The following is a 144,179-nucleotide window of genomic DNA, read 5'->3' as shown; positions in this document are numbered from 1 at the left end:
TTTGGTGAGTGAGGTTTCGAGTATCAAAATATGTGATAATCGGCTATTTCTTTTGATCGTATTGACTTAGAAGCTTAAATTTTTACACTGTGAAGGGGCCATAGACCTTGAATATGATACGCCAAACTATTGCAGAGAAAGTTTGACTTAAGGAACGGACAGACAAACAGACAGATGATAAATGACCAAAAAATATGTTTCGTTTTATAGTTTTACAAATGAAGCAATTTCGATTTGTTTTGCTTTACAATTGTACTGTGAAACCTTGTTTCGAGCCAAATTTCATGATTCTAGGTCAACGGAAGTATCCTATTAGTCTTGATGAATGAGTTTTGCGGATATGGAAATATGTAACATTCATAGCTGTATCTTTTGACTCCATCGACTTAGAACCTTACAATTTTTACACCGCTTAGAGACCACAGCCCTCTCTGGCTGCTGAGGCAACACTGGGATCAGCTGCGCATAATGGGAGACGGGACTCTGTGGTGTGGGTAATGAGAAGCCTGGGGGCGGGGGGAGGGGGAGGGATAGCAGTGTGGAGTGGGGGACGCTACAGTGCTACCTGTGGGAGCTTACAGGGACCATGGAGAGTGAGTAGGGCAGCTAAGTGCAGGTGGGAGGTTAGATGGAGGGTGGGGTGGGGGGTTAACGGGAAAGCAGACTAATGAAAAGACTGTGGGTACATTGGTGAATAGAGGTCTGTGTAGTGCTGGAACAGGAACAGGCAAGGGGCTAGAGAGTAGGACAAAGACTTACGACTGTTGAGGCCAGGAGGGTTACAGGAACATAGAATATAGTGCAGGGAGAGTTCCCACCTGAGCAGTTCAGAAAAGCTGTTGCTGGTGGGAAGGATCGAGGTGGTGCAGGCTGTGAAGCAAACATTGACATGAAGAAAGTTGTGCTGGCAGCATGCTCAGCAATGTGGTGATCCAGCTGTTTCTTGGCCACAGTTTGTCAGTGGCCATTCATGCAGACAGACAGCTTAATACCAGTCACGCCCACATAAATGCAGCACAGTAATTGCAGCTTAGCTTTTGGATCACTTGACTGGTTTCACTGGTAGCCCTGCCTTTGATGGACTGGAGTAGATGATGGTGGAAGTGTGACGCTACAACGCAGTCCTTGCTATGAATTTTTTCGCTTACTTAACACATGAAACGGTTTGTATACGATGTATTGTCTAGTGCAAATATGTATTGTAAATACTATGTTTAAATTATGTAATATTTAACACTGGCAATTCAGGGCATATTTAGTTAACGTTGAGGTCAGAGAGATTGTATTGCCGTGCCGCTGAGCGCGGGAGCGCGCCAGCGGGCAGTAGTAGCAGTGACGTCGTGCTCGGAGTAAGATGTACAGTCGAATGCTGCTATTCCTAGCTATGTTACATCTAACGGCTAGTGTGTGGACCTAAGTACGACGGGAAAGTAATGGTCGGCATATTTGGAAGCATGGCCGGGCAAGTTATTATGGATTAATGGGCATAGTGCTGAAGAAACGAGGGCTTAAATGTGAAGTGCACTGTGGGCCCAAGTCGCAACAGTAAAAGCACACTGCCACATTGTGTCGCCGCCGTGGACTTCCGTCGATCCACCGACAACGAAGGAAGTAAGATCTACGTAATTTTCGTAGGGTAAAATTGTAGAAGGCTTGCCAGTGACTGTGCTTTCCTCTGAAGTTGAACAATTAATAACAAGCATTGTATAATCGAAGTGTTGCATTCCACCCGACAATAACACCAATTAGGTTCCTTCCGAACGTTACTTATCTTATTGAACCGAGTGTGTCACGCCATAATCAAGAGTAAATATGTTAATTATCAAATTATTAGCATAGATGGTGAAGAGTAAATTTCAGACTGTTTTGAACGATTGGTTATCATAGTTAATTGTTGCACTTAATAAGCTTATGCCAACCGTAGTAACTTAATAATAGACTGAAGTAATAAAATTGATTATTAAGATTTATTTCCATGCATATTCAGCTGAAGTGGCCGGCCGGTGTGGCCGAGCGTTTCTAGGAGTTACAGTCTGGAACCGCGTGACCGCTACGGTCGCAGGTTCGAATCTTGCCTCGGGCATGGGTGTGTGTGATGTTCTTAGGTTAGTTAGGTTTAAGTAGTTCATGAGTTCTAGGGGACTGATGACCTCAGATGTTAAGTCCCATAGTGCTCAGAGCCATTTGAACCATTTTTTCAGCTGGAGTTAGTTCAAGGATATTTCATGAAATTATAAAGCTTATTCCACCTGACAATCGCCCAATTAATGACTTTTTATCATTGAAAACATAGTTAATCAATTATAGGCGATATATTTCATTATCAGTAGATTAAACTGTGCAAAGTACGTAATTTTAAAGACAGAATGGCAGTCCATTATTCAAAATCTAGATAGATAATTATCTGTGTTGTCAGCATTGCACTTAGCTGACAAATTATGAACAAAATAACTATCAAAATACTTATTGAAAGTTAGCCACTAATGTTTAAGTGTAGTTAGATTGTTATGACATTATTTTATATGACTACTCAGCCTGACACAGCACTCACGTAAAAGTTCACGTTCCACCTGCTGCGCTGCAAACAGGTAAACTTTATCTTTGACACAATTATTCTCGTACTTAACAGTACTGTCGCTCATCAGTTGAGCTGGTGACCGATTTTTTAATTGCTTTTACAACTTAATCATTTCTTTCGGCAAAATTTCCACTGGCAAGATTTATTTCCAATTTGTTTCCATTATTTCCATTATTTCATTTACCGATCGTTATTGAATGAAATCACTCGTTCAATAACGATCAAGTTATAACGTCTCCTGATTCCCGCGCAATAACCATTATGTACTTCGGATTCGGATGCCTTATCCCGACACGGGTCAAAGTTCATAAGTCACGGTCATTGTTAACTTGTAATTTCACAAATCCCGGGAAGTAGGGGGGTGTTATAGAAGGACGTATGGGACAGTTGTTGCATCTAGGTCTGTTACGGGGATATGTGCCGTGAGGCATGGGGTTGGGAGCAGAATGTGATGTATTCTTTTCTGAAGACAAATCGTTTGCAAGCGTTGTAGCGGAGCGTCGATGTTCACGGATTTTGCCGTTCCTCTCAGGACGTGGAGGAGTTCATTTCTCCGTACCAGCACAGTGAGGACCCAGTGAGCGACTTCCGCCAGCTGCTGCAGAGCGAGGGCTACCAGGTGCTGCGCTGTGACGTCGCGCCGCAGGTGCTCTTCTTCCCGAGTGAGATGCAGCGTAGAGGTGAGCAGCTCCTTTACCTTTAGTGTCAGCCAGTGTCTCAGAAACAACGCTTTACATGCGCTTGGGTGCAGCTAACGCCAAAACCTCCAGCTGTCCGACACTCAGACTTGTACCAATCGTTGTATGTCGATAGTGTGTCAACCAAAGCTCCGATTTAGTTTGTACTATGTGCTGTCGTCCAGTTGTTGTCGTTGTGCTCTTCAGCCCTGAGACTGGTTTGATGCAGCTCTCAATGCTACTCTATCCTGTGCAAGCTTTTTCATCTCCCAGTACCTACTGCAACCTACATCCTTCTGAATCTGCTTAGTGCATTCATCTCTTGGTCTCCCTCTACGATTTTTACCCTCCGCACTGCCCTCCAATACTAAATTGGTGATCCCTTGATGCCTCAGAACATGTCCTATCAACCGATCCCTTCTTCTGGTCAAGTTGTGCCACAAACTTCTCTTCTCCCCAATCCTATTCAATACTTCCTCATTAGTTATATGATCTACCCATCTAATCTTCAGCATTCTTCTGTAGCACCACATTCCGAAAGCTTCTATTCTCTTCTTGTCCAAACTATTTTTCGTCCATGTTTCACTTCCATACATGGCTACACTCCAAACGAATACTTTCAGAAATGACTTCCTGACACTTAAATCAATACTGGATGTTAACAAATTTCTCTTCTTCAGAAACGCATTCCTTGCCATTGCCAGCCTACATATTATATCCTCTCTACTTCGACCATCATCAGTTATTTTGCTCCCCAAATAGCAAAACTCTTTTACTACTTTAAGAGCCTCATTTCCTAATCTAATTCCCTCAGCATCACCCGACTTAATTAGACTACATTCCATTATCCTTGTTTTGCTTTTGTTGATGTTCATCTTATATCCTCCTTTCAAGACACTGTCCATTCCATTCAACTGCTGTTCCAAGTCCTTTGCTGTCTCTGACAGAATTACAATGTCATCGGCGAACCTCAAAGTTTTTATTTCTTCTCCATGAATTTTAATACCTACTCCGAACTTTTCTTTTGTTTCCTTTACTGCTTGCTCAATATACAGATTGAACAACATCGGGGAGAGGCTACAACCCTGTCTTACTCCCTTCCCAACCACTGCTTCCCTTTCATGTCCCTCGACTCTTATAACTGCCATCTGGTTTCTGTACAAATTGTAAATTGCCTTTCGCTCCCTGTATTTTACCCCTGCCACCTTTAGAATTTGAAAGAGAGTATTCCAGTCATCATTGTCAAAAGCTTTCTCTAAGTCTACAAATGCTAGAAACGTAGGTTTGCCTTTCCTTAATCTTTCTTCTAAGATAAGTCGTAAGGTCAGTATTGCCTCACGTGTTCCAACATTTCTACTGATCTTCCCCGAGGTCCGCTTCTACCAGTTTTTCCATTCGTCTGTAAGGAATTCGCGTTAGTATTTTGCAGCTGTGACTTATTAAAATGATAGTTCGGTAATTTTCACATCTGTCAACACCTGCTTTCTTTGGGATTGGAATTATTGTATTCTGCTTGAAGTCTGAGGGTATTTCGCCTGTTTCATACATCTTGCTCACCAGATGGTAGAGTTTTGTCAGGACTGGCTCTCCCACGGCCGTCAGTAGTTCCAATGGAATATTGTCTACTCCGGGGGCCTTGTTTCGACTCAGGTCTTTCAGTGCTCTGTCAAACTCTTCACGCAGTATCATATCTCCCATTTCATCTTCATCTACATCCTCTTCCATTTCCATAATATTGTCCTCAAGTACATCGCCCTTGTATAGACCCTCTATATACTCCTTCCACCTTTCTGCCTTCCATTCTTTGCTTAGAACTGGGTTGCCATCTGAGCTCCTGATATTCATACAAGTGGTTCTCTTATCTCCAAAGGTCTCTTTAATTTTCCTGTAGGCAGTATCTATCTTACCCCTAGTGAGACAAGCCTCTACATCCTTACATTTGTCCTCCAGCCATCCCTGCTTAGCCATTTTGCACTTCCTGTCGATCTCATTTTTGAGACGTTTGTATTCCTTTTTGCCTGCTTCATTTACTGCATTTTTATATTTTCTCCTTTCATCAATTAAATTCAATATTTCTTCTGTTACCCAAGGATTTCTACTAGCCCTCGTCTTTTTACCTACTTGATCCTCTGCTGCCTTCACTACTTCATCCCTCAAAGCTACTCATTCTTCTTCTACTGTATTTATTTCCCCCATTCCTGTCAATTGCTCCCTTATGCTCTCCCTGAATCTCTGTACAACCTCTGGTTCTTTTAGTTTATCCAGGTCCCATCTCCTTAAATTCCCACCTTTTTGCAGTTTCTTCAGTTTTAATCTACAGGTCATAACCAATAGATTGTGGTCAGAGGCCACATCTGCCCCTGGAAATGTCTTACAATTTAAAGCCTGGTTCCTAAATCTCTGTCTTACCAGTATATAATCTATCTGATACCTTTTAGTATCTCCATGGTTCTTCCATGTATACAACCTTCTTTCATGATTCTTAAACCAAGTGTTAGTTATGATTATGTTGTGCTCTGTGCAAAATTCGACCAGGCGGCTTCCTCTTTCATTTCTGTCCCCCAATCCATATTCACCTACTATGTTTCCTTCTCTCCCATTTCCTACACTCGAATTCCAGTCACCCATGACTATTAAATTTTCGTCTCCCTTCACAATCTGAATAATTTCTTTTATTTCATCATACATTTCTTCAATTTCTTCGTCATCTGCAGAGCTAGTTGGCATATAAACTTGTACTACTGTAGTAGGCGTGGGCTTCGTATCTATCTTGGCCACAATAATGCGTTCACTATGCTGTTTGTAGTAGCTTACCCGCATTCCTATTTTCCTGTTCATTATTAAACCTACTCCTGCATTACCCCTATTTGATTTTGTGCTTATAACCCTGTAGTCACCTGACCAGAAGTCTTGTGCCTCCTGCCACGAACTTCACTAATTCCCACTATATCTAACTTCAACCTATCCATTTCCCTTTTTAAATTTTCTAACCTACCTGCCCGATTAAGGAATCTGACATTCCATGCTCCGATCCGTAGAACGCCAGTTTTCTTTCTCCTGATAACGACATCCTCTTGAGTAGTCCCCGCCCGGAGATCCGAATGGGGGACTATTTTACCTCCGGAATATTTTACCCAAGAGGACGCCATCATCATGTAATCATACAGTAAAGCTGCATGCCCTCGGGAAAAATTACGGCTGTAGTTTCCCCTTGCTTTCAGCCGTTCGCAGTACCAGCACAGCAAGGCCGTTTCGGTTTTTTGTTACAAGGCCAGATCAGTCAATCATCCAGACTGTTAACCTTGCAACTGCTGAAAAGGCTGCTGCCCCTCTTCAGGAACCACACGTTTGTCTGGCCTCTCAACAGATACCACTCCGTTGTGGTTGCACCTACGGTACGGCTATCTGTATCGCTGAGGCACGCAAGCCTCCCCACCAACGGCAAGGTCCATGGTTCATGGGGGGGGGGGGTCCAGTAGAACGACGTAATCGTTAATTAAAAGCAACATGAGAACTATGGAGCACACAAAAAGCATTACGATCAGTAACTATCAGGTATAGTTTCCGTGGGGAAGTTTGTAGAGCAATAGATCGTTGTACTAAGCATACTGGGTTTAAAACCCAATGACTGCAATTTTTCTTTACTATATTACGAGTGAAAGTGTTATATGGAACTACGTCATGTTTACAGAAATGTGCACTTGGCAGTCAGTTTTCGCTTCGTTTCATTGAAAGCACGTAGTAAACCTACAGAGTACATATGCAATTTCACAGAATATACAACCAGAACAAAAAGGAAGAAACAGTTGCATCACATGTGCGGAAGTAATAATAATAATAATGGTCACAATAATAAAAGTAATAGCCGTAATAACAAAGAGTGTGATCCATTCAGGAATTAAGGTTCAAATGCTTCAAATGGCTCTGAGCACTATGAGACTTAACTACTGTGGTCATCAGTCCCCTAGAACTTAGAACTACTTAAACCTAACTAACCTAAGGACATCACACACATCCATGCCCGAGGCAGGATTCGAACCGGCGGCCGTAGCAGTCGCGCGGTTCCGGACTGCGCGCCTAGAACCGCTAGACCACCGCGGACGGCCAGGAATTAAGGCTTCACAGTACTGGCTGCTTAAGAAGAAGTGTATGAAGAAAATTACTTTTGTTCACCAAGCACATTCGATAAAGCTTACATTTATGCATCCACCCTGAAGATTGCCGAATGAAAGATTGTGGCTGAAACAGAACTTTGTCGAAGTTTTAAAGCCATTATCCACCGGTCACGGTGATAATTATGCAAATGTGGAGAATCAAACTGACTGTATGTGACGGGCTGCAGCTTAAGAAGATTTTTCCGTTGTTGCTGACTAATCTCTTCCGAAGAATCTAGAGCACCATCAGACATTTTACGCTTCATATGCTTGTACACTCTGAAGAAATGAAGATCGGATGGTTGATAAATGAAGGTTGTGTTTGCTGGAATTACGTGAATTGCGATTTTGTTTCCTGGTAGGTTATTTTGTGCGTGCTTGTTACGAAGAACACTAATGTCTTCGTGGGGCCCATACGAATCCAGAATTAGCAGAAGTTCCCTCCCACATAAATTTCACGCTTAAACACTTAAAAGGATTTTTAATCAGAGGGGTGAGAACCCGGGACCTATGGTAAGACGACCTCACACTCTACCAACTAACACACCCCGAGATCTACAAAACAATCGCTCACAGATACGCTTTTCCAGTGTTCCGTAGTGTTACTTTTAATTACCGTTTACGCATCTTCTACCAGATGACAGCACGTAGCTCGAACTAAATCGGTGTTTTGGTTGATGCTCTATCGACATACAATATGTGGTACCGATCTGAGTGTGTGACAGTTTGGAGGTTTGGGTGAAAGCAGCAAAAGTGTGCCCAAACTGTAAATCAAATGCTTTTACAGACCCCCTGTCTCACTAGTCGCTAATCGCTTATCTATTGTGCATTCCTTGCTCAGTATGTGTGCAGGTTAAACATTAGAATATTATTCCTGATGAACCCCACGATGTGATGTTATAACTACCCGCACTTGGTAGACTGGCCTCAGGGAATATGAAGATATTTGCCCTCCAGCTACTGTGGAGAAATTTTCTCTCACAGCTAGATTTTCCTCAGCTGAGGTGGAGATGAGGTGTCCTCAGGCTTCTGTGGAGAAAATTATTCTCGCATCAGTTCCGGACAATGTCTCGTCAGCCCGGCAGTGTTGTTGGTGACCCAGTTCCAGGACGAGCTGGTTGCAGGTTTGACCCAACTTCTCGTAGAACGAGCCATAGGAGCAGATGTGCAGAGTGTTTCATAGTGTTGTTGTTGGTTGGTTTTCTTGTCATAGGGAGAGACTTCAATTTAAATTAGATATTGAGTCCCAATTATCCTCCCTCCATTAGGGGTAAACAACATAACTCACAGTGAGGAATGGTGTGTTTGTGGGAGGGGGGGAGTTGGGGAGGGCTGTGCTACTTTACACACAGGTTGAACATTTCATTACATATTTATTTGAGAATACAAAAACATTAACCTGAAGACAATCTTCATCAGTAAATTTTTGCTCTGTTTAAATATCACAATGCAATCATTCAACTGGTAGACAACACTCATTAGATTTAATGTCTGCAGAATTAAAGTCTGCTGCAAGTCAAGACACAGATATCAAAACACAAGCTCATTTAAACATTGTTGTCGGCATCGTGTTATCGTTGGGCCTTCTCCGGGATTCTGACCCACGCGAACTGTAGCTTATAGCAGACTGACTGCCTTACCTATTTCATTTTTGGATATTCTGGTTCTTGTACTTCTCTTCGCGTAGGTCATCTTGCTTCATCTCTTGCTTGTTTTTCTTGCTGTTGTTGCGTGGGGTGCTCGTAACTAATGAAGCAGAAGGTCCGACCACCTCGTAGTCGTTCGCCGGTGCACCTGGTTGCTCAGGCTACTGACGAGGCAGTTTTCCGAGTTACGCGCTGACGCGCAAAATTTCCTCGCAAATTGCCCGAACCGATCTCTTAGCTTCGGAATTCAGGCAATCCCGTGAAGCTGTCCGCAAATATTTATTAGTTCAGACCTTTAGGACAATATTCAACAATTCCGTAAAACATCTTGTTCAGTACAATTACTAAAATCTTCAAATAAATTCTTGTAGCACATCGAGTCATTCCAAAAATGTCAGACATGCTCCCACGTCTCCACTATGGCCTCCAATTAAACAAATGTGAGCAAATTCTGACCGCCGACATATATGGTGTACTGCAAAGATGCAGATTGAACCTTCCATAGCATTCAGTTCCCTTACCCTAATACGGTAAGTACTCCATCAGCAACAAAAGGAAGGCAGGTTAACATTTAGATAGGCACTCTGAAAACGAACATGTATTAATACCACGGAAAGTAGTAACTACTGCAACCTACATCCTTCTGAATCTGCTTAGGGTATTCATCTCTTGGTCTCCCTATGAGTTTTATCCTCCTAGGACTATTGGATGGAGGAGATGGACAGAGAGAGGTGGAGAAAAGACAGACAGAGAATAAGGAAGAGGAAAAGGACAGAGAGAGATGAGGAAGGCAGAGATGAACCAGTAGAGGAATGGAACAAATACATACCAGGGAAATGCTGGGTACTCATCATTTAAACATAAGTACAGTTGCTGTTATTAGTCAATTAATCGTTTGCTGACACACAAGACAACAACACTTCGTCATGCAATTACAGTGTCACAACTCTGGGGTCGCTGAGGGTGGCAGTAGTCTTTGAAAGAGAACAGTCGACGAAGTGTTCGAATGGTGCCAACTTCTAAAAATCAGAATTTTTTTCTTTTTTTTGGGGGGGGGGGAGGGAGGGAGGGCGGCATCCAACTCATCATGCCCTTTCTACAGCTAGTCTATTGTAGGTGTGGTGTAACGTGTAGGTTACTGATTAATAATAATATCAGTACATATGAGGCCTCAGGTGCCACCTGTTAAGGAAACGATTCCTGGAGATTGACTATGACCGTGAATCTGTAATCAGAAAAGGTTTAGAGAACAACTACATAAAGTAAATTGATATTGTCTAAACCCCACGAACCCGTTTTACTTCCGGAAACTTCAAAAGCACACTTCTATATGAGAATTTTCCCAACCCTGTTAAAATTCTGATAATGAAATCCTTTGATATTGGAAAACAGTAAAACAATCTGAAGTTAATTTGATAAATAATGACACAATGTACTGTAGCTTTGCTTACCAGTAATAGTTAAATCCATATAAATATGCATCTAAACATGAATGAATGGAAATATTACAGTAAGATCGCATACAATAACAGTTGTCAGATTCAAAGTTTCCTCTGTAACAGTTAAACCCAGATCAATATGCATCTAAACATGAATGAATGGAAATATTACATTAAGATCGCGTACTATGACAGTTGTCAGATTCAAAGTTTCTTCTAATACGCTAACTTGAACCAATGGCGAATGAGCTACATCTCTGTAATTGGTTGGTGTAAATAACTTCAATGGCAGATGCCTCAACATACACGTCTAGTCACATTTCGCCAGTGCAACACATAAATTCTCCTGTCTAAATTACTGTATATACACATCGAAGGACACCCTTCCAAAATACACATACAACGTATGCAACGACTAGTACAAATACACTGAAAAGCAAAACCAAATAGATGATGGGAGTCACTGCTGTTAGTGATCGGGTCAACAATCACTGAAGGTGAACAATCTTTACAATACACTACTTTTATTTACAGACATTAGTCAGTTACAGAGCATAAAGCAATGAAATTGCTTACAATTGTGTTTCTCGAAGAGGGGAATGTTTTTTGAGTCTTATCTGTTCTGGGTCGGCGTGCTGTGGCGACGGCGGTATAAGCAGTGTGAAGTTGCTGATATGATTATTGTAAGTTCATCCAGTCATGTCCCTGGCATTAAAATATCCTCGTTCTTATCATGCTGTTTTGGCTGGCAGTGGTAATAAGTGACGTAGCATCCATTTGTCGTAGGTTGGAACAAAGTAACTGCTGATGTAGCACCTGAAGGTCGTATTAGTTCACCTGCAACTTTCACAGGGGATAGTTTGGCACAATCCACATCGTGTTTAAATTAACCTTCCACTTTCTATACTTTGCCAGTAGCGAAGCTAGACAGTCCATCTACCGTTAATATTCATGGTTCATAATAACACTTTTCTCACGAAAACAGTCACTAATATAGCAAAACGGTTCACAGTTTCCACATTGGCAGTTAGTGTTTTAGCACATGTCATATATCGTAGTCAAGAAATTGCGCGATATTAAATTCACAATTTATGTAATGCTGCTCAATTCTAAACCGACGACTATACTGTCTGTTCACGAGTGCATTGTCACTGCCACAGGCATCGTTCTGCAAAACCAACAGCGTTTGCATAATACAACGTCCGTTTAGAACATCCACCATAAAGTCAGATTTGAAAGCGGTCTAACACAAGAATGACCGGTATAGGCACACACACTTCATGTGCTACACTATATAACCAAATGAAAAATATTCTACGTCATCAGAACCGTATCTATGGAGTACAAGGTAGTAAAAGAAAGAAAAAAATTATATATCTTTATTAGTCATGGCATCACACACCCCACAATGCCAATATTGGCTCTTCAACAGAAAAGTATGACTACCACTAAATCAGAATTAACTACCGCCCAACAATGTAAGTATTGGCTCTTAAACAGGAATGTTTGCGATCACTCATCTAGAATTAAGTACAGGAAAAATCTTTAGGAAATGTAATTCATTCACGAAGCGAGTACCTTACAAAACACTCTTAAGGCTTACTCGTGAGTTCTGCTCATCAGTCTAAGATCCTTACCAAGTTGGGTTAACAGACGAGATAGAGCCAGTAAGGAGCAACGCGTTAAGTAGACGCGAGAGCATTGCAGAAATGCTAAACAAACGCCAGTGGCAGACATTGCAGGAAAGCTGTTGTTTATTTATTCCATGGTGCTAAAATTCCAAAATGAATTGCATCTGCCCTTTGAATACTCCGTGGAATTTGTATTTTAGACTTCATTGTTATTACTCTTTGAACATGGTTATGGTCTCGTTAAAATAAGTGTACCTTTCCAATTATATGGCCTTGTTTGGTTCAGTTGATAGCGCATACATGTAATATAAACAGGTCCGTTATGGCAAAGGCCTCGCCACTCTTGTTGTTATTGTTGTGATCTTCAATCTGACGGCAGGTTTGATGCAGTTCCCCACACTAGTCAATGTTGTGCCAACCTTTTCATCTCTGCGTGATTACTACAATCTATGAACCTGCATTCTCTACTGAATATTTGGGCTCTGAAAATGTTACTCTCCCATAAGTAATTCAAATGGTTCAAATGGCTCTGAGCACTATGGGACTTAACTTCTGAAGTCATCAGTCCCCTAGAACTTACAACTACTTAAACCAAACTAACCTAAGGACATCACACACATCCATGCCCGAGGCAGGATTCGAACCTGCGACCGTAGTAGCAGCGCGGTCGTAGCGGTCGCTCGGCTCCAGACTGTAGCGCCTACAACAGCACGGCCACTACGGCCGGCCATAAGTAATTACCAGACTAACTATTCAGTAATGGTGCAGGACGTCTCGTATTAACTGATCCGCTCTTTTGGTCGAGTTGCGCCATTAACTCTTTTTTCCCTTATTTATATTCAATACCTCTCCTTTAGTTATACCTATCAAACCGGCAGCATTCTTCTGTAGCACCACATATCAAATGCACTTATTCTTTTGTTGCCTCTACTCTTTATCGTCTAAGTTTCCTTTCCACACATGGCTACACTACATAAGAAGTTCTTCAGGAGGGATTTCCTAACATTTAAATTTGTACGATGTTCAAAAATTCCTCCTTCTGAAAAACGCTTATCTTGCTATTGCCATTCTGCATTTTATATTGTCTCTGCTTCAGTCATCATCAGTTATTTTGCTGCCTGAGTAACAAAACTCATCAGTTTTTTGAGACCCTTATTTTATAAATCTGATTCTACCAACAACATAAGTTTGGATAGGCTTATCAAGAATAAAAGACAAAACAACTCCGTTAACTTCTATCTGAAGCATTGTATTCGCCACAGTATTCACATTTTCCCATCTCTCATCGACCAAAAGTTACTCCACATCTACAGAATTCAACATGTCTACCTGTTCATAGCTATTCTCTGTCATTTTTCCAGCATCAAAATCGGCTACGTATGGAAGTGTCAGTCCCGAGTTGGTGGGCTCTCCACATGCACTTTATTCCGTGGATCAGCTGACTGCGGCCCCCGCAGTGCTCAGACCTTAGTTCCTATCTCTCCAGTGGCCATCCCTGGTGTATCCCCCGCTACCTCTATTGTTAATAACGCGTCTACCATTCCAACCGTCTCTACCTGTCCTATCATCATGATTCTCGATGCTGATTATTACTTCTTCCAGGAGCATTCTCATCACTATTATCATATTCCAATATCTGTAACATACTCTGACAACCTAAGTCATCTATCACTCAAGCAGCTAGAATAATTTGATGTAAATGTGACAAAAGTTTCATTACACAGATACGAATCGACGTTGCAAGACTATAAGGACTGTATAAGAATTTTTCAATAACATATGTTCAAATAATCAAGCAGGATTGTATAAACCACAATTGCAAAAATTTTACATCATTACAAGTCCGTGTTTAAGTCAGTGTTGTGCTGCCTCAGACCAATAAGCAGGCAGGTACATAGGCCTAAACACCTCATAGGATTCACAATTTCTAGTCAATATATGTATCTGCACAGCATATTCACTTTCTAAGTAACCGTACACAAATTCAGTCTTGCGGCCAGCAGGGAGACTAGGCAGAAGTATAAAATCAAATTGCTCCAACAAACATGAGGGTGAATGACTATTGCTGTATTCCTGACAGGTAAGGAATTCAGACACACCTTCAGAAATCTCATTCTCTTGATCAAGCTCTCTATGACCACACTGGGTTCTCCAATTCCGTAATGGCACAAAGGATCTGGTTCGTCTTCATGATCTGAATCCATGTCACTGTGCAGTACGTGATCCCTACTGTAACAGCGACATGCAGTACCTTCACTTAACCTTTCTTCAGTCATAGACAATCTTGTCCTAATTCCCTTCTCCTCCTGATAATTTCCATCTTCGTTACCTTAAACCTCAACAGTGATATCATCTCTTCATACTCACAAACAGCAACACGGAGAGTAAAACCATAACAGTAATAACCTAATTCACGAACTTTCTTATCCATTTTAGTAATCTCCTCTTTACCCTATAACATTTATTTTTTTGAACTAAGCCTTAACTTTTCAGAATTATCTTCTAACATCGGTTTTAATGTAGCATGACTTGAAATCTGTTCTTCAATGTGAGTAACTACTGCTTGATTTGGTTCAACTTCTGTCTTATTCTTTTAACACTCTTCCCTAAAACTTTGAAAATTATTTTGCAATTGCTAATTTGTTCATTAACATCCGCCAGAGATTAACCAATTCTGTGCAACAATGGAAAGTTTAGTCTCAACATTAGAAATTCTTACATCAAATTTTGTGTGGAAATCCCACCTCTACTGAAAGCTAAATACATTGAATGTCATGGTAACCTCTCCATTAACAGATTCATATTTCAGTATCTGTCCCTGCACGTTAGCAACACTATTTTCTATATTCTCAGCTAAGTTTCTTGCTCAGTTCTAGATTACTGGTTTTTATTTTCTTATCAAGTCCGTTGAAACGAATTCCCCTCGCCCTTTCTGTTCTCTTCGTAACGTTTCATAAAATGAAGATTAATTTACGTAATACAAGGTTACATTGTGAATTGCGTAAAGCCTAAAGCAATAATACATAAAAAGTAGAAGTAATTACTGAGCCACACACTACACTAATGATGAAAGGAAATGATTATCAAAACGATTGGAACAGTAAACATCTATCTGCATCTTGTAGTCTTTACTTTGTTTCAGTGATTCCAGATTACCAGTGAGTACTGTGAAGCACCCAAACTGGAAATTCTGTTTTTTTACAACATCATCACTATCAAAATTAATATTTTCAAAGCGCAGTATATAGTAATTAGTTACCCACAAAACAACACATGCACTGGGTAACACAACAAGTCAAGCTAAAATACTGGGTCTCTTACTAATGAGTACTACAACATTCACATCTACATCTACAGGATTACTCTGCAATACAATTACTTGCCTGGCAGAGGATTCATCGAAACACCTTGAAGCTACTTTTCTACAGTTCCACTCTCAAACAGCGCGCGGGAAAAACGAACACTTAAATCTTTCTGTGCGAGCTCTGATTTCTCTTATTTTATTATGGTAGTCATTTCTCCCTATGTAGGTGTTCGCCAACAAAATATTTTCACACTCTGAGGAGAAATAGGAGACTAAAATTTCATGAGAAGGTCCCGCCGCAGGTAAAATTGCCTTTATTTTAATAATTGCCACCACAACTCGTTTATCATATCCCTGGAACTTTCCCTGTTATTTAGTGATAATACAAAACGAACTGTCCTTCTTTGAACTTTTTAGATGTCCTTCATGAATCCTATCTCATGCGGAATAAATCGCAATCTTTGGTTTGGTATCCCAAGAACATTAGCTGTGAACTCATTTCAATTTAAGTTATTTGTGTTGTAATCCCTAAGTATTTAGCTGGTTTACAGCCTGTTGAATTTTGTGATTTATCCTGGAACTGAAATTCAGCGGATTCTTTTTAGTGATCATATGGATGATTTAGATTCAACTGCCACTTTTTTCACAATACAGATAGCTTGTCTAAATCATTCTGCAATTCGATATGATCATCTGATGACTTTATGTGACTGTAAATGACAGCATTATCTGCAGAAAATTTGAGATGGCTGCTCTGATATCTCCTAAATCGTTTATGCATGTTAGGAACAACAGAGGGCCTAATACATTTCCTTGGGGTACGCCGAACGTTACTTCTGTTTTACTCGATGACATTCCGTCAGTTATTACGAACAGTGACCTTCCCGACAAGATATTACGAATCCAGTCACACAACTGAGACGATACTCCATAGGGATGCAATTTAATTAGAAGTCACTTGTGGGGAAACGGTGTCAAAAGCCTTTTGGATATCTAAAAATATGGTATCAACTTGACGTCTCCTGTCGATAGCACTCATTGCTTCTTGAGAATAAAGAACTAATTGTGTTTCACAAGAACGATATTTCTTAATCTTTGTTGACTGTTTGTCAATAAATCGTTGTTTTCGAGGTGATTCATAATGTTCAAGCTCAGTTTATGTTCCAGAATTCTTCTGCAAGTTGCCTTAGGGATATTAGTCTGTAATTTAGCGGATTACTCCTATTTGCTTTGTTGGGTATTGGTCTGACATGTGCAACTTTCCAGTCTTTGGGGACGGACGTTTCCACGAGAGCGCGACTGTATGTGATTGCTAAGTACAGAGCCATTGTGTGAACGTACTCTGAATGGAATCTGATTGGTACACAATCTGGAGCGGAAGATTTGCCTTTCTTAAGTGTTTTAGGTGCTTCGCTACACCGATGATATCTGCTTGTAAGTTACTCATGTTGGCAGTTGTTCTAGACTGCAATTTTGGAATATTTACGTTGTCTCCGTTGGTATGCTAGTTTCGGGGAACTGTGTTTAGTAACTCTACTTTAGTGGCAGTGTCGTCAGCATTGTTATCGCGCAATAAACGTATGGATTGGGTCTTGCCACTGGCGTACCTCACATATGGTTAGACTCTCGTTGGATTTTCTCCCAGTTTTCGAGACATAGTTTCGTTCGGGAAACTATGAAGAGCTGAAAATAGGTTAAGGAAAATGCTTGTAAAATTGAAATAACTAACAACATTCTGAAAAGTGTCTACATGAGGTGCTGCCTTATTGTACACAATAACTCAAATACTCTACACGACAATTCAGTATCCTTAACATCACACCAGACCCTAAATCCTAGGCAAAGCTTGTTAAGTTCTAGATGGCTCCAACCAAAAATTAAATGAGATAAATATAATTAAATCAGATGAATTTAAAGTAACCAATGAATTTAGTATGCTTTAAAGTATTTGAAAAACCCTCTTCCATCAGTCTTCTACACTGAAGAGCCAATTAAACTATTACACCTGCCGAATATCGTGTAGGGACCCCGCGAGCATGCCGTAACACGACGTGGCATGGATTCGACTAATATCGGAAGTAGTGCTGGAGGGAACGGACACCAAGTCCGTCGAAGTGCACAATGGACACGAATGATGCAGGTGATCAGACAGGATGCTTCTGTACGTGTCACCTGTCACAGTCGTATCTAGACGTATCAGGCGTCCCATATCACTCCAACTTCACGCGACCCACACCATTACAGAGCCTCCACCAGCTTGAAGAGTCCCCTGCTGACATGCAGGGTCCATGGATTCATGAGGTTGTATCCACGCCTGTACACGCACATTCGCTCGATACAATTTGAAACGAGACTCGTCTGACCAGGCAACACGTTTCCATTCATCAACACCCCAATGTCGATGTTGATGGGACCAGGCACGCGTAAAGCTTTGTGTTGTGCAGTCATCAAGGATACAAGAGTGGGCCTTCTGCTCTGAAAGCCCATATCGATGATGTTTCGTTGAATGGTTCGCACGCTGACACTTGTTGATAGCCCAGCGTTGAAATCTGCAGCAATTTGCGAAAATGTTGCATTCTGTCAATCTGAACGATTCTCTTCAGTCGTTGTGGGTCCTGTTCTTGCAGGTTTTTCTTCCAGCTGCAGCGATGTTGGAGATTTGATGTTTTACCGGATTCCTGATATTCACGGTATGCTCGTCAAATGGTCGTACGGGAAAGTCCCTACTTCGTCGCTACCTCGGAAATGTTGTGTCCCATCGCTCGTGCGCCTACTATAACGCCACGTTCAAACTCACTTAAATCTTGATAATGTGCCACTGTAGCATCAGCAAGCGATCTAACAACTGCGCTAGATACTTGCTGTCTTATATGGCTACTGCCGACCGCAGCGCCGTATTCTGCCTGTTTACGTATCTCTTTATTTGAATACGCATGCCTATACCAGTTTGTTTGGCTTGGCACTTTCGTGCAGAACAACTGCGATAAAGGGTAACTGGGGGTGGGGGGGGGGGTGGGGGGGGGAGAGGATGCCCTCGAAATGGACGCCACAGTCACTAAAAACTGAATCAACCATTTGTAGCACTGTCTACGCTATCATAGAATCAACTGCTGAAACACATCACGGAAGTTCCAGATTTGCTTCTCTTTATGAGCAGACGACTTTCAAAATGGTTCAAATGGCTCTGAGCACTATGGGATGGAACTTCTGAGGTCATCAGTCCCATAGAACTTAGAACTACTTAAACCTAACTAACATAAGAACATAACACACATCCATGCCCGAGGCAGGATTCGAACCTGCGACCGTGGCGGTCGTGCGGTTCCAGACTGTAGCGCCTAGAGCCGCTCAGACGACTTTCCCAGTTGAACAAAATAAATAGTTTATCAGCACCAATATTCTACACAGAAAACACACTTCCAAAGAACAAGCATCCAAATCCAGAAAATCACGTCACATGCCAAAATATACACCGATTAAGACTGAAAATTAGCAATGCGGGATCCAGTTCTTAAGACACAGTACAACACTTCAACACACGGTAAGAAGAAAATGTTTATCAGTTTAACACTAAAAAAAGTTAGCAAGACAAGTAAATTATCTCACTCTGCAACAGTCGTAAACATTCTGAAGCTTAACATCTGCCAATCTTCTATCTGAAAAAAATATATCAGTTCAAATTTAAACTTAAAAAACAAAATGCTGATTATACTTTAAATTCGAGAAATTTTTCACCAGTTTAGAAAGTCTCTTGTTTCAGTATGCAGAATAGTGCAAGAAGTAATCATTAGCAACCGCCATTCGTGTTTAGACCACAAACAGCAAAAAATTACTTTCCATATTGTCCTTACTTATCACAGTGATTATCACATGAGCATGACAAAGTACTCTTTACTATTCTCCCTCACAGTGAGTTATGTCAAGAATGAAGTGAAGAAACTCTTTTGAGCCACGCCAAGTATGCACTCATTACTGATCAATTAAGTGCTTAAAGAAGGTGAGAAGATAACGTGTATCATATGCTTTAAGCAAATTGTCCTGTGTTCTCAGCATAAGCAACGATATTCTGTAATAAAATGTATGCCAAACTGATAACTGTTTCAGAGAACAAAATTTTCAACAAATAGATGAAAAGATTTCTGAACATTAACAAATATACCCATTCGATAGGTAAATTTTATTCGTTAGACAACTCTGGAAACTTACGTTCTTTCATCTTGGCAGGATCGCCAATATGTACATCTGCTGTCGTGTTGTAGCTTTCAAGTGAGTCATCCGGCTGAAAATTCCCCCTTTCAATCATAAATGTTCACCCAGCAAATAATATTATGACGTAACCTGAAACGAAGAGCAAGGCTGAGTGTTGGGAAGAAATGATCTGAGGTCACATGGTCAACAACGGACGATGAAGTCAGCTGTCTCAAAACTTTGTACCCGAGAAACTTTGACGTTGGCTTGATGTGACGTTATGTGTTGGCCAGTGTGAGTGCTATTATTTGAAGTGGAATATTTTAACATGACATGACATGATGGGAAGTGCGACTTGGCCTTAAGAGGTGCGTGAAATACGATATTTGGAAGTTGACAAATTATAAGACAACTTTCAAACACAATGTGAATGGTCGACCTAAGTTCAAACGGTGTTAATGACTGTGGAATCAAGTGATTTCCTGATCTCATTAAGTGGCCCCTAAACTATAAATAATATTGGGCAGCAACATTGTGCAACATATCAACAGCTGGTTCCAGACAATGAATCGATATGGCACAATATTGGTGTCAAATCCCAGATGTGCAAACATGGCAAATACTGATGCCATATATGGCTCTTAGGCTGGTTTTGCGCTCATGCAAGAAAAGAGAAAGCGTAAACGAATAAAGGAGTGATATAATAAGAGAGGAGAATTGACACATGTAAACGTCCTAAGTGACTTGATAATAAGCGAGCCAAATGATATCGGAAATTTCTGAGGATGGACGCTCGCTCATTAGATATACTGTTTCACGTGATTACATCTATAATTCTGATTATATATGGTTAGTATTTATTTATTTACATCCAGTTTTGAAAATAAGAAGTACACATAATTTTACTTAAAGTGCGTTATGCCCTTGCATAAAGCTCAAACCACCAACGCACCAAAGTGGTGGTTCCAGTAGCTCGGCACCACCAGCCTTGCTTTTCGATGCACTTGTAATTCTTTTCAGCTCTTTCCTATTGTTCCGTTTTCTCATGGTGACTGCTATATTCGTTCCATTTATGTTGAAGTTTGATGAACAAAAGATATGTTATGGTTATTGGCAGTGAGTTAATGTGCTTGGACCTTTTCACCTAATATGTGTATTATTAGCTATCTATGCTAGATTTTTCGTTGTATGCTTTTGTGTGTTGGCCTTTGCAAACTGCCAGGAGCAAATTAAATATAATAAATAAAATCTATTTTCGTGAACAGTATTTCTCTGCCTATATTATTTTACTGTACAGATACAAAATTCAATAGGTTATGGTCCTAGGAAGACCGAATTGAATAACTTTGACCAGTAAATTGGGGTATACTTAATATTACTTGTGAGAAGTCTATAACTTACAGTTCTTGTATTGCAACTGCGCAAAGAACTTCTGCCCAAATGAGGCAGACTGAGAAGTTCATGGGTCGAGATAATTATACAGCTTCGAAGTCTGTAGTATAAGCTTATCTGCACTTGGGCAATCTTTGGGATGTCATTGATGGAACCTTGAATTTCACAGATTCAGATTTCCAGAACAAAGATCATAAGGCAAAATCCAAATTAATTCTTCTAGTCGGATCATGTTAATTACCTTCACACAGAAAAGGCCAGTACAGCGAAGGATGTATGGGACTATCTAAGAAGAGCGTTTGAAGAAGGATGTTTGATTAGGAAAATGAATTTGCAAAGAGAGCTTATCACCACACGTCTAGACGAATGTAAAAATGTTGCTGAAAATGTGAACAAAATCTTCTTCCACTTTGAATCGTTTAAGAAATATTGGATTCGACATCGCTAATAAATGGATTGGTACCTTGTTACTAGCGGAACTACCTCTAAGTTCTCCCACATAATAATGGGCCTAGAGAATTCAGGTAAACCAATTACAGGCGACAGCGTAAAAGTCAAGATATTAAGAATATATAAAAATATTCTATCCAGGACATAGGAATGCCTTCGTATCGAAAATACAAAAAGAAGAAACCTGTTCGATGTTATAAATGCCAAGGAAAAACAAGTACACAAGAAAAAGTCTTGTTTCAAAGGGAACACAAAGGAAAGCGAACAGTAAAGGTAAGGCACTGCATATTATTCTTGGCAAAATTTGGATAAGAATACAGGTTAGCTCCTTGATTCTGCAGTGTCTATGAATATAACTAAAGGCCAATGAGTTTTATACGATGTTTCACCTAGAACATACATTGTTCGCCTAACAGTGGATGGTTCTCCATTACAATGTGATTGGAAAAGAAAGATAAACTTTAATTTGAATGCTAATGCAGAATCACACGGCATTACAGCTCATAATGTACATTATATTAAGAATTCTGCTAAAGATTTTTCCTTCAGTTAGTGAAAGGGCTACAAGATAATTTTTGTATTTAAATGGAGAAATAATTGATCAGAAGGGCCAGTGTGAGACCCACAGATACTAAAGAAAAAGTTATTTAAGAATTAGACGTTCCTGAAGTTCGAAATAGTTATCCTTTACATTCTGCGAAAGGTTTTTTATGTCATAAAGAACTGGACATCATAGTAGGAGAAGTACGGCCTTGTTAAAACACACGGCAACAGGGTTAAAGGAAAATAAGCGTTGTAACTTGCGTTGTGAAATTTGTTTACAATGAAATCAAGCCAGATTATCGTTTAAAACAAGTAAAAATAGATGTACTGAGCTTTCACAGCTGATACGCAGAGACGTTTGGGCCCATGGAAAAGGAATCTATCAGAGCACTTGTTGTTTCCTTACCTTGATTGGTAATTTTTCGAAATAAACCCACGTTTATTTCCCTGGAACCAAGGACAAAGTGAGCGAGATATTTGCCACTTTCGCGTCATGGCTGAAAGAAGGAGTGGTAAGAATATAAAAGTTATCAGGTAAGAAAATAGTACCCAATGCGTCAATAAACACTTTAGACAACGACTGAGTGAACTTGGAATCAGAAATCAAACTGCAGCTTGCTTTAGTTCTGACCATAACGCAGTAGCAAAACAGGCTAATAGAAAAATTCTATAAAAAGCAAGGAGCATGTTTAAAGGATCCAGAGTTACTCATATGTTATTGGGCAGAAGCAGAATCAAGTGCAGAGTATCTGAATAGTAAATCGCCTACTAAAGATTTACCAAACACGACCACATATGAAATTTTTAGACCATCCAAGAATATTTAAATGAAAGGCCATGGTACAAGTTCCCAAACTACTTAGAAGAAAATGGGGATCTAAATTTGAAAATCATATTTATTGGAAATTGTGAAGATTTCCAAGGTTACTGAATCGTAAAGCCTGAATCAAAAACGGGACTAACTAGCAGAGAGGTAATATTTTTATAATTGGTGAGAATGAAACGTACAGTGAAAAAGTATGTGCACATATTAATCTGAATAAGATGTCCAAGAGCGTTCAAAAGCACCAGAAAATTTTGGATTTAAAGCACATGAAAGAGCTGTTCAGGTAGAATCAGATATGTTGAGTGAAGATGAAAAGGATAATGAGAACCAGGAAACTCCAGCAGCAATGGACGTAAATTTGCGGCGTTCATCGTGTAGAATATAATCTAAATTGTATCCAGAATATAAAATGTGTGTGGATGCTCAAATATTCAACATTAACCTCTTACAGTTGAAGAAGCCTTGGTTAGCCCGAGTGCAGTGTATTGGAAGAAAGCTACAGAAAAGGAATTAGAGTCTTTTTCTACTCTGGCCAGTGTAGCCGATCGGATCTAGGCGCTTCAGTCTAGAACAGCGCGATCGCTACGGTCGCAGGTTCCAATCCTGCCTCGGGCATGGCTGTATGTGATGCCCTTAGGTTAGTTAGGTTTAAGTAGTTCTAAGTTCTAGGGGAGTGATGACCTCAGATGTTAAGTCCTATAGTGCTCAGAGCCATTTCAACCATTTTCTTTTTCTACGAATGATATTTACGAGTGCACCACAAGGAAAGAAACGATACGAGTGAGATACGGATTGTACACTCCTTAACTATGGAGCACGTGATCCGATCGCGTAACGGCGATTAAACAATGGACGCGTGAACAGACAAAACCGATAACCGTCTTCTCACCCACTGTGCGCCGTGTACTTTGTGGTCGCGACGTAACGATACGGGTTGTGCTGTCTAAAAGATCCAGATCGCGTTGTTGGGAACTCGGTTTAAGCTCGACACTTTGGTCCAGAGCTCGACGCTTTGGTTTGTGCCAAACAGAATTATACACATGGATAAACGTCTATATTGGTCCGTTGCTCAGCTCACACTGGTCTCCACTTTGTCTTGTGCGAGCCCGTGCACTTCGCACTATTCCCAAAATTTGCCCAAATGGTAAATCTGCGGGTGTGGTGTCGGCGGCCACCGCTAGTTTGGGCCGGCACTAGCTACAGCTCGCGCATTTCTCGGCACGGCTGCCACAAAGCCGTTTGTAGAAAACGAAGGTAGAATGTGAAAAAGCAATTCCCTTATTTGCAGGCAGTCGCCATTCTTTTATAATCAGCTCAAATTCCACGCCAAATAGTGCCTTCACTACTAATATTGTGAACAAAATTTGCTAAGACCCTAGAATTAAACGTTGGATTGTAGTTAAAAGAAAATTTTTATATTTAAAAGGTACCGTTGTTTACCAGTTAAGTAATTGTTAGACAGTGAACAAGAACCTGGAAAGTTATATTGATGCAGACTGGGGAGAAGAGCTGCATAACAGACATTCTATTACAGGCAGCTGTTTCAAGTTGATGGGAGGATTAATATCCTGGTCTTGCAAGAAATAACCAACGGTGGTTTTGATTACTGTTGAGGCTGACTATATGGCATTGTCTTTCACCATACCAGAAGTGTTATGATTAAGAGCTCTAATAGGTGAAACTGAGCCACATACTATTATTGAGTCTACAAAAGTGTTTTCCGACAACAAGGGAACTGTCAAGCTAGCTCAGAAGCAAATAACAAGTGTACGATTCAAGCACATTGATATTGGGTACCATTTTACTAGGTATCGCCTAAAACAGAAGGATACGGCTATAAACATTGAGTTGACATGTATAGACTTCCTGGCCCAAGGTATGTAGTCTTGGTATATATGCTAGATGTTATGTGTTCCATTCTTGTTGTAGTATGTCTTTGTAAATTACGGGGAATACATCAAATATAATAAAAAATATGTTCCTAAATAGCGTTTCTCCATCAATATTATTTTACTGTGTAAATGTGCAATGCAACAATTAAGTACTTTGTGAGACTGGAAACCACTAAATATTCTCAATAATAAATGTCCGTTCCTCTATTTTGAACCCATTTCCATTTCACAACACATCAAAATGCACAAAATAAACACCGTAACAGAGTGCTCTGACAGGCATTCAGTATTAGCCAGCGCCATTAGCATAAGACATTTTACTTTTAATCTAATTTCAGTAGATCCGTCAGTGTGCCGTATAATATATTACACAACTTTCAATCTTACCTACAGACAGCCAATATCATTGGGCAATATGAAATATTGAGTCATTCTCTGACATTTAGTTCCCACAAGTATACCGTGAAAATGTTGTTGAATAATATGTATGCGTGCACCCAGAAATGTACTCATTTACGTGAAATACACTAATATGCACAACCCTTAAATTTAACATAATGTTGTAAACTAACTAACCTCAAACACATGTACACCAGCTGTCAAATTTTAATATTGAGAGGGCTACAGTTCCGGACCTGTCAGAACAAAGCACACTTATAATAGGTGTGTCAGCACACAGTGTAATGGATTTGTAAATATCTTCATTTCATTCAGTCATTTATGTATTACGTCAGAAACATGACGCTATACAACGTGGTTAGTCCACTGAATGAATGAGAGCAAGTATGGCTATTAATTTACTAAATAGTAAAAAAATTATTGGATGCGGAATGGAGCGAACAGTACATTTATTTGTTCGTACTGTTCCAATGACAACATTGTCTTAAAAATTAAATGAAAACAGTCCTGATCGCGTTTCCAGATTTTTCATTTGTTAGCAACAGGTTTCGGCTAGTTCCTCGAACCATCTTTTGGCTCTTTCTGCCACTATGGCTGCTGGTGACCGCAGACGTAGCGAGATCCGTGTAATTACGGTTCTTTGGCATTTTATACCGATCGCTATGCTCCATCTACAAAATGCTTTCTAAAATTTTGAAAACATTGTCGTTGATTGACAAAATGTTATGACCGGAGCAAATTCTGTTTTAAAGAGAAACCAGATACCGTACTACATTGATACTTCCTGGCAGATTAAAACTGTGAGCCGGACCGAGACTCGAATTCGGGACCTTTGCCTTTTGGAAGGTAGGAGGCGAGGTACTGGCAGAAGTAAAGGTGTGAGGACGGGGCGTGAGTCGCGCTTGGGTAGCTCAGTTGGTAGTGCACTTGCCCCCGAGAGGCAAAGGTCCCGAGTTCGAGTCTAGGTCTGGCACACAGTTTTAATATGCCAGGAAGTTTCATATCAGCCCACACTCCGCTGCAGAGTGAAAAATCTCACTCTGGAAACATCCCCCAGGCTGTGGCTAAGCCATGTCTCCGCAATATCCTTTCTTTCAGGAGTGCTAGTTCTGCAGGGTTCGCAGGAGAGCTTCTGTAAAGTTTGGAAGGTGGGAGGCGAGGTACTGGCAGAAGTAAAGCTGTGAGGACGGGCGTGAGTCGTGCTTGGGTAGCTCGGTTGGTAGAGCACTTGCCCGCGAGAGGCAAAGGTCCCGAGATCGAGTCTCGGTCCAACACACAGTTTTAATCTGCCAGGAAGTTTCATATCAGCGCACACTCATACCGTACTACATTATTTATCCAGCTAAGAGCCTTATTAACGTAGCAGCCTTTTTCAAAAATTCTCGCTGTGACTGCAGCTGACACGGTTGCAGTATTCCAAGATAGTATGGCGGGTCTGGTATTGGACGATAATATGCTGAAAACGTTTTTAGGACCGTTATACATCTGAGGTGGAGACAGGACTCCGATACTGGCGCAGCTGTCGGCGTGAGCTTGATGTCGTGGAATTGTAGGTCCAGATATGCATAATTTGAAACATTCGGTCATATGTTCGTATATTCTTCTGCTCAGTGGAACTTGTGATACAATTTCAATTTAGTGACTTACACGATACAGTTTTAGATTTACTCACGTAAAAGTACAGTCTTCGAAACACTCAAACGAGGTACCATGCACACACATTGTTCCACCAGTGACCTACCGATTTGTACCCAAAAACGGACTCAGTTTATTCAAGAATAAAAGTGCGACACACAGTTCACATTGTATTACTCGCTCTCTTTCTGCAGTTCCCATCAATGCGCTCACGTATAAATATAATTATCCGTGAGATAACGCACGAAAACGATCGCACCAGCCAAGCCACATGTCTGCAGTCCGCGTTCTCATGTTACTCACGGTCCTACAACTCGATTATTCAGTCTCTACAGGGTCTTTTTTTTTTCACCATGTACTGAGAGTATACTGAAAAAATAAAAAAAGTCTAATGAACATACGTCCGAATGTGCATGTTTTCCACGCTAGAGACCATTTATTCAATCATACTTTGATACAGAGACTGCGGTCTAATACGCGCTGCAATACCATGCAGCCACACTTAAAGTATGCATGGTTTTCTCCTAGAGGGTGGTACAGTTCTTCAGATATCAGGCCCTAGAGCCCTCTCCTGCCATAGCAGTTGGTAACGTTGTGTCCGATTCACTTCTCTATGTGATTCATGTTGAAGTGGGTGTGATACAGTGTTGTACACCCTCATCACTGTGCAGGGCGCTCTAGAGACAGACTTTCCACATCTGGAGCAGTTTCGTCACTGACTTCTTCACCAGGCAACCACGATTCTGGGATTTGTATCGTCTGTCCTATTCACAGCTGAGACCACCTTTACGAGAATTGGTATGTTCAACTTTCTTATCAGTGATCTGTGCTATAATATGCAGAACCCCCATGGTATGGTGACAGCGAATTATCAGCATCAGAGCAGCCGCAATGTGTGGGACGGGATAATTGGCGATCGTCTTTTGGCGCCAGTCTTCCTTCAGCGTCGCCTAACGGGCCGGAACTATCGGCGTTTCTTGCGGGTGACTTTGCCTCCCTTACTGGAAGAAGTGCCATTGATGATTCGAAGGGTTACGTGGCGGCTACATGATGGTTCTCCAGCCTACTGGACGCATCTTAATCGTGTCTTGCCAGGTCGGTGGACCTGACGAGGGTGTCCAGTTGCATGGCCTCACGTTCACCGGATCTCAACCGGTGTGGTTTCTGGTTATTGGGCCATCTCAAATGTATCCTGTACACAGAATCATTCCAGATATGCAGACAAGGAAGGAGGATATTCATGCTGCTTTTGACACTGGTCGGATGCAGCCTGGCCCACGTGAACGTGTGAGACAGAGCATGCTACAGCGCGTACATACATGCCTTGAGGCACTCGAAAATCATTTTCAAGACATACTGTAGCTATGGCTGCATGGTGCAGCGTGCATTAGACCGCAGTCTGTATAAGAGTGTATGATCGAATACCCAGAAATCATGAATTTCCGGACATAAGTTCATTAGATCTTTTCTGTTCTGTATCCTCTCATCGATCAATCCACAGACTTTGTACACGGGGGGAAAAATCATCCTGTGTTGTCGAAAACGGGAACTTTTATAGCACAGAGAATTATAAACAGAAAGAATGAAAAATTAATGTTCAGGTAGAACTACTAATTGAACGTCTTGACATTTACTACTAAACACAATGAATAAAACAAAACAATAAAGGGAAAAATTAATTATGTAGGCTCCCTAGAGCTATACCTTCAATTTTTAAAAATTGTTTTGTTTTTCTACTATACGACATGTCTGATACAGTCTGTAAATGCACTACGGGTGAAGAAACAACTAATTAACAGTGCCTCGATAGATAAAATCTGAAGCATTGAACATACTGTAGAACATCCTTCTTTTGCGAACTTTGTCTTGATAAAATGCTGCTTTCGATATCTTAAACTATTATTCAAATATAAATTTTGTATGCTTTGTGATTTTGCATCGTAATCTAATATTTGTCGTAATCTAATATTTGCCTTTTTATTTTTTTAGATTTTCTGAAGTCAGTATGTCCATTCCTGGACCGAGTTCCGGAAGACCAGAAGGATAATTTCTTAGATGATTGGCTACAGCGTATGGAGAAACTGAATGGATTATCAAAGGACGTTGGAAGCAGTGAAGAGCCGAAATAATACATGCACTTTAACATAATGGTGGCTATGGCCAGAAAACTGTAATTTTGCACCACCGCTTAAACAATAAACAATATTTAATAACGGAAATGACAAACAACACAGAGCACAAACAGAACTCCCCGGCTAGTCTGTTGTTAACAGAAAATTAAACTATAGACATTTATATGTAATTATCTTCCAGTAAAGGAAACAGCTGAAAATTGGATGGAGCCAAGTCCACATTGAATCGGGGATGGTCGATGACGGTGAACCAAAGACGTCGGATTGTTGCAGATGTCGCAGCGCCCGTGAGTGGTCTGGCATTGTCGTGCTGAAGGTCAGGGTGTTCGATATGCGGACAAACTCTTGGAATTCGCGCTTTCAGATATCTGAGTGTCTCGCAATGCACTGACACTGTTACGTAACACATCGACATGCTGCATACTATAGTTTGGAGCCTTTTAGCGGCAGAGCGGTGCAACTTGCGTCAGAGATGCGGAAAAGTCTACCGGCTAATATCAGTGTCGTGTAACAGCCGCTATTGAAAACAAAATTAAGAAAATTAGGAGGCATTACTTTTCAACCCGCCCTCGTAATCGGACAGTGTGGTATTTGAAGTTAAGGGCCGATCAGAAAAGCAATCTTCAGCGAAGCTCTTTGTTGCCCAATATTTGATATCTATGCATATCTAAATGTTTTCAGAGTGGGCAGTAGTGGCATGAATTTATTTAGATTTGTGAAGAAAGTGCCACTAGAAAACTTAAAGTGTTTACATTTCTAAGCAGAATAAGCTGGAGAAGTGTCACAAAGGAAAATGACGTCAAACCTGTGCATTTACATTATCGCAAAAAATGTAATGTACAAGGGCGAAAGAAATACTTTACTAAAACTTACTGGCAGATTAAATATGTGTGCCGGCCGAGAATCGAACTTGGGGCCTTTGCCTTTCGCGGGCAAGTGCTCTACCAACTGAGCTACGCAAGCACCATTGATGATCCCTCCTCACAGCTTCAGTTCTGCCAGTACCTCGTATCCTACCTTCCAAACTTCACAGAAGCTCTTCTGTGAACCTTTCAGAACTAGCACTACTGGTGGTGGTGGTGGTGGCTAGTGTTTCACGTCCCGTCGACATCGAGGTCATTAGAGACGGAGCGCAAGCTCGGGTTAGGGAAGGATTGGGAAGGAAATCGGCCGAGCCCTTTCAAAGGAACCATCCCGGCATTTGCCTGAAACGATTTAGGGAAATCACGGAAAACCTAAATTAGGATGGCCGGTGACGGGATTGAACCGTCGTCCTCCCGAATGCGAGTCCAGTGTGCTAACCACTGCGCCACCTCGCTCGTTAGCACTCGTGGACGAAAGGATACTGCGGAGACATGTCTTAGCAACAGCCTAGGGAATGTCTCCAGAATGATATTTCCTATCTGCAGAAACAAGTTTTTATAAAATGGATTAATGTGTTTAAATGATGTTTATCAAACCCCGAACGTCTTCCTGAACGTGGAGAGTCACTATATCTACATCTACATCTACATGGATACTCTGCAAATCACATTTAAGTGTCTGGCAGAGGGTTCATCGAACCACTGTCACAATTCTGTATTATTCCAATCTCGTACAGCGCGTGGAAAGAGTGAACATATGTATCTCTCCATACGAGATCCGATTTCCCTTATTTTATCATGGTGTTCGTTTCTCCCTATCTAGGTCGACATCAACAAAATATTTTCGCTTTCGGAAGAAAAAGTTGGTGATTGGAATTTCGTGAGAAGATTTCTACGCAACGAAGACGCCTTTGTTTTACTGATGTCCATCCTAAATCCCGTATCATTTCAGTGACGCTCTCTCCCCTATTTCGCGTTAGTACAAAAAATGCTGCTCTTCTTTGAACTTTTTTACGTACTCCGTCAGTCCTATCTGGTTATGATCCCATACCTCACAGCAGTAGTCTAAAAGAGGATGGACAAGCGTAGTGTAGGCAGATCTGTAACATTTTCTAAGTGTCCTGCCAATAAAACGCAGTCTTTGGTTAGCCTTCCCCATAACGTTTCCTATGTGTTCTTTCCAATTTAAGTTGTTTGTAATTGTAATTCCAAGGTACTTAGTTGAATTTAGTGCCTTTAGATTTGACTCATGTATCGTCTAGCCGAAGTTTAACGAATTCCTTTTAGCACTCATGTGCATGACCTCACACTTTTCGTTATTTAGGGTGAATTGTCAATTTATGCACCATTCAGATATCTTTTCTAAATCGTTTTGCAATTTGTTTTGACCCTCTGATGACTTTGCAAGTCGATAAACGACAGCGTCATCTGCAATATGCATTTAAGATCTCTGCCATCGATTCTGTATCATGTAGCCGTGGTTTTCCTCTTTGGTCTCTTTTCAGCTATTTAAGCACACGATGCTGTGGGGAGAGGGGTCATCTCCTCCAGTTGGCTGATGACCCCGCCTTCCTAGCCCTTTATCCTAACCTTCAACGGTCCCAACGTACCCTCCCAATTGACCAATTCACTGCTTGGTGCAACCAGTGGTTCCTCTGTATCTACCCCTCCAAGACCCAGGCGATCATCATAGGTCGAACCACCAGCTATTTCCATCTCCATGATCTCTACCTCACCATTTATGGCCGTCCTCTCCACCTCATTCCTACCCTCAAATACCTTGGCCTCACCCTCGACCGCCACCTCACCTGGACTCCCCATCTCCTTACCATCCAACACAAAGCTCACAACAGACTCCGCCTCCTGAAACTGCTGTCCGGCTGGACATGGGGTCTGCATCCTTCCACCATCCTTCACACCTACAAATCCTTGATCCACCCCATCCTCTGTTACGCCAGCGTGGCTTGGATTTCCGCCCCTCCCTGGTTCTATAAATCCATCCAAATCCTCGAACACCATGCGCTCCACCTTGAATTCCGCATCGTCCTTCCATCCCCCATGAACATCCTCTATGGCCTCATCCCCTTCCCCCACATTCTCCTTTTCCTTGAACACATCTGCACGCTATATATTGTCCACCACATTGATCCTCATCACCCCCTCATGTCTCCCTTCCTCTCCATCCCCAGCCCGTTGCTGTGCCTTTACCGCTGTGTCCCATCCCTTGTCCATCTCCACACCCTCCGCCTCGTTTCCTAACGCAACTTCAACCATCTACCCCTCCCAGATGATGAGCTACGCCCTGACATGTATCCTTCATACCAACTCTAACCCCATCTTCCTCCTACGTCCTCCTCCTCAGGGCTCCCTCTTCTCCCCCTCCCTTCTCGTGTCTTCCTCCTCCTACTCCCCATCCCCCTCTTGTACTCCCCTTCAGTGTCTCTGCACTCCCTCCTGCCTTGTCTTTCCTCTTCATCTCCTGCCCCACCAGTTTCCTGCCTCTTGGTGTAGCCGCTGACACCCCTACTCTTTTCACCCCGCCCCCTCCCCTGCTGCCCCATGCTCTCCCCTCCTTTTCCATCCTGTCTGGCCTCTCCCTCGGCAGGTCCCACCTGTCAGTTTTATTCTTCATCGTATGTGCTCCAAGTGGGTTTAAAGTGTGTTGTTCTGGAGTGTTTTTAACTCTGTTGCTGACTTTTAACCTGTGTGTTTGCCTTCAGTGTCTTCTTAGTGTTTTGAGAATTGCCAACTGTGTTTTTTTAACTTTATGTCGACTTTTTTAATTGTCCCCCCATTAACGTCTCCATGTCAGTGTATTTTTACCTCCATTATCTCCCCTTACTCTGTCTTGTGTCCGCCAGCCAAAGTGGCCGTGTGGTTAAAGGCGCTGCAGTCTGGAACTGCAAGACCGCTACGGTCGCAGGTTCGAATCCTGCCTCGGGCATGGATGTTTGTGATGTCCTTAGGTTAGTTAGGTTTAACTAGTTCTAAGTTCTAGGGGACTAATGACCACAACTTTGAGTCCCATAGTGCTCAGAGCCATTTGAACCATTTTGTCTTGTGTCCCCCGTTTTTATCGCCTTATATGTAACATTTTACTCTCGTATTATTGTCATGTCACTCGGCTGAAAAGCGGCGGATTGTACCGCTGACAGCCCTCCCCTGCCCTTATGGCGCAGGGGAATGAAATCACAATAAAGAAAAAAATTGGGGAGAGGGTTGGTTTTGATCGGTTGGTTGGCGCTCCGGTGTGCAGTCTGGTTGTCGACGGTCGCTCTTCGCGCATTCTCTGCCTGTTTCTGTCACGTGGGCAGTGGGGTTGCGGACGGAGACTTGCGTGCGGTCGGCGTGTGTGTATTGCGTCTTGTGAGAGGGCGATGTTCTCATCTCTGCTGCTAAACGATGTGAAGATGTGAAAGTGCCTTTCGTATACATCAGCCTGCAACCAGATACGCTAAAGAATCAAACGGTGGGAATTATTCAGGTTCTTAGAGTTCTGCTGTATACATGTTTATTGAGTTTCGTGCTGTTTGCAGTTAAAGGATCTTATAGTGTTTGCACTCCCTTGTAGTCTGTTTCGTATTGACCACTGGTGCACAACGTATTGAACAGTGGTTACCTGTCTGAATGAGGTTTGCCTGTTTTGGTTTTATGTTGGTGTTTCCGTGGTATAATCAGCATTGCGCGTCGTCTGTTGTTGCTGATCGTTTAACTGGGGGACGACGCCTTGACGGCGGCCAGTTTGAACTGTAACCGATAGCGCGGTCGCCGTGTTTGCCAGTAGACACCAGTTCTTCAGTGAATCTAAGTTGAGTATTACATTATTTGTTCCTGGTGACGCCAAGGCGTCCGTCTTTCCTTCTTCATCATTCCTTTCAGCTTTCATTCAGGCTCGATCTGAGCTGCAGTTTCCGCAAACCCCTGATATGGTACTACTTGTCACTGAAATTTTGTAAAATCTGAAAGATGCCTTTCATTCTACTGTGTTTTTAATATCTTACTGCTGTTATATCTTAGAAAGGTGTCTTGCTTCTGTGGGAGTGTGTGTCAGTAAACAATTTATTGTTTGTACAGTCTTAAGATTTATGTAAACAGGATTCTAAAATTATTGATTTGGTTTGTTTGGTGTGGGCTTTGACGCCCGTAGACATTTTGGCTTTTTAGTAATGTTTCAGTTTCTTCGGTAATTATGTATATTATTCTGGAGTAATAGCAGTCTACTGTTGCCATGCAATTGTATAATAAAATATGTTGGAAATTATAAGCCAGTGTGTGTGTTTCATTGATAATTAATGCCTTGTCTTTATTGAGTTGAAGTATCCTTGAGCGTGTGTCCCATGTCACAATGATGTTGATGGTATAATCAAAAATTTAAGATGGCGTTGGTGGAAAACTAAAAATTAGAAGATGTGAAACTAACCCTGTTGTGCTATTGGGCAATTAAAAACAATTAAATTAGAAAAATAAAAAATCCAAAAACGTTGGAAGTATAGCAGTTATACCTTGCAAAACTGCTGACTCTACAGTCCAGGACGGCGCCATGTTCAAAAGTATCTGAACGATTTGGATTTTGTGCCGCATTCAAAGGCGCTCGATTATACAACCCAATATGATTTTTGATTCTGTGAAATTTTCACGGTTCTTGGAGAACTTTTTCGTACTGATTTCGGATCTGTTATTAATTTTTTTGTATCGTGTACAGCTTTTTCACAAGCAAAGTAAACTCATTTTTCATTTAGATTTATGTTTGACCAGGAGAAATTTTGTTGCAAGTAAGGAAGATTGCATTTTAATAACATGGAGTAGCTGGCTACACATGTGACAACCATCTAACAAGGGGGGAAGCATTAATTGATTGTGGACATGCTACAGTGTCGTGAGACTACATTTTTATTGTTAGATGTACTTTTCCAGTTTCTTAGAAATGAGTTTCAACAAGTGTTTTTAATAACAGAAACGTATTCTTTTATGTTTGTGTTAACTATGTAATTGGTAAGAAAAGACTGGTCATTAATAGTTTTGCGAAAAATGTCTGCTAAACAAACTTTCTTCGTATAAGGCTTGGCAATCAAGACAAAAGCTGAGCACAACACAAGATGCGCCGTACTTATGTTGAGGGACTGAGATTGTGGAATAATGTGAAGAGAAAATCAATGCTTTTTGCAATTCGCATAGTGTAGAGGGAGTTGCAAAAAGATATATATCGTTGTTGTTGTTGCTGTTGTATGGTTATTGTTGGACACAAAAAGAAAGAAGGATATAAAGTATCCTAATATTTCTTCGCCCTTACGACCAGTTATGCATTGTGAATCTCTCCCTATTCCAAACCCACCTACGATTCTTAAGAATTTGCGAGAGGAGAGCAGCTCCAAAAATGAATGCGATGATGGTGATGATTACAAGCTAGAAAAAGATTATGTACCTCAATTATTTAGTTAAAACGATCTAAGTATTTAACTCGTGCCTTGACTCTGACAAGAGATCCTGCCAAATTGTACGGGCTCATTCACTTTGTACGGGAAGAGAGAAACAGAATAAGTAAAATTATTTATAGAAGAACATATGGCTGTTTGTTGTGACACTGAACGTTTATGATCCAAATCAGTGGAGGTTATTTATATTCTTGTCAAAACATAGCTGAAAGATGTACTTTTATGTAATGGAAATTTGTTTGGCTCAATACCAGTTGCACACTCAGTGTACCATAAGGAGATGAACTGGTCCGTATGCGGCACTATTGCGTAGGTATGCATTAGCAGTCCAAGGCCATCGGGTACCTATACTGCCTACTGTTTTCTGCTCTTTCCTCTCTGGTGGCAGAGGTGGTTATTGGCAGCAGTCAAGACACAGACGAGATCAGTCATCTGGTCCTTGGTCGGAACCACGGCAGCTATTATAGCGCGTTTACTCAAGTTCGTAGTGCGGAAGGCATCTATGTATGCTTCTGTTTGAAACAGATACTTTGTCTTGGAGTGGCCATATCGCCATTTTCTAGTTACTATTTAAACGGATTGTGCACCGATAGATTCTGAAAGTTGGACGTTCATAGCGTCTTTTGGAGAGTTGGCTATTGATTCTGCTGCTGCGTGCATACAGCAACTTTGGGATATTATTATTGCGAGTGGTAGCGAGTGAAGAGTTAGTTGTTGGTAGCAGTGGGACGCAGCCTGGCGTGGGGAGAAGCCGCGCGTCAGGAGAGGTTGCAGCCCGCCCTGACCGTGAAAAGATGGCGCCGGAGGAGAGCTCTGTATTAGTCGAGGATTTCCGGTCATTTGTAATTTGGTGCGCCTAGTTGAGCGCTGAAGGGATTTACTCAATTTTGTGTGTGCACACATTGAAAGTAATATTCATATCTTTGTTGCCACCAGATACGTAATTATTGATGTACGAAATTGTAGAATAATTGATGTTTTCAAAATGTTCAAGGAAAAGAAAGGTCTGATTGAGGTTTGTCAGTGTGTGAATCGTCAGTTTTTGGAATATAGCGAATTAAAAGTTTTTATTGATTCTTTTGATTTTTTTCACCGCTTAAAAGGGTTGTTGACTAAACCACTCCTTACATTTAATTTATATGAAAAAAGGGTAGTGGTTGCATCATTAGTTGTGAACATACGTTGCACTCTGCATGGATCGCAGTATTTCTTTTGAATTATTTTAGCATGTTGCTGGATGCAGAATATTCAAGCAGTTCAAACGGAAAGACGAGGTAAGTTGTCTGTTGCATGCAGGAACATTGCAATTTAACTGAATATTTTAAAAACTGCGGTCACATACAAAAGACTTAATTTTTCCTGGTGTAGCGGTAGCGTCATCGGTCCCGAGTTCGAAAACTGCCACAGCTTAAATATTGATTGATAATGACCGTTGATAGCTGAAGATTTCCAGCATAGGATGTCACCCTCATTCTTCCAGCACACATTTCAAAGAGGACGTAGGAACAGACAGGGAATCATGGCACTCTCTTGTCCTTGGGATGGGATACTGCACCTAAGGATGGAAGTATCAGCAATGAACAACGGCAAGAGGATACAGAAGGCAGTGGAAACCATGCATTAAAGAAACATAACGTGTATCCACAGGACATCTGACCTGTAATTGAAAAGGTGTCATGATGATCTCGCTATTGGCAAAAGATTCCGGAACAGTCTCGATTCTGGAATAGTCTCGTATCTCCAGGAGCGGACTGCCAAAGAGAACGCGACAATAAGAGAAAGACTGAATAACTAACGAAAGGATAACGTTCACGATTTGTGGCGTGGAAAGTCAGAAGCTTGAACGAGGTAGGCAAGCTAGAACATCTGAAAAGGAAAACGCAAAGGCTCAATCTAGATATAGTAGGGGCCAGTGAAGAGAAGTGGAAAGAAGACAAGGGTTTCTGGTCAGATGAGCATACGGTAATATAAATAGCAGCAGAAAATGGTATAACGGGAGTAGGATTCGTTATGACTAGCAAGGTAGGGCAGAGAGTGTGTTACTGTGAACAGCTCAGTGATGAGGTTGTTCTCATCACAATCGACGGCAAACCAACACCGATAACAATAGTTCAGGTATACATGCCGAGGTCACAAACTAAACACAAAGAGACAGAGAAAGTGTGTGATGATATTGAAAGGGTAATACAGTACAGGGAGATGAAAATCTAATAGTCATGGAGGAGTGAAATGCAGCTATAGGGGAAGAAGTAGAAGAAAAGGTTACAGGAGAATGTGGGCTTGGGACAAGAAAAGAGAGAGGAGAAAGACTAATTGAGTTCTGTCATAAATTCCAGTTAGTAATAGCGAATACTCTGTTCAGGAACCACAAGAGGAGGACGTATACTTGGAAAAGGCCGGGTGATACGGGAAGATTTCAGTTTCATTACATCATGGTGAGACAGAGATTCCGAAATCAGATACTGGATTGTAAGACGTACCCAGGAGCAGATATAGACTCAGATCACAATATAGCAGTGATGGAGAGTAGGCTGAAGCTTAAGACATTAGTCAGGAAGAATCAATACGCAAGGAAGTGGGATACAGAAGTACTAAGGAATGATGTGCTACGCTTGAATTTCTCTAAGGCCATAGGTATTGCCATAAGGCATAGCTCAGCAGGCAGTACTGTTGAAGATGAGTGGACATCTCTAAAAAGGGCAATCATAGAAGTTGGAAAGATAAACATTGGTACAAAGAGGATTTCTGCGAAGAAACCGTGGGTAACAGAAGAAGTACTTCAGTTGATCGATGAAAGACGGAAGTATAAAAATGTTCAGGTACATTCAGCAATACAGAAATACATTTCGCTGAGGAATGAGATACATAGGAAGCGCAGAGGAGGTAAGACGAAATGGCTGCAGGAAAAAAGTGAAGTAATATAAAAAGAAAATAATTGACCGAAGGACTGACTCGGAATATAGCAAAGTCAAAATAACCTTCAGTGAAATTAAAAGAGGAGTTGTAACGTTAAAAGTGAAACGGATATTCGACTGTTAAATGCAGAGGAGAGAGCGGACAGGTGGAAAGAGTACATTGAAGGCTCTATGAGGGAGAAGATTTGTCTGATGTGATAGAAGAAGAAACTGGAGTCGATTGAGAAGAGATAGCGGATCCAATATTAGAATCAAAATTTAAAAGAGCTTTGGGGGACCTGAGATCAAATAAGGCAGAAGGGATGGATAACATTCCATCAGAATTTCTATAATCATCATGGTAAGTGATAACAAACCGACTATTCACGTGTAGAATGTATGAGTTTGGCGACATCAACACAATTCCGAGTACTGCAAGAGCTGACAAGTGCGAGAATTATCGCACTATCAACTTAACAGTTCATACATTCCGGTAACTGAGCAGAGTAATATATATAAGAATGAAAAGGAAAATTGAGGATGCGTTAGATGATGATTAGTTGCGGTTTATGATAGAAACAGGACTAAAGAAAAATCAAGACACGTTCGTAGGATTTGTAGACCTGAAAAAAGCGTTCGTCTATGTAAAATGGTGCAAGAAATTCGAAATTCCGAGAAAAATAGAGGTAAGCTATTGGGAAAGATTGGTAATATAAAGTATGTAAAAGAGCCAAGAGGGAATACTAGCAGTGGACGACCAAGAACGAAGTGCTCGGATTAAAAAGCGTGCAAGGTAAGGATGTAGTTTTTCACCCCTTGTGTTCAATCTGTACATCGAAGAACCAATGATGGAAATAGAAGAAAGGTTCAGCAGTGGGATTTAAATTCAAGGTGAAAGAACATAAATGATATGATTCGCTGATGACCTTGCTATCATGATAGAAGGTTAAGAAGAGTTACATGTTCTGCTGAATGGAATGAACCATCTAATGAGAGTTTATGGTAACGACAATAAAGTTTCGCTAGATAGCCTAGCAACTTCTGGAGAAAAAGTGTAGATAACGACAATATGGTCAGAGAGAGCTTTACACATTTTCGTGTATGTGTTGCCATAATAATAATTTTTTATGTTGAATCTATCACTAGCCCTACAATAGTTATAATTTTTGATAATAACTTTCAAGTTATTTAAACTGTGTTAAAGATTCGGATATAAGCTAAGATGACTTAAATATGATACAGAATGAGAAAATTTGTCTGTACGCTTGAAAGAAAAAGAGTAATTGTTGCGAAAAAATTGTAAATTTCAGAGAGTTTACTTTAAAATAAAAGTATATAATTCTTTAAAGTTACAAATGCAGACTAGAAAAAATAAAAACTGTGTATCATTTTCGTGGACTAAAATTCTTAGATATGATACGTAGTTCCAAAACATAATATAAATGTGATATTGTTATGTACACAGAAGAGGAAAATTGAGATCTTAAAAATGAGATAGAGAACCCACAAAACGATACATAAATGCAAATGGGATATTCCTATGGGGCGTATTTCTAGGAAATTTATGGCAAGAAATTTATGTCAGACTGAACTACAGAAATGTCTATTTCTTTTTACTGTTTTAATGTGAGTACTATAACGTCATCCAGCAATGAACTGTTTACAGTTGAACTGACTATACTGACAGTAATACAAAAATAGGAGATTCGCAAAAGATAATCACTGTTTTACATCAACAGGACCGTTAAACATGAAGCAGGTCCCTCGTATAATATGTTTACGACCCCTGTAGGAATATGAGAAATCGTCAGATTCCGTATCAAATCAGTTTTATTAATAAGATATATTTATTTTACTCTTTGTATGCTGTAGACATATCTGTATCTGTATGAATTCCTCTTTCCTCCATGAAATTTAGCCAAGATACAACGTCCTCCAACAATATGGATTTGATCTGTCTTGACAATAGGATCCAGTGTGGATTTTCCAAATGAGTTGACATTATCTACGCTGTCATCACTCCTGAAAGATATGTCAGAAACAGAATAAGTCTCCTTAGTTTCTTTTCTTTTTTGTGTACTTGTCGTAGCTTTGGTCCAAGCATAGCCTGGCGTAGTACAGCAACTCGACGTGGTATGGACTCAACAAGTCGTTAGAAGTATGTAACGACAATTATACGTATAATAATTTTTTTCTTTATGAATTTAGATAAATTAATAATAGCAATGTGTTGAATTTCTTTTTCGATTCTTTTCGTGTCATGTTAAAGAAACTGTGAGCAACTTTTGAAACGAATATTATTATTTATGTTAGATTTCAAATAATGTGGTAATCAAAGGGAAGTGTATTTAATGTTAAAACTATTGTAAGATGTGAAAATTGTAATTTATACACTTGGTCCATACGTAGGTAATGCATTAGGATATGTGTAGTAGAAAACCTGTGGTGAATACCCTACCTGTAGGGGAGCGGGAAAAGGTGGAGGCAGGCGAGGCGGGAAAACGCACACTGGCGCGGTTCGGCACAACGGGCTCAGTAACACAGTCGGAGGCGAGCAACAGTCGGAAGTACACGTACTGTACCGAGGAGGCTACCCAGGAAAAGTGGATTCCATCGAGCCTCGGATGAACCGATTCCGACGACTACTTGGCATGGCTATATTCTGAGGCACAAAATTGGAAAAGTTACGACGCTAAGAAGATGGAAAGTGCCGGTGTTGTGTGAGCCTTAGCCGTGCTTGTATGTGTGCCGTGCTGCCCGCTATCTCGCTGCCCGCCACCCGCCGCACCGACTTGCACAGGTCAAACATTTATTTCATCTTTAGAAGTGTATCTGTGTGGACCAGTGTCGAAATTGTTTCTAACGATTCAATAATAACGTGACTTTTACCAGAATTGCTTTAGCTATGACTTATCCTGATCACTGACCTAGACAGGATCCTTACCTCGTATTGTGCAATCCGAGTATCCTAAACTGAAAATTTAATGTTAGTGTTAAGAAAAATTATCAGCAGATTAATCTATGCCATAAAGGAATCTATAGTTCTGTGTGCTGTTGCAAATGTTGGTAAAGAACAAAAGAGTTTTTTTTTTTTTGAGTTAGCGATGTTATTTAATTAATTTGAGCCAGAAATAATGACAGTTAAATTATTCAGAAGTAAGTCAAAAGAGTAGTTATCCATAGATTGATAATTTTGTGTGTTAATTTGCCTTCAGTACTTAACAGTTTCAGTATAACGACCATAACAGTTTCAGGCCCCCCCCCCCTTCTCTTGTCCATTCTTTCAAACCTTGAAATGTGTTGCTCAGATTTGACCCGTAAAGCTAAATTCTATATTATACCTAAGTGTATTAGTGTTTTTCCATCTTTAATAGTGACATTGTATATGTGCTTTCAAAACTGCTAATTATAGGGTAATCTATGCCCGATTTCAGTCTGCTCAACATACAAAATGCAGTTAGTAGTAATCATTACTGTGTGGTGTTGTGTAAATGTAGTTCGTCCAAATTAGTACAAAAAAGAGAAAACTTTAGTTCAGTGGATTTTTCTGGTTCCAAACTTTGCCATATGACGTATCATAACTACGTGTTACTATGCTTGTACATGCACTCACTTGTACTAGGAAAAACTCATTAATTGCCTAAGTAGGCTGGCGACCGAATTGTTAATTATAGGTAGCATCTACTGTGTGTACTTCTTGTCCGTGCGAAAGAGTAATTATACTTTATATTTGCTTGATGCTTCACTGTAGTTATTGACTGAAAATAAGTCCGATCTTGCTTCTATTAGGTACACGCGGTCAACTAATGTACTAAAAATCCTTGTTTATAAGGTGAAGCCCGTGAACTTATTACAGTACAGGCTTTATATAGCTAACCTACGTCCGATTAGGGCGGTAGTGTTACAAGTGGCTTCCCGGTGACAGGACATCCATCTGTTGTCGGTTACAAATTAATGTAAATACCGAACAGTGGATGTTCAGTGGCACGAATTACAATAAAGTTCAGCAAAATAAACTGCAGTGTGAGTCAAGTATAATAGTGTGGTGTAGTTGGCATTGAGTATGGACAGAAACGTAGACGGGGTAGGTGCGCCAAGCGAAATGGAGAATGCGGCTGGCAGTAGCCGGAGTTTACGCGGCCAGATAACAGATGGCGTTAGCGAAAGACAGTTGGCGTACATACAATACCACGAACATGTCAATGAACAGATTGAAAGGTTGAGATCGCCTCGGACACAACAAGGGACAAAACAGGAAGCAGAGGGTGACTTTGTAGATGATAGTGGGTATGTGAATGAATCCTCTGACATGTTTGATTCACCACAGATAAAGAAAGAACCGAAAGAAACTTTTGAAGTAGGATCGGAACACACCGATTCCGTAGAACAAAACAGTGTGAAAATTTTAAGCATAAACGATTTATTTGAACAATTAACCAAACAAATTTCAGGACAGAGTGAGCAGATCAAAACACAGAATGATCAGCTTCAAAAACAAGTCGGTAGTCAGGTTAATCAGCTCAAAACACACGTTGACGAGCAACTCAAAACACAGGTGGATCAAATTAAAGCACAGGTCGAAGGACAGGGAATTAAAATTAGTAAACAGATAGAACAGGTAGAACAAAAAATGGGTAATTTAAGTTCTGTGGTAAATACTCTGAAATTTGAAATTGATACCATTAACAAAAATATGGATACTATGCAGGAGGAAATTGGAAACATTAATAGTAGATTTGATGTTGAAATCCTCAACATCCAAGAGAAAGTAGAACCTCTGGTTGAAACTAAGGTAGACGAAAAAGTTTTCGGTCTTAAAACTGAGATCGTGAACAAATGTCAACACGGGATATCGCAATTGAAAAAGGTAGTTTCAGATACTGAAAGGGATTTAAGTAAAAAAGTATCCGGATGTGTTCAAAATTGTGAACAAAATACTACGAAAATTCAGGGCAAAATTTTCGATCTGGAGAGCAAAATTAAAGATAGGCCTGGTGTTGTCTGTAATGGCACACCAATTACGAAGCTGTTAGAAGGCGAGGAACGCTTCGATCCAGCCAAGAAACATAACGGGTGGCATCCGTTAGATTTTATCAAAAATTGCGAGAGAGTATTTCCTGAGCACTTGTCTGATCAGGAAAAGATAAACGTTGTAATTAGCGCCTTAGCGGGTGATGCTAAACGCTGGGGAATAAATTTAAATACCGAACAAATGACGTTCGAGGAATTTAGGCAGAGATTTACGGAAGAATATTGGTCTGAACAAAAGCAGGACCATTTATGGCGGGAGTTCATCATGGCCAAACAGCATGATAACAGGGGCAGGAACTCTTTGAAAGATTTCTGCGAGCATTGGTACCGGAAATTGACGCATTTAAAAGGTCGAAGATCAGATTCAGAAATTATCTGGGAGCTATATAAAAAGCTTCCAGAGGATTCCAAGAGGTATGTAGGAAGCAATCATCGCAGCTTCCAAGCATTTCTCGAAAGAGTCGAAGACGAAGATCATTGGCGCGAAAGTCGTGCCAAATATCAAAATTTTGGTAACCGTAATAACCGACACAATGACGAAAGAAATGACGGCGATGGATTTCGCGTCAATGTAATACAGAGAGGAAGAGGCAGAGGAAGAGGCAGAGGAAATAATCCAGGTCGCGGTAGAGGGTATACCGCGCAAAATAATAACGACGCGGGAAACTAATTTCCGCGAACGTTGCGGGCCAAACGGAAGCGGACAATATATACCGGCCCCGATTCAAGAAAAGATACCGGACCGACCGTAATGTAATAAGACAGGCTAGGGACGAGCATGGAACGCCGCGACGTGTTGTGGCGAAACAAGCGTCAGGTGCGAGCCAGAATGAATCATCGCTGCCGCACAGAGCGCTACATGTTAACAGGCGAGTGGAGCATCAGAGGGCAACGGCCCAGCCTAGCCGAACATCTGTTCGGAAAGAAGCCCCCAGCAATACGGCAGCAGTAGGTACGAACGTAGCAGTCAGAGCTAATGAAAATTTTACGAGTGATAATTCCGTGGCAAAGGAAACAATAAATAAAACTGTGAATACACAGAAAGGTGCGGTTAGCAGTGTTTGCAATGAGATAAAAGGCGAGGATGAATTAGCAGAAGTAACTGATTGGCGTGTGCAGATCGATGATCTGTACAAGGGCCTAAAGCAATGTGAGTGGGAGGATTTTAAAAGGGAGTATGAGGCGAAGAAATTAGTTGGTGGAAAGAGAAATAGTAGGGACGTCCATAAAGTGACGTGGCCCAAATTTGAAGAGGGGAGAATAAATAGCGCCGCGCAAAGTACGCGTGCTGCCAATAGGATGAAGGTTAATGATAGGAAGGATTTGGAGAATGAAATCCTCAGCATTGACGAAGAAATAACTTCTGCTAACAGTCCGCCAATAGTACAAGCTGCTACCGAGAGGCACCGTGGAGAAGGGGTAGATGATTACCTGAAAGTAATTAAAGTCCACGAGGATTACACCGAATATGAAGTCACAGTGGATGTGAATAAAGCTGAGGATGAGGCCGTTTTGCCAAAAGAGGAGATTGAATTAAAATCTAAGCCTGACGACAATGCAGAGGAAGAACTTAGTGCCTGTCTCAGAAAAGCTTTTATGTTAGAACCTGAAAGCGATCCGGAATGGTCGGATTCCGACGATAGTTCAGATGATGAAAGATACGCAAATACAGACGAAAATGAATGTACTAACGCTCCCTATTGTGCAAAAGTAGCGTGCTTAAGTGAATCTGATGTTGAGGAAGAGAGTAGTGACGAATCTAGTGAAGATGAATTTTCAGGTGTAAAGGAAAATGAATATACTTTTACTGAAAGAGGGTATGAGAAAATCAGTGAAAATAATAGGGCTGCAGTTAATTGCGGTATTGTACCTAACGATGACGACGTATCAAAACAAAATCCAGACGTTGAAACAGAACAAAGAAAGAAAGAGCCACCGGACGACTCAGTGTTTATTTTGCAAAGAGTTCAAGTAAGCAAAGACTTTGAACTCCAGAAACCGAAAAAGCCGCCAGATATAAAAGGTTCACAGGTCAGGAACGTATCTTGGGACGATGTCAAAGTCGACCAAGGTGCGTTGCGGAAAATACAGGAAGGGGCATGATTTAGAGCCTGGGGCAGGTTTATGTCGGATTTTGAGAATGTCATGAACACATTACATCATGAAACTACAAGATTTCCACCGGAAGAAATTTTGTTAGGCAGAAGTAGTAAAAGTTTAATTGAAGAAAAACTAGAGTTTCCACCTTGTACAAGTTTGGGATTGGATCAAAAGAAAGAGTTGGTGATAAAAAGGGCAAAGCAAAAAGCTGAATCTAGATCTAAAAGACACAATAAAAATTTAAAAGTTTCAAAATTTAAAATTGGAGATTATGTTCTTTTAAAAACCCACGAAAAGTCTAGTGAACTAAACCATGAAATTTCAAAATTTAAATATATTTATAATGGACCATATCTAATACAGAATATCCCACACAACAATGCTTACTACCTGATCTACCCAAAATCCAAAAGACCTTTAGGTGTAAGAAATATTGTGGACCTGAAACTGTATGTACCTAGGAACGAGTAAATGTGCTGTATCTTATGCTGAACCCAAGTTGTTCTAAATATATCCAATCTTTGTAAATGTCTGTATACCCTTGAAAGTGTGCTAATGTAGTTATGTGAGTTTCAGATTACCAATTGTACTGTAACTGTAAAAATGTATGGAGAAAAGGACTGAAAAGAAAGGATAAATGCTATCAGCCAGATAAAAGATGGGACTGTCAAAATGGAAATGGGCAGTGTATGAACCATAATATGAAGGACTGCCAAATACCAATGAGGGCAGATAAATAATCGATGGAAAATTGTAAATGTGATCCAGGAGATGTTACAATATGAAGTGAAAAGGACTGCCCAAATCCACATAATAGGCAGCAAATATGTGTAATTAATTTTCTGAATATATGTGTGTGTGTTTTGTTTAGTAAGTAAGAAAATGGACTGCTATTCAAAGCAAGCAGCGATAAATTATCTTATATTGTATACAAAATATGAAATTGTTTTTGTAGTTAAATGTTTGTATTCCAGAATTTTAAATTATTTCTTTGAAAAATTTAGAAAAAATAAGTAAATTGCTATTTTAGTGAGGTTGTGATGGGAAGTTGGACTATGCAAAAGGCACTTGAGTAAATGACAAGTCAGTATTCTTGAAGTGAAAAAAAAAAGTGTAAACCTATATACAGTGAGCAAAAGGAAATATGTAGTGTAAATCTATTTGGACAATTAAGTAAAGATTCGGAACCACTGTATAATTGTGAGATTTAGTGTTCCCATAAAATTTGGACTTAAGAAAATTTTCTGGAAACAGGGGCATGTGTAACGACAATTATACGTATAATAATTTTTTTCTTTATGAATTTAGATAAATTAATAATAGCAATGTGTTGAATTTCTTTTTCGATTCTTTTCGTGTCATGTTAAAGAAACTGTGAGCAACTTTTGAAACGAATATTATTATTTATGTTAGATTTCAAATAATGTGGTAATCAAAGGGAAGTGTATTTAATGTTAAAACTATTGTAAGATGTGAAAATTGTAATTTATACACTTGGTCCATACGTAGGTAATGCATTAGGATATGTGTAGTAGAAAACCTGTGGTGAATACCCTACCTGTAGGGGAGCGGGAAAAGGTGGAGGCAGGCGAGGCGGGAAAACGCACACTGGCGCGGTTCGGCACAACGGGCTCAGTAACACAGTCGGAGGCGAGCAACAGTCGGAAGTACACGTACTGTACCGAGGAGGCTACCCAGGAAAAGTGGATTCCATCGAGCCTCGGATGAACCGATTCCGACGACTACTTGGCATGGCTATATTCTGAGGCACAAAATTGGAAAAGTTACGACGCTAAGAAGATGGAAAGTGCCGGTGTTGTGTGAGCCTTAGCCGTGCTTGTATGTGTGCCGTGCTGCCCGCTATCTCGCTGCCCGCCACCCGCCGCACCGACTTGCACAGGTCAAACATTTATTTCATCTTTAGAAGTGTATCTGTGTGGACCAGTGTCGAAACTATTTCTAACGATTCAATAATAACGTGACTTTTACCAGAATTGCTTCAGCTATGACTTATCCTGATCACTGACCTAGACAGGATCCTTACCTCGTATTGTGCAATCCGAGTATCCTAAACTGAAAGTTTAATGTTTGTGTTAAGAAAAATTATCAGCAGATTAATCTATGCCATAAAGGAATCTATAGTTCTGTGTGCTGTTGCAAATGTTGGTAAAGAACAAAAGAGTTTTTTTTTTGAGTTAGCGATGTTATTTAATTAATTTGAGCCAGAAATAATGACAGTTAAATTATTCAGAAGTAAGTCAAAAGAGTAGTTATCCATAGATTGATAATTTTGTGTGTTAATTTGCCTTCAGTACTTAACAGTTTCAGTATAACGACCATAACAGTATCAGGGCCCCCCCCCCCCTTCTCTTGTCCATTCTTTCAAACCTTGAAATGTGTTGCTCAGATTTGACCCGTAAAGGTAAATTCTAAATTATACCTAAGTGTATTAGTGTTTTTCCATCTTTAATAGTGACATTCTATATGTGCTTTCAAAACTGCTAATTATAGGGTAATCTATGCCCGATTTCAGTCTGCTCAACATACAAAATGCAGTTAGTAGTAATCATTACTGTGTGGTGTTGTGTAAATGTAGTTCGTCCAAATTAGTACAAAAAAGAGAAAACTTTAGTTCAGTGAATTTTTCTGGTTCCAAACTTTGCCATATGACGTATCATAACTACGTGTTACTATGCTTGTACATGCACTCACTTGTACTAGGAAAAACTCATTAATTGCCTAAGTAGGCTGGCGACCGAATTGTTAATTATAGGTAGCATCTACTGTGTGTACTTCTTGTCCGTGCGAAAGAGTAATTATACTTTATATTTGCTTGATGCTTCACTGTAGTTATTGACTGAAAATAAGTCCGATCTTGCTTCTATTAGGTACACGCGGTCAACTAATGTACTAAAAATCCTTGTTTATAAGGTGAAGCCCGTGAACTTATTACAGTACAGGCTTTATATAGCTAACCTACGTCCGATTAGGGCGGTAGTGTTACAAGTACTCTACAAAAATACTGAACCGTACTGCCTCTACAGTCGCCTATAATTCCTAAAAGTTTGCCGCTGCAGAATATTGTGCACGAACTGGCCTCTTGATTATGTCCCATAATATTCGATCGGATTTATGTCGGGCGATCTGGGTGGCCAAGTCATACGCTCTAACTGTTCAGAACGTTCTTAAAAACTTTAGGGAACAATGGTGGCCCCGTGATATAGCGCTTTGTTATCCATAAGAACTCCATCGTTGTTTGGGAACATGAAGTCCATGAATGGCTGCAGATGGTCTCCAAGCAGCTCATCGTAACCATGTACAATCAGTGCTTGATTCAGTTGGACAAGAGGACCCAGTCCGATCCCTGTAAACACACGCCTAACCTTTATGGAGCCACCAACAGCTTTCACTGTGCCATGTTGATGATTTGGGTCCCTGGCTTCGAGGGGTCTGTATCACACTCAAACCCTACCATCAGCTCTTACCGACTGAAATCGGGGCTCACTTGATCAGCCCACCGTTTTCCAGTCGTCTGGGATGCAACGTTTATGGCCATGAGCCCAGGAGAGGCGATGTTGTGCTGCTACCAAAGAAACTAGCGACGGTCTTCTGCTGCCAAATTTCTTCTTACTGTCATAATGGATAGTTAGCCATTCGCCCCACATTGATTGTTAGCACTGACAACTCTACACAAACGCCGCTGCTCTCGGTCGTTATGTGAAGGTTGTCGGTGACACCATTGTTCGTGGTAAGAGGTATTGCCTGAAATTTAGTATTCTAGCCCCACTCTTGGCACTGTGGATCACGGAATGTTGAAATCCCTAATGATTTGGAAGGTCCCATAGTCTAACTCCAACTACCATTCCGTGTTCAAAGCCCGTTAATTCCCACTTCGCGACAATAATCACGTCGGAAACCTTTTCACATGAAACAGGTGGGTACAAATGATAGCTCCGCCTACGGACTGCCCATTTACACCTTGTGTAATTTATACTATCGTCAGCTGTATACATGAGATCGCTATCCCATGACTTTGTCACCTCCGTGTATTTTGGAATGAAGCGTATCATATTTAAGAATTATAGCGATTGCTTAACAATTATCTCATTATAATAAATCTGTAAATAATGAATAATCCAACCTACACAGCACAATTATCTATGTAGCACAAATTTCGTTAATTGCGTAAATGTGGCAAGTATTTTAGAACTGTGTGCACATTTATTTTCAGTATTTAAATTCAAAAGCGATGTTTCTGTTGAAAAAGGAAATTATGATTACCTATTCCTAAATTTTGGCTGTATAACTGGCAGTAGGAATGTTTGTAGTAGGTATAGTTTTCTTATGAACGGACTCGATGTAGCAGATAGTTGGAAAGTTTTGGCTGTATCATGTTTAGGGCACCTGACCCTACGTTGTGTCGTCTGGTTCTAATAGCGATGGACTTTGTGTGAGTGTGAGTTGTGGATGGACAGTTGTATGATTACCTACAACCATGTATGAATCGCACATATATTTTAAAGCTGTTCTGTAACTGAAGCCTTGCAGGACGGCACATTGTTCATGTGCAGCCAGCTTGTGAAACTTGCACAAAGTGTTGTTACACTCCCTTACCGCGGCAAGAATTCCTAGTTTAGTATTGGTACCACTCAGCTGTTTCAGGGTAGCCTTTGACATTTCCTTATTTGTGTATTTACTAATGGACTGTGGCTACGGTACCAAGGCCTATGTAACACATTGGGATCCTTCCAATGAGAGCTTCGTGTTTATTGTAATTATTACCTCATTCTTCTTAATTGAGTGATTATCAACAAATTGAAATCGAGTCCAGACCATTCTGAACTTAAAGAACCTTATTGCCTCGTATGCTATGACACTGAAAAGTTTTAACTAACGTTGTCTTAAGAGTCTTGCTGTATCTTGAATTTCGGAGCAAATCTATGTATTTAACTGCTGTCCTAAGTTCGCTGGACCAACATTTTGTTTAATGCTACAATATTAAACGTGGTGCTAGAATTTAAATTAAAATTTTTTTGTAGTTATAATTTTTGGGGCTAATATTTTCATGGGCTTAATGACTCTACCTTGTTGTAAGTCCATACATATTATAAAAATGCAGTGTGTTTGTGTGTGTGTGTGTGTGTGTGTGTGTGTGTGTGTGTGTATGTATGTATGTATGTAACTTTCACATTTCCTTCCAAGCCACCTAGATCAGTTTCAAACAAGTCTAGTACACGTAGCCCTTACTGTCAGGCAACAATCGCTGTGGGGGTAAGAACCAACTACCTATTATAGTTCTGGAGATAAGTAATGACGTCTTAAACAATGAGATGCGTGCGAAACTGCCATGTCGTGTGTGACGTATTGAATTCGCAATACGTATCTTAGGCAGTATCCACGTATGCTGCTAAATGCACTTTAAAAACTACATCATGGAACCTCCTCCGCGCTTCCTATGTATCTCATTCCTCAGCGAAATGTATTTCTGTATTCCTGAATGTACCTGAACATTTTTATACTTCCGTCTTTCATCGATCAACTGAAGTACTTCTTCTGCTACCCATGGTTTCTTCGCAGATACCCTCTTTGTACCCATGTTTATCTTTACAACTTCTATGATTGCCCTTTTTAGAGATGTCCACTCCTCTTCAACAGTACTGCCTACTGAGCTATGCCTTATGGCAGTACCTGTGGCCTTAGAGAAATTCAAGCGTAGCACATCATTCCTTAGTACTTCTGTATCCCACTTCCTTGCGTATTGATTCTTCCTGACTAATGTCTTAAGCTTCAGCCTACTCTCCATCACTGCTATATTGTGATCTGAGTCTATATCTGCTCCTGGGTACGCCTTACAATCCAGTGTCTGATTTCGGAATCTCTTTCTCACCATGATGTAATGAAACTGAAATCTTCCCGTATCACCCGGCCTTTTCCAAGTATACGTCCTCCTCTTGTGGTTCCTGAACCGAGTATTCGCTATTACTAACTGAAATTTATGACAGAACTCAATTAGTCTTCCTCCTCTCTCTTTTCTTGTCCCAAGCCCACATTCTCCTGTAACCTTTTCTTCTACTTCTTCCCCTATAGCTGCATTTCACTCCTCCATGACTATTAGATTTTCATATCCCTTTACTATATTACCCATTCAATATCATCACACACTTTCTCTGTCTCTTTGTGTTTAGTTTGTGACCTCAGCATGTATACCTGAACTATTGTTATCGGTGTTGGTTTGCCGTCGATTGTGATGAGAACAACCTTATCACTGAGCTGTTCACAGTAACGCACTCTCTGCCCTACCTTGCTAGTCATAACGAATCCTACTCCCGTTATACCATTTTCTGCTGCTGCTTATATTACCGTATGCTCATCTGATCAGAAATCCTTGTCTTCTTTCCACTTCTCTTCACTGGCCCCTACTATATCTAGATTGAGCCTTTGCATTTCCCTCTTCAGATGTTCTAGCTTGCCTACCTCGTTCAAGCTTCTGACTTTCCACGCCCCAAATCGTGAACATTATCCTTTCGTTGGTTATTCAGTCGTTTTCTTATTGTCGCGTTCTCTTTGGCAGTCCGCTCCTGGAGATACGAGACTATTCCAGAATCGAGACTGTTCCGGAACCTTTTGCCAATAGCGAGATCATCATGACACCTTTTCAATTACAGGTCAGATGTCCTGTGGATACACGTTATGTGTCTTTAATGCATGGTTTCCATTGCCTTCTGTATCCTCTTGCCGTTGTTCATTGCTGATGCTTCCACCCTTAGGTGCAGTTTCCCACCCCAAGGACAAGAGAGTGCCATGATTCTATGTCTGTTACTACGTCCTCTTTGAAATGGCTGCTGGAAGAATGAGGGTGACATCCTATGCTGGAAATCTTCAGCTGTCAACGGTCATTATCAATCAATATTTAAGCTGTGGCAGTTTTCGAACTCGGGACCGATGACGCTACCGTTACACCAGGAAAAATTAAGTCTTTTGTATGTGACCGCAATTTTTAGAATATTCCGTTATATTGTAATGTTCCTGCGCGCAACAGACAACTTGCCTCGTCTTTCCGTTGGAACTGCTTGAATATTCTGCATTCAGCAACATGCTAAAATAATTCAAAAGAAATACTGCGATCCATGCAGAGTGCAACGTATGTTCACAACTAATGATGCAACCACTACCCTTTTTTCATATAAATTAAATGTAAGGAGCGATTTAGTCAACAACCCTTTTAAGCGGTGAAAAAAATTAAAAGAATCAATAAAAACTTTTAATTCGCTATATTCCAAAAACTGACGATTCACACACTGACAAACCTCAATCAGACCTTTCTTTTCCTTGAACATTTTGAAAACATCAGTTATTCTACAATTTCGTACATCAATAATTACGTATCTGGTGACAACAAAGATATGAATATTACGAGTACTTTCAATGTGTGCACACACAAAGTCGAGTAAGTCCCTTCAGCGCTCAACTAGGCGCACCAAATTGCAAATGACTGGAAATCCTCGACTAATACAGAGCTCTCCTCCGGCGCCACCATCGCGGATAGGGCACGCTGCAACCTCTCCTGACGCGCAGCTTCTCCCCACGCCAGGCTGCGTCCCACTGCTACCAACAACTAACTGTTCGCTCGCTACCACTCGCAATAATAATACCTCAAAGTTGCTGTATGCACGCAGCAGCAGAATCAATAGCCAACTCTCCAAAAGACGCTATGAACGTCCAACTTTCAAACTCTATCGATGCACAATCCGTTTAAATAGTAACTAGAAAATGGCGATATGGCCACTCCAAGAAAAAGTATCTGTTTCAAACAGAAGCTTACATAGATTCCTTCCGTACTACGAACTTGAGTAAACGCGCTATAATAGCTGCCGTGGTTCCGACAAAGGACCAGATGACTGATCTCGTCTGTGTCTTGACTGCTGCCAATAACCACCTCTGCCACCAGAGAGGAAAGAGCATAAAACACTAGGCAGTATAGGTACCCGATGGCCTTGGGCTGCTAATGCAAACCTAGGCAATAGTGCCGCATACGGAACAGTTCACCTCCTTATGGTACACTGAGTGTGCAACTGGTATTGAGCCAAACAAATTTCCATTACATAAAAGTACATCTTTCAGCTATGTTTTGACAAGAATATAAATAACCTCCACTGATTTGGATCATAAACGTTCAGTGTCACAACAAACAGCCATATGTTCTTCTATAAATAATTTTACTTATTCTGTTTCTCTGTTTCCGTACAAAGAGAATGAGTCTCCAGGTAATAGGTGTTTGGCTTCCAGTCTAAGCCCGTACAGTTTGACAGGATCTCTTGTCAGAGTCAAGGCACGAGTTAAATACTTAGATCGTTTTAACTAAATAATTGAGTTACATAATCTTATATATATATTTTTGCAACTCCCTCTACACTATGCGAATTGCAAAAAGCACTGATTTTCTCTTCACATTATTCCACAATCTCAGTCCCTCAACATATGTACGGCGCATCTTGTGTTGTGCTCAGCTTTTGTCTTGATTGCCAAGCCTTATACGAAAAAAGTTTGTTTAGCAGACATTTTTCACAAAACTATTAATGACTAGTCTTTTCTTACCAATTACATAGTTAACACAAACATAAAAGAATACGTTTCTGTTATTCAAACACTTGTTGAAACTCATTTCTAAGAAACTGGAAAAGTACATCTAACAATACAAATGTAATCTCACGACACTGTAGCATATCCACAATCAATTAATGCTTCCCCCTAACAGTCAGATGGTTGTCACAAGTGTAGCCAGCTACTCCATGTTATTAAAACACAATTTTCCTTACTTGCAACAAAATTTCTCCTGGTCAAACATAAATCTAAATGAAAAATGAGTTTACTTTGCTTGTGAAAAAGCTGTACACGATACAAAAAAATTATTAACAGATCCAAAATCAGTACGAAAAAGTTCTCCAAGAACCGTGAAAATTTCACAGAATCAAAAATCATATTGGGTTGTATAATCGAGCGCCTTTGAGTGCGGCACAAAATCCAAATCGTTCAGATACTTTTGAACATAGCGCCGTCCTGGACTGCAGAGTCAGCAGTCTTGCAAGGTATAACTGGTATACTTCCAACGTTTTTGGATTTTTTTATTTTTCTAATTTAATTGTTTTTAATTGCCCAATAGCACAACAGGGTTAGTTTCACATCTTCTAATTTTTAGTTTTCCACCAACGCCATCTTAAATTTTTGATTCTACCATCAACATCATTGTGACATTAGACACACTCTCAAGGATACTTCAACCCAATAAAGACAAGGCATTAATTATCAATGAAACACACACACTGACTTATAATTTCCAACATATTTTATTTAACAATTGCATGGCAACAGCAGACTGCTATTACTCCAGAATAATATACATAATTACCCAAGAAACTGAAACATTACTAAAAAGCCAAAATGTCTACGGGCATCAAAGCCCACTCCAAACAAACCAAATCAACAATTTTAGAATCCTGTTTACATAAATCTTAAGAACTATACAAACAATAAATTGTTTACTGACACACACTCCCACAGAAGCAAGACACATTTCTAAGATATAACAGCAGTAAGATATTAAGAACACAGTAGAATGAAAGGCATCTTTCAGATTTTACAAAATTTCAGTGACAAGTAGTACCATATCAGGGGTTTGCGGAAACTGCAGCTCAGATCGAGCCTGAATGAAAGCTGAAAGGAATGATGAAGAAGGAAAGACGGACGCCTTGGCGTCACCAGGAACAAATAATGTAATACTCAACTTAGATTCACTGAAGAACTGGTGTCTACTGGCAAACACGGCGACCGCGCTATCGGTTACAGTTCAAACTGGCCGCCGTCAAGGCGTCGTCCCCCAGTTAAACGATCAGCAACAACAGACGACGCGCAATGCTGATTATACCACGGAAACACCAACATAAAACCAAAACAGGCAAACCTCATTCAGACAGGTAACCACTGTTCAATACGTTGTGCACCAGTGGTCAATACGAAACAGACTACAAGGGAGTGCAAACACTATAAGATCCTTTAACTGCAAACAGCACGAAACTCAATAAACATGTATACAGCAGAACTCTAAGAACCTGAATAATTCCCACCGTTTGATTCTTTAGCGCATCTGGTTGCAGGCTGATGTATACGAAAGGCACTTTCACATCTTCACATCGTTTAGCAGCAGAGATGAGAACATCGCCCTCTCACAAGACGCAATACACACACGCCGACCGCACGCAAGTCTCCGTCCGCAACCCCACTGCCCACGTGACAGAAACAGGCAGAGAATGCGCGAAGAGCGACCGTCGACAACCAGACGGCCCACTGGAGCGCCAACCAACCGATCAAAACCAGCCCTCTCCCCAATTTTTTTCTTTATTGTGATTTCATTCCCCTGTGCCATAAGGGCAGGGGAGGGCTGTCAGCGGCACAGTCCGCCGCTTTTCAGCCGAGTGACATAACAATAATACGAGAATAAAATGTTACATATAAGGCGATAAAAACGGGGGACATAAGACAGAGTAAGGGGAGATAATGGAGGTAAAAATACACTGACATGGAGACGGTCATGTGGGGATAATTAAAAAAGTCGACATAAAGTTAAAAAAACACAGTTGGCAATCTCAAAACACTAAGAAGACACCGAAGGCAAACACACAGGTTAAAAGTCAGCCACAGTGTTAAAAACACTCCAGAACAACACACTTTAAATCCACTTGGAGCACATACGATGAAGAATAAAACTGACAGGTGGGACCTGCCGAGGGAGAGGCCAGACAGGATGGAAAAGGAGGGGAGAGCATGGGGCAGCAGGGGAGGGGGTGGGGTGAAAAGAGTAGGGGTGTCAGCGGTTACACCAAGAGGCAGGAAACTGGTGGGGCAGGAGATGAAGGGGGAAGACAAGGCAGGAGGGAGTGCAGAGACACTGAAGGGGAAAACAAGAGAGGGATGGGGACTAGGAGGAGAAAGACCCGAGAAGGGAGGGGGAGAAGAGGGAGCCCTGAGGAGGAGGCAGGTGGAAGATGGGGTTAGATTTGGTATGAAGGATACATGTCAGGGCGAAGCTCATCATCTGGAAGGGGTAGATGGTTAAAGTTGCGTTAGGAAAGGAGGCGGAGGGTGTGGAGATGGACAGAGGGTGGGACACAGCAGTAAAGGCACAGCAACGGGCTGGGGATGGAGAGGAAGGGAGACATGAGGGGGTGAGGGGAATCAATGTGGTGGACAATATATAGCGTGCAGATGTGTTCAAGGAAAAGGAGAATGTGGGGGAAGGGGATGAGGTCGTAGAGGATGTTCATGGGGGATGGAAGGACGATGCAGAATTAAAAGTGGAGCGCATGGTTTTCGAGGATTTGGATGGATTTATAGAACCAGGGAGGGGCGGAAATCCAAGCCACGCTTTCGCAACAGAGGATGGGGTGGATCAAGGATTTGTAGGTGTGAAGGATGGTGGAAAGATGCAGACCCCATGTCCAGCCGGACAGCAGTTTCAGGAGACGGAGTCGGTTGTGAGCTTTGTGTTGGATGGTAAGGAGATGGGGAGTCCAGGTGAGGTGGCGGTCGAGGGTGAGGCCAAGGTATTTGAGGGTAGGAGTGAGGTGGAGAGGACGGCCATAAATGGTGAGGTAGAGATCATGGAGATGGAAATAGCTGGTGGTTCGACCTATGATGATCGCCTGGGTCTTGGAGGGGTTGATACCGAGGACCCACTGGTTGCACCAAGCAGTGAATTGGTCAATTTGGAGGGTACGTTGGGACCGTTGAGGGTTAGGATAAAGGGCTAGGAAGGCGGTGTCATCAGCCAACTGGAGGAGATGACCTCTCTCCCCACAGCGTCGCGTGCTTAAATAGCCGAACAGCGACCACAGAGGAAAACCACGGCTACGTGATACAGAATCGATGGCAGAGATCTTAAATGCATATTGCAGATGACGCTGTCGTTTATCGACTTGCAAAGTCATCAGAGGGTCAAAACAAATTGCAAAACGATTTAGAAAAGGTATCTGAATGGTGCATAAATTGACAATTCACTCTAAATAACGAAAAGTGTGAGGTCATGCACATGAGTGCTAAAAGGAATTCGTTAAACTTCGGTTAGACGATAAATCAGTCAAATCTAAAGGCACTAAATTCAACTAAGTACCTAGGAATTACAATTACAAACAACTTAAATTGGAAAGAACACATAGGAAACGTTATGGGGAAGGCTAACCAAAGACTGCGTTTTGTTGGCAGGACACTTAGAAAATGTTACAGATCTGCCTACACTACGCTTGTCCATCCTCTTTTAGACTACTGCTGTGAGGTATGGGATCATAACCAGATAGGACTGACGGAGTACATAAAAAAGTTCAAAGAAGTGCAGCATTTTTTGTACTAACGCGAAATAGGGGAGAGAGCGTCACTGAAATGATACAGGATTTAGGATGGACATCACTGAAACAAAGGCGTCTTCGTTGCGTAGAAATCTTCTCACGAAATTCCAATCACCAACTTTCTCTTCCGAAAGCGAAAATATTTTGTTGACGCCGACCTAGATAGGGAGAAACGAACACCATGATAAAATAAGGGAAATCGGAGCTCGTATGGAGAGATATATATGCTCACTCTTTCCACGCGCTGTACGAGATTGGAATAATAGAGAATTGTGACAGTGGTTCGATGAACCCTCTGCCAGACACTTAAATGTGATTTTCAGAGTATCCATGTAGATGTAGATGTAGATGCAGATATAGTGACTCTCCATGTTCAGGAAGACATTTGGGGTTTGATAAAGATCATTTAACCACATTAATCCATTTTATAAAAACTTGTTTCTGCAGATAGAAAATATCATTCTGGAGACATTCCCTAGGCTGTTGCTAAGACATGTCTCCGCAGTATCCTTTCTTCCACGAGTGCTACCGATCGAGGTGGCGCAGTGGTTAGCACGCTGGACTCGCATTCGGGAGGACGACGGCTCAACCCCGTCTCCGGACTTCCTGATTTAGGTTTTCCGTGATTTCTCTAAATCGTTTCAGGCAAATGCCGGGATGGTTCCTTTGAAAGGGCACGGCCGATTTCCTTCCCAATCCTTCCCTAACCCGAGCTTACGCTCCGTCTCTAATGACCTAGTTGTCGATGGGACGTTAAACACTAGCCACCACCACCACCACCACCACCAGGAGTGCTAGCTCTGAAAGGTTCACAGAAGAGCTTCTGTGAAGTTTGGAAGGTAGGATACGAGGTACTGGCAGAACTGAAGCTGTGAGGATGGATCATCAATCGTGCTTGAGTAGCTCAGTTGGTAGAGCACTTGCCCGCGAAAGGCAAAGGCCCCAAGTTCGATTCTCGGTCCGGCACACATATTTAATCTGCCGGTAAGTTTTAGTAAAGTACCTTACATTATTTGTGATAATGTAAATGCACAGATTTGACGTCATTTTCCTTTGTGACACTTCTCCAGCTTATTCTGCTTAGAAATGTAAACACTTTAAATTTTCTAGTGGCACTTTCTTCACAAATCTAAATAAATTCATTCCACTACTGCCCACTCTGAAAACATTTAGATATGCATAGATATCAAATATTGGGCAACAAAGAGCTTCGCTGAAGATTGCTTTTCTGATCGGCCCTTAACTTCAAATACCACACTGTCCGATTACGAGGGCGGGTTGAAAAGTAATGTCTCCTAATTTTCTTCATTCTGTTTTCAATAGCGGCTGTTACATGACACTGATATTAGCCGGTAGACTTTTCCGCATCTCTGACGCAAGTTGCAACGCTCTGCCGCTAGAGGGCTCCAAACTATAGTATGCAGCATGGCGATGTGTTACGTAACAGTGTCAGTGCATTGCGAGACACTCAGATATCTGAAAGCGCGAATTCCAAGAGTTTGTCCGCATATCGAACACCCTGTCCTTCAGCACGACAATGCCAGACCACACACGAGCGCTGCGACATCTGCAACAATCCGACGTCTTTGGTTCACCGTCATCGACCATCCTCGATTCAATGTCGACTTGGCTCCATCCAATTTTCAGCTGTTTCAAAACCTTAACGAACACCTTTGAGGACTTCAATTTGATAGGGATGAAGCGCTGCCACCAGAGGTGAGGGCGTGGCTCCGTCAACTAAGTCAAACATTCTGCAGTGACGATATTAACAAACGTGTCCCTCGTTGGAAGAAATGTGTTCTTCATCAGGGTGCCTACGTTCAGAAATAAATATGTAGGCATGAACATTGAAGATGCATTATCTTCATAAGGTTGGATTATTTAAAAAAGTTGTAAGAGTTTTCACATAGAAAATCGAAGACATTACTTTTCAACACGCCCTATTAGTTCACACTATTTGCGGGGTAAACTTTCTGCTTGTTTCATTGTTGGTTCAAATGGTTCAAATGGCTCTGAGCACTATGGGACCCAACATCTGAGGTCATGAGTCCCGTAGAACTTAGAACTACTTAAACCTAACTAACCTAAGGACAACACACACATCCATGCCCGAGGCAGGATTCGAACCTGCGACCGTAGCAGTCACGCGGTTCCGGACTGAAGTGCCTAGAACCGCACGGCCACCGCGGCCGGCAGCATTGTTGGTATTGCAGGGTTCAAAAAATTTGCCATGAGAATAAATTATGCAATAGTAACCCCTTTCGTAATAATCTGAGCTGCATCTGTCAGTGAATACCAGTGAAGGTATAAATTACAACTCTTCTTAACAATATATTTCCTTTCGCCACCCTTGTCGACATGAAGAATGACTAAAGGTGCAAACCTTTAGTAGTCTCTCTGTTCGGTTACTTCACTCCGTTCGATTGGTAAGCTTTCTGCTTACACTTCTGTTGGTGTATATACTAAAGCAGCAAACCTTTAGTTGTTCTTCATTTCGACAGAGGTGCGAAACGAATCATTTATGCCCCTGATGTTAAAGTGAGGGAGAAGACAACGAATTAAGGGAGCAAAGGAGCATCTTGTTGACATCCTGGTAATTAAAAACGGAACACTAGCACAGTTGGAATATCTTTGACAGGAGTATCGTCAAAACTGTACAGATCAGGATACTCTTAGAGTGCCATTTACACCTGAGAGGATTTTCCAAACAGTTTACGGGAAGATAATTACATATAAATGTCTATAGTTTAATTTTCTGTTAACAACAGACTAGCCGGGGAATTCTGTTTGTGCTCTGTGTTGTTTGTCATTTCCGTTATTAAATATTGTTTATTGTTCAAGCGGTGGTGCAAAACTCCCAATTACAGTTTTCTGGCCATAGCCACCATTATGTTAAATTGCATGTAGTATTTCGGCTCTTCACTGCTTCCAACGTCCTTTGATAATCCATTCAGTTTCTCCATACGCTGTAGCCAATCATCTAAGAAATTATCCTTCTGGTCTTCCGGAACTCGGTCCAGGAATGGACATACTGACTTCAGAAAATCTAAAAAAAATAAAAAGGCAAATATTCGATTACGACAAATATTAGATTACGATGAAAAATCACAAAGCATACAAATATTATATTTGAATAATGGTTTAAGATATCGAAAGCAGCATTTTATCAAGACAAAGTTCGCAAAAGAAGGATGTTCTACAGTATGTTCAATGCTTCAGACTTTATCTATCGAGGCACTGTTAATTAGTTGTTTATTCATCCATAGTGCATTTACAGACTGTATCAGACATGTCATATAGTAGAAAAACAAAACAATTTTTAAAAATTGAAGGTATAGCTCTAGGGGGCCTACATAATTACTTTTTCCCTTTATTGTTTTGTTTTATTCATTGTGTTTAGTAGCAAACGTCAAGACGTTCAATTAGTAGTTCTACCTGAACATTAATTTTTCATTGTTTCTGTTTATAATTCTCTGTGCTATAAAAGTTCCCGTTTTCGACAACACAGGAGGATTTTTTCCCCCCGTGTACAAAGTCTGTGGATTTATCGATGAGAGGATACAGAACAGAAAAGATCTAATGAACTTATGTCCGGAAATTCATGATTTCTGGGTATTCGATCATACACTCTTATACAGACTGCGGTCTAATGCACGCTGCACCATGCAGCCATAGCTACAGTATGTCTTGAAAATGATTTTCGAGTGCCTCAAGGCATGTATGTACGCGCTGTAGCATGCTCTGTCTCACACGTTCACGTGGGCCAGGCTGCATCCGACCAGTGTCAAAAGCAGCATGAATATCCTCCTTCCTTGTCTGCATATCTGGAATGATTCTGTGTACAGGATACATTTGAGATGGCCCAATAACCAGAAACCACACCGGTTGAGATCCGGTGAACGTGAGGCCATGCAACTGGACACCCTCGTCCGGTCCACCGACCTGGCAAGACACGATTAAGATGCGTCCAGTAGGCTGGAGAACCATCATGTAGCCGCCACGTAACCCTTCGAATCATCATTGGCACTTCTTCCAGTAAGGGAGGCAAAGTCACCCGCAAGAAACGCCGATAGTTCCGGCCCGTTAGGCGACGCTGAAGGAAGACTGGCGCCAAAAGACGATCGCCAATTATCCCGGCCCACACATTCCGGCTGCTCTGATGCTGATAATTCGCTGTCACCATACCATGGGGGTTCTGCATATTATAGCACAGATCACTGATAAGAAAGTTGAACATACCAATTCTCGTAAAGGTGGTCTCAGCTGTGAATAGGACAGACGACACAAATCCCAGAATCGTGGTTGCCTGGGGAAGAAACCAGCGACGAAACTGCTCCAGATGTGGAAAGTCTGTCTCTAGAGCGCCCTGCACACGTCTGAAGCGATGAGGGTAGTAACAACTGATATAGAGAAAGTTCCACACGGTCGTCTGGCTTACCCCTTACCGGCGGGCAAACCGAATGGTACTGACACAGCGGTCGCCTTCCTGATGTGTTAATCATATTTTCTTCCAAGTCTGGTGTTCGAACATTTCGGTTAAGTTCTTCGTGGTTTCCTGTTTCCTGAAACGACCCTGTCTCACACAAATGGCGACACACTGTTGCAAATATTGAATGCTGTGGCTACTGACGGTGAGGATATCTCTCCTGATACAATCTTGCTGCTCCCCCCCCCCCCCCCTTTTGCCATTTGCCTTTCCGCAAGTGAACACTATGTCGGAACCATTGTGTACAACACTGTATCACACCCACTTCAACATGAATCACATAGAGAAGTGAATCGGACACAACGTTACCAACTGCTATGGCAGGAGAGGGCTCTAGGGTTTGATATCTGAAGAACTGTACCACCCTCTAGGAGAAAACCATGCATACTTTAAGTGTGGCTGCATGGTATTGCAGCGCGTATTAGACCGCAGTCTCTGTATCAAAGTATGATTGAATAAATGGTCTCTAGCGTGGAAAACATGCACATTCGGACGTATGTTCATTAGACTTTTTTTATTTTTTCAGTATACTCTCAGTACATGGTCAAAAAAAAAGACCCTGTAGAGACTGAATAATCGAGTTGTAGGACCGTGAGTAACATGAGAACGCGGACTGCAGACATGTGGCTTGGCTGGTGCGATGGTTTTCGTGCGTTATCTCACGGATAATTATATTAATACGTGAGCGCATTGATGGGAACTGCAGAAAGAGAGCGAGTAATATAATGTGAACTGTGTGTCGCACTTTTATTCTTGAATAAGCTGAGTCCGTTTTTGGGTACAAATCGGTAGGTCACTGGTGGAACAATGTGTGTGCATGGTACCTCGTTTGAGTGTTTCGAAGACTGTACTTTTACGTGAGTAAATCTAAAACTGTGTCGTGTAAGTCACTAAATTGAAATTGTATCACAAGTTCCACTGAGCAGAAGAATATACGAACATATGACCGAATGTTTCAAATTATGCATATCTGGACCTGCAATTCCACGACATCAAGCTCACGCCGACAGCTGCGCCAGTATCGGAGTCCTGTCTCTACCTCAGATGTATAACGGACCTAAAAATATTTTCAGCATATTATTGTCCAATACCAGACCCGCCATACTATCTTGGAATACTGCAACCGTGTCAGCTGCAGTCACAGCGAGAATTTTTGAAAAAGGCTGCTACGTTAATAAGGCTCTTAGCTCGATAAATAATGTAGTACGGTATGAGATTTTCACTCTGCAGTGGAGTGTGCGCTGATATGAAACTTCCTGGCATATTAAAACTGTGTGCCAGACCTAGACTCGAACTCGGGACCTTTGCCTTTCGCGGGCAAGTGCACTACCAACTGAGCTACCCAAGCACGACACACGCCCCGTCCTCACAGCTTTACCTCTGCCAGTACCTCGCCTCCCACCTTCCAAACTTTACAGAAGCTCTCCTGCGAACCCTGCAGAACTAGCTCTCCTGAAAGAAAGGATATTGCTGAGACATGGCTTAGCCACAGCCTGGGGGATGTTTCCAGAATGAGATTTTCACTCTGCAGCGGAGTGTGCGCTGATATGGAACTTCCTTACAGATAAAAACTGTGTGGCGGGCCGAGACTCGAACTCGAGACCTTTGCCTCTCGGGGGCAAGTGCACTACCAACTGAGCTGCCCAAGCACGACTCACGCCCCGTCCTCACACCTTTACTTCTGCCAGTACCTCGAATCCCACCTTCCAAAAGGCAAAGGTCCCGGATTCGAGTCTCGGTCCGGCTCACAGTTTTAATCTGCCAGGAAGTATCAATGTAGTACGGTATCTGGTTTCTCTTTAAAACAGAATTTGCTCCGGTCATAATATTTTGTCAATCTGGTTTCCTGTTAAAACAATATTTGCTCCAGTCATAATATTTGGTCAATCTACGACAATGTTTTCAAAATTATAGAAAGCATTTTGTAGATGTAGCATAGCGATCGGTATAAAATGCTAAAGAACCGTAATTACACGGATCTCGCTCCGTCTGCGGGCACCAGCAGCCATAATGGCAGAAAGAGCCTAAAGATGATTCGAGGAACGAGCCGAAACCTGTTGCTAACAAATGAAAAATCTGGAAACGTGATCATGACTGTTTTCATTTAATTTTTATGACAATGTTGTCATTGGAACAGTACGGACACATAAATGTACTGTTCGCTCCATTCCGCATCCAATAATTTTTTTACTATTTAGTAAATTAATATCCATACTTGCTCTCATTCAGTGGATTAACCACGTTGTATAGCGTCATGTTCCTGACGTAATACATAAATAACTTAAGATTTATAAATCCATTACACTGCGTGCTGACACACCTATTATAAGTGTGCTTTGTTCTGACAGGTCCGGAACTGTAGCCCTCGCAATATTAAAATCTGACAGCTGGTGTACATGTGTTTGAGGTTAGTTAGTTTACAACATTATGTTAAATTTAAGGGTTGTGCATATTAGTGTATTTCACGTAAATGAGTACATTTCTGGGTGCACGCATACATATTATTCAACAACATTTTCACGGTATACTTGTGGGAACTAAATGTCAGAGAATGACTCAATATTTCATATTGCCCAATGATATTGGCTGTCTGTAGGTAAGATTGAAAGTTGTGTAATATATTATACGGCACACTGACGGATCTACTGAAATTAGATTAAAAGTGAAATGTCTTATGCTAATGGCGCTGGCTAATATTGAATGCCTGTCAGAGCAGTCTGTTACGGTGTTTATTTTGTGCATTTTGATGTGTTGTGAAATGGAAATGGGTTCAAAATAGAGGAACGGACATTTATTATTGAGAATATTTAGTGGTTTCCAGTCTCACAAAGTACTTAATTGTTGCATTGCACATTTACACAGTAAAATAATATTGATGGAGAAACGCTGTTTAGGAACATATTTTTTATTATATTTGATGTATTCCCCGTAATTTACAAAGACATACTACAACAAGAATGGAACACATAACATCTAGCATATATACCAAGACTACATACCTTGGGCCAGGAAGTCTATACATGTCAACTCAATGCTGACACACATAACACATATTTCGAGCACGAACATTCAACACTTCCTGTTGAACTAATGTTTTATGTGCTCACAATAATCATGAACACTACATCGTTTCGGAGCACTACGCATTGTACTCTATGTTGTTAAACCATACAGTTTTTCAAATAGCTGGAATTTGTCTTTACTGAGAGCCTTGGTCAATAAATCAGACCTGCTTCCTCCGTACACAAACAGTTTATATCCATATTCTTCTGTTTTAGGCGATACCTAGTAAAATGGTACCCAATATCAATGTGCTTGAATCGTACATTTGTTATTTGCTTCTGAGCTAGCTTGACAGTTCCCTTGTTGTCGGAAAACACTTTGGTAGACTCAATAATAGTATGTGGCTCAGTTTCACCTATTAGAGCTCTTAATCATATCACTTCTGGTATGGTGAAAGACAATGCCATATAGTCAGCCTCAACAGTAATCAAAACCACTGTTGGTTATTTCTTGCAAGACCAGGATATTAATCCTCCCATCAACTTGAAACAGCTGCCTGTAATAGAATGTCCGTTATGCAGTTCTTCTCCCCAGTCTGCATCAATATAACTTTCCAGGTTCTTGTTCACTGTCTAACAATTACTTAATTGGTAAACAACGGTTCCTTTTAAATATAACAATTTTCTTTTAACTACAACCCAACGTTTAATTCTAGGGTCTTAGCAAATTTTGTTCACGATATTAGTAGTGAAGGCACTATTTGGCGTGGAATTTGAGCTGATTATAAAAGAATGGCGACTGCCTGCAAATAAGGGAATTGCTTTTTCACATTCTACCTTCGTTTTCTACAAACAGCTTTGTGGCAGCCGTGCCGAGAAATGCGCGAGCTGTAGCTAGTGCCGGCCCAAACTAGCGGTGCCCGCCGCCACCACACCCGCAGATTTACCATTTGGGCAAATTTTGGGAATAGTGCGAAGTGCACGGGCTCGCACAAGACAAAGTGGAGACCAGTGTGAGCTGAGCAACGGACCAATATAGACGTGTATCCATGTGTATAATTCTTTTTGCCGCAAACCAAAGCGTCGAGCTGTGGACCAAAGTGTCGAGCTTAAACTGAGTTCCCCACAACGCGATCTGGATCTTCTATACAGCGCCACCGGTATCGTTACGTAGCGACCACAAAGTACACGGCGCACAGTGGGAGGGAAGACGGTTATCGGTTTGAATCGCCGTTACGCGATCGGATCACGTGCTCCATAGATAAGGAGTGTACAATCCCCATCTCACTCGTATCGTTTCTTTCCTTGTGGTGCACTCGTAAATATCATTCGTAGAAAAAGAAAATGGTTCAAATGGCTCTGAGCACTATAGGACTTAACATCTGAGGTCATCAGTCCCCTAGAACTTAGAACTACTTAAACCTAACTAACCTAAGGGCATCACACACATCCATGCCCGAGGCAGGATTGGAACCTGCGACCGTAGCGATCGCGCTGTTCTGGACTGAAGCGCCTAGATCCGCTCGGCTACACCGGCCGGAGTAGAAAAAGACTCTAATTCCTTTTCTGTAGCTTTCTTCCAATAAACTGCACTCGGGCTAACCAAGGCTTCTTCAACTGTAAGAGGTTACTGTTGAATATTTGAGCATCCACACACATTTTATATTCTGCATGCAATTTAGATTATATTCTACACGATGAACGCCGCAAATTTACGTCCATTGCTGCTGGAGTTTCCTGGTTCTCATTATCCTTTTCATCTTCACTCAACATATCTGATTCTACCTGAACAGCTCTTTCATGTACTTTATATCTAAAATTTTCTGGTGCTTTTGAACGTTCTTGGACATCTTATTCAGATTAATATGTGCACATACTTTTTCACTATACATTTCATTCTCACCAATTATAAAAATGTTACCTCTCTGCTAGTTAGTCCCGTTTTTTATTCAGGCTTTACGATTCAGTAACCTTGGAAATCTTTACAGTTTACAATAAATATGATTTTCAAATTTAGAACCCCATTTTCTTCTAAGTAGTTTGGGAACTTGTACCATGGCCTTTCATTTAAATATTCTTAGATGGTCTAGATCTGGCTTCTTTCCAGTCCAAATTTCATATGTGGTCGTATTTGGTAAATCTTTAGTAGACGATTTACTATTCAGATACTCTGCACTTGATTCTGCTTCTGCCCAATAACATATGAGTAATTCTGGATCCTTTAAACATGCTCCTTACTTTTTATAGAATTTTTCTATTAGCCTGTTTTGCTACTGCATTATGCTCAGAACTAAAGCAAGCTGCAGTTTGATTTCTGATTCCAAGTTCACTCAGTCGTTGTCTAAAGTGTTTATTGACGCATTCGGTACTATTTTCTTACCTGATACCTTTTATATTCTTACCACTGCTTCTTTCAGCCATGACGCGAAAGTGGCAAATATCTCGCTCACTTTGTCCTTGGTTCCAGGGAAATAAACGTGGATTATTTCGAAAAATTACCAATCAAGGTAAGGAAACAACAAGTGCTCTGATAGACTCCTTTTCCATGGGTCCAAACGTCTCTGCGTATCAGCTGTGAAAGCTCAGTACATCTATTTTTACTTGTTTTAAACGATAATCTGGCTTGATTTCATTGTAAACAAATTTCACAACGCAAGTTACAACGCTTATTTTCCTTTAACCCTGTTGCCGTGTGTTTTAACAAGGCCGTACTTCTCCTACTATGATGTCCAGTCCTTTATGACATAAAAAACCTTTCGCAGAATGTAAAGGATAACTATTTCAAACTACAGGAACATCTAATTCATAAATAACTTCTTCTTTAGTATCTGTGGGTCTCACACTGGCCCTTCTGATCAATTATTTCTCCACCATTTAAATAGAAAAATTATCTTGTAGCCCTTTCACTAACTGAAGGAAAAATCTTTAGCAGCATTCTTAATGTAATGTACATTATGAGCTGTAATGCCGTGTGATTCTGCATTAGCATTCAAATTAAAGTTTATCTTTCTTTTCCAATCACATTGCAATGGAGAACCATCCACTGTTAGGCGAATAATGTATGTTCTAGGTGAAACATCGTATAAAACTCATTGGCCTTTGGTTACATTCATAGACACTGCAGAATCAAGGAACTAACCTGTATTCTTACCCAAATTTTGCCAAGAATAATATCCAGTACCTTACCTTTACTGTTCGCTTTCCTTTGTGTTCCCTTTGAAACAAGACTTTTTCTTGTGTACTTGTTATCCCTTGGCATTTATAACATCGAACAGGTTTCTTCTTTTTGTATTTTCGATACGAAGGCATTCCTATGTCCTGGACAGAATATTTTTATATATTCTTAATATCTTCACTTTTACGCTGTCGCCTGTAATGGGTTTACCTGAATTCTCTAGGCCCATTATTATGTGGGAGAACTTAGAGGTAGTTCCGCTAGTAACAAGGTACCAATCCATTTATTAGCGATGTCGAATCCAATATTTCTTAAACGATTCAAAATGGAAGAAGATTTTGTTCACATATTCATCAACATTTTTACATTCGTCTAGGCGTGTGGTGATAAGCTCTCTTTGCAAATTCATTTTCCTAATCAAACATCCTTCTTCAAACGCTCTTCTTAGATTGTGCCATACTTCCTTCGCTGTACTGGCCTTTTCTGTGTGAAGGTAATTAACATGATCCGACTAGAAGAATTAATTTGGATTTTACCTTACGATCTTTGTTCTGGAAATCTGAATCTGTGAAATTCAAGGTTCCATCAATGACATCCCGAAGATTGTCCAAGTGCAGATACGCTTATACCACAGACTTCTAAACTGCATAATTATCTCGACCCATGAACTTCTCAATCTGCCTCATTTGGGCAGAAGTTCTTTGCGCAGTTGCAATACAAGTACTGTAAGTTATAGACTTCTCACAAGTAATATTAAGTATACCACAATTTACTGGTCAAAGTTATTCAATTCGGTTTTCCTAGGACCATAACCTATTGAATTTTATATCTGTACAGTAAAATAATATAGGCAGAGAAATACTGTTCACGAAAATAGATTTTATTTATTATATTTAATTTGCTCCTGGCAGTTTGCAAAGGCCAACACACAAAAGCATACAACGAAAAATCTAGCATAGATAGCTAATAATACACATATTAGGTGAAAAGGTCCATACACATTAACTCACTGCCAATAGCCATAACATATCTTTTGTTCACCAAACCTCAACATAAATGGAACGAATATAGCAGTCACCATGAGAAAACGGAACAATTCTATCAGTTGTTGTCGAAATATAGGGAAACGTACCTGGGAGCACATAAGCTTCATTTAGTAAAGAAATTGAATTCATTGTGGAAAAATTATAGGAAAGAGCTGAAAAGAATTACAAGTGCATCGAAAAGCGAGGCTGGTGGTGCCGAGCTACTGGAACCACCACTTTGGTGCGTTGGTGGCTTGAGCTTTATGCAAGGGCAAGAAATTTTTTAACGCACTTTAAGTAAAATTATGTGTACTTCTTATTTTCAAAACTGGATGTAAATAAATAAATACTAACTATATATATTCAGAATTATAGATGTAATCACGTGAAACAGTATATCTAATGAGTGAGCGTCCATCCTCAGAAATTTCCGATACTCATTTGGCTCGCTTATTGTCAAGTCACTTAGGACGTTTACATGTGTCAATTCTCCTCTCTTATTATATCACTCCTTTATTCGTTTACGCTTTCTCTTTTCTTGCATGAGCGCAAAACCAGCCCAAGCGCCATATGTGGCATCAGTATTTGCCATGTTTGCACATCCGGGATTTGACACCAATATTGTGCCATATCGATTCATTGTCTGGAACCAGCTGTTGATATGTTGCACAATGTTGCTGCCCAATATTATTGATAGTTTAGGGGCCACTTAATGAGATCAGGAAATCACTTGATTCCACAGTCATTAACACCGTTTGAACTTAGGTCGACCATTCACATTGTGTTTGAAAGTTGTCTTATAATTTGTCAACTTCCAAATATCGTATTTCACGCACCTATTAAGGCCAAGTCGCCCTTCCCATCATGTCATGTCATGTTAAAATATTCCACTTCAAATAATAGCACTCACACTGGCCAACACATAACGTCACATCAAGCCAACGTCAAAGTTTCTCGGGTACAAGGTTTTGAGACAGCTGACTTCATCGTCCGTTGTTGACCATGTGACCTCAGGTCATTTCTTCCCAACACTCAGCCTTGCTCTTCGTTTCAGGTTACGTCATAATATTATTTCCTGGGTGAATATTTATGATTGAAAGGGGAAATTTTCAGCCGGATGACTCACTTGAAAGCTACAACACGACAGCAGATGTACATATTGGCGACACTGCCAAGATGAAAGAACGTAAGTTTCCAGAGTTATCTAACGAATAAAATTTACCTATCGAATGGGTATTTTTGTTAATGTTCAGAAATCTTTTCATCTATTTGTTGAAAATTTTGTTCTCTGAAACAGTTATCAGTTTGGCATACATTTTATTACAGAATATCGTTGCTTATGCTGAGAACACAGGACAATTTGCGTTAAAGCATATGATACACGTTATCTTCTCACCTTCTTTAAGCACTTAATTGATCAGTAATGAGTGCATACTTGGCGTGGCTCAAAAGAGTTTCTTCACTTAATTCTTGACATAACTCACTGTGAGGGAGAATAGTAAAGAGTACTTTGTCATGATTATGTGATAATTACCGTGATTAGTAAGGACAATATGGAAAGTAATTTTTTGATGTTTGTGGCCTAAACACGAATGACGGTTGCTAATAATTACTTCTTGCACTATTCTGCATACTGAAACAAGAGACTGTAGAAAGTGGTGAAAAATTTCTCGAATTTAAAGTATAATCAGCATTTTGTTATTTAAGTTTAAATTTGGACTGATATATTTTTTTCAGATAGAAGATTGGCAGATGTTAAGCATCGGAATGTTTGCGACTGTTGCAGAGTGAGATAATTTACTTGTCTTGCTAACTTTTTTTAGTGTTAAACTGATAAACATTTTCTTCTTACCGTGTGTTGAAGTGTTGTACTTTGTCTTAAGAACTGGATCCTGCATTGCTAATTTTCATTCTTAATCATTGTATATTTTGGCATGTGACGTGATTTTCTGGATTTGGATGCTTGTTCTTTGGAAGTGTGTTTTCTGTGTAGAATATTGGTGCTGATAAACTACTTATTTTGTTCAACTTGGAAAGTCGTCTGAGCGGCTCTAGGCGCTACAGTCTGGAACCGCACGACCGCCACGGTCGCAGGTTCGAATCCTGCCTCGGGTATGGGTGTGTGTTATGTTCTTAGGTTAGTTAGGTTTAAGTAGTTTTAAGTTCTAGGGGACTGATGACCTCAGACGTTCAGTCCCTTAGTGCTCAGAGCCATTTGAACCATTTTGAAAGTCGTCTGCTCATAAAGAGAAGAAATCTGGAACTTCTGTGATGTGTTTCAGCAATTGATTCTATGATAGCATAGACAGTGCTACAAATGGTTGATTCAGTTTTTACTGACGGTTGTGTCGATTTCGAGGGCATCCTCCCCCCCCCCCCCCACCCCCCACCAACCCCCCCTAGGTACCCTTTATTGCAGTTTTTCTGCACGGAAGTGCCAAGCCAAACAAACTGGTATAGGCATGCGTATTCAAATAAAGATATACGTAAACAGGCAGAATACGGCGCTGCGGTCGGCAGTGGCCGTATAAGACAGCAAGTATCTGGCGCAGTTATTAGATCGCTTGCTGATGCTACAGTGGCACATTATCAAGATTTAAGTGAGTTTGAACGTGGCGTCATAGTAGGCCCACGAGCGATGGGACTCAACATCTCCGAGGTAGCGATGAAGTAGGAATTTTCCCGTACGACCATTTGACGAGCATACCGTGAATATCAGGAATCCGGTAAAGCATCAAATCTCCGACATCGCTGCAGTCGGAAGAAAAACCTGCAAGAACGGACCAACAACGACTGAAGAGAATCGTTCAGATTGACGGAAGTGCAACCCTTTCGCAAATTGCTGCAGATTTCAACGATGGGCTATCAACAAGTGTCAGCGTGCGAACCATTCAACGAAACATCATCGATATGGGCTTTCAGAGCAAAAGGCCCACTCTTGTATCCTTGATGACTGCACAACACAAAGCTTTACGCGTCGCCTGGTCCCATCAACATCGACATTGGGGTGTTGATGACTGGAAACATGTTGCCTGGTCAGACGAGTCTCGTTTCAAATTGTATCGAGCGAATGTGCGTGTACGGGCGTGGATACAACCTCATGAATCCATGGACCCTGCATGTCAGCAGGGGACTCTTCAAGCTGGTGGAGGCTCTGTAATGGTGTGGGTCGTGTGAAGTTGGAGTGATATGGGACGCCTGATACGTCTAGATACGACTGTGACAGGTGACACGTACAGAAGCATCCTGTCTGATCACCTGCATCATTCATGTCCATTGTGCACTTCGACGGACTTGGGCAATTCCGTGGTGTCCGTTCCCTCCAGCACTACTTCCGATATTAGTCGAATCCATGCCACGTCGTGTTACGGCATGCTCGCGGGGTCCCTACACGATATTCGGCAGGTGTAATAGTTTCATTGGCTCTTCAGTGTAGAAGACTGATGGAAGAGGAATTTTCAAATAATTTAAAGCATACTAAATTCATTGGTTACTTTAAATTCATCTCATTTAATTAAATTTATCTCATTTAATTTTTGGTTGGAGCCATCTAGAACTTAACAAGCTTTGCATAGGATTTAGGGTCTCGTGTGATGTTAAGGATACTGAAGGATCGTGTAGAGTATTTGAGTTATTGTGTACAATCAGGCAGCACTTCATATAAACACCTTTCAGAATGTTGTTAGTTATTTCAATTTTACAAGCATTTTCCTTAACCGATTTTCAGCTCTTCATAGTTTCCCGAACGAAACTATGTCTCGAAACCTGGGAGAAAATCCAACGAGAGTCTGATCGTATGTGAGGTACACCAGTGGCAAGACGCAATCCATACATTTATTGCGCGATAACAATGCTGACGTCACTGACGACAGTGCCACTAAAGTAGAGTTACTAAACACAGTTTTCCGAAACTAGAATACCAACGGAGACAACGTAAATATTCCAAAATTGTACTCTCGAACAACTGCCAACATGAGTAACTTACAAGCAGATATCATCGGTTTAGCGGAGCACCTAAAACACTTAAGAAAGGCAAATCTTCTGCTCCAGATTGTGTACCAATCAGATACCATTCAGAGTACGTTGACACAATGGCTCAGTACTTGGCAATCATTTACAGTCGCGCTCTCGTGGAATGTTCCGTCCCCAAAAACTGGAAAGTTAAACATGTCATACCAATACCCAACAAAGGAAATAGGAGTAATCCACTAAATTACAGACTAATATCCCTAAGGCAACTTGCAGAAGAATTCTGGAACATTATGAATCACCTCGGAAACAACGATTTATTGACAAACAGTCAACACAGATTAAGAAATATCTTTCTTGTGAAACACAATTAGTTCTTTATCCTCAAGAAGCAATGACTGCTGTCGACAGGAGACGTCAAATTGATTCCATATTTTTAGATATCCAAAAGGCTTTTGACACCGTTCCCCACAAGTGACTTCTAATTAAATTGCATCCCTATGGAGTATCGTCTCAGTTGTGTGACTGGATTCGTAATATCTTGTCGGGAAGCTCACTGTTCGTAATAACTGACGGAATGTCATCGAGTAAAACAGAAGTAACGTTCGGCGTACCCCAAGGAAATGTATTAGGCCCTCTGTTGTTCCTAACATGCATAAACGATTTAGGAGATATCAGAGCAGCCATCTCAAATTTTCTGCAGATAATGCTGTCATTTACAGTCACATAAAGTCATCAGATGATCATATCGAATTGCAGAATGATTTAGACAAGCTAACTGTATTGCGAAAAAAGTGGCAGTTGAATCTAAATCATCCATATGATCACTAAAAAGAATCCGCTGAATTTCAGTTCCAGGATAAATCACAAAATTCAACAGGCTGTAAACCAGCTAAATACGAGGGCTATCCACAAAGTACATTATGTTTTGGAAATAAAAATAAATGAAGTATTGGAATTTTTTTTATTATATACAGATGAAAGCCACACTTAAATGCTACTTTTCTACATAGTTGCCATTTAAATTAAGGCACTTATCGTAGCGATGGACGAGCTTGGAAATTCCTTCGTCGTAAAATTCGGACGCCTGCGCCTTCAACCACGTGGTTACCTCTTCTTGAAGCTGTGCGTCGTCATCAAAACGCTGCATAGCCAACCACTTCTTCATTGGTGGGAATAAGTGGCAGTCGCTCGGTTCCAGGTCGGGACTGTACGGCGGATGAGGAAACAACTCCCAGTTAAAAGATTCTAGAACTTCACGAGTGGCATTTGCCTTGTGGGCCCGGGTGTTGTCGTGAATCAGCAAGATCTTTGAGCCCAACTCTCCCCTGCGCTTCTTTTGTATTGCTCTTCTGAGGTTGTGCAGAGTTTGGCAATACCTTTGAGAGTTTATTGTAGTGCCTCTTTCCAGGAAATCCACAAAAATCACAGCTTTTCTGTCCCAAAAGAGATAACCACGTGGTTGATTACGCGGGCGGCCGAATTTTACGACGAAGGAATTTCCAAGCTCGACCATCGCTAAGATAAGTGCCTTAATTTAAATGGCATCTATGTAGAAAAGTAGTATTTAAGTGTGGCTTTCATCTGTATATAATAAAAAAAATTTCCAATACTGTATTTATTTTTAATTCCAAACGTAATGTACTTTGTGGATAGCCCTCGTACTTAGGGATTACAACACAAATACCTTAAATTGGAATGAGTTCACAGATAATGTTCTTGGGATACCAAACCAAAGATTGCGATTTATTCCGCATGAGATAGGATTCATGAAGGACATCTAAAAAGGTCAAAGAAGTACAGTTCGTTTTGTATTATCACGAAATAACGGGGAAAGTGCCAGGGATATGATAAACGAGTTGTGGTGACAATTATTAAAACAAAGGTAATTTTACCTGCGGCAGGACCTTCTCATGAAATTTCAGTCTCCTATTTCTCCTCAGAGTGTGAAAATATTTTGTTGGCGAACACCTACATAGGGAGAAATGATTACCGTAATAAAATAAGAGAAATCAGAGCTCGCACAGAAAGATTTAAGTGTTCGTTTTTCCCGCGCGCTGTTTGAGAGTGGAACTGTAGAAAAGTAGCTTCAAGGGGTTTCGATGAATCCTCTGCCAGGCACGTAATTGTGAATTGCAGAGTAATCCTGTAGATGTAGATGTGAATGTTGTAGTACTCATTAGTAAGAGACCCAGTATTTTAGCTTGACTTGTTGTGTTACCCAATGCATGTGTTGTTTTCTGGGTAACTAATTACTATATACTGTGCTTTGAAAATATTAATTTAAGTGAAGGTACTTGATGTCGCTGTTACAGTAGGGATCACGTACTGCACTGTGACATGGATTCAGATCATGAAGACGAACCAGATCCTTTGTGCCATTACGGAGTTGGAGAACCCAGAGTAGTCATAGAGAGCTTTATCAAGAGAATGAGATTTCTGAGGGTGTGTCTGAATTCGCTTATAGTAAATCCTTACCTGTCAGGAATACAGCAATTGTCATTCATCCTCATGTTTGTTGGAGCAATTTGATTTTATACTTCTGCCTAGTCTCCCTGCTGGCTGCAAGACTGAATTTGTGTACGGTTACTTGGAAAGTGAATATGCTGTGCAGATACATATATTGACTAGAAATTGTTAATCCTATGAGGTGTTTAGGCCTATGTGCCTGCCTGCTTATTGGCCTGAGGCAGCACAACACTGACTTAAACACGGTCTTGTAATAATGTAAAATTTTTCCAATTGTGGTTTATACAATCCTGCTTGATTATTTGAACATATGTTATTGAAAAATCAATTCTTATACAGTCCTTATAGTCTTGCTACGTCGATTCGTATCTGTGTAATGAAACTTTTGTCACATTTACATCAAATTATTTTAGCTGCTTGAGTGAAAGATGACTTAGGTTGTCAGAGTTTATTACAGATGTTGGAATATGATAATAGTGATGAGAATGCTCCTGGAAGGAGTAATAATCAGTCTGTGTATCTTGATTGAAGTCTACAAGGGATTAGAAATTACGACCGCGAGCAATATATTGACGACGATATAGATGTGGTAATGGGAAGTGGTAGCATCGAGAATCATGATGATAGGACAGGTAGAGACGGTTCGAATGGTAGACGCTTTATTAACAATAGAGGTAGCAGGGAATATACCAGGGATGGCCACTGGAGTGATAGGAACTAAGGTCTGAGCACTGCAGAGCTGCAGTCAGCTGATCCACGGAATAAAGTGCATGTGGAGAGCCCACCAACACGGGACTGACACTTCCATACGTAGCCGATTTCGATGCTGGAAAAATGACAGAGAATAGCTATGAACAGGTAGACATGTTGAATTCTGAAGATATGGAGTAACTTTTGCTCGATGAGAGATGGGAAAATGTGAATACTGTGGTAAATACAATGCTTCAGATAGATGTTAACGGAGTTGTTTTGTCTTTTGTTCTTGATAAGCCTATCCAAACTTATGTTGTTGATAGAATCAGATTTATAAAATAAGGCTCTCAAAAAACTGATGAGATTTGTTACTCAGGCAGCAAAATAACTGATGATGACTGAAGCAGAGACGATATAAAATGCAGAATGGCAATACCATGATAAGCGTTTTTCAGAAGGAGGAATTTTTTAACATCGTACTAATTTAAATGCTAGGAAGTCCCTCCTGAAGAACTTCTTATGGAGTGTAGCCCCGTATGGAAATGAAACTTGGACAATAAAGAGTAGAGACAACAAGAGAATAAGATCATTTGATATCTGGTGCTACAGAAGAATGCTGCAGGTTTGATAGGTATAACTAAAGGGGAGGTATTGAACAGAACTGAGGGAAAAAAAGTTAATGGTGCAACTCGACCAAAAGAGCGGATCAGTTAATATGAGACGTCCTGCAGTATTAGTGAATAGTTAGTCTGGTAATTACTTATGGGAGAGTAACATTTTCAGAGCCCAAGCATTCAGTAGAGAATGCAGGTTCATAGATTGTAGTAATCACGCCGAAATGAAAAGGCTTGCACAACATTGGCTAGTGTGGGGAACTGCATCAAACCTGCCATCAGATTGAAGATCACAACAATAACAACAAGAGTGGCGAGGCTTTTGCCTGTTTATATTACATGTATGCACTATCAGCTGAACCAAACACGGCCATATAATTGGAAAGGTACACTTATTTTAACGAGACCATAACCATGTTCAAAGAGTAATAACAATGAAGTCTAAAATACAAATTCCACGGATTATTCAAAGGGCAGATGCGATTCATTTTGCAATTTTAGCACCATGGAATAAATAAACATCGGCTTTCCTGCAATGTCTGCCACTGGCGTTTGTTTAGCATTTCTGCAATGCTCTCGCGTCTACTTAACACGCTGCTCCTTACTGGCTCTTTCTCGTCTGTTAACCCAACTTGGTAAGGATCTTAGACTGATGAGCAGAACTCACGAGTAAGCCTTAAGAGTGTTTTGTAAGGTACTCGCTTCGTGAATGAATTACATTTCCTCAAGATTTTTCCTGTACTTAATTCTAGATGAGTGATCGCAAACATTCCTGTTTAAGAGCCAATACTTACATTGTTGGGCGGTAGTTAATTCTGTTTTAGTGGTCGTCATACTTTTCTGTAGAAGAGCCAATATTGGCATTGTGGGGTGTGTGATGCCATGACTAATAACGATATATATATTTTTTTCTTTCTTTTACTACCTTGTACTCCATAGATATGTTTCTGGTGACAAAGAATATTTTTCATTTGGTTATATAGTGTAGCACATGAAGTGTGTGTGCCTATACCGGACATTCTTGTGTTAGACCGGTTTGAAATCTGACTTTATGGTGGATGTTCTAAACGGACGTTGTATTATGCAAACGCTGTTGGTTTTGCAAAACGATGCCTATGGCAGTGACAATGTACTCGTGAACAGAGAGTATAGTCGTCGGTTTAGAATTAAGCAGCATTACATAAATTGTGAATTTAATATCGCGCAATTTCTTGACTACGATATATGACATGTGCTAAAACACTAACTGCCAATGTGGAAACTGTGAACTGTTTTGCTATATTAGTGACTGTTTTCGTGAGAAAAGTGTTATTATGAACCATGAATATTAATGGTAGATGGACTGTCTAGCTTCGCAATTGGCAAAGTATAGCAAGTGGAAGGTTAATTTAAACACGATGTGGACTGTGCCAAACTATCCCCTGTGAAAGTTGCAGGTGAACTAATACGACCTTCAGGTGCTACATCAGCAGTTACTTTGTTCCGGCCTACGACAAATGGATGCTACGTCACTTATTACCACTGCCAGCCAAAAGAGCATGAAAAGAACGAGGATATTTTAATGCCAGGGACATGACTGGATGAACTTACAATAGTCATATCAGCAACTTCACACTGCTTACACCGCTGTCGCCACAGCACGCCGACCCAGAACAGATAAGACTCAAAAAACATTCCCCTCTTCGAGAAACACAATTGTAAGCAATTTAATTGCTTCATGCTCTGTAATTGATTAATGTCTGTAAATAAAAGTAGTGTATTGTAAAGATTGTTCACCTTCAGTGATTGTTGACGCGATCACGAACAGCAGTTACTCCCATCATCTATTTGGTTTTGCTTTTCAGTGTATTTGTACTAGTCGTTGCATACGTTGTATGTGTCTTTTGGAAGGGTGTGCTTCGATGTGTGTATACAGTAATTTAGACAGGAGAATTTATGTGTTGCACTGGCGAAATGTGGCCAGACGTGTAAGTTGAGGCATCTGCCATTGAAGGTATTTACACCGACCAATTACAAAGATGTAGCTTATTCGCCATTGGTTCAAGTTAGCGTATTAGAAGAAACTTTGAATCTGACAACTGTCATAGTACGCGATCTTAATTTATATTTCCATTCATTCATGTTTAGATGCATATTGATCTGGGTTTAACTGTTACAGAGGAAACTTTGAATCTGACAACTGTTATTGTATGCGATCTTATTGTAATATTTCCATTCATTCATGTTTAGATGCCTATTTATATGGGTTTAACTGTTACTGGTAAACAAAGCTACAGTACACTGTGTCATTATTTATCAAATTAACTTCAGATTGTTTTACTGTTTTCCAATATCAAAGGATTTTATTATCATAATTTTAACAGGGTGGGGAAACTTCTCATATAGAGGTGTGCTTTTGAAGTTTCCGGAAGTAAAACGGGTTCGTGGGGTTTACACAATACTATTTTACTTCATGTAGTTTTTCTTTAAACCTTTTCTGATTACAGATTCACGGTCATAGTCAATCTCCAGGAATCGTTTCCTTCACAGGAAACCTGAGGCCTCATATGTACTGATATTATTATTAATCAGTAACCTACACGTTACACCACACCTACAATAGACTAGCTGTAGAAAGGGCATGATGAGTTGGATGCCGCCCTCCCCCCCCCCCTAAAAAAAAAAAGAAAAAAATTTTGATCGTTAGAAGTTGGCACCATTCGAACACTTCGTGTCGACTGTTCTCTTTCCAAAACCACTGCCACCCTCAGCGACCCCCGAGTTGTGACACTGTAATTGCATGACGAAGTGTTGTTGTCTTGTGTGTCAGCAAACGATTAATTGACTAATAACAGCAACTGTACTTACGTTTAAATGATGAGTACCCAGCATTTCCCTGGTATGTATTTGTTCCATTCCTCTACTGGTTCATCTCTGCCTTCCTAATCTCTCTCTGTCATCTTCCTCTTCCTTATTCTCTGTCTGTCTTTTCTCCACCTCCCTCTGTCCACCTCCTCCATCCAATAGTCCTAGGAGGATTAAAATCATAGGGAGACCAAGAGATGAATACCCTAAGCAGATTCAGAAGGATGTAGGTTGCAGTAGTTACTACTTTCCGTGGTATTAATACATGTTCGTTTTCAAAGTGCCCATCTAAATGTTAACCTGCCTTCCTTTTGTTGCTGATGGATTACTTACCGTATTAGAGTAAGGGAACTGTATGCTATTGAAGGTTCAATCTGCATCTTTGCAGTACACCATATATAACGGCGGTCAGAATTTGCTCGCATTTGTTTAATTGGAGGCCATAGTGGAGATTTGGGAGCATGTCTGACAATTTTGGAATGACTCGATGTGCTACAAGAATTTATTTAAAGATTTTAGTAATTGTACTGAACAAGATGTTTTACAGAATTGTTGAATATTGTCCTAAATGTCTGAACTAATAAATACTGACGAACAGCTTCACATGATTGCCTGAATTCCGATGCTAAGAGATCGGTTCGGGCAATTTGCGAGGAAATTTTGCGCGTTAGCGCGTAACTCGGAAAACTGTCTCGTCAGTAGCCTGAGCAACCAGGTGCACCGGCGAACGACTACGAGGCGGTCGGACCTTCTGGTTCATTATTTACGAGCACCACACGCAGCAACAGCAAGAAAAACAAGCAAGAGGTGCAACAAGATGACCTACGCGAAGAGAACAACAAGAACCAGCACATCCAAAAATGAAATAGGTAAGGCAGTCAGTCTGCTATAGGCTACAGTACGCGTAGGTCAGAATCCCCGAGAAGGCACAACGACAACACGATGCCGACAACAATGTTTAAATGACCTTGTGTTTTGATAACTGTGTCTTGACTTGCAGCAGACTTTAATTCTGCAGACATTAAATCTTATCCCCCCCTCCTCCCACAATCACACCATTCCTCTCTGTGAGTTATGTTGTTTACCCCTAATGGAGGGAGGACAACTGGCACTCAATATCTAATTTAAATTGAAGTCTCTCCCTATGACAAGAAAACCAACCAACAACGACACTATGAAACACTCTCCACATCTGCTCCTATGGCTCGTTCTACGAGAAGTTGGGTCAAACCTGCAACCAGCTCGTTCTGGAACTGGGCCACCAACAACACTGCCGGGCTGACGAGACATTGTCCGGAACTGATGCGAGAATAATTTTCTCCACAGAACCCTGAGGACACCTCATCTCCACCTCAACTGAGGACAATCTTGCTGCGAGAGAAAATTTCTCCACAGCAGCTGGAGGGCAAGTATCTTCATATTCCCTGAGGCCAGTCTACCAAGTCCGGGTAGTTATAACATCACATCGAGGGGTTCATCAGGAATAACATTCTAATGCTTAACCTGCACACATACTGAGCAAGGAATGCACACTAGATACGAGCTTACGGAATATCGGACCAGGTTTGTGATTGGATTCAGGATTTCCTAGAAGAAAGAACACAACATGTCATTCTTAACGGTTCAAAATCTGCAGATGTAGAGGTAATTTCGGGAGTACCGCAGGGAAGCGTGATAGGACCTTTATTGTTTACAATATACATAAATGACTTAGTTGACAACATCGGTAGCTCCGTGAGGCTATTTGCAGATGACACGGTTGTCTACAAGAAAGTAGCAACATCAGAAGACTCGTACGTACTCCAGGAGGACCTGCAGAGGATTAATGCATGGTGCGACAGCTGGCAGCTTTCCCTAAACGTAGATAAATGTAATATAATGCGCATACATAGGGGCAGAAATCCATTCCAGTACGATTATGCCATAGGTGGTAAATCATTGGAAGCGGTAACGACCGTAAAATACTTAGGAGTTACTATCCGGAGCGATCTGAAGTGGAATGATCACATAAAACAAATAGTGGGAAAAGCAGGCGCCAGGTTGAGATTCATAGGAAGAATTCTAAGAAAATGTGACTCATCGACGAAAGAAGTAGCTTACAAAACGCTTGTTCGTCCGATTCTTGAGTATTGCTCATCAGTATGGGACCCTTACCAGGTTGGATTAATAGAAGAGATAGACATGATCCAGCGAAAAGCAGCGCGATTCGTCATGGGGACATTTAGTCAGCGCGAGAGCGTTACGGAGATGCTGAACAAGCTCCAGTGGCGGACACTTCAAGAAAGGCGTTACGCAATACGGAGAGGTTTATTATCGAAATTACGAGAGAGCACATTCCGGGAAGAGATGGGCAACATATTACTACCGCCCACATATATCTCGCGTAATGATCACAACGAAAAGATCCGAGAAATTAGAGCAAATACGGAGACTTACAAGCAGTCGTTCTTCCCACGCACAATTCGTGAATGGAACAGGGAAGGGGGGATCAGATAGTGGTACAATAAGTACCCTCCGCCACACACCGTAAGGTGGCTCGCGGAGTATAGATGTAGATGTAGATGTAGACTAGAGAGACAGTGGGTCTGTAAAGGCATTTGATTTATAGTTTGGGCAAACTTTTGCTGCTTTCACCCAAACCTCCAAGATGTCACACACTTAGATCGGTACCACATATTGTATGTCGATAGAGCATCAACCAAAACACCGATTTAGTTCGAGCTACGTGCTGTCATCTGGTGGAAGATGCGTAAACGGTAATTAAAAGTAACACTACGGAGCACTGGAAAAGCGTATCTGTGAGCGATTGTTTTGTGGATCTCGGGGTGTGTTGGTATAGTGTGAGGTCGTCTTACCATAGGTCCCGGGATCGCACTGTAGGGAAGCAGCCTACTCAGTCTTTCCATTGCGTGCCAGCCAGTCCGCTGTAACTAGATCTGACACCATAAATGTTGCGCAATACTTTAAAAATCAAGTAAATAACCTGAAACGGTTCTAGCATGTCAGGAGTAATACTAAATCAATATGTGTTGAATGTCAGTTCAATAGCTTTAACCATTTTCGAAATTTGGATGTTTTTCTGTAAAAATCATTGGCGCAACAGAAAAGAGCTAGAGATTTAAAAATTTATATTTAGATTCCTTTTTCATAATAATTTAATAGAAACAGTACTTTGGATTTCACAAATTAAAATTTTAGTGGAAATTCATGATTTCTGGTTTTTGTCTTAAAAAATAAGGAAGCAAGATTGATTAAGTAGGCGAATAAATAAGGCTAGGATTTTTAAATTTAAGTAGAAGTGAGATCCGCTATAATCATAAGGATGTGAGAAGTTTCAATTGAATAACTATAAAACTATAGCGATAGCGTATCTCCAAAGGGCAAGTTCACAGCTCGTCTACTGCGTGTAATGTAATTAAATTAATTCTCTCGCCCAAAATATTTTACTTAGCCACGTCAGACTGTTATTATGATTACTTATCTGTGTGCTGAATGCGCATTTAAACTGAGAGCTTCATCTGCCATCAGCAAAAGAAACTATGATTTATTCAGTAACTTAAAGTGGTGCTTTACTAGCCCAGCGGCTAGTTGGGAGAGCCGATTTGATCAGGCGTCCCACCTGAAGCCTGGGGTCGACGTCAGGGCGGCCAACTACTCCAGCTATCGCACCGATCGACTGACGGCGGGTGGTGGGACAGCCGTTTACGTCCGCAATGGCATTCGTCACCATGTGATACAACTTCCGCCACTGGCAACGCTGGAGGTCACTGGTGTCGTCGTTCACACCTCGGCGGGCGCCATCACGTTCGTCGCTGCCTATCGACCGCCGTCTCGTCCACTGGACCCTGCTGACATCGATGCTCTGCTCTCCTTGAGGGGGCAGGTGTTCGTCGCCGGGGACTTCAATAGTAAACATGTCTCCTGGAACTCCAGGATCACCAATGCCGGTGGCCGCTGCCTGCTCCGGGTAGTGGAACGTCACCATGCGCTTGTGGTGGGGCCGTACGATCCGACAATCTTCCCTACCCGTGGCCTCCCGGATGTCATCGACATAGCGGTCGTCAAGGGCATCCCTCGTCGGATCACCGCCACGACGAGGACGGCACTGTCTTCTGATCATGTCCCAGTGGTTTTTGATATCGACCTAGACGCCCTCCAACAGGCCAGGAGAGGCATCTCACTCGCTGGCATCGACTGGGACAGGTTTCAAGCAGCCGTGACGGACTCACTCGCCGCCGCGCCGCCCCCTGCGGAAGCTGGAGCGATCGCAGCACTTCTGCACTTCGCGGCCACCACGATCGACGCTGCCAATATAGCAACGCCGCCCCGACCTCGCAATCCGCCTGACTACTCCCGACAGCTGCCGCCGGACATCCTTGCGGCCATCACTGCGAAGAACCGGGTATACCGGGAGTGGCAGAGGACAAGAACTGCCGACACCAAGCGCCTCCTCAACAGGATGCGTCGGGACATTCGGGCTGCCATTGACAACCATCGCAATTGCGACTGGAATAACAAGGTCGCCACCCTCTGTCTTGACGACGGCACGGCCTGGCAGACGACGAAGCGTTTCCTACGCCGCACGCAACGTATCCCTCCGCTGCTGGTCCATGGTCAGGCTGTCTGCGAACCAGCTTCGAAGGCTGATGCCCTCGCAGACGTCTTTGAGGCTGCGTTTACGCCGATCGAAGACCCCATCGACGCTGTCCACGACGACCTGGTTGCTGACCGGCTCCCACGCTACTTGGAGGCACGCGACGACGATGACGTCATTGGAGAGTCGACGGCGGAGGAGGTGTCGTCCATCCTGCGTGCCCTGAACCCCAGGAAAGCTGCGGGCCCAGACGAAGTTTCCAACGCCCTACTCCAGAAGTTGCCGACGTCTTTAATGTAATCCTCCGGTCCTGCAGTTTTCCTCAGTCCTGGAAGCACGCAGAGATCGTGGCGATTCCGAAGATGGGGAAGGATCTGCGTCAGCCTGCGAACTACAGACCTATTAGTTTACTGCCGGCCGTCTCCAAGGTCTTTGAAAGGGTGTACATCAGGCGGCTGCAGCGACACGTTGACGAGGAAGGCCTCCTGCCCGAAGAGCAGTTCAGCTTTCGCAGGGGCCACTCGGCAGTTCACCAACTCCTTCGGCTAGTGGAAGATGCGTTCGTTGCCCTCGAGGATCGCGAGTTCTTCGGCGCGGTGTTCCTGGACGTGTCGCGTGCTTTCGACAGTGTGTGGCACTGCGGCCTCTTATTCAAACTTTTTGAACTTAGGGTCCCGACGTCGCATGTCCGCCTCATCCGTTCCTATCTTGCCGATAGGACCTTCCATGTGCAGGCCGCGCATGGCTTGTCCTCTGTCCGCCACATCAATGCCGGTGTGCCACAGGGCTCGGTGTTGGGGCCACTCCTGTACTCGCTGTACACTTCTGATGCGCCGAAGATCGACCGTGTGCGGCTCGCCCTGTACGCGGATGACACGGCTCTATATACGAGGAGCCTCATTGCCGCCGTCATGCGCCGACGTCTGCAGCTCGCCGTTGACACCCTGGCAGCCTGGGCCGTCAAGTGGCGTCTACAATTCAATGGGGCCAAGACGCAGTTCCTGATCGTCACCAGGCGACTCGTTCCTGCAGGTCTGCAGCCACTCACGGTCGGTGGCAGCCCTGTCCCGTGGCGTCCAACGGCGCGTTACCTCGGCGTCACCATCGACCGCCGACTCACGTGGGTTCCGCACATCCGCGAAGTGAAGACCAAAGTGCGGAACAGGCTCCACATCCTGTACCCGGTGCTGAAACCCGGTTCCCAACTACCACCGCGGCTGGGCATCACTCTCTACAAGGCGCTGCTCCGCCCTGTACTCCAATACGCCGCCGTCGTCTGGGGGAACGCCGCCGACACGAACCTGAAGAAGCTGGAGACACTGCAGAATCGCATCCTTCGGCTGGCCTTACACCTGCCTTACGATTTCCCCACCGCTTATCTTCACGACATCGCGGAAGTACCTCTGCTCCGTGACCTCCTCCAGCGACCGCCCGCACATTTTACGAACGTGCAGGCCGGTCACACAACGCCCAAATCCGGACGCTGGGCCGCAAACTGCCGCGCAGCGTCACCACCCGCTGGCCACACCTGCTCGCTGCATAGCTCACTGCACAACTGTGCTGAGGAGACACTCAAGAAGACGACCTACATGTGAGCACGCATTACATCGGCATGCATGGGAGGCAAAGCAATAACTGCTGCGAACTCCATCACACATCGGAGGACAAGTTATCTCCGTGCAGATCCACGCGAAGAAGCAAGGCCCCAGTTCTCTCCAGACGCTGAATAGCACACCATCTGTGTCGGCAGTCGCGTCGCGTAGGTATCATTGCTATAAACCGCTTCGGATGCCGTATTAAGTTACTCGGGATACGCGTAACCATGAAATCATTTTCGAGTGAAGTGTTAATTCTGGGATGACTTTAATTATCTATCTTCAGTTTGCGTACCTGTATGTCGTATTTTCACGTGCCGCCGCGGGACAGACATTCTACCATTATTTAGCGTGGCGTTTTTTGATGAACCTAATCATCAAATTATGGCGAGCATTCACTTAAACATTTAATTTGGACAGTTATCGTTGCATCAGCGCATTAGACTCTGAACTGCTCTGTTAGTCAGATTGTGTTGATCTTTTTTTTTTTTTTTTTTTTTTTTCCATCTGTGACTTTCACAATATAGAGAACGTTTTTTTTTTTTCACGATCGTTTTTGATTATGAATCCCTGACAAATTCCTAATTCCTCAGAGCTATAAGCTGTAGCTATAAGTGTATTTCTCAGATGAAGTGGGCACTAGGAATTCTAATTACAGGCTTCACGTTTTGCTAATCACATTCTGGTTGCCGAAATTGTAGTTAGAGAGCCAGTGTTGAGAGCGGCAAAACGACAGCATAAATAATAGGAACATTTTAAACAACATAATTCCACCTGCAGCCCCACATATGGTTAAACGGCAGGGAAATGCAGTGTTTCTACATCACAAAACATTATATATAAATATATACATAAATTCCACCAGCCGCCCCACATATGGTTAAAACGGCCGGGAACACTGCAATAATTTCTACATTCTTCATTACATTTATAAAACAAATAACTTCCACCCGTCGCCCCACAGCACCCCTCTGATTGAAAATCCTTTTAAGTGTTTAAGCGTGAAATTTATATGGGAGAAACTTCTGCTAATACTGGATTCGTATAGACCCCACGAAGACATTAGTGTTCTTCGTGACAAGTACGCACAAAATAACCTACCAGGAAACAAAATCGCAATTCACGTAATTCCAGCAAACACAAACTTCATTTATCAACCGTCCGATCTTCATTTCTTCAGAGTGCACAAGCATATGACGCGTAAAATGTCTGATGGTGCTCGAGATTCTTCGGAAGAGATTAGTCAGCAACAACGGAAAAATCTTCTCAAGCTGCAGCCCGTCACATACAGTCAGTTTGGTTCTCCACATTTGCATAATTCTCACCGTCACCGGTGGATAATGGCTTTAAAACTTCGACAAAGTTCTGTTTCAGACACAATCTTTCATTCGGCAATCTTCAGGGTGGATGCACAAATGAAAGCTCTTGCCAAATGTGCTTGATGAACAAAAGTAATTTTCTTCATACACTTCTTCTTAAGCAGCCAGTACTGTGAAGCCTTAATTCCTGAATGGATCACGCTCTTTATTATTACGGCTATTACTTTTATTATTGTGACCATTATTATTATTATTACTTCTGCACATGTGATGCAACTGTTTCTTCCTTTTTGTTCTGGTTGTATATTGTGAAATTGCAAATGTACTCTGTAGGTTTACTACGTGCTTTCAATGGAACGAAGCGGAAACAGACTGCCAAGTGCACAGTTCTATAAACATGACGTAGTTCCATATAACACTTTCACTCGTAATATAGTAAAAAAAAATTGCAGTCATTGGGTTTTAAACCCAGTATGCTTAGTACAACGATCTATTGCTCTACCAACTTCCCCACGGAAACTATACCTGACAGTTACTGATCGTAGTGCTTTTTGTGTGCTCCATAGTTCTCATGTTGCTTTTAATTAACGTTTACGTCGTTCTACTGGACGACAGCACATAGTACAAACTAAATCGTAGCTTTGGTTGACACACTATCGACATACAACGATCGGTACAGGTCTGAGTGTCGGACAGCTGGAGGTTTTGGCGTTAGATGCACCCAGGCACATGTAAAGCGTTGTTTCTGAGACACTGGCTGACACTAAAGGTAAAGGAGCTGCTCACCTCTGCGCTGCATCTCACTCGGGAAGAAGAGCACCTGCGGCGCTACGTCACAGTGCAGCACCTGGTAGCCCTCGCTCTGCAGCAGCTGGCGGAAGTCGCTCACTGGGTCCTCACTGTGCTGGTACGGAGAAACGAACTCCTCCACGTCCTGAGAGGAACGGCAAAATCCGTGAACATCGACACTCCACTACAACGCTTGCAAACGATTTGTCTTCAGAAAAAAATACATTACATTCTGCTCCCAACCCTATGCCTCATGGCCTCCCGGGATTTGCGAAATTACAAGTTAACAATGACCGTGACTTATGAACTTTCACCCATGTCGGGATAAGGCATCCGAATACAAAGTAAATAATGATAATTCAACGGGAAACAGGAGACGTTATAACTTGATCATTATTGAATGAGTAATTTCATTCAATAACGATCGGTAAATGAAATAATGGAAATAATTTGGAAATAAATTTTGCCAGTGGAAATTTTACCGAAAGAAATGATTAAGTTGTAAAAGCAATTAAAAATTCAGACGCCAGCTCAACTGATAAGCGACAGTACTGTTAAGTACGTGAATAATTGTGTCAAAAATAAAGTTTACCAGTTTGTAGCGCAGCAGGTGGAACGTGAACTTTTACGTGAGTGCTGTGTCAGGCTCAGTAGTCATATAAAATAATGTCATAACAATCTAACTACACTTAAACATTAGTGGTTAACTTTCAATAAGTATTTTGATAGTTATTTTGTTCATAATTTGTCAGCTAAGTGCAATGCTGACAACACAGATAATTATCTGTCTAGATTTTGAATAATGGACTGTCATTCTGTCTTTAAAATTACGTACTTTGCACAGTTTGATCTACTGATAATGAAATATATCGCCAATAATTGATTAACTATGTTTTGAATGATAAAAATTCATTAATTGGGCGATTGTCAGGTGGAATAAGCTTTATAATTTCATGAAATATCCTTGAACTAACTTCAGCTGAAAAAATGGTTCGAATGGCTCTGTGCACTATGGGACTTAACATCTGAGGTCATCAGTCCCCTAGAACTTATGAACTACTTAAACCTAACTAACCTAAGGACATCACACACACACATGCCCGAGGCAGGATTCGAACCTGCGACCATGGCGGTCGCGCGGTTCCAGACTGAAACGCCTAGAACCGCTCGGCCACACCGGCCGGCCACTTAAGCTGAATATGCATGGAAATAAATCTTAATAATCAATTTTATTACTTCAGTCTGTTATTAAGTTACTACGGTTCGCATAAGCTTATTAAGTGCAACAATTAACCATGATAACCAATCGTTCAAAACAGTCTGAAATTTACTCTTCACCGTGTATGCTAATAATTTGATAATTAACATATTTTCTCTTGATTATGGCGTGACACACTCGGCTCAATTAGATAAATAAGGATCGGAAGGAACCTACTTGGTGTTATTGTCGGGTGGAATGCAACACTTCGATTAGACAAATCTTGTTACTAATTGTTCAACTTCGGAGAAAAGCACAGTCACTGGCAAGCCTTCTACAATTTAATCCTACGAAAATTATGTAGATCTTACTTCCCTCGTTGTCGGTGGATCGACGCAAGTCCACGGCGGCGACACAATGTGACAGTGGGCTTTTACTGTTGCGACTTGGGCCCACAGTGCGCTTCACATTTAAGCCCTCGTTTCTTCAGCACTATGCCCATTAATCCGTAATGACTTGCCCGGCCATGCTTCCAAATATGCCGACCATTACTTTCCCGTCGTACTTAGATCCACACACTAGTCGTTAGATGTAACATAGCTAGGAATAGCAGCATTCGACTGTACATCTTACGGCGAGCACGGCGTCACTGCTACTACTGCCCGCTGGTGCGCCCCCGCGCCCAGCGGCACGACAAAACAATCTCTCTGACTTCAACGTTAACTAAATATGCCCTGACTTGCCAGTGTTAAATATTACATAATTTAAACATAGCATTTACAATACATATTTACGCTAGACAATACATCGTATACAAACCGTTTCATGTGTTAAGTGGTGATGATGTGGGTTAGTGTTTAACGTCCCGTCGACAACGAGGTCATTAGAGACGGAGCGCAAGCTCGGGTTAGGGAAGGATTGGGAAGGAAATCGGTTGTGCCCTTTCAAAGGAACCATCCCGGCATTTGCTCATGTGTTAAGTAAGCGGAAAAATTCATAGCAAGGACTGCGTTGTAGCGTCACACTTCCACCATCACCTACTCTAGTCCATCAAAGGCAGTGCTACCTGTGAAACCAGTCAAGTGATCCAAAAGCTAAGCTGCAATTACTGTGCTGCATTTATGTGGACGTGACTGCTAACAAGCTGTCTGTCTGCATGAACGGCCACTGACAAACTGTGGCCAAGAAACAGCTGGACCACCACATTGCTGAGCATGCTGCCAGCACAACTTTCTTCATGTCAATGGTTGCTTCACAGCCTGCACCACCTCGGTCCTTCCCACCAGTAACTGCTTTTCTGAACTGCTCAGGTGGGAACTCTCCCTGCAGTATATTCTACGTTCCTGTAACCCTCCTGGCTATGTATGTCGTTAGTCTTTGTCCTACTCTCTAGCCCCTTGCCTGTTCCCATTCCAGCACTACACAGACCTCTATTCACCAATGTACCCACTGTCTTTTTATTAGTCTCCTTTCCCGTTAACCCCCCACCCCACCCTCCGTCAAACCTCCCGGCTGCACATAGCTGCCCTACTCGCTCTCCATGGTCCCTGTGAGCTCCCACAGGTAGCACTTTAGCGTCCTCCACTCCACACTGCTATCCCTCCCCCTCCCCCCGCCCCCAGGCTTCTCATTACCCACACCACAGAGTCCCATCTCCCATTATGCACAGCTATCCCAGTGTTGCCTCAGCAGCCAGAGAGGGCTGTGGTCTCTAAACGGTAAAAAAATTGTAAGGTTATAAGTCGATGCAGCTATGTATGTCACATATTTCCATATTCGCAAAACTCATTCATCAAGACCTATAGGATACTTCCGTTGACCTAGAATCATGAAATTTGGCTAGAAACAAGGTTTCACAGTACAATTGTAAAGCAAAAAAAATCGAAAATGCTTAATATGTAAAACTATAACACAAAAAAATATTTTTTGGTCATTTTTCATCCGTCTGTTTGTCTGTCCGTCCCTTAAGACAAACTTTCTCTGTAACAGGTTGGCGTATCATATTCAAGGTCTATGGCCCCTTCGCAGTGTAAAAATTTAAGCTTCTAAGTCAATACTATCAAAAGAAATGGCCGATTATCGCATATTTTGATACTCGAAACTTCACTCACCAAAACCTGTAGGGTACTTCCCATTGACTTAGAACCAAGGTTTCACAGTACACTTAAAGCAAAAATCCGAAATTATTAATCCTTAATTATATAACACGAAGAAAAATATTTCTCTTGTCATTTGTTATCGACTTCAAATTTGAAGGTAAGACATATATCTTGCTAATGTCAATGTCGATAACAGGAACAACTAGTCAGCATCATCTTCGATTCCCACAATAGAGGGAGATGACACCATGATTCCTGCAGGGCTGTCCATAATTCCGTATGAGAGCGAGGGGTTGGAGATCTCTTCTGAGCACGTTCCAAGGCGTCTCAGTTATGATCAAAACGTTCATGTCCGCGGAGTTTGGTGGCCAGCGTCAGTGTTTAAATTCAGAAGAGTGTTCCTGGAGCCACTCTGTAGCAATTCTGGACGTGTGGGGTGTGGAACACTCCTGCTGGAGTTGCCGAAGTCCGTCGGAATGCACAATGGACATGAATGGATGCAAGTGATCAGACAGGATGCTTACGTACGTGTCACCTGCCAGAATCGTATCTAGACGTATCAGAGGTCCCGTATCATTCCAACTGCAGACGCCCAACACCATTACAGAGCCTCCACCGGTTTGAACGGTCCCCAGCTAACATGCAGAGTCCATGAATTCATGAGGTTGTCTCCATAGCCGTACACGTCCATCCGCTTGACACAATCTGAAACGAGTAATCAAGAGTGCAATTTCGGTGTTGTCGGGCCAAGGCAAGGCGTAATGCTTTGTGTTGTGCAGTCATCAACGGTACTTGAGAAAATGGTTAGTATACTGACACTTGCTGATGGCCCAGCATTGAAATCTGCAAACATTTGTGGAAGACTGTCATGCTGAACGATTATCTTCAGTCGCCATTGATCCCATTATTGCAGGATCTTTTTCTGGCCGCGGCGATGTCGGAGATTTAATGTTTTACTGGATTCCTGACGTTCGCGGTACACACGTGTGATGGCCATACGGGAAAATCCCCACTTTATCGCTACCGCAGATATGCTGCGTCCCATCGCTCCTGGGCTGACTATAACACCACGTTCAAACTCACTTAAATCTTTGTAACCTGCCATTGTAGTAGCAGTAACCGATCTAACAACTGCACCAGACACTCTTTGTCTTATGTAGGCGTTCCCGGCCGCTGCGCCGTATTTTGCCTGTTTACATTTCTCTGTATTTGAATACTCATACCTCTCCCAGTTTCTTTGGCGCTTCAGTGTAGCTTAAAAATATTCCACATGTGGTTCAATGTGCGTGGGTGTCAGATTTTCTATAGACAATGAGATTAGGACGTTTTGGTAGATTATATCTCAGATCTAGCTCACTAGCTGATTCGTTCCTCGTGAGCTAGCTCACTAGAACTTACACAGAACTTAACAGAACATCTACTTTTCAGGTCTAAATCACTTAATTTCTTTTAAATTACTTAGAAAAGTTAATAAATCTGAACATTTTTTCGTATCACGTTCAATAATTTTCAAATTATTATTTTTTCATACAAAAGGTGAAAGCAAGGAAATAAAATTTAATATTTCATATAAAACGTAAATGTAAGAAAATAAAATTTAATATTTCTTTATAAAAAGTGAACGTAAGAAAATAAAACGTAATGAATTATGGTGAATATATGAAATCTATCCTTTGCTCAAAATTTTCCTAATTCTTTCTTCTTGAGCAGCCATACGATTTTTATGAACTGTCGATTGTACTTGATTTTTTAGTGTTCTTGTTTTACCAACAGTTCTACCAAATTCACATGTAACTTTAATTTTCTGATGTCTCGATGCACTTTCTTTACAAATCCATCTTTTCGTTACTTATCTTTATGAAATTCATTAATATTCTTTTTTCTAGACAGTCACAACACTGCTTTAGCTGTTTGATATTGTCCATTTCAAGATTATGAAATTTAATACGACAAAACTAGCTTCATTCCTAAAAAGTGCAAAACGTTCGCTAGCGAACACCTTCCACTGTGTTAGTCCTATAAACCGAGATTCCGGGCTCTGACCTCCCGTACGTCAGTGCATCTTGCTTCTGAGATAACAGAGGGCTCCATTATTTCGGGATGAAACACACCACCCGCTCCCTAGGATGGGTCTTAAACTTGCCCTTTACTTGGTGATAGATCGTACAGAAGCGAGAATAGAAAAAGTTTTGTCAAATAGCTAGTTCTTCTCTAACCACTGACACTTTGATGATTTCATGAGATAATGGTCAAAATCCTTCAATCTTCATACTTGGTTTAGAGCTTTGACACAGTAAATATCCTCTAAAATGGTATATATGTTAGGTATTCAAGTGACAAAGTACATTCTACAAGCACTACTTCCATCAGTTAATTTGAATGTAAATAAGTTATTTTCTTCACATTTTCGTGTTTTATTTGAAGTGAAGAAATGTGAATAACATGTAAATGATAGTATGAATACTGAAGACAACTTTAAAAACAATTAATTTATGTTTTAAGTAAAACATGTTCCCCTATTATTTTCAATGGATCGTCCATCAGCGCCATCTCTGAAAGAAGTTTTGAATTGCCTTAGATTGGCGCGAGAGAATGTTTCACGTAAGTCATACTACAAATAGAGGAAAAGAATGTTTACGTAAGTTCACTCAGTGCGCAACCTTTCTCTCACTGACGGAAATTGTTGCTCTAGGTCAGTATTATCTTTATCTAGAGGCCACCTGCCACCGGATAAAATACGAGTTGCAAACTGGTAGTTCAGCTGAAGCAGACTTGTCCTTTAGCCATCGATCTCACGCAAATCTTAATTGATTTTGAAAATTCAAAATGCTAATATAATCTGCATAAAAAGAGCTATACACAAGAAATACAATGAGCAATCATTTTCTAATTAACATACTAAATTTTTCAGTTTTGTTTTCTTTATCTTCCTGAAAATATTTTAAAATGAAATGAAAACATGATGTTAAAATTTCTTTAACTTTTTCTAATTTTTTATTCATTTATATAGTTAAAAACTTTCAGTAAATATTCTGTGTGAAGCATTGTAAGTTAAATTTTTCTTACTATACATTCCAACATACGTTGAAGTATCTGAAGGGATTTGTTCATTAAAAGTTCCACACAAAGATTCCTAGTCCTTTCCTTTGAACTTACAATACTATTTCTGCACGTCACATTAATCACATAGATAGGATAGTTCGTTATGAAATTACGTAGAATTATGTCAGCATCTGATATAAGTAGTGTAACTCATTTAAAATCGAGAAATTGATTGTATGCTTTGAGAATATTGTTTGGTGGGTTAATATTCCAGATTTCCTGTGGTAAAATTTCATTTGTTCCATTTAACGTGGTCGAATAACGAAGAGCAAAGTAACTGATTATTTTTACAATTTGTCTGAAATGTAATAAATTCGAAATGTGCCATAAATTCTGCAGTTATGTGATATCTAGTTCGAAATTTTTCTTACTACTCAATCCTGCTACTTCTGCAGTTGTACATCATAGAAAGATATCTTAAATTTCGATTTTTTCAGAATATTTTCTCGTTGTTCTAACTCGTAAGTTGGTTCATATTTAATAGTTGGTACACCAATTTCCTAAAAGTCTTAATAATTTTTTTAAAAATTAAAAAAAAACAAAGTATAGAAGAGTAAACATTCTAAAGAAGATCATCGAAAAGTTCAAAGAAATGTTTATCTTTGAACTGAAGTTGTTCGTTTAAAACATATAATGGATTACTTTTGTAAAGTGAAAAGATTTCAATTTCTTCTCAGGTATTTAGCAGTGGTCCTTTTGGCACAGTATGTAATATTTTCAAAGTGTTAGAAATGCAACCCTCTGAATTATTGTAACCATCAAGATGTTGACCAAATATTGATTTGGTACATGCAGTACCAGTAGTATGTCCTTTGAAACGTGTTAAAAAGCTATGGCCAGTTTGGCCAATATACTGTTTCTCACAGTCATTACATGTTATTTTGTAAACGCCTGACTTTTGGTATATATTTGAGTCTCCAATTGTGTGTTTCAGTTTCATCTGTAGGGGGTTATTAGTTTTAAACGCTATTGTCACGATTGTGTTCTTAAATAATTTATTTATTTTATCTGAAATAGGTCCCATGTATGTCTTTTTGTAAATCTCTTCTTGGAATTTGTAACAGCATCATTTGTTTCTTGTAATTTTTGATATAACAGATCAATACCTGATGGGAATTATAATTGTTAGCAATTGCTATCTGTTTTGATGTATCAATTTCCTTCTGGATTACATCATGTTGGAGAGGAAATTTCAGTGTCCTATGTATCATCGTTTTAAAAAATGCCATTTTGTATCTTGATGGATGGCCTGACTTAGCATTTATTATTATGTCGGTTGATGTGGGTTTTCTATAAATAGAAATATTATGTTTTCCATTCTTATTTGTAATTGTGAGGTCCAGCAAATTAATACTATTGTTACTTTCGTGTTCTACTGTAAATACTAGTTTTGGATGTAAATTATTTGAGTTGTTAGCTAAAGCATCAATTTCTTCCTTAGAGCCATTACATAATAGCAGTGTGTCGTCAACATATCCTTTGTAGTATATAATTTTATTTGTTATTTCTGGATTATTTTTTAAAAACTGAATTTCAAAATAATTGACGAAGATATCTGCTATAGTGCTAGCCAGGGAATTCCCCATTGCAAGTCCATCTTCCTGTATGTATATTTTATTATTAAATGAAAAATAATTAAAATCTAGAGTAATTCTTAACAGTTTGATGAATTCTACTATTTCTTCGGGGCTCATGATTTTGTGATATGTTATCATCAATAATAGAGATAGTCTCTTGAATAGGTATATTCGTGTAAATATTTGCAATGTCCAACAATGTGAACTTGCGTTTTTTGGCATATGCACATCATAAATTAACTTAGTTAATTCAAAACTGTTTTTAATACTATAATTTTCTTCATAAATGTAGAAGGATTTTAAGATTTGATTAAGCTTTTTGTTCAGGTGATAAGAGGGACTGTTGGTATTATTAACAATTGGACGAATTGGTAAATTGGTTTGTATAATTTTATTTGTGATCTCAACTTAGGTAAAGTGAGTTTCACAACTTTAAGTGTTATTTTATCTTTAGGTGAAAGTAAAGAGTCACTATCATCAATAAGCTTTTTAATTTTTGTTTGAAATCTTGAAGTCAGGTCTTTATTAACTTCAGCTGTTCCATTAGCATTAAAAAGATGTAAAGTCTTAGAAACATAATCATGTTCACTAACAATGACAAGAGTATTTCCTTTATCTGCCTTGATTGCAAGAGCTTTATTAGTTATTAACTTCTGGTTGATTTGTTGTACGAGTTTTAATTCATTATTATGTCTGTTTTTATCTTTTTCATTAGTAATGACATTTTTAGTTTTACGTGCAATGTCACATATTTCAGACTTAGTAAATTGTGCATGTTTTGCAGCAATCTTTACGTCAGCAATCACACGTTTAATATTTGCATTGCTCAATTGTGGAGTTAAATTATAGGAAGAAACTGATGCTTTCGCTAACAACTCAAATAATTTACATCCAAAACTTGTATTTACAGTAGAACACGAAAGTAACAATAGTATTATTTGCTGGACCTCACAATTACAAATAAGAATGGAAAACATAATATTTCTATTTATAGAAAACCCGCATCAACCGATGTAATAATAAATGCTAAATCATGCCATCCATCAAGATACAAAATGGTATTTTTTTAAAACTATGATACATAGGATACAGAAATTTCCTCTCCAACATGATGCAATCCAGAAGGAGATTGATACATCAAAACAGATAGCAGTTGCTAACAATTATAATTCCCATCAGGTATTGATCTGTTATATCAAAAATTACAAGAAACAAATGATGCTGTTACAAATTCCAAGAAGAGATTTACAAAAAGACATACATGGGACCTATTTCAGATAAAATAAATAAATTATTTAAGAACACAATCGTGACAATAGCATTTAAAACTAATAACCCCCTACAGATGAAACTGAAACACACAATTGGAGACTCAAATATATACCAAAAGTCAGGCGTTTACAAAATAACATGTAATGACTGTGAGAAACAGTATATTGGCCAAACTGGCCGTAACTTTTTAACACGTTTCAAAGAACATACTACTGGTACTGCATGTACCAAATCAATATTTGGTCAACATCTTGATGGTTACAATAATTCAGAGGGTTGCATTTCTAACACTTTGAAAATATTACATACTGTGCCAAAAGGACCACTGCTAAATACCTGAGAAGAAATTGAAATCTTTTCACTTCACAAAAGTAATCCATTATATGTTTTAAACGAACAACTTCAGTTCAAAGATTAACATTTCTTTGAGCTTTTCGATGATCTTCTTTAGAATGTTTACTCTTCTGTCCTTTGTTTTTTAAAAATTTTTAACAAAATTATTAAGACTTTTAGGAAATATTTTATCTTTACATTGTAATTTTATTCACCAAATATTATTTTATGACTGACTATCTGTTTTAGAATTTTTGCTTATATGCTTTTAGACTGCATATTGCTAATTCACATCATTTTATTTCTGACACTATGGCTCATAATTTTATAATTTTCCTCCCTTTTTCATTATTTTTATTTGCTTATAAGACTGGAATATAACTTGAGGAATAGCAATGCCTTTAAAAATTGTCACATGTAATTTACATACCAACTTCATAGACAATATTTCATATATATGGACAACTACTTCATATTGTATCTGTGCAGCATGTAGTATACATATAAGCTACAGATTATTGCAGCTTACACATTGAAAATCGTTTCAATAAAGACATGTTGCTGCTCAATAATACATCGTCTGACGCACCATTCCACTTTCACAACAATTTCGTTGGAGAGAAGCCTGCTGCCACATCTTTGCACTGGCGTTTGTCCTCACTATGGCAACCACTAGTTCGACTATCGACTTTACAACAACTATCAGTGGAAAGAAGCCTGCTGCCTCATCTTTGCAACGGCGTCAAACTTCACCATGGCAACCAGTGGTTCCAAATGGTTCACTAACAGGCCTTGAGAGGGCAACCCATGTACAGCCAAACCGAAGTTCATTTTTCCTACATGGTTAAATATTTTTAACACTTCTTAATTGACAATAGCTGTTTAATAAGCTAATTTTAGTGTGTATTTATTTTTAGTTCTTGACAATGTTCTTTTAACTAAGAAATTTTAAATTGTAATTCGACTTATAATTCAGTGGTTAGTAATGACATCATGCAGTCTGAAGTCAGTGGAGCCTCCATTATGTATCGTAAGACGTGCACTGGTTTCTCCAGTATTGATTCTCCAACAGAAAGAGGATCCTACTCAATAGTAATTCATCTTTTTATAGCTTCATAACTTTATGTATCTTCTTTAATGTACGTAGCCCTCTAATTAAAGCTTTGTATACATCCTGTACGTCAGAAGATGACCACGGTTGTGGTCGAAACCGGTCACCTCGATAAATAAATCGTGATCAAGACTGTCTTTAATAGTAAATATCAAAGAATGTGCGATTCTAGATAAAATGTTATTTCTTTCCTTTACAGTCACTTAACGAAACAGTTTTGTTACATTATTATTGGATTTTCCATCATAAGTTGGATAATACAATCCTGATTCATCTGGATTAGCTATAACAGTTCTTAAGTTCACCAAAAATTGTGCATAGTTTGGATGAAGTCATCAATATTTATTTCAATCTCTGTACCCTCGTTGGGTACATTTAAATTATGTTTACTTTTCTCATTTGCAAGGAATGATTTTTTTGATTTCCCGCCACTTTCAAGTTAAGAAAAGTGACCTAGGAAGTGTGTTCGTATTCCCAGGTCCACCATCTTGGATCGCCATCTTGAATTCAATTCTGATGTCATGTCAAATATCACATTATATCCTAAGTGATAGTTCTTTCGATAATAAGCGAAATTGTGAGATTACATGACATATACACACATACTTTGCAAGAAACTGCACAAAGCATGGCAAAGGATAGGCAGTGTTGTAGCACACGTTACGGATTCTCTGCCACACGAAAAGCTGTCCCGAGTAGCGATGAGTCGGCAGCGTCTGACCGAAACGAACATGGCGCCCTTGGTAGTAGAGGGGGCGTGGCACAGTCGCTTAAAGCTGTCACTGCAGAGAAAAGTCACCTCGCGATGGACAGGTATAGGTAGCGTCGCGGAAATGTCAGACTTACGCGTGGCTGGTGCGTCCATGTACTGGTCATCTGATTACGTGCGTTGCTTGTATTCGAAACGATTTACTTTTGTGTTTGTGTTGCTGCACCATAAAAGGTCAGAGAAGCATAATATATCCTCTTAAAGAGCTCGAAACGCTGAATATTTCATTATAATTGTATCAGTAGCACATAAAATTAAAAGAGATTCATTGAGGCGAAGAAAATGGTAACGCATAAATCTTGGAAAGCTTGTTAACGAAACACGATAATATAAAAATCAAGGAATCAGATGCATTCGTTACAAGAAGTCTGTGCTAGCAGAAAAGGACGTAATTTGCCATTGGAATGATACGCCTCTTGGTTTCCTAGTAGTATTTTTAGGCAGTTTCAATAATTTAGTGATACTGTGCTGTCATTCTAGTTATATTTGTTATCATTTAAGGGAGAACTCTCGTGTAAACTGGTGTCTATCTCAGAGTCGCCTGCGACGCCGCCAACCCGCAAGGCATCTCTGTTCAGCGGGTTATCGTCAGTCCAACACCTGCGGTCATGCTGGTTCCCGCCGTATCTTGCTCAATCCACAGAGGGTCTCCCGGTAAGCAGCTAGAGGGCGCAGAACAGGCGTCACTCCAGACACGTATCTCTAGCTGCATTCGCTGCAGCTTCGCAAGCCAATAGGGAAATTAATAACTTCCGCCTCGCGAGTATTTCTCCCAGCACGGAGCCGGCTAGAGAAAGTTCTGTCTTCGCCAGCCAGCGACTCAAGTACCACCACTATTTGGACACAGCCTCAGATGGGACGTCGCCCGCGACCTGCGCTCTGAGCCTTTGTGTTCCGCGCCGTGGACAAGTCGTACTGCCCGTGAGATACAACTTTGCAGACGTACTTTGTTTTCTAAGACAGACTTTTCATTGCTCACGAGAACGTAATCTAAGCTCTCAAGAATCTATACCGGTTTCGTTTAAGAACAGTTATTTGTGATGAAACTTTCCTTCACATACTAAAAAGAATCGTTGGAAAACGTTTATTTTCTTCTGTTGCGCTGCTTCAGAAATAGTGACTGTTTGTGTTCTAAGTTTACTTGTTCAAATAAACAAAGTTAAATTATGTCTACTTGTGATAGTGTGGAAATATCCAGAGTGAGAAACACTTCATTCACATCTTATTGTAACATCTTGAATTAATCAGCGCAAAAGCGCGCATTAGAATTTAGCTGACCTTAGTGATATACAGGGGGGGGGGGGGGGGCAAATATTGAACTACATGAAATAAAATCGTCATAGCTTCTCTGAATGATTTGCGTTAGGAAGTTCAGACCGCACTGTTACTGCACTGTTGGCTGCGTAGCATGATGGGAATTAGCATGCGCATTGTTGTTTGGCTTAGCAACGAAGCCCACCGTCATTTGGATGGGTTCGTCAGTAACCAAAATAAACGCGTTTGGGGGACTGATAATCCGCATTTCGCGATCGAGAAGTCTCTTCGCTCTCAGCACGTGACTCTGTAGTGGGCAATGTCCGGTCACGGATTGTCGGTTCGATATTCGTTGATGCTTGATGCCACGGTGACTACCGAACGGCACGTGACAGTTTTGGAAGATGATTCCATCTCCATTATACAAAGTGACCCTCATTTCGACAAGATATGGTTCGTGAGAGACGGAGCTCGACCCCATCGAAACAAGAGAGTGTTTGATGTTCTGGAAGAGCACTTTGGGGACACACATTATGGCTCACAGGTACTCAGAAGCCACTGCATGGGCCTCAACTGGCCGCCATATCCTCTGGATCGGAACACATGCGACATCTTTTTGTGGGGCTATATTAATGACACGTTTGCAGCAATAACCCCAAAACCATCTCTGAGCTGCAAACAGCCATTCAGGAGGTCATCGACAGCATCGCTGTTCCGACACTTAAGCGGGTCATGCAGAATTTCGTTATTCGTCTGCGCCACACCATCGCCAATGACGGCTGCAATATCGAACATGTCGTAATCTAAATCCGAATATTTGTAGTGACGTTCATATGTTGAATAAATTGTGTGCACGCCGTAGTTTGTAACTAATTTACGTTTTATTCAAATAGTTCTATAATTCTCACCCTGTAGAAATCGTAATGATATACTAGTGCAGATTCGGCTGCTAAGAACTGGTTATTTTGGAAAGTCTCGGCAGATTGTGTCTAAAGCCCCTTTCACGTGAACGATTTTGTTGTCTCCATTGACTACTCGTGACAAGTGAGTCTACTGCAGGACCTCTGGCGTTGTACCAATGTAACAAGTCTCGTCTGTCACGAGTGGTTGCTCTTGATGACACCTCAGCGCCGAAAGTGCTTGCGTTGTGAGAGCTGTCTGCTCAGCAGTTTGGCTCTCGAAGTGAGGTTATGAAGAGCAATCCGTTTTATTAAAATAAAATCTACATATTGTAATAGAATTGAGAAAAAGCAATGATGATAAAATTTATTATTAATGATCAAGGCGAAATTCATAGCAGATGTTCTGGACATAGGACGTATGCTGAATTCTCCACTCTCTGGAGAAATGAAAGAATAGGCAAATCGTCACCCAAACACTTCGAGACATCTGCATTTATTTCCTCAAAAAATACACGCAACAACAAATGTTGTGCATCGCCCTTTCATTTGGAAATTCACTGGACAGAAAACAAAAATTGGCTTCAATCATGCGATTGTTTTCATTTGGGATGTGTTCAGATCACCAAATCAAACACACAGATATTTGTGTAAGGACAAAATCCTCTGCTTCCCACTAGAGGTTTTTCACAGCATTCCTGGGCCAACGTTAATATGTTCAGACTTTAAACCTTTGCTTATGTATCTTCGATGAGATTATCAAGCCAGCCCTGGTCCAGTTTGTCCCACTCTCCAGTGACGATTCTGCGTAAGTTGCAGAGTATATGGTCGTTGTCGATGTGCGATTGGTTTCACAGTATCGATGATGAACAGGTGCTCAAGGCTCATTAATCATGAATTTTACAGTCAATGTTTACTGGGCATTGTTGCTTCGAATGATCGTTCCTGTCATATTCCTCAATACTGATCACTGCTCCCGGGATACCCGCTAGGTTTGTGGCTTGAGTTCAGTCGAGAATCGTATTTGCGAGGATGTGCTGAACTTGAATGACTCCGAACTTTTTTAATTCGAAAAATCGCAAAACTTTTTAAATTAAACAAGCTTTATTAATATCTACTTCATTATTTTTCATGTCTATAGACTTATTTCTCAACGCAGCCACCTTGGTGACGAAGACATTCCCCCAGCTAGAGGCCGGTTTGTTGATCAGCCATTGTAGAATATTTGACTTTCTGACGGAACCAAAACCTTACCTCTAATTACACTGCTTCATCGCTATTAAAGCGAAGTCTTCTAAGCTGTTCCTTAAGCTTTGGAAAGAGATTGTGCTCTGTCACGCACAATGAGGTTGTTGTTATTGTGGCCTTCTGTCCGAAGACTGCTTTGATGCAGCTCTCCATGCTATTCTACACTGTGCAAGTCTCTTCATACCCAAATAAATACTGCAGACTACATGGTTCTGAATCTACTTACTGTATTCATCTCTTGGTCTCCTTCGACGATTTTTACTCCCTTCATTAAGAGCACGAACAGCCCAGCGTCGGACATTAGTGATGTCGATACAATCATCACCACACATAGCTTTCATTCTTCTATGGATTTCAATTGGATGCACGTTGTCTGCGGTTAGACACTCCATTACAACACATTGTTTCTTACGCACCGACATAGTTGCGGTACATACCGCTATTTAACACGCTACAATTCGAAACCATCTTACGTCAGTCGACTGAGAAATAAGCCAGACCTTTAGTACCTCTACCAGTATAGAGAACAGAATTAAAAATTCGGAGATATTGCTTTTCTACAAGCCCTCGTATCATTCGAACAGTGACTTACTTGGCGCATCAGCGCTCACAAGTTAGAAATTTTACATTGTTACCTACGTTGTATGGAGGTACACGAGACGATCTATGGACTTTCACATTTCCTTTTAAGCACATCTGGCGCACGATTTTGCTTTAAATACCAGTTGGGGCGGACAAAAGGCACCAGGAAAAGAGTTTATGGAATCTGCTGAAATAAATTTTTTAAATTTATTGCAAACTCTTTGCATTGGCCACAAAATTTATTGTAACTCATTTGTTTGTACAGTTCGAGGGAACTGCGTTCATGTGAATTATCAATTGAACAAGATCCGGCTGATGCAATCAGACACCTAGACAACGTAGAGCCATAGACAGTAGTGTGATTGCATTCCAGTTCAACCATATTCCAAGGGATAGTGCAGTATAATTTATTGTTATCAGCTTGACCGGTAATACCGCATCTTCCGGTTCTTATCGTACATGAAACTCGGCAAGACTGAGTGCTCGGATGCCTCTCTCTGCCCTATGATTAGCCCTGTTCATTAACCACGGGACACCAGAAGACTCCTGTTGATGATCGCAGCAGGGGGTTGACAATAAGGGACTGACTATTGTGTGTTTTAACTTGATGTAGCTCGGCTTTATAAATTTTCTAAAGTAAACTTATCCCTACTTCATAAATGATATTTACTGTGTAATCGGTGGACGGTTAGAAAATTTTACAACTAACACAGAAACAAAAGTGGGTGGCAGGCTAAACAGGTTGACTTCTCCTGAGGTAGGGCATTTTTAGAATTATTAAACATAATTTCCCAAGTATTTCTAAGATTTAGGAGAATATCTGGTAGGCCTAAGGGTTACCTGCATGTACCGCGCCCAACGCGAGTCTTTCGCCATTTCTTCAAACGCTGTGTAAAACGCCATGTTAGCTATTATGCTGAAGACAGCCTCTCCTCCAGGCACCAACAGCTTTTGAATGTTCTGGACAGCGCGCCTGTGAAAATATTAATCTCTTAGGAGGCGTTGCCCCAGTGGAGGACACATAAGACTTTTTGATTTTTTGTAAGAATCAAATGAACGAATTACAACAAAACTATTTTGTGGTGAAAATGTACAACACTAATACTAAAAACCCACACAAAATAAGGTGATTTTAATTTCACATTATGCAAACGAAGTTAAATTAATAGGCTTGAACTTGCTGTTCACAACGCCGAACACATTATGAGAACGATAACATTGTAAATGTGAGCACAAAAATGAAATTACATGTAACGGTAAATTCAGTGTCGTTATAGGTCTTCAATGTAATCATTCCTTGCTCTCTGTTGATATCTTGTGCTATTTGAAAACCAGCAGATTGAGCACACCTTGGTGAAAATTCAGAATTGCACTTCATTAATTCCATAAAAAAATTACTGACTACAGCTTTTTTGTTCCTGTGGCTTCAAATGTTGCATTAAATTATAGACTAATTGTAAAATTACTTCCTTTTAGGGGCAAAGAACAGTTTTTCTAAAAATTTAAGATGTCTATCCTCCAACTGATTAATGAAAGAGTTTTTAAATTTATTTTACGAATATACTATTGTTGTACATAGCCCGGAATTAAAGCGACATGTTCTTCTAACGGACTCTTAGGGACAGGGAAGGACCCTTCTGCTGAATTTTGCAGCTAAGGCGCTATCGACGGCATTTTTTTTACTATCATTGCATCCAATTGTGATTTCTTTGAAATTCTCATTCTGGCACGATGAAAGGGATACGTTTTCGCGTCCAAAAACTTTCCTAATATTATTTCATAACGACCATGTTGTCTTCATTTTCTTTTGCTATATCACATAGCTCGAATAGATGCCGATACTGTGGACGGCGGGGGGAGGTGGGGGAGAAGCCACAACGGGATATGCTGTTTTATTTTTAATGAAACCAGCAGCTTCTCCCCTGTACCCATCTATAGTGTCCCTTCCTTCTTTTTCCGTTGAGTTGAAAGCGTGAATGAGATTTTTTTCATGTCTCGTAGAGACCAGAGGGGTTTATTTCGTCCAAAGTAGTTTTACAGCTTCTAAATCTATACTACTCTCCCCGTAGTCTCTCGTTCAAAGATGCCTTGCAGAACAACCTGCAGCGAATCATGAACATTCATTGTTTTTTATGCATATCGAGTTGGAACATATTCAGTAAACAGTACGCCTTTGCAGCTTTTATTTTTCTTCCAGTTGACTTGTCGAACATCTGCCAAGTCCTCTCCTGGTAAAAAAAAAAAATTCGGTTCTAACTGGAGACCAGTGGTGTGCTACAGCCTTTAAAATTTGTCTTCATCTAAAAAGAAAAAAGAAAACATTTTATAATGAGCGGACGCTAAAAGTTTTCAAAAAGGGGCTGGATTGGCAATAAAATATCATCACTTCTAACACGTCGCGGCAGTACGCAAGTTACTATGTGGAAAGTATAAGGTGGCAGTGTCTTTCCGGTGTGAGTTAGGGCAGCTCGGTGAAGGGCAAAGCAAAACACCACCCGAGAAGGCAAAGGAACGCTCTATTTCTTTTAGAATACCATATCTGGGTGCAGTACGCGAAAAAAATGCAGTCATACGAGATGTAAAACATTACTTCAGCGTGTTTTACATTTTCGGATAGAAGCAGTAAACCCAGGCAAAAAGCTCTGGTAAGTCCCATAGTGCTCAGAGCCAATATATGAGCTCTGGTAAACAAATATAATGAAGCGGCTGGATACTGTTTTACATACAAAGATTGCCGTAATAAATATATAGGACAAACCGGTAGGTCATTTCAAATAAGATTTCAGGAACACCTTATCTTAAATAACCCACGAGTTAAATTAACGGCGCACTTAGCGAAGAGGGACACAACATCACAAGCCCTTCAGAAAATTTAAAAATATTCCATAAGAAAGAAAAAGGCCACATTTTGAATATGTTAGAGAGAGTAAACGAAAACGCACAATTCACGTTGAATAACCAATTGAAATTAAAGCACCACATCATTCTGTCTAATTTTGATTGTTTGTATGATTTAGTTTTAGAACGTAATAAAATTCTGTATTATTCTCGTGTGTAAAGGCATCGACCCAGCGCTCCTAGCCATGAGTACATGACGTCACACCGTCCACATCGAGGCCCACGAGAAAGACAGGCCGCAGCGCGTACGTCACGAAGGTAGGCCTGAACTCGTTCGCTCGCTCAGCTCAGCGGACAAAATGCGTTCCTAGACCTGTTAACTTGCAGCTTGGTGTGAACACACTATTGAGAATTGCATCTTCTACTGGAATTTGCTATTATGTAGTCCTACTGATTTCGAATTCTGCCTCGGGCATGGATGTGTGTGATGTCCTTAGGTTAGTTAGGCTTAAGTAGTTCTAAGTTCTAGGGGACTGATGACCACAGATGTTAAGTTCCATAGTGCTCAGAGCCATTTGAACCAAGTCCTACTGATTAACAGTACTACAACAAAATGTAATTTAAGACTAGTACTTGATATAAATGTGTATCGCATTTAGTCTCTTCTGCGTAACAGTCCTCATTTCATACAAGAAGTGGTTCCTTATGCAACTGATAATCATTTTGGCATGATTTTAATTTTATTGTACCCCAGTACAGCCGTAGTGAACTTCCTATCATTGTAGGACTAATAACAGTAATAATCCATAACAGCGGATTCCAGCAAAAGATGCAATTATCGTTAGTACGTACACATTTAGTTACGAGTTGAAAGACGTATAAACGTAGTTTTCGTCTGCTAAGTTGAGCGTGCGAGCGAGCGCAGGCCTACATTCGTGACGTACGCGCCGCGGCCTGTCTTTCTTGTGGGCCTCGGTCCACATGGATAGCTTCCGTTCCGCCAGCCAGCTAGTCTCTCCTTGTCGGTCATGCAGGGCGCTTTTGCTTTATCCTACACCGACCTGCCCTTCTGTCACACTGCTAAGACACTGTCACCTGACACTTATCACACAGTAATCTGCGTAGTGTCGTGACAAATCATGTTAGTAGTGACAATTTTTTAACGCTAAACCGTCCCTTTTTTAAAAACTTTTAGCGTCCACTCACTATAAAATATTTTCTTTCGTCTTTTTTGATGCAGGCAAATTTTAAGAAATGAAGGTACGCCATATGACGATATTCACTGAATAGTAAATCCTTACTAGGAGCGACCGGTATGAATGCAATCTTTTTAAGTTGTGACTGTATTTTTGACATTCCTTTACTAATTTTAACATCCACATTATATGGTGACCCTGTACTTTGCTTTTTACCGCGTATGTTGCACCTGACGATGAGGCTTTAGGCAGAGAAACCCATTGTGCTTCAATGAAAATCAATTTAACCAACTGTTAGCGGACTTCTGCCTAACGCCATGTCATTCAAAAGCTGAGGTTGGCCTGAATATAAAATAGTTTATTTCTATTTTAAACAGTGTTCTTTACCCTTTGACGTGCCCTCGCAGTTGCATGGTGCTCTGTGACTTCGTTTTAATACATAACACATTCTTCTGCCAGTCTGACAACAAGCCTTACATAATCTAGTTTCGTCCGTACCATAAGATATACATATCGATAAACTTAAAATATTATTGGAGAAAATGTATGATTGATTGTTATTGTATTTCTTACTCGTGGAATTCTTTACAGACGAATGGAAAAACTAGTAGAAGCCAACCTCGGGGAAGATCAGTTTGGATTCCGTAGAAACACTGGAACACGTGAGGCAATACTGACCTTACGACTTATCTTAGAAGAAAGATTAAGGAAAGGCAAACCTACGTTTCTAGCATTTGTAGACTTAGAGAAAGCTTTTGACAATGTTGACTGGAATACTCTCTTTCAAATTCTAAAGGTGGCAGGGGTAAAATACAGGGAGCGAAAGGCTATTTACAATTTATACAGAAACCAGATGGCAGTTATAAGAGTCGAGGGACATGAAAGGGAAGCAGTGGTTGGGAAGGGAGTAAGACAGGGTTGTAGCCTCTCCCCGATGTTGTTCAATCTGTATATTGAGCAAGCAGTAAAGGAAACAAAAGAAAAATTCGGAGTAGGTATTAAAATTCATGGAGAAGAAATAAAAACTTTGAGGTTCGCCGATGACATTGTAATTCTGTCAGAGACAGCAAAGGACTTGGAAGAGCAGTTGAATGGAATGGACAGTGTCTTGAAAGGAGGATATAAGATGAACATCAACAAAAGCAAAACAAGGATAATGGAATGTAGTCTAATTAAGTCGGGTGATGCTGAGGGAATTAGATTAGGAAATGAGGCACTTAAAGTAGTAAAGGAGTTTTGCTATTTGGGGAGCAAAATAACTGATGATGGTCGAAGTAGAGAGGATATAAAATGTAGACTGGCAATGGCAAGGAAAGCGTTTCTGAAGAAGAGAAATTTGTTAACATCCAGTATTGATTTAAGTGTCAGGAAGTCATTTCTGAAAGTATTCGTATGGAGTGTAGCCATGTATGGAAGTGAAACATGGACGATAAATAGTTTAGACAAGAAGAGAATAGAAGCTTTCGAAATGTGGTGCTACAGAAGAATGCTGAAGATTAGATGGGTAGATCATGTAACTAATGAGGAAGTATTGAATAGGATTGGGGAGAAGAGAAGTTTGTGGCACAACTTGACCAGAAGAAGGGATCGGTTGGTAGGGCATGTTCTGAGGCATCAAGGGATCACCAATTTAGTATTGGAGGGCAGCGTGGAGGGTAAAAATCGTAGAGGGAGACCACGAGATGAATACACTAAGCAGATTCAGAAGGATGTAGGTTGCAGTAGGTACTGGGAGATGAAGAAGCTTGCACAGGATAGAGTAGCATGGAGAGCTGCATCAAACCAGTCTCAGGACTGAAGACCACAACAACAACAACTCGTGGAAGTACCACAACAGCAATCCATAGCTGGAGTGATCAAGTGTAACCCCCTTGCATTACAATCGGAGAAATAAGGCAGGCCAGCTGTTGTACGGTATGGGATAGTGCGACAAACTGTGCACACACCTGTTGTCGGGCACCCAATGCAGCAGCAGCAAACAGAACACCTTGCCGAAGGGCGCGTACTGCCACACGGCGGAGTTCTCCAGGTCGGGCTCAACCACGTCTAGCTGCTCGTACGTGATGGTGCCTGGCAGCGCGTTGTGCTGCCTGCAGAACTCCAGCATCTTTGTGCTGATGTCGCAGGCCACCAGCTTCGTGCCCGGTGGCAGCCGCGGAGCTAAAACCTGCCAGTGCAGAAATATACTTTCTGATTTGCTCTTCTAAGCTATACAGCATATAAAGTTAATCAGTGCTTTCGTTTCTTTGAAGAGGCAAAGCGATCCACAGGTATTGCAGATCATTGATACAACCGTGCTGTGCAATTTCCAGACATGTCGAATATTGAGAAAAGAGGAGGGTGATGAAAGAGGCCACAGTTGTCGAATGGAGAGCACGGTGCAGATTACAGAGCGTCCAGTCCGTGTGCCGTGGTCTGGTACATGGGGGCGGCTCGCCGCGCTGTCCGCGGAACATAGCTCACTGCGCCAGCTAAAGCCTGTACAGGGCGGTCGGGAACGGCCTGAAAAGCTTGTAAGGATGTTTCAGGGTAGGTTGCACTGGGAAATAATTATTAATCGTTTCTGATTTTGTTATTATTGAAGTTAGCTAGAGAAATAGTTGAACGCGTGAATTCAAGCAGTGTACCGGAGAAGCTGTTGCCAAATATGTTCTTCCTTCGTTTCCTCAGACAGCACAAATGTAGCTTCTACTCACCAAGATTAAATTTATAACTTCCGGAAAAGGCAGATTTTAGCTGGTGATGTGCATTTGAAGAAGTGGTAATTTACGGACTAACAGGTGTCTGTGCATTACCGCACTTTTGTCCGTGCAAGTGCTTCTATTGCTAATTAAATCGGACTTGCCGCAACGTATGAATTTTGTTCTCAACAATTATATCTCAGTACAACCTACCCTGCAACACCCCTACAAGCTTTTCAGACTGTTTATGACCACCCTGTAGAGCCTGCGTCAACTGGAATGTAGTTCAGGCGGCGCATCATCAACCGATGTCTATTTGAAAACCCGCCGGTATCGTGGAAACTCCATGGGTTGTGGCCGGCTCCTGTATACGCCGGGTGTGCTTGTCGGGTCCACGTCTTCAGCAAGCGTTCAACGCTGGTGTGAGGAACATCGGCTGCGTTTAAGCTTTATTGGAGCTGGATTTGTTTCCAGATTTGTGTGTCCTTGTGTCAGAACATTGCTCATAAACTGATGAAAACACAATGTACTTACAGTTCGTTTCTTTTTAAGGTTCCTTACTTCAGTCGGTAAAAATCGAACCCCTGCTGGATTACTTTATTGTCAGTCCATCTGTCTCTCCAATTGTCAAAAACCCATTTTCTCAGGAACGAGTAAACGTATCAAGCTTAAATTTATGCCACATGCTATTATCTACTGTCCCTTGACGGAGTAAGAAAGTGAAGCTTCCAAGACAGTGAAATCACGAGGTACGGCCATTTATGACATATTTTGACACTCGAAAGCTCACTCATCACAACTATAGTTACTTCCCGTTCACCTAGAATCATGAATTTTGGCATGAAGCAAGATTTCACAGTTTATGTAAATTTGTAATTGTATCACACGAAAAATTATCTTTTTGTCATTTGAAATCCGACTTCAGACTTGAAATTAAAACATTTTCGAACGCCTTGCAATTCCTGGGACCAATACTTTGTCAGTATCATTGTTGATAACAAGTTGGTAAGTTGTCGAGATTCTAGATTTCCGATATGGGTGAACTGTCTGTATAAATAATGAAGTTTGTATGGAACCCTCACAGCGCGAGACCTAAACGCAAAGGCCAATGTTTCGTTATACTGGAAGTTAAAAAAATCGTACCGTATATTGAAAGGTGGCAATATGGACTAAAACAAGAAAAAAAACTCCAGTATACATGGGCTATAAAATGTATACCTTAAGTGCTATGAGCATTTGTTCACATAGGCTCGTGTGAAACAAATTTTTTCACTGAACAAATGGTCACAGCTCTTAATATATACGTTTTAGAAGCCATGTTTACTGGATATTTTTGTCTTGGTTTGGACCACACTATCGCCTCTAAAAAAAACTCCGTCCGCACAGGCCTTGGAAGGCCCAAAGGTACCGACCGGCCGCCGTGTCATCGTCAGCCCACAGGCGTCACTGAATGAGGATATGGAGGGGCACGTGGTCAGCACACCGCTCTCCGGGCCGTAAGTCGGTTTACGAGACCGGCGCCGCTACTCGTCAATCAAGTAGCTCCTCACTTAGCCTCACGAGGGCTGATTGCACCCCGCTTGCCAACAGCGCTCGGCAGACGGGATGGTCACCCATCCAAGTGTTACCACAGCCCGAAAGCGCTTAACTTCGGTGATCTGACGGGAACCGGTGTTAACACTGCGACAAGGCCGTTGGCATCGCCTCTCAAATTATGGGATAATTTTTAACACCTTGCATAAATAATCCATGCTTAATTGTGAGCATCGTGTTTTTTCTTGCTTTCGAAAAGGATATATCGATCTGTTAGATATTACACAATGTAAAATCCCAGCTAGAAAGTAACAGTACTGTGAAGCAGATAGTTGATACTGTATAGCGGAGGTGCCGAATCGAAGATAAGCACAACAAAAAGACTGTCAGAAAATGAGCTTTCGGCCAACAGGGCCTTCAAAGAAAATAGTCGGTGATTATGATCATGTGTGTGTGAGTTGCGGTTGCCAGTGTGTGTGTGTGTGTGTGTGTGTGTGTGTGTGTGTGTGTGTGTGTGTGTGCGCGCGCGTTGTCTATTATCGACGAAGGCCTTGTTAGCCGAAAGCTCATTTTCTGACAGTCTTTTTGTTGTGGCTGTCTGCAACTCACTATCTCCGCTATATGGTGACTAGCAACTATCCTTTTCTTGTTCATTATTATAGGTGCCCGAAATTTGGTGTACCTGTTATGTACCAGGTCGTACTGTAAATCAGGAGATGAACAAGGATTATGCAAGTAGAATAGAAATCCCACAGCAAGTCTAAAATCTATTGTCGTACGTAGGACGTTATGTATAGCTTTCTTTACTAAAATTCATGAATGGGTGTGATAAATGTAAAGCCCTTGTTGCTGCTGGTGATGAGTTACCTGTGAGCGGGATGGACAGAGACATTATCTCATTTACTCAGTATGTGCAGCGGCGCATTAAAGCTACCATTTACTGGTAGTCTGGCATATCAAATTGTTGTTGAAGGAGAAGATAGTGAAGTAGCTGTAACAGTGGCAGTGCACCACAGCCCACGGATAAGCAATTACACCGCGATTCGAATATGTTCGTAGGTAGTAGTGTACAATATTGCTTCGTCTTAAGGATTATCCACACCACAAATCGCTGCATCAAGAATTGCATGGCGCCGATTTCCGTAACCGGGTAGTGGTTTGTAAATGGACACGTCAACAAATGCAATCGACCCCAAGTTATCTGCCGAGAAACTATTTTCCAGTGAGTCTACATTCACAAACCATGGTTGCCTTAACCGGGATAATATGCATTACTGGAGTGAATACAATCCCCACTGGTTACAACAAGTTGACCATCAGCGTCCTTGGTCGGTTAACATATCTTGTGGCGTCGTAGGAAACAAACTCATTAGTCCGTATCTTATCGACGGCACGTTGAAGGGGCACAAACAGGAACTACCGGTACAACTGTAAGACGTTGTTTCCGACGTTCGACAACGTATGTGGTTTCAGCATGACAGTTCCCGGGGCATTATGTAATTGGAGCACCGGAGCTATTAAATCGTGTTTACACTGGTCGGTGGATCTGGAGAAGTGGCCCTGTTAATTGTTCTGCTAGGTCGCCGGATTTGATGTCACTGGATTTCTTCCTTTGGGGATATGTAAAAGATGAAGTGCAGCAGCAAGTGCCAACAGGCAGTGAAGATATGGGCGACAGCATCGGAAACGGCGATGCTGCTATTCCCGCATCTATGCTTCTGTCCTGTTTACGATCATTTCGAAAGTGGATCATTAAGTGTACTGCAGATGGTGATACTACGTTTGAACACTTACTCGAAATGGAAAAGGAGAGTAGAGTTCGTCGCGAGCCATGGCCACAGTGCTACGTCAAGTACTCCCCTGTTCGATCTGTCGGAGGAATACGACGAAGCGAATGGGGTTCCAAGTAAAAGTTACGAAATACTGGCCTGGCCCAACTTCACAGCATGGAGGTGCGGTCCCAATGCCTTTCAAGGGCCACTGGGTATCATATCATAAATTACGATGGGGTACCCATTTGTGTTCCTCTGATTACAGCGTCATCTGTGGCGAAAGGAAGGAAATGCTTCAGACAAAAGTATATAGATTTGGCCGTAGAATCGTAATCTGCAATAAAAAACGGGCGTTCCCATTGAAGATTTCAAAGTCGCCCATACCAGCCACGCACGGGGTTGGGTGGCGGGTTGAGTTTGATATCATTGAGTGTTCCCCTCCGAGCAAGCAAATTGGAATTTGAACTTTTTTTGGTCCGAAGTGTAGTTTCAAGATACTACAGTGTCTTCTGTTAAAATGAACACTCTGTGTACCTCCTTTTCTCGGTGGTCCTAGATATCCAAGAGCGACGGTACTTTTCAGAATACATCGGAGTTGCTTAGTCGTCGATTTCTCTGATGGAGTAGTAACGTGACTGGAAGTGAAGAACCCACCTTCCTGGCGACGTCACCGGGCCCGCAGCCAATGTCGAGCACCGGCAGCGGCTGCCTCGGCCACGTGAGGACCGGCCACAGCTCGTCAACCTGTTTGGCGGCCAGCAGCGTGAGGGGAGCACACCCGAGGTTGTACAAGTCCGGCTTATCCATGCTGGTGTACACTTCTTGCTCAGCCAAGCTGGTTAGAAGTCTGTACCGATCACAGCCAGGAACAAGATGCTGATGTCTGGAAGAAAAACGTTTTTAGAGAAACCCCCCTCCACATCGGATACAGTTTAATGGGAAGGTGGACGTTAACCGTTTGCCGTTAGAGACGGAATACTAGTCAGTTTCTGGAAGAGGTTTTTAAACAAGGCCGAAGGAAACTGACTACTGCTTCCCAGCTATTTACGCGTTAATGAAATTTATCGTAAATAATATACCTTATTTTTCAAACCAACAGTTCGCACCATGGGAACAATTCTTAAGTATCTTTACAAAAATTTAAGGTCACCTACTCCGGTCCAGAAAGGTGTCCATTATTCAGAAGCACACATTAACAATATATTTCCAGCAGCCATAACGACTTTAGCTAGTAGTAAAGTTCAGTTTAAGAAGATCCTAAGGGGTTTATTGGTGACCCACTTTTTCTATTTCATTCCTGAATTTCTTACTAGAACCGTTTGGTGGACACTTTGTATATATTAATAACATCAAATAACACGAGCTTTTCGTAAAATAAGACTTCTGTACATCTCCAGACCCGTAATGTGATCAGTATAAGTAAGTGTTGTGAACCGATTTTGTCTTTGGTGGTGCACGGTTAGAACAGCCTGAAAATTATAATATACACCACAGTGTACCGTACGAGTACGTTTACATGTTTCGTGACAAGTTGGTTACTAATAGCATACAGATTAGAATACGAATTGCTGTTTCACTTTTTCTGTGTATCTCAACGGCGCTGGGTTCATAATCATTTGCAAAACGTCACTGGTGGATGAAACCGTGTTAGCGTTCAAAACATAGTTAAACTAATGCCGTGGTATGTTTCCAATTGTTTACAAAATGCGGATACCATAGAAACTCGTGTTAAAATGTAATCCTTAAATGCACATAATTTAACTTCCAATAGTTTTTCCTGTGTTTTTGTATGATTTTTATACGATAACTTTAATCATGCTACCGTGCACGCCGTTGTGCTCGGGGGGGGGGGGGGGGGGGGGGGGGAGAGAGAGAACCTGCATCCGTAAGTATTAGTTCTAAGTGGCATGTAAGTTGCTCCTACATAGAATAGTATCATTTGTGGTCGTTCCTTGTGACTGTCGGAAGAAAGCTTTTGGTTGTTTCTTTAATGGAAATTTAAAATAACTCGACGGGTTAAATGAACAGCGCAGTTCGCGCCAACGTGTACTGAGACCCACCATTTACTTTGGCAAATTTGTTACAAAGACACGATGGCACGTTAGCATTGCGTCCACCAGAAGAAAATTAACATCTGCCTCTCATTTTTTTTCATGTGGCGCTCACACGAGCTTCTAATCGCTGGTGGAGGATACATGACAAGAAAATATGAAGATTAAACGCTACATAAAAGCACGAAACGTAAGGGAAGGTGTTTTATCGCAACTTGGGGAGTCCTGATGCAGTACAATAGCTGTAAGAGAACACTATATCATTAGGCTGGTGACAGAAATGCAAGCGACTACAAATCTATGTAGCCAAGACGAACCCATTTCTGTTAATACTATTGAACTTTGTCAGTCAAACTGTTCTGGGTTGTTGGCCGCATTGTCAATACATAAACTGTCCGACGTTTCGGCCACTATTGTAGACGGCCTGTCTCAGGGCTTTATGCTGAGCTACACTGCCTAATAAGAGAGACATTAGATAGCGGACAGCGCGCAAAGCGACTTACACGTGCGAGCGGGGCACCGCGGTGGTCGTACGCACACTGAGCGCGGGCACGCCGCTGCCCACACCTGATAACGAGTACGCAGTGCTATGTCACAACTACCGTCCGTTTCTGATTCGCCTGTTTCCACCAATGGCAAGACGTAATCTAAACACCAGTGACATACGTCTCTACCCACCAATGACAAGGACCCACCAATAACGGACGCCTAACACCCCTTCTGCCCTCAAGCGCCCCATCAAATTACGTAAGGCAGCTTCCTACGCTGCTATATAAGATCTAAAGTCTCTCACATTCAACAGTCTAGCTCAGTACAAAGCCCTGAGGAAGATCGTTTGCAGTAGCGGCTGAAACGTCGCACAGTTTTATATATTGACAATGCTGTCCACAGCGCAAGAGAATTTTATTGAGAGTGACAGCAGCCGCAGAAACCTAAGCTTACACTATTGAACTCTTTTTTAATTTTTTTATTAAAATGTCCATACGCTACTGAATGCCACTGGCACAAATAGTGAGTCTAGACTGTCAGCTCAGCACCCAGGGTATTTCATAACAGTTAATGTCTCTAGACTAACACGAGAGTCCCTACTCAGTGTACTCGTCACTGTCACATTATGCGCCTGGGGTGAAAAAGCTCATAATCAGTCAAGTTAAATTACAAATTAAGCGCATTATTCGAGATTTTTCGAGTGTCGTTCACTCACGACAGTAAAAAGCGCTGCCTCTTCGTTAAACCACTAATAAATCCATTTCCCGAGGGTTGCGACTCATGAAAAGTTACGAAGTTCTAACCAGCAATTACTATCTAATAACAGCGCAAGTTCTCATAACCGGAGGGAGGAAAGTTAAACCCATAAATATTTTCGTAGACTGAATTAGGACACTTAAAAATTTACAGGCGCTGAGAGCACACGCATCTAAGACAGTGTGTCATTCGGGAATGTGCTGTTGAGTGGCCACGCGAATCGACTGGATCCTAGACAGTTCGTGGTCGCAAACTGAAAGTTCCACTGCATTTTTTTTTAATTACGCAAAGGGTAGAGCCCGTCTACGCCCTCAATGACGTGGTGACCATCTCATAAAATCTACTGTCACCTCCATATTTGTCAGTTACTAACCGAGTACTTCATGGAATATGGGGCTGGGCAAGATTATCCACTAATACGGTCGCATCGAGGAGATAGATGGTGGATGAAAAGCGAGCGAAGGGCAGTGTTTTCAAGGGCAGAGGGAAAAAATGTGCCAAGGCAAGCGTCAAGAGTCTGCGATTGTCTGGTAGGATAATAAGAGCAGTAGAGAGCTGCTTGCTATCTGTGACAGAACATATGAGGATAAGGTGGCCTTTAGTTTTGGGTGTCGTGTAATGCCCGGCACCGTTGTCACAGCTTAGTTCGCCGTAAAGAATGTTCGAGAAGGGGTAGCGCTGGGGCAGGGCACCTGCGAGGTATCCTGGGCCAGCTGCAGCGTCTGGCTCTGTGACAGGCCATTTAAGTGGTCGAATGCTCGTAAATCGATGACGGTGTAAGGGCTGTGGTTGGGTTTTATTTTGTTTTAGTGTGCAGATCAGCTCCCCTGCGTTGCCGCTTGGTCGGCTAGTTAACACCTGGCGGTACTAGTTAATTTTGCTGTGCTGCAGGGATTTACCAGTGTTTGTCATGTTTATGTGTTAGTGTTATCCATAGGCAGTTAAATGCCCCCAAGTAGTAGTGTTCCACTGCAGCCTCTGGTCGGCCTCATATAGTCGCGAGCTGTACTTTCCGTAACGACTAGTCGTTGCATTCCAAATTTTATACCCTTACACAATCTGATCAAACAAGCTATTGTGGACACTAATACGGGCTGTGTCCACTATTCGCCCTTATGGTGGCTTGAACTCCGTTGGAGACTATTTCACAGAGGTGTCTGAATGTCTGCGGAGAAGTGGCAGTCGATTATTCCTCAAGATCGGGAAACCGGAAAAGTTAGTTAGACGCTGGAGTGTGGGGCGAAGCCGATGTTCAAACTCACTCCAGAGATGTTCCATTGTGCTCAGGTCAGGACCCACGGGGAACCAGCCGATTGCCAGGAATATTATTATACACAAACCACTGCATGATAGATGCTACTTCATTACAGGTTGCATTGGCTTGCTGATCGAACACATAGTGCTGTCAAAAGAGCTGTAAAATTGGTTCATATCGTTCCGCATTTAGCATTGACTTAAGCGCAATTAGCAGAACACGCCCTAACCACGAGGGACAGCCCCATACGACCACAACACTTCCTCCAAACTTAAATATTCGCATTACACATGATGGCAGGAAATTTTCTCTGGGCGTTTCCAAAACCAAACCTTTCTTTCGGACTGCCACAGGGTATAGCGTGACTCATTGCTCCGAGTCACTCATTTAGCGTAAACTGCAGTCCGTCCATCCCAAGAGGTGCTCAGCATTGACTACACGAATTTGTGGTTCATGAGGACCTGCGAGGTTATTTTAACCCATTCCTTTCTAGCTCCCTATGCACAGTCATTGTGCTAGGTGAACTGTTACCAGCACTTTGTAATTCAGGAGTGATTCCTTCCTCCGATTTCATGTAGTTTTTTACAACCACTCAAGGTAATACTTCTCCGTTAGTACATAAGGCATGCATGATCTTAGTTTAGCTGTAAATGTTGCATCGTGTTTCCAGTTCTCAGTTGCAGCACCAGCAGTCCGCAGTCGACATCCAGTGTCACTGAGTTCTCGTGTCTGATCCATTCTGCAGTTATTGATCGTCTACTGACAACGCAGTACTCACCACCTGCATTTATACTGGGGGTGGGGGGCGGGGGTACGCTTCTCGTGACATTTGGTGATCAACTCCACATCTCATGTAGGTCTCCATATACTTCTGATCAAATAAAGTTACTTATGCAGATGCACGTTTTCGAGCTGATTAAATGAACCATTGCAGGATGCTGTACGTTGAATAACTCGTTCCTAACTAAAAATTAATTGACTACTATAATATCGCAATTTCAGTAACTAAACATCAAGGCCTACAATTCATAGTTCCCAATAAAAGGAGCACATCACCCTTATGTAAAGTTAGCTGCTATCTCCGCTGGTACTATCCGCTTTCCCGTACTTTCAACACAACTTCAATCATCGCCGATTTTGATATTCAACACATTCGCCCTAGCAATAGCAATGCATTTTCAGTAACGGCTATTACCAGTTTCGGGAGGGGGATACTTATGCCAACCAAAAAAAAAAAATTAAAAATTCATTAACTGCTGTTGACTCATATTAACAACGTAGTTTTTGTAAGGGTACTGATGTAAAACTACGTTGTAGAACTTTTTAGCACATACTTAGCAAAATCAATGCCCTTTTTAATGTGTACAACTTGTGGGTGGGGAGTTATTTTATGACCTCGACAAAAAATTTTAAAAATATAGATTTCATTAATTATAGTTGACTTTTATTCACAACATACTTTTTAAAGAGATATTAATTTGTGCATATGGTCGTGAAGCTGAAAATCCTGAATATGAGATTCATTGTGAAACATTACATCTACTGCTACGACAGTTTGTGGGTCACGTTTAACTGAAGGATTTAAAACAAATACGGAATCTGGTATATGGGTTCATTAGGAACGATAAATATTTAAATCAAAATTTTAGAATATAAATTACCTGACTACATTGCAGTATTTTCAAAACATAGACACAAATTACCGCCTCCAACCCCCATAGTACCGCGAAGGTTAATCGACAAGAATTAACGAAATACATGACAAAAAATGTAGATTGATTAGATTTGTTTTAATCTGGAAAGCAAACCAACCGTGGTCTCTGCCTCCCGTTCCCAAGACCGAAACTGAATTTATTGTGTGGTGTCTCTCCTTATCACTCCCGTAAAGCCAGCCAGCGCCCTTAAACACACTATTATGAATTCCTTCATAGGGAACAGCGAAATTGGTTGCTGGACAGGGTAGTGTAGCAGCTAAACCCCTCCCCGTTCCCCCCTGTTCTTCACACTTGCCATTTGGCGGCTTCTGTGAAGTTTGGAAAGAAGTGGGAGATGAGGTATGGGAGATGAGGTACTGGCGAAAGTAAAACTGTGAAGACTGGTCGTGAGTTGTGCTTGGGTAGACTAGCAGGTAGAGCATTTGCCTGCGAAAGGCAAAGAAACTGGGTTCCAGTCCCAATGAGGTGCACGGTTTTAATCAGCAGGGAAGTTTCGTATCAGTGTACACTCTGCTGCAGAGTGAAAATCCATCTGGAAACATTCCCCCAGGTCTGTCAGTCTAAAGACTAATACAACATGTCCTTCAATTCTTAAAATATGTGTTAGATTTCAGCCATAAACGAGAAAAACGGTGAATGTCGGCTCCACTTCCTACACTCAGCAATGACAGAAACACAGCTTTTCGCCCTGCGTCACACTTCTTACATTTAGTTTCAAAATTTGACGCGTTAGAGGTACGATTCAGAGTCATTTTGATGACCCATTCTATTTCTTTAAATGGTTACTCGATCCGTTTTTTTTAAATAATTACCCATTCCTGTTTTTTTAAAAAAAGGAGAGGATCAATTCTGAATTTGTAAATGGCTACCCTCACCATTTCTTTAAGCAGTGCCCTACACCGAGAGGCAAATATAGCATTTTATGTAAAAAATCTTATACCATTTTCTGTAAATATCTTTGACTTTCATGGAAATTATGAACATGATACCAATTATCATATCATTTTAATATTACGTTGATGAAATACAGACATGTGTATGTATATGCAAAAATCAATGACTGCCATGAAAATAATGGAAGTTGACTCCATTTTTCCAGATAGTTCTGATATCACATTGCTTAAAAACAGAGGTACGTATGTGTACAGAATTACATTAGACCTTCTCCGAAATAATGCATATCTTGAATTTGGTACCTATTCAAGTAAAGTTTATGTAGTTCCTTAATGCATAGCTTCGAACTTGCCGGCAATTTAATACATTTTACTGTCTCATTGTAATACTACCCTGTGACTGCCTGGAGAGGAGGAGGGGAGATGGTACGAAACACAGTTGTGCTAGTTCTACCATCTTTAATTTATTTTTGCACGATAGCACAAGTGGTTCGGCTATTTTGGATTATAATTGGCTTTACAGGAGAGAAGGAGTCTGAAAGAGTGGCTTGGTGACACCATTTATATTGTTGATGATTTGATACTCCATGTAGGCAGCCCGCACTAACACGTGCATTTTTTTTTTAGTGCCAAATGGCCTCTATCTTGGAGTGTGACTTCAGTGGTATCACATACTTCAACATTGTATTTAAGTGCAAAGTGGGCTAGTAGGCCCATAGATGCGAGGGTTGGAACTTAAATAGTGACAACTATTTATTCACAACCGATACAAAAGAGTTACATGTTTGCACCTGTTACTGTCCTTCAAAGTAGTCACAAGCGTTGTGTAGAACCCGTTGCCAGTGATGTGGAAGGCGTAGTATACCGTTAGCAGCGCCTGTTCTGTTGATGGTGCGAATGGAGCGGTCTAAAGTTATGGTTATTCTAGTGTACGACTGTGATGGTGTTATCCTAACGCATCACGTTCCTCCACGGCAGACCGTCAATGCACAGTATTACTGTTCGTTTTTGGAGCATCACCTGCGACCAGCTTTGCGAAAGAAGCGGCGACACTTTCTGCGCAACCCTCGCATCTATGCGGGCGCATACAGCGCAAGCTGTGGCTGCTCTGTTCGGTCTATGGGACTGGGAAGTACTGTACCATCCACAATACTCTCCGGACTTAAGTCCTTGTGACTTTGACTTGATTCCGAAAATGAAGGAACCACTTCGTGACATTCGCTTCAGAACTGTTCCAGAGATTTGACAGGCAGTAGACCGCTCCATTCGCACCATCAACAGAACAGGCTCTGCTAGCGGTATACTACGCCTTCCACATTGCTGGCAACTGGTTCTATACAATGCTGGTGACTACTTTGAAGGACAGTAACGGGTGCAAACATGTAACTCATTTGTATCGGTTCTGAATAAACAATTGTCACTATTTAAGTTCCAACCCTCGTATTATACTTATGGTTAGCTGGCTTTATAAACTTATGTATTTTACTAATTTTTTAAATTTCACTGTGGAAATGATTATACAATTTTATTCCCTAACAGAAAATGCTGTTTTAAGGTTTTGTTCGTTTGTTTTTCTTTGGTAAATGTAATTACGAAGTGGCTTTCGTCTTCTGGTGATTTAAAGAACTAATAGTGAAATACTTATAAATTGGCTGAACACTTCATACAAAGTGGCCTTAATTCAGCATACATATTTGTTGCTCAATAAAGTTTTAATTTGTCCTACATCAGGTGCAACTGCCACAAAAAGATCGTTACACGGAACGTTGATCGAACTAACTGACTATGGCATCGGGAGTATTATACTCGTGTTTGTTATACTGTAATACATTCAGACGATTGAGTTAGGTACACATTTTATGTATCTGTATGGCCTGTTCCTTAAAAGATACTTAACGACAGAAGGAGTGGACATATGGCTGCAGCTTGTTTCACACTACCGTCTACGAGTAAGTCGTTGATGAGCCGTGCTGACCCCTGCTTATGCGTTGCTTTAAAACTTGGCTGTTACTCTGCGTTTGGTTTCCCGCGGTTATTGCGGTTATGCCGTGGTTCTTCCTCTTTTTCCGTGTGGCAGCAGCGGTGTGTATCGATATTTGCACCGTATACCATCTTCGGTCTGGTGTTTATAGTTCCGGCTTGGCGGTGTGCAGCCAATCGGTCGGTTGGAGCGGATTAGCAAGCAAGTGTCTGCGTGGCACATTCGGCAGGGCCCGCTGTCGGTCTCTGTGCAGTGTCGGAGCATGTGGGGGCTGTTCCGAGTGCTACGAGGTTCGTGGCTCACCGACCCAGGGCATGAAAGTTGAGTGGTGATTTAATTACCGAAGCCACGTCTGTTCACGTTGTCCCCTTGGTTGGTGGTTCGCTGTTGGTGGTATTCCTGGGAGCAACAGCGAGTGTTCGAGTTAGTGAAGATTTAGCCACCGTGTGGTGGAATTAACTATATTTGTCGGTTTGAAATTCAAGTGCACCAGCGGAATTTTCTGCCTTGTGGCCGTTAGCATTCCGATTACCTGCCCAAGTCGCTGACGTAAATTCAGGCAGTGTCCTTTCCTCACCTGTTGTCACTGTCCAACATGGTGTGTAGTTTTTGACAGCTTAATGTATTTTTGGTTGTGGGCGGCTATGTCTGTAACTTTTTGGCTTTGGAATTCTCGTATACTGGTCGGTCGCTAGCAAGTGGTCTTGTCGGTGGGTCCCTGACTTTCTCTTGGTTGTGTTACCGACGGATCGAGTATAGTTGGGCCGACTTCTTGTCTCACCTAAGCGAATTTTACGATTTCAAGGGCAGACCGAGCCCCCTGGAAACTTATGAGCACCGTTGCCTATACTGCCTTTCCTGTTTTCGTTTAAGTGTGTATTTTTAATGGTTCATAGCCGATGGTTGGAAATCGTATGCTTGTAATTGTGTTTTTAAAATCAAAGGCCTTCAGCAGTTTTAAAAGTAAGTTTTTCTAAATTGGGCAAGTCTTACATTGTCTGAAGATAAAGCTTGGGCCTTTTGCCTGTTGAAAATTTACTATATTGTTTTAAAGCATCGGCCATCAGCCGCTTTAAGTTTTAAGGATCTTACCTATCAAGTATCACCCTTTGGAAGATAAAGCTGTGGGCTTTCTGCCTGTTGAGAATTTATTGTAATGTGTTGTTTTTAAAAGCACCGGCCTTCAGCCGCTTTAAGTTTTATGGATCTTACTTATCAAGTATCATCCTTTGGAAGATAAAGCTGTGGGCTTTCTGCCTGTTGAGAATTTATCGTAGTTGTATTGTTCTTAAAATGATGGGCCTTCAGCCGCTTTAAAATTTTCGATTCTTACTTATCAGGTCTTACATCACTTGGGATTAAATGCTACTTAAGGTTAAGGCCTGGAGCCTTCTGTCTCAAAAAAATCTTTTTATAGTTGTTGTATTTAATTCATGGGCCTTCAGCCGTTTTAGAATTAAAGGCGTTTTCTGTCGATAGTCAAGCTTAGAAGTTGCGCTGTAATGTTTGGATAACTACATAACGTGTTATGTTTGGAGAGTAACTTACAGCCGCTCATTCTGGCTCCCTTCCACAGTTCCTACTACTTGTCCTGTCCTGCGGGTTTAGCAGGACGTCTCAGCTGCTTTCAGGCATTTTATTCAGGTTACCGCAACTGCAATTGTAAGACCCTTAAGATGCTAGTATATGAGCAGTAGGGTACTCAGGCTCCCAGGACACTTTTGATATCAAATTGATATGTAAATTTATTCAGTTGATCAATTATTACTCCCACACCCACCCCTATAACAGTCCCACCACCCACTACCACCTATACCCCCACCCCAAATCCACCACATCCCCAGGTGACATCATGTGTTTCCCTCAGCCTGCACATTGCTCCCCAACTCCTCCCCCTCACCCATTCCCATTGGTGGGAATTGCAAATATGATGGCGATTTCGAATTATGGCGAGAATATCGAAATTTGGTGGAAATTTGTTTTTCCCACCGCTACCCTGACATCCCACCTCTCCCCCATCCCACAAAGGAAGTGGTCTGAAATTCAAAATTCTGTTGCTATTTCCAGGACTCGAACTCTTGTCCTTTTGGACAGAAAGCCCAAGTGCACCCACAACACAAGGAAACTGTCCAGATGCAGGAGAGGAAGGTTAGGTTAGTGTATTTTATTTATTTTGGTTGGGAAATCGAACTACAGATTGGTCTTAATTACATCATTAATCGTAGAGATCAGTCCTAATTACACAACTATATGCATAGCACTACGTAAGTCATGCAGAAAATAGCAATAGGACTCAAACATTTCCATACAACTGATGTTATCTTTCTGGGAAAAGATTTCACAATACCACTCAACAGAGAGGAGTTTAATAAGTGAATTACTTGTAAGCTTGCAGCTGAGGACTGTATCTATCGCTGTTTGGCGTCAGAGTTCGCTACAGATGCCTGCTCGACAATCACATTACAGCCCAGGTAATCGAAGCCAATACATGCTACTGCAGCTGATGGAAAACGCTTCACTGTTTTAATTACACAGTGAATTGGTCGTGAAAAGAAAAACCAGCACTCATAATCAATGGGGAAAAATGTAGTTCCTAAAGATGGCAGAGGGGTGGCAGTTGAACATGCATTTTCCTCATAGTACAGCTAAGAACTAGCAAAATTATAGGCACTCCCACCTCCCATAATTCACTCCCCTACCTCCCTCACCCCTCCTTCCACCTTTGCGGGGTGGGGGACACACACAAGCGCTTTCAACTGCTACAGTGTGCCATCTGTGGCAAACTGCCATTCTCCTTGGTCGCTGGCTGCACCCAGCCTTGCGGTGATGGTCTAGGCATCGGCCCTTCGCAAACGTAAAAGGATGTAAAGCCAACTAAACAGTATGAGATAACTCAAGACCATCCCTAGTACAAACAGTTTGTTCATCTAAAATGTAGCTGCACTGCACTGCCCCTCACACTGCCCCTTCTGTTGTGGAGCAGCTGCCCTGGTGGCCTCACACAAAGAAGGCCCACCCCAGAAAGTGGCTACCTTTCTGAACGTGAAAACGCTTCACTGTAACAATAGTATTTAATGTCAAGGCACTTCTTGTATGCGAGCATCTTTTAAAAAGGAAAACACACTCAATATAGTTTTTACGTTTGCTGCAGGATACAATGCGCATCTTATTATTTTGCGACACCTAACGAAGTGAAAAAAAATCTACAGCACCGCCATCGATCATAGATGACCAGACTGCTGAGGCCTATACATGTGCACCCTGCATAAAACTGAGGGGAAAATGCTTCCACTATGTTGCTGCGATAACTACTGATTACCGCAGAATGTTCTAATTATATCGAAATCATCAATGGAGTAAAGAAAAAGCGAGAATTTAAACTCCAAAGAAACTACATTTGTGTTAAGCAATGTTTTTCAGCTTGCTCGACAAATTACACAACCTGAGAGCCTCACGTTCAAATCAGTGTCTGTAAAAAAAAAAAAAAAAAAAAAAAAAAAAGCTTATGTGTGTGTGTATTACAAACATTTCAGACACGTGAAATAACATTACAGAATACAGCCCTTCGCTCCATTTGTTCCACGTCAGAGAAAACACAATCATTTTACATTCGACAATAACAAGCTATAATTAAAGAGTACAGTGCTCTTTTGTACACTATGGCAGGACCCGTTTTGCCAGTGTAATGTTATATCACACTGGCGTTTAGAAACAATTCATGAGAGTCTATATTGTAGTAGAAACTCCTATAAGATTTTACTGTGTCTATCCCTTCCGATACATCGAAAGTATATACTGTCTGCATGCTTACATGTGACATTTTTACTCCATAACTGCGCTCTACTGACCTGTCTGTAAAGATTCTGTCATAGAGTAACTATCATTTGCAATAGCAGCAGATTTTTGCGTTCTAGTTTTATCAGCAATTTGATCATGTCAACTTGTTTCACACAACATACTCACATGTCGGGAAAAACACTATCGTTTCGATGTTCTACAACGAGCTATAATTAAGGTGGTGTATACTTTATAATCAGAGATTATGGAGTATGAAATAACATAGGACTTGTGGTAAGACGTATTTTTAAACACACAGTCGCGATGATAATAATAAAAACAGTTGTGATTCCATGAGAATAGATACAGTGGAGTTCTGTTGGTTTCATGAGAAAAATTGGTGTAGTTTTGAGAGACCTATATGCATGCAAACTTTAATCAGTTATACGACTCCTTATAATAGAACCTCCTATAAGATTTTGCCATATCTCTCTGTCTCCTGATGTATCAAAAAACAAATATCATCTTTGTGTTGACACCAAGCACATTACATATATACGTATCACTCCACTGGAGCTGGTGGGCATTGGTCGAAGTCTCTTGCGCAGATCTGCACAAAGTTTTTCAACTATACTAGAGGAAGACCATATCCAACAGACTATCAATCACGAGAGAGGGTTCCTCTGTTATTCCTTCATAAGCAATTTAGTATATTGTTTTGTGTTTTTTGTTGTTGTAACAGTTCCAAGCAGTATACAATTACAGCTTTGTGCACTGCCACTTTTTCTGTTATGTCCTAAAGGTCTGTGTCACGTGCTAAACCGACATCATTACGTTTCAATCCATTGGCTCTTACAGAAAGCTGAACACCACATGGTGTAACTATGCAGCTACCACCACATACAGGTTGGTAGAAATAAAATACACAGGTGATGTTACCCAATGACAAACGTCGGGAATAAATCGCAACATGTTAAAACTGGAAGAGCTTGCGGGATTGTAGAACATTCGCAACAGCTATCAGAAGGTGGTACCCTGTACAGTTAATCTCATCTTCCACAGTAATGGGATAGTGGATGCCTCAGCGTTCTGTTTCGAAGAGCATTGTTCCCTCATTTTTCAGTCATTTACATGATTACAGTTCTGGTGTTGACCCTCGCTGGAAGGTGTTTTCACAGTACATGTGAGGCACTAATAATAAAAAAAGGTACTGTTATCTTATTGGTGAAAAAAAAACATCCGAAGGGTATTGCAGCATATAGAAATAGGATTAGTTTGCAGAATTGAGGAACGCATCCAAATAACTGGGAAGGTGATGACCCCAATGTTTAATACTATGCTCCACACTGACAAGTAGCAGATATCCAGTGTTCCGCCAAGGCTCTTTCCATCTCAACCAATTTTCTTTAATCGTGTCAGAAGCATCGTACATAAAATCAGAATTATTAACACATACATATCAAGTATATAACAAATACAAAAAGAGTATAAAAGTATACAGATATATAAAAATGGTTCAAATGGCTCTGAGCACTATGGGACTTAACATCTGTGGTCATCAGTCACCTAGAACTTAGAACTACTTAAACCTAACTAACCTAAGGACATCACACACATCCATGCCCGAGGCAGGATTCGAACCTGCGCCGTAGCAGCCGCGGGGTTCCGGACTGCGCGCCTAGAACCACTAGACCACCGCGGCCGGCAGATATATAAGCAGGGTCAAGTAGTTTTTTATTTTATGAAGTCTTGGACCAGAACCTGGCCACGTCGTGCGCTTCCGGGGTGGCATTCATCAAAGCCTTCATGGTGCAGGTGCTTGGGCACAGCACACACTGCGTGAGGTGGGTGGTGGTTTGAGTGTGTCCACAGTCACACAGCGCCGGTTCATTTGAGAGGCCCCATTTGCGCATATTCTCTCTGGATCGTGTAACACCAAAGCGCAGCCTGTTAAGAGATTTCCATGTCGCCCATCCTTCCATATGGCCGGGAGGGAGTACTTCGTTTGGGACTAACCATTCCCCAAGGTGCCCGTTTTCTTCTCGCCACATTGCCAGCCTCACTTGCTGCGGTGTCCCGGCGATGTTTTCTACTGTGTGCAGGAAGCTTTTTCTAGATTTTAGTCGACAGCGGGCTGGCTGGTGTTTGTATAGCGCGTGGGCAGGTGAGGTCAACGCCTTTGCCTTTTCCTTCCTGCCCGCTACTTTCCTTCTAATATCTGGTGGGGCCACGCCTGCCAGGCAGTACAATTTATCAGTCGGAATTGGTCTCAGGCAGCTTGTGATGATGCGGCAGCATTCATTAAGCGGTATGTCCACTTGCTTGGCGTGGCCAGAATTGTACCACATTGGGCACGGGTACTCCGCTGTTGAATAGCACACAGCAAGAGCTGTGTTTCTCACCATTCCAGGCTGTGGCCCCCATGTAGTGCCAGTTAGTTTGCGCACAATGTTGTTTCTCGCGGCTACTTTATGTTTAGTGTTCATGCAGTGCTTTTTACAGGTGAGTGCTCTATCCAAGGTGACGCCTAAGTATTTTGGTGTTTCGCAATGTTCCAGGGGCACTCCTTCCCGGTTAAGTTGTAGTCTTCTTGCAGATCGTCTGTTCTTTAGGTGGAAGGCGCAGGTTTGGGTTTTCCCTGGGTTGGGTTTGAGATGGTTCCCCTTATAGTAGGTGGCAAGTTGTAAGAAGGCTTCTGATAGATTCTGTTCAACAGTTTCAAAGCTGTCTGCTTGAGCGGTAATGGCGCAATCATCTGCATGCATGAAGCTTTCGGTGCCTTGGGGGAGGGGCTGTTCATTAGTATATATATTAAAAAGTGTTGGGGCCAGTACGCTTCCTTGGGGGAATCTCAACCAAATGGTGACATTCAATATCATGTGGCAATGAAAAGCTTATCAGTGAATGGATTGGACTGTCAAAAGTCGTCCAATATGGGATGATGTACTCTAATACAGAATGCAGTTGACGGTGTGCGAATTTTTGCAGTTTCACCAGTCGTTCGGTAATTTCAATGCCAGCCAGTGATACAGCACAATGCCTCCCAGTTTCTGTACCATCACTAAATCACCCCTCCAATACTTTGTAAGTACCATATACCAGATTGTGAATGCAGATAGACGACTGTCCAGTACGTCCACTCGGTCATATACACCGCATACTAGATTGCGAAAGCAAATAGATGACTGTACAGTATGTCCATTCAGTCACATACACTAGACTATACCACTTGTTCCACAGTTTCGACGCCACACAGTAGAATGATTACCAGATTCTATATCATCGCTAAATCACCCGTCCACTACAATGCAAGTACCGTATACTGAATTGTGACTGCAAATAAATGACTGTGCTGTACATTCATTCGGTCATATACACCAAAGTATATTAGACAGTGTTCTATTCCGATCAGTTAGGTTATCTATATATTCCACCACATCGATCATAGTGCAGAATTTATGGTTACGACTGGTCATCTTTCCCTGTATGATGGGTGTCACAGAGTTTTCCCGCATTTGTAGGATAAAATTAAAGATTGGCAGATCACTCCCACATTTTCCTTGACGAATCCTCCCTGCAACACTGTCGCCAATTTAATTAATTTATTTTTTATTTATTTACACGTCAAATTCCGTAGGACCAAATTGAAAAACAAATCTCCAAGGTCATGGAACGTGTCAGTTCATGAAATTACAACTTAAAGTTATAACAGATGAATATAAATGTTCATGAACCCGAGAAACGTCAGTCCATAAGTTTAAGTAAACGCAATCAACAATACAATAAGAATCAGTTTAATTTTTCAAGTAACTCCTCGACAGAAGGAGTGCCCCATGAGGAAACTCTTCAGTTTCGATTTGAAAGAGCGTGGATTACTGCTAAGATTTTTTAATTCGAGTGGTAGCCTATTGAAAATGGATGCAGCAGTATATTGCACACCTTTTTGCACAAGAGTTAAGGAAATTCGATCGAAATGCAGGTTTGATTTTTGCCGAGTATGAACTGAGTGAAAACTGCTTATTCTTGGGAATAAGCTAATATTGGTAACAAGAAATGACAGTAAGGAATATATATATATTGAGAGGTGGATGTTAAAATACCCGGACTCCTGGACAGGGGTCGACAAGAGATTCGTGAACTTACACCTCTTATTGCCTGAACCGCCCGTTTCTGAGCCAAAAATATCCTTTTAAATATAATATCATACGACATAAGCGAATGAAAATAAGCGAAGTAGACTAATTTTCGTGTCGAATGATCACTCAGTTATGATACCGTTCGAATAGTGAAAGTGGCAGTATTAAGTCTTTGAACAAGATCTTGAACGTGGGCTTTGCACGACAGCTTACTATCTATCTGAAACCTAGAAATTTGAACTGTTCATTTTCACTTATCATATGCCGGTTCTGTGAAATTAAAACGTCAGATTTTGTTGAATTGTGTGTTAGAAACTTTAAAAACTGAGTCTTACTGTGATTACCCATTAGTTTATTTTCTACAAGCCATGAACTTACGTCATGTACTGCACTATTTGAAACCGAGCCAATGTTGCACACAACATCCCTTACTACCAAGCTAGTGTCATCAGCAAACAGAAAAATTTTTGAGTTACGTGTAATACTAGGGGGCATATCATTTATATAAATAAGGAACAGGTGTGGCCTCAACACTGATACCTGGGGCATCCCCCACTTGACAGTACCCCACTCAGATCCCACATCACAGCCGTTATCAACATTGTGAACAGCGACCTTTTTCTGCCTGTTGCTAAAGTAAGAGGTGAACCCGTTATGAGCTGCTTCCCGTATTCCGTAATGGTCCAATTTCTGGAACAATATTTTGTGATCAACACGATAAATGCCTTAGTAAAATCAACAAATATTCCAAGCGTTCGAAACATTTTTTTTAGCCCATCCAGTACCTCACAGAGAAAAGAGAATATAGCATTTTCAGTTGTTAAACGACTTCTAATGCCGAACTGTACATCTGATACATAATCGTGTGATATAAAATGATCAATTATCCTTACATACAAGCCTTTTCAATAACTTTTGCAAACACTGATGGCATAAAAAATGGTTGAAATGGCTCTGAACACTATGGGACTTAACATCTGAGGTCATCAGTCCCCTAGAATTTAGAACTACTTAAACCTAACTAACCTAAGGACATCACACACAACCACGCCCGAGGCAGGATTCGAACCTGTGACCGTAGCGGTCGCGCGGTTCCAGACTGAAGCCCCTAGAACCGCTCGGCCACACCGGCCGGCACTAATGGCATAGAAATTGATCTAAAATTATCTGCATTATTCCTTTCTACCTTTTTATAAAGCGGCTTTACTACTGAGTACTTTAATCGCTCAGGGAACTGACTACTCCTAAAGGAAAAATTACAAATATGGCTAAATACAGGGCTAACATGTGCAGCACAGTACTTTAATATTCTGCTACACACTCCATGATAACCATGAGAGTCCTTAGTCTTCAGTAATTTAATTACTGACTCAATTTCCCTCGTGTCTGTATCACAGAGGAGTATTTCTGACATCATTCTCGGAAAGGCATTTGCCAAGAAAGTTATATCATTTCCTGTATAAACTAAATTTTTATTTAATTCACCAGCAATGCTCAGAAAAGATTGATAAATACTATACATATATCTGATTTATCAGTAACAGAAATATTTTTATTGCGAACTGACTTTATATCGTCGACCTAGTGCTACTGACCAGACACCTCCTTCACAACTGACTACATAGTTTTAATTTTATCCTGTGAGTCTGCAGTTGACACCTACTACATTCCACGTCTCGTGAAAAACAGGGCGAGCTGTGTCTGTAGCTGCCATTCAGTAAAGACTGTTCCGCTTCAGTCTTAGCCACGGCATCCATCCAAATGTACAAGATGTCTCCAGATCAGTGCATATCGAGGTGGGTAGCACCTCTTATCGGTGTGTAGTAGACCTGGGAGTGTTTCAATCATATAACGGATGGTTAAGAATAAACGTGTGGTTTATACACGATGGAGCTCCAGACAGACGGAGTTTGAAACATTTCATGTATATCAACTGTGCTATCAATTCTGAAGCATTATTACACTGTCTGGAGTCACTGCCAGGAAGGTACCAGCATGAGAGAAATGATTACAGGGCATAAACACGCATTTCTGTAGCTACAACGTTCTGCACCTAAAAATGCTATATTGTTAAAGCCATATGGTTTCTGAAGTATTAATCATGTGGAATGCAATGCTCTTAACACTCCAATGCACGATATATTTGTCTGACATCGGACAATTACTCTGCAAGTTTCCTACCCCAATCACTAATTCGGCAAACTTTAAAATGATAAAACTACTTCCTTTTGCACTACTCTGGTGACCTAGGAAGGCATCGTCAGTTTGTAACCACTGCTCGAGCAGCTTAAAAACCAACTAGAGCGAAGACAGGACACTTCTGTCTGTCTCTTATGAAATTAATGGTTTTTATATGTCTTTTTAGGGGGAGTTGGAACACCCTATTCCGGCAACGTAAAATTTAATGACTTGGCTTCAATGTATTTCCGGAACCCCTGTTGCCATTGACATGAAACTTTTACAGGACATCAAACTGTATGTTCTGAGTATACTGAACTACAATAATTTCATTTCAGCCACTGCTTTCGCAAATACAATTTTTTAATTAAACAGTTAAAATTTTGTGTACTATTTTGTACGTTAACCTATATAATTTTAGTTGTACATAACATTATGTTCTTCTGTTAGTTCAGTATATTCAGTATATATATATAGATATATATATATATATATATATACATATTATTACTCTTTAAAATTTGAATACTCTATTAGAAGTGATTTTTGAGATTAAGTGAAAAATACAACAGAAAACCTAAATTCTCATGAACGGCTTCTGATGTTTCGAAAGACTGTAATTCACTTAATATATGCTAATATTTTATTTTTAGTCACTCAGAAGCATCCTGCACCATAGTGTGTACCATACTCTTGATCTTTTTCGAAGTTTTTTCTTCTTTTCTTCTTTCTGGACTCCTTAGTGGCCAAGTGTGCTGCATACTCTGCTTTATCAATGTAAACCTTGTCCACTTTTCAGGTTCTCTGATGCAGTTTCCTCCAGCATTAACTCGCACACGCTGTAGCACTTTCACCCTACCAATGTTGCCATCAATAAACTCAATAACAACATCACTGAGCCCCCACTTTAGTGTTCTCATTCCAACAAAATCATTTTTTGGTAAGGGAGTCCATATAAGTTTATTGAACGACTCATAGGGATTTTGAGTCTCACCATGCAGACACTTCAGTAATCCAGGATTTTCCAGGTCTCTGTAAATAAGTTTTATGATATCCATGACTGCTGCTGGGATGGAATGATAATGGCTGTATGAACTGTTTCAGTAGTGGGCATAGCGGTAATTGCACCATGAATCAGGTCCTGGAGGACAAAGGTGGCGTACTTGTTTTTCATTCCCTTTACTCGAAAATCTAGTACCATGAAACCCAAGTTTCTTAAAAACACTTCATTTTGGCGTCATACTTTACTTTTTGAGAGATTTACCAATATATTCGTCACTTTTCCTCTTAAAAACGTTAGCACTTCGCCATACAACGCGTGTTTATACTACGAAACGACACGATACTGTTTATGACAGTGCTACCAATGAAACACATAATTTAACCTTTATAACACAGAAATCCACAGCTTTCAACACAACAAATACCGGTTTTATTAGATCTTGAAGTAATGCACGTAAAATTTTTAACACCATCGGTGTAGATTATATATATGAAAAAAAATTCTTCGCATGTGAGTTTATAAGTTTGAGATATAAATAATCATTTTATTCAGAAAATTGCAAATTTTGTAATGAGATAAAAATCTTAAAATATAAAAAAAAAATACGTTCTTAGTCGGCAACGTATGTACCCTCAATGAGATTTGCCGATTCAGTTGCGCTTATTATTAGTATTGGTATCGGCTTTAATGGATACAGCTATGTCTCACTAGGAAACAGGGTGAGAGAAAACCGACTTGAATATTTTCGATAGCTGATACATTGAGCTACAACCCACGCCCTGCTACACGAAACTGCACACAAAGAAGTCGTAACATCTTACAAAGGAGTAAGCACCACGAACAGCATCCAAAGGAAATGTAACCGTCTTATTGCTGTTTATTGTAGCATTACCACAGCTCTGGTACCATTTCTCTTGCACAAAGAAGACCTGGTCTGATGTTAGGTAGTTTTTCTCGTGTGGGATAATACAGAAATTTCGTCGTAACTCCACATATCTTGAGTACAGCCTTCTCACAATACTGAAGGTGGTATTCGCGGCTTCAGCCCACTCTCCTACCGAACACTGTAGGGAATGGGTTAAGTCTGATAAACGCATTGATTCTTATTCTTAATATTTAAGGAATAACATTGGTTGTGAGAACCAACTATAATTCAGTAATATCTACATTTGACAGCATATGTGAGAACACAGCTACGGATTGTTGTTTCATGTTTTCCGTATGTATATGGTCATATTGCTTTCATACCCATGCGTTGTTTGGTTTTTTTACGAGGATATGTATGAGTTCTACACACCAACCTACTAAAAAATCCTAAGAATTCCCCCCTTACCAATGATCTACATACACGCATTTTTGGATAAAAAGTTCATGAAAAGTATAGTAACACTCGTCTCGTACCTAAATAAGAGTCAATGAATGGTATAGATTGGAAACTCGTAGTCTGGGAAAAAATAAGTGTACTACAATGAAACATCGGAGAGCTTTCCTGCAGAGTCATGTAGGGATGCACTTTGTGAAAACTCAAAGTCTGGCAAAGCTCTACACATTCATCTGACCCTCCATCCGCCGTGTAGGGATATGAAACAGGAAGCTGACATGTGTACAGAATTGATTTCTGCTGCTGCTCTCATATCTATAAATATATGCTCTTATTTCTTACCAGAAGAGCTTCGCTACCTTTTTTTACTCCTTCCACCGTTGATACGTCTCGACAACCATGTCAGCACTTCTACAAACTGTAGACTTGGGGTTTTTTATCCTAGTAATATGTTATCCGTTAGCGGACAGTGTGTCAACTGCATTGAGTATCCTGGAATGTGAGAATTTCCCCTCCTCGTACCTACGTAGTACACTCCCCTGGCAACGTAATTTATATACAAACAGCAAGTTATGCTTTTGTACTGCACCCATCCACCGCTGACAGCTGTCCATGGATGCGTGCATGATAACAGCTGCGGAGTATCGGTTTCAGCAGCATGTATGTTATTTTAGATACTGCTACAGCCCCGCAAATACCGAAAAACTCTTTGCAAAACTATTCTGTAGGCGATGTAAGCACATTTTATTTCATCCTGCTAATGAGCATAACTTCTTCGATGCAAGTTATATTACCGACATTTCGTAACAATATTGTCTGTATTCTCCAGTAATAACCAAGATATCCTGCCATGCCTATCACAGCTCCTTTTATACTCTTAAAGATGCACGATGAAGGCACTTTACCAACCAAATTTCGCTATTTTGTGTGCTAGATGTCCGCTGGATGGATGGAGCGTCCTTCGTGAGTATTATGTACGAGATAGAACAGAACATTAGTCGAATGGTGTAGTATAGCTCTGTACTCGAATGCGGCCACTCACTACCAAATATTCTACAGAAGCTATGCATTACCTCTATTTTCTGTGTGTCTGTGTCCATGTGTTTGTTGCAGATGACTCCAATAAACCCGACCCGGTCTTCCCGCTGGTGGATCCACCACGCATTATATCCAGTTGTGTCAAGGGGATTAATCGCAAACCACTGTGTCTGGGACAGAGTCCGAAGTGGATCCACCAGCGAGAGGACAAGGTAAGATTTATGGCAGCCATCCATGACACTCGCATAGACATAGACATACAGAAAAAGAAGCACATGCATTGCATCTGTAGAATATGTGATTGTGCGTGACTGGATGCATTCAAGAATGGTGCGATACTATACCGTCTGACTTATGTGCTATTCTATCTTGTACTTAGGTGTAATACTCACGAAAGGAATGTCGCCCTCCGTAAAACTGATACCTCGCATGCAAAATAACTGAACCGGAATGATCATGTGCCTTCACTGTAGATCTTTAAGAGTATAAATGGAGGAGTGATAGGCGCGGCAGGATGCCTTGGTTTGCTGTTAATACTGGAGATTACAGACAATATTGTTAAGAAATATCGGTAATACAACTTGAATCGAAGATGTTATGATCTTTAGCAGGATGAACTAAAATATGCTTACATCTCCGACAGAATCGTTTTGCAAAGAAATTATCACCTTCGATTGCGGTAATGAAACCAACATTTACCTAGTTTTCAGCGCAAATAATTGAGCCTTCGTCAGAAGATATATCTGAATCTATAATATGTCTAAGAGGTCATGGTCTAGAAATAAAAATAAAACAGCCCGAATAGACGTAGTCACATTTTAAAAATGTGGAAACTCTGGCGTGCGTCTCGTCTGCATGGACGATTTATGGCAGATTTATGGCAGCCATCCATGACACTCGCATAGACATAGACATACAGAAAAAGAAGCACATGCATTGCATCTGTAGAATATGTGATTGTGCGTGACTGGATGCATTCAAGAATGGTGCGCCTCGGGAGTTCACGTGAAACTAAGTACGACTAGATAACAAGCTGCAAATCAACATGGTCCAGCATGTTGATTTGCAGCGCGTTATCCAGTCCTAGTTAGTTTCACGTGAGCTCCCGAGGCGCACCGCACGGCGTCAATGGAGACGAAGCGCACGCCAGAGGTCAAGTTGTCTTGGTGTTGACTTAGTACTCATGTACCGCATTTTTAAAGTGTGACTACGCCTATTCAGGCTCTTTTAGTTCTATTTTTGTACCATGCCCTGTTAAACAAATTATAGATTCAAGTATATCTTCTGAAGAAAGCTCAATTATTTGGGATGAAACCTAGTTAAAGGTTGGTTTCATTACCGCAATCGAAGCTGATAATTTCTTACATAATAGATTATATCGATTGCTGACTGTGCTGCAATGTTGAAAGTACTAAACAGTTTTGCAAAGAGTTTTTCGCTATTTGCGGGGCTTGTTGTTAGCCCGCCAAGTACATCACCCAAACAGATGACTATTATCACGTAGCCTATGGCTATTGTGGACCAAAGAAATGCACAGAGAAAACGGCTGAAGTTGTGAACATTAACAAATTAAAGAGAATAACAGATAGAATAAAGATTTACAATAAGTATCAGAGAGTGAAAGTGACCAACTACACAAAGCGTGCCCCTATGCAGAGCATTATACCTGACGATGTACTTGAGTTAGAGTGTAGAGCCAGAGAAACTGGTTCACCTGCTTAATGTCGGGTAGGATCCCCGCGAGCACGCAGAAGTGCCGCAACACGACGTGGCATGGACTCGACCAATGTCTGAAGCAGTGCTGGAGGGAACTGACACCATGAATCCTGCAGGGCTGCCCATAAATCCGTAAGAGTACGGGAGGGTGGAGATCTCTTCCGAACAGCACGTGGGAAGACATCCCATATACGCTCAATAATGTTGGTGTTTGGGGAGTTTGGTGGCCAGTGGAAGTGTTTAAATTCAGAAGAGTGTTCCTAGAGCCACTGTGTAGCAATTCTGGACGTATGGGGTGTCGCATTGTGCTACTGGAATTGCCCATCTCCGTCGGAATGCACAGTGGACATGAATGGATGCAAGTGATAAGACACTCCAACTGCACGCGGCTCACACCATTACACTAGCCTGAACAGTTCCCTGCTGACATGCAGGGCCCATGGATTCATGATGTTATCTCCATACCCGTACACGTCCACCCGTTCAATACAAAAACGAGACTCGTCCGACCAGGCAACACGTTTCCAGTCATCAACAGTCCAATGTCGGTGTTGACAGGTCCAGGCGAGGCGTAAAGCTTTGTGTCGTGCAGTCATCAAGGGTACACGAGTGAGCCTTCTGCTCCGGAAGCTCGTATTGATGATGTTTCGTTGAATGGTTCGCATGCTGATACTTGTTGATGGCCCAGCATTGAAATCTGCCGCAATTTGCGGATGGGTTGCACTTCTGTCACGCTGCACAATTTTTCTCAGTTGTCGTTGGTCCCATTCTTGCAGGATCTTTTTCCGGCCTCATTGATGTCGGAGATTTGATGTTTTACAGAGTTCCTGATATTCATGGCACACTCATGAAATGGTCGTAGGAAAAAGTCCGCAATTCATCGCTACCTCGGAGATGCTTTGTCCCATCGCTCTTGCGCCGACTATAACACCACGTTTGAAAACAAAAACTTTATATGGACATATGTCGTACTTAGAGTCTTACTATGCAGACTGCAAATCATGTTATTGATTGAACACTAGATCAAATACTGCACTAGTATGAAATGTTCCCCTGGTAATTTGGTTATGCTTAGTGATCATAAAATCTTTTACCAGCATCTGATGCAAAAGCAATTCCGAGGCTTCATATCAATAACAAAGTAATAATTATAAACAATTCTGTTGGTGGAACATTCCCAACTGAGCATTATAACAGATTCTGCAAATCCCGCTACAGTTGTAAAGTTCTTTTATTATCACACGACCGGCTTCAGGCTCTTATAAGCCCATCTTCAGGTATCGTAACTTAGTGCTGTGACCCCCAAGAGCCGAGGTGGTACACTTTCACCGCGGCGCTCGGGGGACACACCACCAAGTTACGACACCTGAAGATGGGCTTATGAGAGCCTGAAACCGGTCGTGTGATAATAAAAGTAATAAATATAACTAATCTCTGAAGTATTTTCAGTCAGAATAAATTAAATATCGTTAAAATCTGTTTATTTTCTTCAAACAAGAAAGAAACCTATGCTTGTGTGTCCTTTTCTTATTGATGCAGAGCTAGGGAGCACATACCGCATTTCCAGTTATGTACAGATACTGGGCATTGTACAGAACGAATAAAACAGTTCGCTTAATAAATAAATTCCTATTACAAAAACAATTAATCGGTTGCTACTATAAATAGCCATAAAATCTTGTTGAATGTCTAATACAGATTACTTTTTTGCAACAAATTCTGAATAAGAACTACGTCCATCAGTCTCAAGACGAAATATTTAGTGAAAGAAGATCAGTAATCGATTGACACGACAGAACCCACAGATATGATAACTACAGCCTTCACTGTGTATCGACTTCAATGCAAAAAACATTTATATTCCATTTAACAAAATTATTCTGTAATGTAAGTTTTGTTTTCATGATGGTGGCAGACCCATATATTGGCAGCTCTTGAACTGGTGATGATACTGTCTAGTGACCGGTAGTCAGCACTAATATTGCACTTTTAAAAATGGTTCAAATGGCTCTGAGGACTATGGGACTGCTGTGGTCATCAGTCCCCTAGAACTTAGAACTACTTAAACCTAATTAACCTAAGGACATGCCCAAAGCAGGATTCGAACCTGCGACAGTAGCGGTCGCGCAGTTCCAGACTGTAGCGCCTAGAACAGCTCGGCCACTCTGGCCGGCTATTGCACTTTCAAAACTATATAGCAGATAATATCTATCTCGAGATACACGCTCATCTTTGCACAGGGAAGAAAAAAGAAAGAGTTACGTGTTAGTAATTATTGTTATCACCTGATACTCAGGTTGTTAAAGTTATAAAATATTGATATAAAATGTGACTTAACAGCAGAGCCATATATCAGGGGAGAAACAATGTAACAGCCCCATAACGTAGGCAAAATTCACGATAATCTGATGGTAAGACTAAAAAATGACGAGATCTAGCTAGCTATATGAAAATGTGGTTTACCATTGTGAGATCACACTGGTTCATTACACTGTTTCACTTAAGCGCCTTTTAGTTTCCACTGTGTGATAAAGAATGTTAGCATTATTAGCAGAAGATGACAGGTGTTTTGTACAACAAGATAAAGTTGATGAGTATGCATTGCGGTCACTGTACTCTTTGGCTCACTTTTCGATTTTAATCGAATTAAGATATATTTTTGACAAAATAATACAGACAGTTTAGACTTAGACTAATGTTGTTTACTTTTGTGCAAAGGTCAAACTATTCTTGTCGACAAGTGCACTTTAAGCTATAAGTTACATCAATAGTAACACCTGTAAGTGTTCTGTCGTGTTATGGAACAAACTTTTATGTATTTCGATAGATAATACACACAGTTTTGGCTTTATTGAAGTTGTGTACCAAGATCGAACCTAATTCGTCGACAAGTGTCATTTAACCTGTAGGTTAAATTAATAGTGCTTTGAGTGGGCCACGTCTATTTTTCTAACAGAACAGAACAATCAGGTTTGTTGGGAATGCCATGTCTATTTTGTACTCGAAATATTATGTAGTTTGACAAATAATTTTATTTTAGTCGAAAGATCGTATTTTGGTTCACCATTGGAGATCTGAAATTGTACTTACATACTGTGACAAGCAACCTGTATGTGTGGTATGTTCTAGAAATCATTAGGTATATGATGAGCACTTTTAGTTTGATGCAAAGATCGTCTTTTCAGATACCAAACTTTCACCTCAGTGTGGAAGTTTGTTTCACCAATGTCTTTGGTGGTGTGGGCATTTTGTGTGTTTACAACTCATATTTGGAACATTATGAAGGCATATATCTGTACTACGAAAATGTGTAGTTTAAGTGATACACTTTGTTAACTATATAAACAAAATGCAACATTTTTTGGTATGGTTCCGTCTGCTAAAGTGTCGGAAAATGTAACGTTGGTGGATGTCCATGCCACCACAGGTAGGCTCTAGTCCAAATGTGACGAAATCTATATTAGCTAGTCAGTAACACCAATTATATTTTTCTAGTGTAGAACATGAACCTTATTCATCGTGCTTTGTGAGGTGATGCGTTACTGAAAAACTTCTGAAAAGTCAAGGCAACGGATTTGTGTACCACAACTAAAACAGCTCCAAGTATGCCTACATATTACAGAAAATTTAGACATGGAACAGACTTTCTCCTCTGTGTGGAACCTTGTCCAACATTTTATTTGATAATTTTGTGTATTTACATACCGTATTTTGCTCGTTACGATTAGATCTCGGTATTATTTAGCAGTTGATTAGGGAAAGAAAAGGGAATACACGCTGAAATGTTTTGGAAACCCTCTGCGCCGTAGTTCCAATCAGTAAATGTCGCAGCCTTTCTTAAAAGATCATATTCGTGCACAGCCTCATGTATACCCAAAAACGAAGTATCAACTAATTGTTTAGCATGTTATTTTTTGCAAAATGTGCTATATGTTGTTATATGACAATTAGGCATGGCAATAACAATTTGTAAGTTAATTTGAGAGTCCACAGTCAAGTTTCAGGCATCGCACATTAATTGAACTGTTCCATTTGGTGACAGTTACAGAACAGTGATTCGGACTGCCTATTTTTTTGGATGTTTGCATGCTAAGATTTTTATTGTAAGTAACATGTGTTTTGCACTGTTATAGGCCTGGTCAGTTCGTGTTTGGGCAGAAGCTCGTTTAGGTCTGCTTAGGATGTTATTTTAGCCACATGTGTTTTGTATAGTTGGATCACGTTTTTCTAGTGCAGAACTAATCTTCTTCCCCCATAAAATGATGCTTTGTAAGGTGTAGCATTACTGAGCAACATCAAAAGTGTGTTCTTCGTAACACTTCCTGAAGAATGTTTAAAACTGAAATGCTGTGCTTGCGTGTGTGAATTTAATTCATCTTACACTAAGTGTGTGGTGTATTAATCGGAATAAGCTTGTTCACATGAGTTGTTCAACGTGTGAGTTAGATCCTTAATCCCTAGTTACCCCAGTATTGTCACACTTTTATCTGTTTTTAATTAATAGAATTATACTGGCCTTTAACAATTTTAGAGGAATGTTTTGTGACTGTAAGGTGTTATTTGACATATTTTCCATTCTGATTTTGGTTTTTCTGTATCACGTCAGCTTTTTGTACATATGACATCTAATGTTTTAGATGAAATCACATTTTATTCTAACAGGGGATTTTTTATTCCATTAAAATTACTTATTTTGTATCATGTGTATAATTACTACACACTGCGTTAGAATAGATAACAGCATATGTTAACTTAAAATGCTAATAATTAGGGGACTGACGACCCCAGATGTTAAGTCCCATAGTGCTCAGAGCCATTTGAACCAGCTAATAATTGTTACAAAGCACAACACATGTGTGGCAATTTAATTTCGCTTCGCTAGTTCCACTGCATGAAGTTCCTTCTGACAACGGGCAAAACTTCTCGTCATTGATTGTCTGCCTTCGCAACTGCTATCTCTGTTTTGCATAATGTTTACGTTTCCCCTTCCGTGGTGAAACCGTTCTACTTGTTCTTCAGTGACAGTACCCAGGTTTGCAGGCAAAAAATCAGTATGTCAAGGTAGAAAATGAAACTTCACACTCATGTTACACCCAAATTTCATGAAATCTGGCAACATTGTTTTAACCGTGGTTTTGTAATTTAGATGTTTGTTGTAGCTCCCGAAATTGATCACTACTTCTTCAAAAAGAATCAAAGCCCTTTTCTCCACTGGATGCATTGTACTTTCAGACAAATTATCTTTCATTAAATTTCTGATCTGTGGCCACACAAGAAGCCCTTATTTATGTTTCTCATAAGATACTTTTGGAAATCTTGTTACCAGTTACATGAAGCAGTCACCATTTCTTGGAAATGCTTTAGTTAACTGTTTCGTTAGTCCAGGCGTGATATGAAAAGAACATCATTGTATCTTGGATTGTTGAACAACTAGTTCATTTACTACATTCTATGAATTCAATTGGAAGGTTTTTCTTTTACGTCAGTTAGTTGCCCCCAAAAGCCTGTATTTTGCTTGGCTGTCCCATTCACAAATGACATAAGGCATTTTTGTGAAGCCGGATTGTTGACGTAGTACCGTGCTAACTGCTTTCAAATCCCCACCTATCGTGTCAAAATATTTCTCATAGTTCCTGTACTTCAGCACAGCTTTCAGGTTTTCATATTGTGGCAAGCAGGTAGGCTCAAGGACAAATAAAAGGCTGACATCTATAGATTGAGTTACCAGTAAAATAATATCCGTCTACTGAAAACACTAAAATTACAATTTGACTAGCTGACACACCTGGCATTATCCGAGTATTCATTCTTCCAATTTTCTGGTAGATACGGCAACAAAAAATGAACTGTATTTGTAGTGAAGTATCGAAAAAATTTCATTTCCATGTATTCGTGAAAACACGTTTGAAATTATGAAACAGTCTTATCAAAGAAATGTGCACGATGTACCGATGTATAAGTACAGTATTCAGATTAAGAAACGTGATCACGGATAGTTTCTGTACACTCGAATCAGCTAGTTCGCATGTCTACAAAGCGGTTCTGTAAACGTCTCTATGGCAACAGCTCTTCATAGCTCTATAGACGGCCGTCGTTTCCGCCTACAACCGTTCGCGCTGCATAGTTGAAAGCTGTCAAAGGCGTTTCAAGGTGTCAGGGATTTCCTTAAGTTGACTGACTGTTGGAGTGCCTTATTGTTATCAGTAAAGAATAAATGTATTAAAATTTCAT

The 144,179-nt window shown here is 41.0% G+C and overlaps 1 protein-coding gene across 1 annotated transcript; it reads right to left on the bottom strand.

The window, feature by feature from the left end:
* Positions 1-59,807: 59,807 nt before the first annotated feature.
* Positions 59,808-116,225, bottom strand: LOC124777831 (juvenile hormone acid O-methyltransferase-like). Its single transcript, XM_047253359.1, has 6 exons — positions 116,194-116,225; positions 114,294-114,522; positions 109,600-109,820; positions 104,460-104,592; positions 88,173-88,320; positions 59,808-60,647 (listed from the first exon to the last, which is right to left on the bottom strand). Exons 2-6 carry the CDS (start codon positions 114,444-114,446, stop codon positions 60,463-60,465), a joined length of 840 nt encoding a protein of 279 aa, XP_047109315.1. The 5' UTR covers positions 114,447-114,522; positions 116,194-116,225; the 3' UTR covers positions 59,808-60,462.
* Between the last annotated feature and the right edge of the window lie 27,954 nt (positions 116,226-144,179).

The sequence above is a fragment of the Schistocerca piceifrons genome, chromosome 2 (genome assembly GCF_021461385.2).
Source record: "Schistocerca piceifrons isolate TAMUIC-IGC-003096 chromosome 2, iqSchPice1.1, whole genome shotgun sequence".
In the NCBI taxonomy this organism is placed as follows: Eukaryota; Metazoa; Arthropoda; class Insecta; order Orthoptera; family Acrididae; genus Schistocerca; species Schistocerca piceifrons.
Note: the sequence above shows the minus strand (reverse complement) of the source record. Positions and strands in the feature narration are given on the sequence as shown.

Bases quoted from the DNA above. Each gene is read 5' to 3' on its own strand.
- LOC124777831 (XM_047253359.1), bottom strand. From the start codon at position 114,446: ATGGATAAGCCGGACTTGTACAACCTCGGGTGTGCTCCCCTCACGCTG. The intron at 109,821-114,293 runs GTGGGTTCTTCA...CTGCACTGGCAG, and splicing joins CCGGTGACGTCGCCAGGAAG to GTTTTAGCTCCGCGGCTGCC. The intron at 104,593-109,599 runs GTGTGTGCACAG...ATATTTTCACAG, and splicing joins CATTGGGTGCCCGACAACAG to GCGCGCTGTCCAGAACATTC.